This window comes from Nothobranchius furzeri, chromosome 6, assembly GCF_043380555.1.
Source record: "Nothobranchius furzeri strain GRZ-AD chromosome 6, NfurGRZ-RIMD1, whole genome shotgun sequence".
Taxonomy (NCBI): Eukaryota; Metazoa; Chordata; class Actinopteri; order Cyprinodontiformes; family Nothobranchiidae; genus Nothobranchius; species Nothobranchius furzeri.
Window position 1 is genome coordinate 52,598,586 of NC_091746.1, and position 144,179 is coordinate 52,742,764.

The following is a 144,179-nucleotide window of genomic DNA, read 5'->3' on the forward strand; positions in this document are numbered from 1 at the left end:
GTTAATCAGCCAATTATGGGGAGAAATAAGTCTCAAAAGGTCTGTGTGTGTGTGTGTATCTAAATTTGTGTGTGTGTATCTAGATTTGCGTGTGTGCAACTCTTGATTTGTAACTTGTGTTTACATTTTCGTGTGTAACTTCAGCTCCTACACATACAAATTATTGAGTTCGCACACACAAATCACCTGGTAAACACAGACAAAACTAATTACACCAGATCAGTTTACAAGTACAAAAATCCTTTTGAGACTATTTTCTGTGCGTACATGGTACATTTGAATGCTGGGTGGAAGCTGGGAAATTTGATTTTCCTTTGGAATTAGTCTAAATTTGTGTAAACCAGACAAGTACCGTAAATCCTCTAATATTAGCCTGTATTTAATTAACTGCTGGGTATCATATTTTGGCCGGTGTCGGAGTCGGCGGAGGTGAATAATGGCCGTTTTTTTTATTGTGGCCGGGTGGAATGTGGTAACAAGCAAGTACGGGGGACGGTTGTGTCATCCGTCTCACTTTTGATTTGCCAGTGATAGACCGCGAGGGTAACTTTAACAATGCGGAGACGAAGAGGAGGTGAAAATTTGATATCAAGTAAAAAAAAAACGTGCTGATTATGCTGCAGAACACTCTGGGGAGCAGTAGCAGGGGTTGTATGAACTAGTCACTAGTCGACTTCACCGCTCTATAGTGACTTTTTATGCCTGTCATCGACTAGTCGCTGTCACTTGATAATGACCGGGAAGATGCAGCCCTCGGAAAAGACCGCAGCCTGCTGTCAGCAGGTGACAGGTGATGCACGTCTGGAGGCAACGCGCTGTGCCAGAGCGTCAGTACTGACACCCGCCGTAAAACAGATATTTAAACAAATTGTGACGTTTACCCTCTTGCAATTTAACCTTCCCCTCACCCCCATCCTAACCTTAACCAGCTTGCGCATGCAAAGCTCTGACTGTTGATGCGCTCCAGACATCTGCGTCCTGAGCACGGCCACAGTAACATTATCAAATCAGGTGTCACCACCTCAAAAACTAATTTAACACGCGATCATGTTCATGTCAGCTCATTTCCTTTTATGTTTTCTGTCTTTTATTCTTTTATTTGTGCCTGATGCTTTTCGCTGCTGTGGATCGGGGCGCATCACCTGTTTAGTCCTCGGTGACTCACCTAACTGATGTGGCCGGCAAGCACTCCTCTGTTTTTGCGGTCGGTAGATCTTTTAGAACTGCAGTTCAAAGGTAACTCATAAGGTGAATATATATGATCCTGGGTAGCAGTTTTTCTTTAGGATTGAGAGGAGATGCAGGAAGATAATAAACAGACAGGACAGAAAAATAGTCAAATAAAAACAAGTTAGTTTTTGTACCTGGTGGTTGCAACAAACAGACACCATTGAAGGTAATCAGAAGTGAAGAACAGAAAATGAAATAATTATTTTAATGTTTAGAGCAGCAGGAACTCCAAGAGGCTGCAGGCGCATCAGTGAGTTTGCGGCCGCTGCGCAGGGGGAGGGGGGAGAGGGCTGAAGCAGAAACTACCGTTGTTAAAAGAAATGTGTTTAATTTTGAAAATGTGGGCGCAATTTTAATTGTCAAAAACTCCAGCGAACCATTAGTTCATTTTGCTCTAATAGAAATTGAGGCCTGCCTCTAATTCTGGTCCTCCTTCCAATAAAGTCCTGGAGCTTGACGAGCTTGAGTCAAATACAGGCCCGGGCCTGTATTAGAGGATTTACGGTATGTTTTTCAGTGGAAAAATATAGTATCTCAGGATCCTGTAGTTATTAAAGATAGACCCACATTTAATTTTTAATCATCTAAATTGTTTATTTAGACATATGTGTTTATGAGCCATGAAAGCATAGTCAACGGTTTAAAAGAAATGACTAATAAATGGCAGAGTGGTTCTCTGACTGGAAAAAGCAGGCTTCAAACTGGGAGAAGGCACAAGAAGATGGTGCAGTGTCCTGGTGATCTTTCCTCTGAAGTAAGTAAAAGTAAATCCAGCGTGCTTTGCAGTGAGGTTATAATGAGACGGCTCATATTTTAGACCATTTCATGCTCTAAAATAAAAGACCATTTTCAGTGATCGCGTATTATTGTTAATTATTTTTTTGTGGATAATAGTTACTTTCAACCAGTCGATTTTGGTCCTTTAAAAGTTCCGCCTTTGTGCTCTGGGTGGCGCTACAACTTAGCACACTCAATTGCAAGAAGAACTTCCGGAGGTCATAGGTAAACGGCTGTTTCAAAACATGGATGCTAAAAAAGTGGATGAAGGTGTGAATTTATTTCTGTTTCCTCGTATGTTAACGTTGTATTAATTTTAGACCATTAAACTTTAAGCGCATAAGTTCTGTAACTATTCACAGTTATCAGCTAAATTTATTGTAATTGCTGCGTTAACTAGCTTTCGGTGTTAGCTTTATTTATTTTTCTTTAAACTTTATTTTCTTCTTCAGGTGCTCAGTCTTCACCACAGACGTTTATTTCACCGTTTAATATATTTTATTACAACTTAAGTCGCTCTCAAAATATGAAGTTACGGTTAACACAACAACAAAAATATGCTAAAACAAATTACGTGTTATCTAAGGAAATTGTGTTTTTATTATTGTGGGGAAATATACAGTTTGTAATCCCAGATAGCTCATTATATTGTTACATGTGTCATCCTCATAGCGATGTTTATATTTAAGTAAAATGAAGCCAGATACTGTAGCATGTCTAGTTATTTGCAGTTGTCTTTAAGTAAATAGACATGTCGTGATGAATGAAAAACTAAGCATGTCTCTTAGATGCGATGGCGGATGTAGAAGACATTGGATCTGTCATGGGATTCTCTGGATTTGGTAAGGTTCATTTTATTTTATTGCATTTACAGAAAAGTTATCAAACCTAGCAGTCCATCATATGGGTCTTTGTTTCCTGTGATAGTCTGGCATCCTGTCCAGGTTGTACCCCACTAGGGATAGACCGATAAATCTGTCAGCTGATACATCGGGCCAATATTTACTTTTTTATTGTTGTCAATATCCCTCTTTAGTTAAGCTGATTTAAAATCAGGCTCATCTGCGGATACCCAGTCTCAGAAATAAGGGTTGTTGCTAGGATACTGCTGCTTTGTCGAGATTACTGATGTTTTTAAGTTTACATTAAAATGTTGTTAGACTTTGCTGGTGTGTTTTAGCAGGTCGTTACTGTGTTTTCAGTACTAATTTATTTAAATTTTTAAATATTTTGTTTTTGATGCTTTATTATTTTGAAATATGATTAAGCGCTCTGAGTTTTAACATGCAGGCTAAATGTGAAAATAGTCTCCTACACCCATTTCCTGCATTAGCTGCCGATGGGCAATAGACGGGAAATGCACGGATTAGAAAAGCCACACAGATCTACGTTGTACTGAAAATTTGTCTTCATGGACTTACCCATCTTGACATTGATTTAGTGTCCAGGAGAGAACAGAGCACATGTTGGCTAGTAGAAGCTAGCTGTTGGCATTAGCAACTCCATAACAAGACAGAAGTCCTTCAGGACTGTGTTATTTCTCGTCTCTCGTCTTCCTCCGCTTATCCGGGTCCGGGTCGCGGGGGCAGCATCCCAACTAGGGAGCTCCAGGCCGTCCTCTCCCCGGCCTTGTCCACCAGCTCCTCCGGCAGGACCCCAAGGCGTTCCCGGACCAGATTGGAGATGTAACCTCTCCAACGTGTCCTGGGTCGACCCGGGGGCCTTCTGCCGGCAGGACATGCCCGAAACACCTCCCCGGGGAGGCGTCCAGGAGGCATCCTGACCAGATGCCCAAACCACCTCAACTGGCTCCTTTCGATCCGGAGGAGCAGCGGTTCTACTCCGAGTCCCTCCCGAATGTCCGAGCTCCTCACCCTATCTCTAAGGCTGAGCCCGGCCACCCTACGGAGGAAACTCATTTCGGCCGCTTGTATCCGCGATCTCGTTCTTTCGGTCATTACCCAAAGCTCATGACCATAGGTGAGGATTGGGACGTAGATCGACCGGTAAATCGAGAGCCTGGCTTTCTGGCTCAGCTCCCTCTTCCCCACGACAGATCGGCTCAGCGTCCGCATCACTGCAGACGCCGAACCAATCCGCCTGTCGATCTCCCGATCCCTTCTACCCTCACTCGTGAACAAGACCCCGAGATACTTAAACTCCTCCACTTGAGGTAGGACCTCTCCCCCGACCCGGAGGTGGCAAGCCACCCTTTTCCGGTCGAGAACCATGGTCTCAGATTTGGAGGTGCTGATCCTCATCCTAGCCGCTTCACATTCGGCCGCGAACCTACCCAGCAAGAGCTGAAGGTCAGAGCTGGATGAAGCTAGGAGGACCACATCATCCGCAATAAGCAGAGACGAGATTCTCCTGCCACCAAACTCGACACACTCCACACCACGGCTGCGTCTAGAAATTCTGTCCATAAAAGTGATGAACAGAACCGGTGACAAAGGGCAGCCCTGGCGGAGTCCAACCCTCACTGGGAACAGGTCCGACTTACTACCGGCTATGCGGACCAAACTCACGCTCCTCTGGTAAAGGGACTGAATGGCCCTTAACAGAAAGCCACCCACCCCATACTCCTGGAGCGTCCCCCACAGGGTGCCCCTGGGGACACGGTCATAAGCCTTCTCCAAATCCACAAAGCACATGTGGATTGGTTGGGCAAACTCCCATGCCCCCTCCATCACCCTTGCAAGGGTATAGAGCTGGTCCACAGTTCCACGGCCAGGACGAAAACCACATTGCTCCTCCTCTATCTGAGATTCAACTATCGATCGGACCCTCCTCTCCAGTACCTTGGAGTAGACCTTTCCAGGGAGGCTGAGGAGTGTGATCCCCCTATAGTTGGAACACACCCTCAGGTCACCCTTCTTAAAGATGGGGACCACCACCCCGGTCTGCCACTCCCTAGGAACTGCCCCCGATGACCACGCAATGTTGTAGAGACGTGTCAACCATGACAGCCCTACAACATCCATAGCCTTGAGATACCCAGGACGAACCTCATCCGCCCCCGGGGCTCCGCCGCTGTGTAGTTGTTTGACTACCTCAGCAACTTCTGCCCCCGAGATCGGACAGTCCATCCCCAGGCCTCCCAGCTCTGGTTCCTCCTCGGAATGCGCATTGGTGGGATTGAGGAGCTCCTCAAAGTATTCCTTCCACCGTCCGACTATAGCCTCAGTTGACGTCAGCAGCTCCCCATCCCCACTGTAAACAGTGTGAGCGAGTTGCTGCCTTCCTCTCCTGAGGCGCCGGACAGTTTGCCAGAACCTCTTTGGAGCCGATCGATAGTCTTTCTCCATGGCCTCACCAAACTCCTCCCACGCCCGAGATTTTGCCTCGGCAACTGCCACTGCTGCACCCCGCTTGGCTATCCGGTACCTGTCTGCTGCCTCCGGAGACCCACAGACCAGCCACGCCCTGTAGGCCTCCTTCTTCAGCCTGACGGCTCCCCGAACCTCTGGTGTCCACCAGCGGGTACGGGGGTTGCCACCACGACTGGCACCGGCCACCTTACGACCACAGCTAGCAACAGCCGCCTCGACAATCGCAGAGTGGAACAAGGCCCACTCGGACTCAATGTCCCCCACTGCTCTCGGGACGTGGTCAAAGCTCTGCCGGAGGTGGGAGTTGAAGACCGTCTTGACAGGTTCTTCTGCCAGGCGTTCCCAGCAGACCCTCACTATGCGTTTGGGTCTGCCAGGTCTACGCGGCATGTTCCCTTGCCATCTGATCCAACTCACCACCAGGTGGTGATCAGTTGACAGCTCCGCCCCTCTCTTCACTCGGGTGTCCAAAACATACGGCCGCAGGTCAGATGATACGACTACAAAATCTATCATCGACCTGTGACCTAGGCTGCCCTGGTACCAAGTGTACCGGTGGGCATCCTTATGTTCGAACATGGTGTTCGTTATGGCCAAACTGCGGCTTGCACAGAAGTCCAATAACAAAACACCGCTCGAGTTCTGATCAGGTGGGCCGTTCCTCCCAATCACACCCCTCCAGGTCAAGCTGTCATTGCCCACGTGAGCATTGAAGTCCCCTAGCAGGACAATGGAGTCCCCTGATGGAGCACTATCTAGCACTCGTCCCAGGGACTCCAAAAAGGGTGGGTACTCTGAACTGATATTTGGCCCATAAGCACAAACAACAGTCAGGACCCGTTCCCCGACCCGAAGGCGCAAGGAAGCTACCCTCTTGTCCCCCGGGGTAAACCCCAACACACAGGCAGAGAGTCTCGGGGCTAACAAAAAGCCAACCCCAGCCCTCCGCCTCTCACCCGGAGCAACTCCAGCAAAGTAGAGTGTCCAACCCCTCTCCAGGTCTCGGGTTCCAGAGCCAATGCAATATGTCGAGGTGAGTCCGACTATATCTAGCCGGTACCGCTCAACCTCTGCCACAAGCTCCGGCTCCTTCCCCGCCAGCGAGGTGACGTTCCATGTCCCAAAAACTAGTTTTCTTGTCCGGGGATTGGACCGCCAAGGCTCCCGCCTTGGTCTGCCACCCGATTCACACTGCACCGGACCCTTCATGTTCCTCCTGCGGGTGGTGGGTCCACAGTTGGACGAGCCCATGTATCCGGTTCGGGCTGGGCCCGGCCGGGCCCCATGGGCGAAAGCCCGGCCACCAGGTGCTCGCTCACGGGCCCCAACCCCAGGCCTGGCTCCAGGGTGAGACCCCGGTAACCCTCCGGGCCGGGTACTCCGACTCTTCGTTTTAACCGCCATGAAAGATCCTTCGAACCGTTCTTTGTCTCACCCTTCACCTAAGACCAATTTGTCATGGGAGACCCTACCAGGGGCACTAAGTGCCCCAGACAACATAGCTCCTAGGATCATTAGGGCACTCAAACTCCTCCACCACGATAAGGTGACGGTTCAAGGAGGAGACTGTGTTATTTATGAAGATAAAACATCAATGTTGCAAAGAAAACATAGTCAGTGGCAGAGTTGCATTGCTGTTAGCCAATCAGAGGCGAGATGTCCAAATATCAATAAATAATAATAATAATAATACATTGAACTTATGTAGCGGTTTTCAAGACACCCAAAGACTCTTTCACACACTCTCACATTCACACACTGCTAGTGATGGTAAGCTACTTGTAGCCACAGCCGCCCTGGGGAGGTCTGACAGAGGCGAGGCTGCCATTTGGCGCCGTCAGCCCCTCTGACCCACCACTACACACAGGCAAGTTGGGTGAAGTGTCTTGCCCAAGGACACAACAGCAGGATACCCCTGGCAGGAGCTGGAATCGAACCCATGACCCTCCGATCATGAGGCAACCCGCTCTACCACCTGAGCTACTGCTGCCCCTGAAATAAAGATGCTTTCACATCTGGGCCAGCACAGACTGCAATGGGCAGCTTCTAAAGTGTTAACATCTAGGTAGCCTTGCATTTTTCTGTGCTCGACTGGCTGGTTTTTCGGCCCAAGGCGGTCTGCTTTGAGCTGAACAGGTCCAACACACCCACTGCCAACTGGTTGGCTGATACAAATATACGCCTACTGTCAGGGAGAGCTTCCGATTGTCCAAGGCATTCATTCATACTAGATCACTGTAGATTTGTGGAAAACAACTAGTGAACTTTGTTTTTAAAGGTCTGATTTTACTTCTGTGCAAAATCAGGATGTTGGTTAAATTCAGTGTTCAGAAATACCGTGCATCCACTGTTGTTATTAGTGTCATTTAGCATGAAAATAAGGCAGAAAACTTCCTGATATCAGCCAAAGAGTACTAATTAAAATCTCTATACCCCACTGGCTGGAGATTTGCACCAGCTGCCCAACACCACACACAAGAAGCAGTTACAGAAGATGAATGATTAAGTTTTAGTTTTCACAGATTCAGTTTGACTCATTTGTACTTTTCAGGGAAAAAAGCACGCACGTTTGACTTAGATGCCATTTTTGAGCAGACCCGGCGCACAGCGATTGAGAGAAGCCAGCGTGTTTTGGGTAAGATTGAGCACGACTAATGAACATGTAACAACATGAGCGTACAAAGAGAAATAGTCCAATGATAAGTGTCTTTGTGTAGGTACAAGTGGTCATCTGGTTATTGGCTTGGTATGCTGAGTTAATGTGCAAAAGTGGTTGTGTTGTAACAATTTCCTCCTCAGAGGAGCGACAGAAGGATACTCAGATGGAGGAGGACAGCGAGAGCTCCTCGTCAGTCAAGCCATCAGGTCACAAACAAAAAAAGAAAGCAGCAGCTTCCTCTAGGTAAGCTAAGATTTTTATATTTGAGTCACTAACTCTCACTAATAGTGCTAAGTTGATCATTTCTTTTCTATTTTTTTCTTCATTAAGCAAAGAGAAAAATGAGAGCAGCAGTGATCATAGCGACTCTGACTCAGAGCTCATCAGACCACCCAAGGAGGAGGAGGAGGATGATGCTGTGGGACCTCCCCTTCCTCCAGGTTACAGGGGCAGCACAGCAGAGAGTGAAGATGAGGATGATGAAGATGAAGAGGAGACACAGGATGATGATGATGTAAGTCTGAAATGGTAACAGTTGACATCATTTGTGGATTACAACACGTTTTCCATTCTTACAATACTTTTTACATTACGAACAAAAAAATCAAGTCACTAATAATTTTAAATATGACTCGGATCTGGTTTGTTATTATTAACTGCTGTCATTTTCCGGCTTTAACGTTTTATTGTTGACATGGAAAAGTATAGAAAGTGACCAGTGACTTCTGTGGGTATTTTAAAAGACCACCACAAGGTGGCAGCACCATTACTTGTTGAGTGGAGCAGGATTTTTGTGGTTTTCTTAGCAAAGTTCCAGTGACACCTGCAACACATCAGCATCTGTTAGGTCTGTATTTACCAAGTGTCTTGGTAAATAACTCAGCATTTGAAGTGGATGCTTTCCATTTTCAGAAATCCACTGCATGAAGATTTTTACTCACAAAGGTTAATTAACTGAAAGCATGGATTAGAAAAAGAAATGTTCTAAAACAAAACAAATAATCACCTCTTTTCTTTTCTTTTCTTTTCTTTTCTTTTCTTTTCTGGACTTACCTCTGCTCACCCCAGAATCCAGTGAAAAAGATCCCAGCCACTCATGAGATTACTCTGGAGCACGGCACCAAAACAGTAAGGCTTTTAGTCAGCGGCGCTCAGCGTTTCTGTTTGTTCTCAACTATAAACGATTCACAGATTTCTCTTTTTGGCTAAAAAAGTGTCTACAAACATCTTGTAATTTAAAATAGAAACATCTAACATGTAGGTTCACAGTGATGTGTATCTGTTTATCCATCTCAGTGTTGAGTTTTAGGGGCGAGGTTCACTGAGAAACGTGTTATACTTGTTATTTTTGAAATGCCATCGGTTACTTTGAGTTTCACTCTCTTCACTAGAGACCACTGCAAATGTATTGAAACAATGACTGAATGCCTTCTTTTATAACTGAAGCCGTCTACATAACTGATTTAAATGCTACAAACCTTTAGCTCTAAATAACTGGGTCAGGATACTCTTCAAATCTGTGACTTTTGTTTTATTCTTCTTTAGTGGAAACTGTATCAGAAGCAACCATCTACAGTCAGTTCAAAGCTGACTTGTAGTCATTTGGAAGTTGTCATTTAAAGAAAGCAAATTGTCTCATCAGGTATCGGCTCTGGCTCTGGACCCTTCTGGAGCCCGTCTGGTGACGGGTGGATATGATTATGATGTCCGTTTCTGGGACTTTGCTGGAATGGATCAGTCTCTGCAGGCCTTCAGAACCCTGCAGCCGTGTGAGTGGTATGTATAACGTCAGCACAGTTGCTTACCACGTGCTTAATTGGATTCATGCAGACAAAACACCGACTTCAGTTAGGTGCACTAAAGTGGGACACCCGCACACAAACACACGTTTGATGAGCTGCATCGATTCTCATGCTTACTCTGTGACATCCTCTCGTTTCGTGCAAAATGAAGCTTTCAGGAGCAGATGAAGTTTTGTGTGTGTTTGTGTGTGTGTGTGTGTGTTTACTCTGAATCTGTCGTTAAAGATCACATTCTTCTTTCGGTTTTGGGAACCGGTGCGCTGAGCTGGATCAGGCTTCCCCCTATTAAGGAAAGCTCACGCTACATTTAATATGATTGCACTGTGATCTGGTAGCCTGTTTGGTTTATTAACAAGCTGGGCCTCATTCAGGATTCTGGGCCGGCGAGGTCCACCCCTCATCTGGCACGACCCAAAAGGGCGACATGTAAATAATTTTAAGCAGAACGATGATCAGATTTGGTGACTGTACTCTGAATTTGTTTCTGTTTCTGGAGCTTTTGGCCTCGTCTGTGACTTTCTGTGTAGATTTAGTTTATTATTGACTTCAGATTTAGAAGTTTAGTTAAACAGTAATAATATCAGAGAAGTAAAACTAAATTAATAGATCATTTTTTTCCATTTCCGTCAGATTTATTTTAGTCTCTGCAAATCTGCTTTGTGATCGTTTGTTGTGTTTGAGGGATTTTCTTTATAAAATATTATTACAGTTAAAAATGTTATATTTTTTAACTATTTCTGCTTTTTGCTTAATAAATATTCAAGCAAGTCACTTAATTTTTTAGTAAAGAAACCTGTATCATGCTACTTTTGCATTTATATCGGAGTCATTTTAAAGGCTTAAAGCTGATTTTAAAGCAACACTTTGGGATACATGCTGAACACCTGATGAAGCAATGTGGCACCACCAGAGAAATGTCTCCTTTGTGTTGTCTGTGTCTTTGTCAGCCATCAGATCAAGTCCCTAAAGTATAGCATCACTGGTGATGTCATCCTGGTGGTTTCTGGGAACGCTCAGGCCAAAGTGTTGGACCGAGATGGCTTCAACATCATGGAGTGTATAAAAGGAGACCAGTACATTGTAGATATGGCAAACACCAAGGTACGCTTTGATTTTCAAATAGTTTGTGTTAAGATTCACTGAATTAAAGTCTGTTTACACATTCAGATCAGCATTCAGGTTGTAAAGAGGCCAAATGCTGGAGTCCGATGTTGTTTTTAGAAGCAAACTAAACACAACAGCAGTAGCAACCATTCTAAACGATGACGCTTGTTGTCAAGGATCTATGTCTATGTCAAGAAGAACACGTTTGCTTAAATGTTCTCCCCGTTACTTAGAAGGTACAGAAAAGAAGCAAATAAATTTAGGACAGCCGCACTGAAAACAAAAACCAAACGGTTTTATTTAAAGAGGAAGTCACATCAAAATCAACATTTTTAACTGATAACTAGTATAAATGAGTGTCTAATAGTGTTGTAGACATGTGTAGTTATTATTTTAGCATTTTGATGCATTTTCTTTGAAAACTCTAAATTCTGTCTAAAAATGTCAGTCTAGTGCCCTCTTTAGCTCAAAAGTATAGAACACGCTTTTAGCCAACGGCTAACGAGAACAATGCTACGTATCTAAAAAGAAAAGTACTATGTAGCAGCTCTGTGGCTGTAGGTTATAAAAGCACCGTGGTCTCCACCAGCCTTGTAGCAGTCGGGGCTCGGATTAGCCGCTAGTGAGTTGTGCTGTAGTTAGCATTAGCTTTGTGTCAGGATCCCAGCAAAGCTTCTAATATTATAATTATTTAGTTTTAGTAGCTTGGCTGTTAATATTTCAAAAATTTTCAACAAAAAAAAAAGTTTCAAAAATCTGCAAGAACATAACAATAATGTAGCATTGGAATATATTTTTTTAATTTATTCTGAAAACTCCTAAACATAACAAAGCCTCTGCAGGAATTAGGTTTGAGAGTTTTCCCAGATCTGATCAATTATGTGCCGTACATTCCACTGAAAATGATGTTTTTGGACGACTGAAACTATAAAGCTAAAACTTATGCTGTAATGATCTGGAATAAATCTTTAAAAAGCCATTGAGCATTACACTCACCAGATACGTTTTCAGAAACTCTTCCTAGCCGAAGCTTTGACGGTTTCTGGTTTTACATCAGCATCCAAACGGGGATGGCAGTGTTCTGCTCATTTTAACCATGGACGATCACCGCTACTCTCTGGGTTTAACACCAGTGCTTATTGGTAGCAGAATATTACTGGTACTGGTGGTACTGGATGTGAGGATAAGGGTCTGTCCTGTATGACCAGAGGGAAACGAGGAGGCTGTTTTTATTTGTACACCTGAATCTACAAAGAAGCTCCCTAATGAAGTATCCGTTTGTGGTTTAGAGTGTTTAATAAAGCCTTGTTTGTGCTTAGTGACCATTTCTGCCAGCTGCAGCGCATTTCCACATGTTTTATACAAACCATATGAAGTGCTTGAAGTGAAGGTTCAGTGATTGCATGTCCGGGTTTCCTGGATGTCCCACATTCTTATCCTGCTCGGTCCCATCTGGAGCTGATGGGAGCGTTTGCTTCAGCGACGATGGGTTTTGGCCCGCTGACACCGTCCCAGTCGATTAGCTGTGGCCCATGTGATAATGAAACCCTTGCCTCTGTTGATTTAGTTACTTCCCATCTGATTCTCCCTGCTATTCAGAGGTTTGATACGCACAGTAGGATGACAGGGTTTTATTTTCCTCTTTATTATAGCTTTAGGAAAATAAAAAAATCACATGCACAGTCTCCTTATACTCAATCTTCACGTGGTTTAGTTACCTTACTCTAAAAGGCAGGAAAAATAATTGTTTTTCAAGCCTATTTTTTGTAAATTTTCCACAAAACCATACAATTTCTCAACTATTTGAATTGTTATTAATCATTTCTGGTTAAATGCAGCCAATCCAGAAATCTGTGCTCCTTCTGCTTGTTGGAGGTCCCTGACATGCTAGTGTTCTCCCCAGATGCATTGTTTTGTTCTTCGCTCTGCTTGTCCTTACCATGCACTTGTTTGCTGATAACGCCAGTCTGCTTCCTTTTGGACATTGGCAATTTGTTGTCCCAAACCGCTGGGGAAGAGGGACCAGGTTGGTTCAGGAAGGCGAGCGGCTCGTTCCACCTAATTGTGAAGCTCCTGTGATGAATAATGGCTCATTTTAGCGTTATTCCACAGAGCAGGGTAGTAGTTGAGCCATTCAGAGCCCATTTGCCCCCATATTGTCAGTAAGTATCTCACCATAAAACTTTACAGCTTAGCAATTTGCAATTCCCTTTAGCCGTAAAACATCAAGGCGTAGGCAGCTCGACTTAATTGGTCTTTAAAGTTGTGTTTAAAGTTTCTGACAGTGAACAGACAGACCTGCTTCCTGATCCACACATACCAACGGTGTTCAGTCAGCCTCTGCTCATGCATGGCTCTGCTTTCTTGTGTGTTCTGTCACATAGCCGTGTGTCACGTCTGCCGGGCCTTTTGCAGCACAGTGAAGTGTTCCTCTTTGACCTGGCAGTCACCGAGGCCTCTCGCTGGGTCATCCTGCTTTAGAGTCATTTGTTAAGAGTAATGCTCCGCAGGACTCCTCCAGCAGAGGAAATGGCTGAAAGTTACTTTACAAGAAACTTTCTGTGAGCTGCGAAAGCTCAAGAGTTCGCTGGCTCGGTTTGAAGGGAAGTTCCATGCTGAGGAAGGCCAGAAGTTAGTGTTACGGTGTGATCAAACTAAGGGAGATCCCGCCGCCGTGCGTCCACATGAGGCGTGTTAAATCTACTCTTAAAGATGAAACTTTTTCCAGAGAATTTGGCACATGAAAAGATGAAGAACAACAGCTGTCTCATCACATTATTCATTCTCCGTAAGATTGCAAAAGAGATTAGTTGGTCTTGGCAACATTTATCTCGTAAAGCCTCCTCCTCACCATTACCAGCTTTTGACTCTGGAGATTTTCTCTAAATACTAAATGAGTTTGAATAAGGGCAAATGGTGTCAGTGATCCAGGCTGGATCAACTCGTAACATCACAGTCTTCATTAGAAACCAGGCTCAGGAGTTTTAAACTAGAAGCTTTTGTTGTTTTTGTCCTCCTTCCAGGGACACACGGCTATGCTGAACTGTGGCTGCTGGCATCCCAAGATTAAAGAGGAGTTCATGACCTGTTCCAATGATGGGTACGTGTTTTATGTAATACACACGTTATGAGTCCGAACTGAAAACCTTTTGCAGCCTCATTGTGTTTGTTGTGCTGGCTTCCACATGCAAGACTATAACACTTAAAGCCATACTATGCATTTTTTTTGTATTTTGAAGTCATTTTCTTGAGCCAGTATGTGCAAGAATGATGCTTTACAGAGTTGACGAGAAGTCACTCAGACCGCTACTGCCCTCTGTGGACATAATACCACATTTGCAGCTACAGTGTGGCGGGCCGCCACTTGTTGGACGAAAAAATTAGCTGACATACCTGGCGCTGCATTCTGCTTCCAGGACGTTTTCTGCACGTGTCCGATCATGAACACTCCTATAGACACTAAGGAAGGCTGGGGAGACATTTCAGCTGTTAGATTAGGTGTTTAAAAAGAGGAACGCACAGCGAGGAGATTTTTGGTTTGACCACAGAGAAATAATAATGGCCACTAGAGGGTGCTAAAAGCAAGCAAAACAGCCAAGTGTTCCTTTAATACATTTCCTGCTTCTCCTTCCTACTGGTTTAAAGCTGAATTACAATCATCGTAAACAACCCTCCGGCAGCTTGCTAACAAAATGCTAATGCTAACACTAGCCAACTGATACTAAATAAGCCACAAAGTGAAAAGATCTACACTGTTGGACCAAAAATACCCAATAGGCCAGTAGCAACAAAGCCAGGTCACCATCAGTCCATGATTTTTTAGCCTCCTTTAGCTCCCTCCAACGAGTGTAGGCTGTGCCGATCTTTACTCTGGTTTTAGCTCTTTGCTTTGCCTCTAAAGACATTAATCTCTTACCTTCACGTCCAGGCTTTGCCATGATGCCAACAGTCGGTAAACTGAAAAAGCTAACTGCTAGCCTTTATATTGGCTACTGACACAGCAAACAGCCATTGCCATACAGTAGATAGAGGTCTTTCACTGGTTCCAGCCCCAACCACTAAGGTTGTTTAGTCCAGTTTCTAGTCCACAGAGTGCTGTCTAATGGGAAGTTGCACAAGTTTAAGGCTGAAGGACCACTGAAACCGGTTTGAAAGCAGTAGCTTAAAGTGTTAAAAAGTATTATGTGCTGCTGTAATTCAGTTAAATATTTTGTTTCTTAGCTTTAGGTGAAAAGGCAAACATCAAGTAGCCTGACAGCACAAAGAGAAATATTCAGTTCTAGAGATCTGCTGTGCTGATTAACTTCCACAAAAAGCACAAATTGTCTCATGATCATTAAATTTGTTTTTATCTGGTAAAACGTCTTTATAATTGGATTTTATTACTCTAACACCATTAAACTTACTTTACAAGTATGATTGTTTCTGTAACAATATATTCCTGATGTTTTTTATGTCCAAAGCAGCGGCTCTCACTGTAGGAGTTTTGTTTTTGTTGTGTTTGTCCTCATGTCCTCTGTCTCCAGCAGAGTCCACTCGTCCAAACTCTGAGCCATGTGGTCCACTCTTGCACTGACACAAGTCACTTTTGCTCAGACTTACCACTTTTAGATGTTTGCTGCAGAATAACAACTAGTGATACATTTCCTTGCATGAATAGTTCAAGTTTTTGTTTCAGATAGAAATTTAGCAGTTTGGTCACTTTTTAAAAGCTAAATCAGACCAACACAGTATCAGAAGGAATAACTTTTTGACCCAGGTGAGCAGTAATAGTCGTGTGTGTGCATGTGTCACAGTACAGTGATGCGTTTAACTGAGTGTGACAGGCAGCAGCGCAGAACCCTGGGGTTATCATCATTAAGTGGAAACAAGGGTCCAGCTTTGTGACCCAGCCACAGACCGGTGTTTACCAGTGTTACTGCACCTCCCAGATGTGGATGTTGGTTTATTTAGCTCTTATGGAGTCTCTGGAAATCCTCCCCTGGCACGTCAGCTCTGGGTGTTGCCTCTGGTCCGCTCACAGGAGAGCAGCGCTCAGGGAGCCATTCACAGGAATAGAGCAGCTACGTGTGGGACAGGGTCAGCGATGCAACCTCCAGAGGTGGGAAGAGTGGGAGGGTCAACAGTGATTAGGGTGTTTAATCTTTGAGAAAATCCTCGTTTTGCAGTTTTAAGAGAATGTTCTGGGCAACCTTATGGTGAACCTGATGTAAAAATATTAGTCAATTTTTTTTTTACATATCCCTCAAGCCTGCTGCTTCAATTCTGATTCTGTCTCAGGAAATAGAAATCTAAAATATTTAAGAATATATCTCCTTATGTATTTGTGCCATCACCACATATGAACATCAAATCACTGGTAAATAAATCTTTATTCTGAAATCATGGAATATTTCCGCAGCCTGTTACCATAAAGCAGGCTAAAAAAATGGCAAATCATGCAAGTTCAAAGTGGGTGAACAAAGGTCAAATCAACATCTCTCAATCGGACTAATTAGAAGCAAACTCTGATGGAGCAGGTAGAGAAGTCAAACTTACATGTTATTAATCCACTGAAGAAAAAAAGCAGCTGTGTTTAGTGGCGAAAAGCGTCACAGATATCAATACAAGTTTGGACCGCTGCAAATGTTGAGGTTAAATTGTCCTAAATGTGAAACTTTACTTCCTCCCTTAGAGAAATGAACAGAAGTTGGACTTTGAAACTGACCGTTACCGCAATCGAAGACGCAAGAAACATTTTATAAGCCATTAGTTGAGAATTTGATTTTAGTAATCTTAAAAATAAGAAGTCGTAGTTTTTGAATGTGTCGAATGGCTTTGACCCTTTTTGTAGATGTGGTTCACTAAAAAAACATTTTTAAAGAGCAAATTGCAGGTAAAATGTTTTTTCTAATTCATATAAAATACTGTCCAAAAATACTATTTGAAATGCTTATTGTGGATATTTTGTTTTAAAATACATAACAGCAGTTTTCTAGTAAAAAGTGACCTTTCTTAGCAAAGCTTCTAAAAAGGCTCGTTTTTTCTAGATCTCAACCTCTGATGTAACCAAAGGGAGTTAGAAGCTAGGCGCTGCCTCAGCTCAGTGTGGAGAGTAGTTTTAGAGTAGAGAGGCCATGTTGTCGACTCAGTGTGTGTGTGTAATAGTTTTGGATTGTGTTCATTTTGATAAACTATTGTTTGTGAAGGCTGTACCAACTCCAGCCTGTCTGGACATCGAGTCCACAGGTTTCCAGATGAGTGAAATAACGCCCCTATCTCCGTGCCCGAGGGCGTTTTGTTCAGCTGAAAAGTCGGACTTCTGCAGCCTACATCGGTCGGTACTGGGACAGGGAGGTCTGCGCTGGGCTCCAGAGACCCGTGGTGGGGTTGAAAAAATTAAATGTACTGTAGATCTCTGGAGCTCAGATCACCATCAGAACCAGGTCAGAACCGACCACCAGAAGAGATGTGCGGCTCAGCGGGCCAGTGGGGGTGGTTTCTGGGTCGGAACCAGATCAGAACCGCCGTCTGGACCACCAAGAGAGAATGTGCGGCTTTTAAAAATTACCACCTCAACTGGCTCGCTTATGTCTGGGTCAGATCCAGCTCACAGAAGCCCGCATGAGCTCCAGAACCAGATGACAGGCGTCTCTCTTCCTCTCTCTTAAGTGCTAAACTACGTTACGTGAACGGATATTAACGATCATGAGACAGCTGACAGACGCTCATTAATATTAATATTATATTAACAGTGATACTATTTTAATTGTCTGGTACATGATAGTAATCTGTACAATATTGTGATGTGAGCACATGAGTTTAAGCTAGCGTCGTTAACTCACCTGCTGCTCCCCCGCTGCTTCTCCTCACATCGCAGCACAATCTCTCAGCTTTGGCCGATGGTTTCTCCCTTTGCTTTGTCTCTGCTCTCCGGGACGTGCAGCAGACTCATAACTTTATGGTCTTGGTCCATCAGAAGTAGAATTATAAACATTTAAAGTTGCCTCTGTGCCAGAGCCAGCATTAGAATCCATATTTTTCTCTGGATTAAGCTAACCAGACTGCCTCAGCTGACGTCACTTGGTTTGGCAAAAAAATAAAAAATAAAAAAATAAATAATTTCCTCACAAAAATAACTCCAAAAGCCTAAATAATTCATGTATTTGTAAAAAAATTTGAAAACGAGTTTCTATTATGTTTCTCTAAACATTGGTTCATGGGAGTCTCTAACTTGGAATTTGCTCTTTAATGATGATTTCAGATCATAATCGTTCACTCTAAGTTTTTCATGCGGGCTGAACATGAAAATAGACTCCTACACTTATTTCCTGCATACTTATTTCCTGCATTAGCTTCTGATTGAAAACAATCTAAGGTTAAAAACAGCCTCACAGATCTACGTCACACTGTCACTTAAACATTCATGGACTCACCCATCATGACTCAATAGGGAAAGCTGTTGTTGGTTTAACGTTCAGAAATCAGCAGAGGACATCTTGGCCAGTAAAGATCTAACTATTAGCATTAGCAACTTCACCACAAGGCAGGAGCTCCTCCAGGTTTGTGTTATTTATGGAGATAAAACATCCATGTTTCGAGTTATTGGTAGAGTCACATTGCTATCATCAAATCTGAGGAAAGATATCTGAATATCAGGAAAAAAGACTCGTAAAACCTGTCTGAAGCTCAGCTGTGATGTGGGTAAGTTTTAGGTCCTAGAAATGGTGCACCAGTTTATTTTTTCCCACGGAGAATGACTTTTCAAGGCATTCATTCCTATAGAGACAGCTACGAACGCCACTGGCTTCAGATGAAGGTCACACACAGTTAACCGCTTTTGCAACCTTCAAAACCTCCGCTCGCTAAAACCAACTCCCCCCAAAGACACCCACCTGTCTATGGGACTTTGGAACTGCCAATCAGCTGTAAACAAAGCAGACTTCATTACCGCATATGCAAACCACCTGTCACTCGATGCACTGGCTCTCACTGAGACCTGGATCAAACCATGTGACAATGCTACCCCATCTGCCCTCTCAATTAATCACACTTTCTCCCACACTTCTCATGCATCTGGCCGAGGTGGTGGAACGGGCATGTTAATTTCCAACAAATGGATATAGTCAATTGCTACCCATCACTAAATACAACCCCTTTGAATACCATGCCATCCAGGTAACTGTACCGAAAAAATTCTTTTTGGTTGTCATATATCTCCAACCAGGTCAACTCTTGAGACTTTCTTGATGAACTTGACACCCTGCTCTCCTCAATTTGTGAGCACGACTGTCCCACGATGGTCCTTGGAGACATGAATATTCACCTGGACAATCCCAGCTCATCAGGCTTCCTGTCACTAATGTCATCATTTGATCTAAAACTAGTACAAAGTCCTCCAAATCACATAGCTGGAAAAGCACTTGACCTCATTTTCACCAAAAACTGTGCCATAGACACAATCTCTGTCACACCGCTGCATCTTTCCGATCATTACTTCATCCATTTCAGCACGACTCTACCAGGGAGGTCCACTGCTTCCTCCCCAATGGTCTCATTCCGCCGCAACCTCCGCAATCTGGCACCCAACCACTTCTCCTCGCTTGTTGCCTCCACTCTTCCATTTCCCAGCACATTCTCTGCTTATGAAGTGAATGATGCCGCCGAGTCACTCTGCTCCACACTCTGCTCTTGTCTTAACAACTTGTGCCCTTTAGCCACTAGACCAGGTAGATCCTCTCAGTCGCACCCTTGGCTAAATGATACCCTCCAGTCTCTACACACCAATCTTAGAGCTGCGGAACGGAAATGGCGCAAAACAAAAGATCCTGGTGATCAATTGATATTTCATGAATTACTGTCCTCATTCTCTGCCAGCGTCACTGATGCAACAAAAGCTTTCTACACTGACACAATTCTCAGCTTTACTGACTCTCAGAAACAATTTTCAACATTCAAAACTCTGCTCAACCCTCCGTCTCCACCTCCTACCAACAATCTATCAGCTGACACCTTTGCCTCATTCTTCACTGACAAAGTGGCAACTATAAGCAAACAGTTTACTCAACTGGCCACTCCTGAACATTCGCTACCACAAACTCCTTCTAGCCCAACCATCTCAAGCCCCACTGCTTCATTTTCCTCTTTTTCCCCTCTCACTGAGAACTGTGTGTCCAAGCTTCTCACGTGCAGCCACCCTACTACATGCCCACTCGACCCCATTCCGACTAAGCTGCTCCAAGCTATTGCTCCTACTGTAGCCTCAGCAGTCACTGACATCCGGTACATTTCCCATGTGGAGAACTACCGACCTATCTTTCTCCTCCCTTTTCTGCCCAAAATCTTTGAAAGGGTGGCTTTCAAGCAGATCACAGAATACCTCTCACAAAACTGTCTTATTGACCCTTACCAATCTGGGTTCAAAAAGGGTCACTCCACTGAAACTGCTCTGTTAGCAGTGACGGAATCCTTAAAAAAACTAGAGCGACTGCCAAATCCTCAGTGCTTATCCTGCTTGACTTATTGGCTGCATTTGACACTGTCAACCATGGGTTCCTTTTATCCACACTCTCTAGCATGGGCATCACAGAGAAAGCACACGCCTGGTTTGAATCGTACCTCACAGGATGATCATTCAGTGTATCTTGGCTTGGACAATCCTCTACCGTGCACCATCTTGCCACAGGAGTTCCCCAGGGCTCTGTACTAGTACCTCTTCTCTTTGCCATATACACCACCTCATTGAGTGAGATCATTTGATCACATGGCTTCTCCGACCACTGCTATGCAGACGACACCGAGCTCTATCCGTAATTTCCACCGGACGACCACACTGTCTCTGCACGAATATCAAACTGTCTCTCTGACGTATCAAAATGGATGAAATCCCACCATCTCCAACTCAACCCCTCTAAAATTGAACTACTTGTCATCCCAGCAAAACCATCCATACAGCACAATATCTCAATCCAAAATGACTTCCTATCTCTGGCTCCTTCAAAGGCAGTTCAAAATCTGGGTGTTGTGATTGATGAACACCTGACCTTTAAAGATCATGTTGCCTCTGTTGCTCGTTCATGCAGCTTTGTGCTGTATAACATACGAAAGATCAGACCATGCCTAACACAACATGCCATCCAGCTCCTGGTGCAATCTACTGTCATCTCCTGCCTCGATTACTGCAATGCCCTTCTAACTGGTCGTCCAGCTTGTACTGTGAGACTTCTTCAAATGGTCCAGAACGCAGCGGAGCATCTGGTCTTCAATCAGCCAAAAAAAGAGCACACGTCACCCCTCTGTTCATCGAGCTCCACTGGCTACCGCTAGCTGCACGCATCAAATTCAAATTGCTAACACTAGCATACAAATTCCGAGATGGTACGGCTCCCATCTACCTGAATCCTCTTGCAAAGGCTTACGTCTTGGCCCGGCCGCTCCGGTCATCTCAGGATTGTCGGCTTGCAATGCCTACACCACGCTCAGGACAATCCAGACTCTTCTCATGCATTGTTACACAATTGTGGAATGACCTACCAAGCACTACAAGAACAAGGGCTTCCTTTTCAACTTTCAAGAAACTCCTGAAGACCCTGCTCTTCAGATAGCATCTTGTAAACTAGCACCCTCCCTGCACCCGTCCCCCTCTCTACTGTCGACTCCTTGTTCCCTCCTCTCATCATGCTGCCTCAATGCCACCTACGACTGACTGGAAATTGGTTGTTGTTGTTGTTGTTATTGTTGTTGTTAGCCTCAAGGGCAACATGCCGATTATCACTTTTAAGTCGCTTTGGACAAAAGCGTCTGCTGAATACATAAACATAAACATAAACAAACATAATGATAAAACAAGTGTTCCACTCCTTTAAAGTTTCCAGAGGTGATGCTATTATGTTTTCTTCTGACTCGTTTCTTTCCTCTGTGAGCAAATGAATTAAATCTCAATCCAAACATTAATTCTGAAGACTTTTATCAACTTTAGATTAGAAATACCCATTGGAAGCCAAACTTAAATATACATATCGTGGACCTCTATAGGGTTTTGCCCATTTCTGTACACCTGCATTAATGGCTGCAGTGTTGTTCAGCTGCTCTAGGGTGTGGAGAACTATCTTGGACACTTTTCCGCCATTATTGGTTTGGACAAAAGGCAATATAACCTCTCAGACAACCAGTCTTTTCAGTCTGCATAGGTTAAACATGCCCCAGCCATTATAGTCTCTTCCCTTCTGTGCTAGTTGAAGTATATGGTACAATCCACTCTGTTCTATAGAGAGCCATAATGGTACCACCCGTGGGTCTCTGCTTGCGGTGTTTGTCTCATCAAACTCTTTAGCTGCAGGTCTTCCTTAAGAGGTTTATTTTTTTGATGTTCTGAAAATATTCTAATGTCTGATCACCAGACCGTCCAGCTCCTTAGACCCTCCTCAGTTGTGAAAAATCTCATTCACAAGACCCACCTCCCTGCTCCTTAAATGATGCCAGCAGCCCAACCTTTTTTTTTTCTCAGGAGGAAAAGGGACGGCAGGGAAACACTGATGAGACTGTTCGATAATGCAGTAGCAAGGAGGCAGTGATTGTTCTTGCAAACTGAACGCTGAATGGGGCTCCAGTGTGAGCTGGTGTGAACGTGTCAATATTACACATTCTTCTGCCGTGCTGTTTGAGAGTTTAAACGTGCAAAATGGCACAATGTTTTGCAACAAAGTACATGAGTGATCCAAAAAGAGGGCTGTGACTCAGAGCCAGGGCTTAGGAAATGTTTTACAATTAAACTGTTACTTCTCAGAAAGTCTTTACTGGTAAATAGGTTCCTTTGGCATGGCTGGACTAAGAGTAAACTAAGACTTTGTGTCTGTTGTATTTTTCCGTAGCTGCAGACATTTGTGATAAAATTAACAAGTAATGCTAACAGCTTACAAAAATACTCAATTTCTGTCAAATATTGGTTGCAGTACTTGCTATAGTCTTAAATATTACTCTTAAAAATCCTAATTAGCCGTTAAAGGGGGGCATTTCTGATTCTTTATTCCATTAATCCCTTTTTGACAGTCCTCAGGAGATTTACGAGAATAGTCCCAAGTTGTTTCGTGATTGATATTTCAGCCAGTAGAACTGAAGATGGGACAAATGGCGGCTTTTTAATTAGGCCCACATGTTATTTAGTCTTTTTTTCTGTTTGCTTCTGAGCCGGGAGGCACAATTGAGAATGGATGCACACAGAAACAGTTTTGAGGAATTTTCCAGGACGTTGGGATGCCAGGGTCTCCCTGCATGCTGCCCTGGTGTCAGGGCTGCAGCTGGACCTGGATGTGTAGCTGCAAGTGTGGAAACCCAGTGTGGAAGATCATGTTACTGTTTAGAAACAGACGTTTTGTTTTGGTCCATGCACAAACCACAAGTAGTTGGATGAACATCCCCTTCAAAAATAAAAAGGATTTCTCTGCAAGGAGTAACGGTTGTGTCAACACCTATGAGATCTTATGTCCCATATGTCTTGACGATCTCACTTTAATTTTGTCAATAAATTTGCTGTCACTAGTAAGGATGAATGCTTTGTGTTTTCTGCCATAAAAATAGCTCTTCCACTCGTGTTTCATGTGGTCGAAGTTTGTCTGAGAAGTGGAAGTGGTGTAAAAAATGTTGTTGGGGCATAAGACGAATTTATAGATAATCAGCTTTAAGCTAAGTCCTTCACCAATAGTGTTTTAAGAGCAGTAATTTTTAATGCTTTTAAATTAGTCCCATAAATGGGACAAGATATACTTTCAAGTCAAATCATAGTCTTTCTTTGCAACACTCTATTTATGCACATACACATATTATACCGTGGTGTGAAAAACTATTTGCCCCCTTCCTGATTTCTTATTCTTTTGCATGTTTGTCACACAAAATGTTTCTGATCATCAAACACATTTAACCGTTAGTCAAAGATTGCACAAGTAAACACAAAATGCAGTTTTGAAATTATGGTTTTTCTTATTTGGGGAGAGAACAAATTCCAAACCTACATTGCCCTGTGTGACAAAGTAATTGCCCCCCTTGTTAAAAAATAACCCAACTGTGGTGTTTCACACTCAACTCAACTCAACTTTATTTGTAAATCGTGCCTTACAGGTAAAAAGATGCCACCAAGGTGCTACACTGATCAAGTAAAAAGCATAAAACATTAAGTCCAGAAAATAAAAACATTGTATCACAAGATGCAGATGAAAAAATACAGTGAGTACACAGATTGCTATAAGTAAAACAATAAAACTAGTTAGAAAGGTTAAAAGACAGATCATAAAAGAGGGTTTTTAGCCTTGCCTTAAAAATCGCAACAGAGGTGGAGGCCCTTATGCTGAGAGGAAGCTCATTCCAATGTTTAGGACCTGCCACAGCAAAGGCCCTATCATCACGTGTCTTTAGGCGTGTTCTTGGGACTGAGAAGAGCATGCGGTTCTCCGAGCGGAATGACCGTGGCATGCATGGGTGTACGGTTGAAGCAGTGACACCAAGTAAGGAGGGGCCAAATCATTTTAACGTTTTAAAAACCAGTAAGAGTATTTTAAAACGAATCCTTACATCAATGGGCAGCCAATGAGGAGTAATGTGGTCATACTTGCGCCTGCCCTCTAAAAATCTGGCAGCAGCATTCTGCACCATTTGCAACCTGGCTATTGAGCCCTTGCTCACACTGAATAAAACAGAGTTGCAGTAGTCCAATTCCACCGTAATTAAAGCATGGACTACTGTCTCAAGATCAGGGCTGGACTGGGACAAAAATTCAGCCCGGGCATTTTGACTGGAGACCGGCCCATGTTTTTTTTGGAAAAGACATTAAGCCTTACGCTGTTTCTGACACACACCAACGTACACTTTCTTATTGGTAGTATTTATGTATCAATCTAATAAACGTAAACCTACACCATCCTTCCTATCCTGGTATTCTAAAAAGTAGGGTTGGGGGTAACTGATTATTTTTAAAATGATTATTCTGACGATTATTTTATTGAATAGTCGACTATTCTAATGACTATTTAGATGATTAATCTAGCGATTACTTTTCTATTGCACAATTAATAAAAACCAAAAAATTCTCAAATAAATTCCTCCAAAAAATTGATAAGTCGTTACTGTAAGAGAATAAACACTACAGGCCTTCCATTTTGTATAACACTGCTTTTATTGTGTTGCGGTTGTTTATGTTCTGGTGACGTATAGAACTTGGGAGTGCAGGCTGCTGCCTGAGAGGTGGTTGGAGACGGAGTGTCTCCATGCTGCTTTGTTTTGGTCACTTATGTGTGTGAGGCAAGTGGTGTTACGACCCTTCCTGGGGAGTCACGTGTTTCTCCTATTTTAACTGTAAATCCTTCATGCTGTTATATTTATAACAAGAAACAGATATTCGGACAGAATATTTTCATGTTTATTCGAATATGATTGTGGAACACACCCAGCATCATAATAAATGAAGTAATATTTATGCCAATTTAAGCCTTTATGGGTGACCAGGACTCTGTGATCAATTTTTGGCAAGGGAAATTATCATTTGTTGCCATTTTTTAGGTGTTTATGAATGTGGAAGACACCCAGCATCCTGTGATGGCACTAATAACATCAAGAGATAATAAATAAGGTAATATTTAGGTCAATTTAACCCTTTACACGTGACCAGGACACTGTAATCAATTTTTGGCAAGGGAAATTATCTTCTTTTTTTTCTTTTTTTGCCATTTTTGGGGTGTTTTTGATGATACAGTAGGCAGTATGAGTACAGTAACATCAACAGATAATACATAAAACCCTTATTTGGTCAATTTTAGCCTCCATGAAAATCTTAGCGATTCAATCACTTTTTGGCAAGTAAAATGCCATTTTAGTTGTCTACAATTAAATCATCAATAAAGAATTTAAAGATATTTTGAGGCATTTCTTATAGGTAAACGGGAGGGTGTAGTCTATTTGGCAAGTGACAATCTTAATTTTATGTGCTGAAGAGCTTTTATCTTGTTACTTTTAAATAGAGCAACGTAATGTATAGATAGCAACCTACACAGTGTCATTAAAGCCAAAGCTTGATCATTTTAAATACTTTTTTTCAAGTAAAAATGTGCCCCAAACTAGTTAACTGTGGCTCCATGTCATGGACTAAAGAAAGGAAGGGGAAAAATTTAATCGCTGGAGAATTGTTTATTTCCATTTATACAACGTTTACATTCAATACAGGGTGCCATTTTACATTGTTGATTTATTTTTTTTAGTATCAAGGCTGTAACATAAAGAAAGCCAGTTCTTACCACAAAGTTTGTGGCACAAACCATCTTTCAATCGCAAATATTGCAAAAAGGATTAATATATCCTCATTGTGAACGTTTAAGACAAATAGCAACACTTAAAACAACTTCCGAACTGGAAAAACTAATGTGGCAAGGTGCAGAAAGGAGTGCCCGGGCGGGATTCGATCCCCAGACTCCCGGGTGAGAGTCATACGCTCTAACCAGTCAGCCAAAGGGACATCTCCTTAGCCCAGTAGCCAGGGCCCATCATCAATCGGGATATTGTGGATGCTCACACTGCTACATCTTCCTCCCTCTTTCCACAAGCACGTCCTCGTGCTCCCGCGCAGGGTGCCACAAACACTGCCACACTAATATCCGCGATAAACATCTGTTTAAGTACCGGAAGAGGTTATCTTTGCTTTCTGAATGTCCATATTGCTAGATATGCTGAGTTTTAGGGCGAAATCCTGGGGAATTTTGTCTAGAAATGCAATTACCTAACCGTGCGCGATCCCGCGGTGGCTAATCGTTTTTTGGCAGCGAGTCAATTTATGGCACAACACCGGCTCGGGTTTCTCCTCCTCCTCCCTCTTTTCTTCTCCAACCTGTCGCTGGGCTGAGGCTCCATCACTTCCTAAATTGATTTTACTTGAACCTTCACTACCAAACAACTGTGAGATTTTAACACATGTGCCAGCATCAGCCTGAAGGGCCAGTTTCTTTTTTAGTCGAATTTTCTCCGCTCCTCCTTTCCGTTTTTTGTTCTCCATTTTGTAAAGCTCGTCTGTCTGTTTACTGAGATTCACAAACAACTGGCGGGTGCATCAGACCTCTGGCTATTGGTCCAGCCCAGAGTGTATTATTACCAATTGGCCAATCCACCAACTTTTACGAGACGTCGCGTGGGGCGGCGCGGGCAAGTTGTCCGCAACAACTAGAGGCCAGGAAAAAAAAAAAAAAAAAAAGACACCGGCCCATAAAAGATGAAAGGGTCGGCCCAGCGGGCAGTTGCCCGCTATGCCCTATGGTCAGTCCAGCGCTGCTCAAGATCATGACGTGTCAAAAATGGTTTGATCTTTGCCAACTGATGAAGGTGGAAAAAGGAGGAGGAGATCACTCCATTGATGTGGGTATCAAAACTAAGGGCGCTATCCAGTTTAACACCAAGATTAGTCACCGATGTAGTCAGCTGGCCATTCAATTTCTGTAGCCATCACTTTCGTGATGCGTATATGTAGTCCTGAACTTATTTTCACACAAAACTTAAAATACCCCCCCCCCCCCCCCCCTTCCGAAAACAAGTGCGTTCTTGGTACCAAAATGTGTCTTTAAAATTCACAGACAACATATGAGAAATCCATGGCACATAACAAGTGGAATTAAAAAAATAGCGTTTTTAGCCTCATTGACTTGCATTCATTTTTTTCGTTCTTCTGGCGACCCATAGTCCAAAAGTAGATGGGCATGACTTAGGCTCCCTATTGGTTGGAATTTTGTATGCCGCCCAACCATAGTGGGAAATGACAGAAGTCTTACTCATTAATATTCATAATATGTTTATGTTTATTTATTTAGCAGATGCTCTTATCCAAAGCGACATACAGTACAATTTATAACCTACAGGGCATGTTGTGATCTGTGGGGGAAACCGGAGTACCCGGAGGAAACCCACGCATGCATGGGGAGAACACGCAACTCCACGCAGAAAGGCCGCAGCCGAGTTTCGAACCTGCGACCTTCGTGCTGCGAGGCAACAGTGCTAACCACTGCACCACCATGCGGCCATAATATGCAAACATCTCGCCTTTGATTGGCTAACAACGTAACTCTTGGGCTGCCTCCGTTCTCATTTCTTCACTTGGTAAAAAAATGCAACTTTGATGTTTTATCTCCACAAGTAACACAAGCCTGGACGTGTTCCGCCATGTTATTGGGTTTTCTAATGCTAACGATTAGCTTCTACTAGCCAAGATTCACTATGCTCTCTCCTGGTCACTAGGGTCCGACCGATATGCTTTTTTTGGGACCCATACCGATATAAAACTTTTAACAAAGGCCGATAGCCGATATAATGGCTGATAAATCTCCCTCACAAAAAAAGAAATAAAAATTTTCTTAAGCTTAAACCCTTCATTCTCTGCCTTTTTGATGAAAACTTATTTCTCTATTACATACCAAAGAACTGTCTCTATAACTCACTAGGGTTTCCAAGTAATGCAAATAAGATTTATTTAGCAGATCTCAAAAACAACAGAACACCCAAACTCAGTCACAGCATAAATCTAACATTCAAGTTTTTCTTGTAAACTGTGGTTTCCACAAATACATTTTAACATAAAGGAATATTCCACCGCTCAGTAAAATTGTGTCTTGTTAAGATTCCCCAGAGTTAGACAAGTCGGAAAAAGCATTTTATAACCAGCCCAATATGATCTGGCAGCAGTTGGTTTTCTTAGTTTAGCATAAAACAATGTAAGTGAATTCACATACGTTGTAGTGTTTTTCATGTAGGTGAATGCAAGCATTCCCTTCCATTGCTTTATGCTAAAACAACTGGTTACAAAATGTTTTTTCTGACTTAGCTAACTCTGGGGAATCTAACAACACACACAAGTTTAGGGACAGAAGATCCCTATAAGAATGTTAAAATAATAAAAATGCAGCAATAAATAAAACGTAATACTTGTGGTTTGTAACAAAGTAACACTCTGTGTAAGTTAACTTGGTGAACTTATATAAGCCTTATATAAAATATAAGGCTGAATAAATACAATAGATTTATTCTATTGTAGAGAGGATTGTTTATTTTCTCGTCATATTACCGCCCCTCCTCCTGTCCCAGCTAGCGACAGCGGTCGTGTGAGTTTGAAAAGACTGCTGAGGAAGAGCGGATGAAATTGTCTGAGAATATTCCAGAATGCCTACCAGAAAAAGGACATCGTTACTTACTTACTGCCTTGCATGACTAAAGGGGAAGCAGTGTGAGCTCTGCGTAGAGCGTAACGCTGCGGCAGTATTTTTCTTTTTCAGGGTAACTTTTCAATACAAGGCCACAAGGCACACAAAAGGTAGCATGTTGAGGGGAAACATACCTTTGTCATTGCTTATTTTACCGTTCAACTTACCACTGACACAACAAATATGCTTAAAACTGGATAATTACCTCCTACTTCCTCATCACCGTCGTCTCTGCTTGACTGTATTGCTCCTGCTGCTCCGCTGCATGTGTGCTGTTGTGTGGCTCCACCCCCCGAGGAGTGGAGCCACACAACATGAGTTCATAAAGCTGGCGCCATCTGCTGGATGGGTAGCGCAATATTGGCCATATCGGCCGTCTTTTTGGCCGATAGCCGATAGTGTTAATGACCCTAATATCGGCCGATAATATCAACTGGCCGATATATCGGTCGGGCCCTAAAATCAACACAGTCATCCATGGTCACAAATAAATGCGGGCAAGGCCATGAACAGTATGTTTTGTCATAATTTTCCTGTAAACATTTTATTAAAAGCACTTTCACAAAAGGTTTTCTGATCAGGGTATCCGCGGGTCCTTAAAAAGTCTTAAAAAGTCTTAAATTAGCTTTTCCAAATTTAAGGCCTTAAAAATCCTTAAAAATGACAAATAATCCTTAAATACAGTTTCCAAAGGTCTTAAATTACCAAAGACCCAATTACCAAGATTATTTTATTTCTATGAAATTTTCATGAATTTCTAGTTAGTGTTCAGCATTTTTTGTGTATGATATTGGCATAAGCGGAACCGTATACATTCAGTGAAAGGGTGATATTTTTAGATGAGCACATTAGCTGGTTAAGCTAGTGGGAGCTTGCGCCATGGGAAAGTGCAAGTTTAATGGTAACTGGATGGCTAATCCCACGTTCGCAACGTTCCAGGCAATAGCTGGAAATCATAGCTTAAATTTAATTAAAAAAACAGCTTCAATTTGGTCAAAGTGGCCTTAAAAAGGTCTTAAAAGTCTTAAATTTGGCTCCCTTAAACCTGCAGATACTCTGTCTGATTAAAAAAGATCATTAGATTAAGTGAGACCTAAATAAACAGAGTTAAAATGTGAGGACAAAATAAAAATGAGTGCGTGCATGTTAAGGCGACTCACCCCATCGGACACATCAGGTTCATCCACAGTCCAGCGCATATCCAACGGTTTCCCTCCTTTCAATGCAAGTCTTCCATATCCTGCCCAAGAATGCACACAGCAGTTTACTGTTGAGCAGTGCTTTGGTCCTTCCTGTCTGATCTATAGCCATGGCTGCATGTTTAACTGACAAAAACCTTTATGCTGGTTTTGTGAACTTTTGAATACAGTATTTCTTTTTCTGTTGAATGGACGTAACAGCATCCTTGTTTTCTTTGAAGCAGTCTTATCACACAACCCATTGATTGAAACTGACATGTTTTTACCACAAGTGTTTAGCATTTGTTTTACACTAACTAACATTGCCTCTTGCAGTGTCCAAATTCCATCTGTGTGCACGTCACATAATTATTCTATCTTTTGGCTTCTCTGCTTGGGTGCAACTCGGTGTGTGAGCCTCCTCCTAAATCCTCCTGTCCTTTCCCTACATTATCTTCTTCAGCTGTGAAGGAAGATGGAGCATCTTCCTTGCCTAATCCTTCTTTCTCATAACGGCTCCAGCTCCAGTCAGTCAACCATCCACCACTGGATTCCACCCAATAAACACCCCCATACTAGACGTTTGCCTCTTCTCTTTTTTTCCTTATCTGAGCATCTTGGAATGGAATCCCAGCAGCCATTACCCCCCCACTGGGCCTATAGCCTGATGGGCAGATAAAATCTGGGGCCTTGGGACCTGTCACTGCTCAGTTGATGTGTGAACGACCGCCTTACCTTGTAAAGTGTGCATGCATGACTGAGGCTGTATGGGTCTCATTTTGCTACATTCACCCCCCAGGCTCTGAAGCGTTTGTGCAGGAGAAAGGGACTGCTGATTGAAGGGAAAACAAAGGAATGGAAAAAAAATGCTAAAGTAATGTGACTATTTTGGGGCCACTGTATCCCGTTGCTGTTACTTTCCAATAACATCCAACTCCTCTGGCCGGCTTGTAAAGTTTAAGTTTGCAGTTAATCCGATTAGCACTTATTACAGCTTCCTATTGAACCATTCAAATGAGGAATAGAATGTTTTTGGACGTTCCAGCAGACCGTTTTCATTTCCCCCACTTAATTTAGGGACTGGTGATGGTGTGCACCCAGATCTGAAGGTTGGGTCCATCTCGACTTCATCCCCCTGACAGTCAGCAGTGCCATGTTTTGGAAAGAGCCTTTAAGATAAATAGCATTCCAGGTTTTGTGTGCAGAGTGAAAGGTTATGTTGTCTTTATTGGCCTGGCAGACGCCTACAGTCTTCTGTAAACAGCATAGAGAGGTCTGTGTGAGGAAGCAGGTGGAACTGTTTGTCACCTAGCTCATGGATATCACTCGTACAAACCGATGCTCACTGTAAGATGTTCAGGTTGTTCAGAGGAAGTGCTTTTATTTTTGTGGCTGATGATTGTATTTGACCCTTAACAGTTCTGTCTCGAACCATATATCCCCAGCTGACAGTTGTATCACATTGTTAGGTTTGACTAAACACAGCTGAGTGTGTGTGTGTGTGTGTGGGTGTGAGGCTTTGTAACGGGTCGCCTGGCTGTTAGTAGCCGCTCTGCCTGTGTGTTTATACTCCTCCGCTGACCCCATGACCCAAAGGTCAAGATTGCTCACTAAGGCAAGCTGTGGGTCACAGACACATTTAGATGCACTCTGTCTGGTGTGTGTGTGTGTGTGTGTGTGTGTGTGTGTGCGTGTGTGTGCGTGTGTGCGTGCGTGTGCGTGTGTGCGTGTGTGTGTGTGTGTGTGCGTGTGTGTGTGCGTGTGTGCGCGTGTGCGCGTGTTCTTGTACTTACTACATACCGAGGACCATCATGAGTTTTTAACCAACAGAGTGAGGTCATTTTTCAAAGTGAGGACATTTTTGCGGTCCTCACTTTGTTTTTGATTGAAATGGGCTCCAATGGTGTTTTTAATGCTCCTCCCTCATTTTCACGATGGTCCTCACTTTTGTCCAAAAGTGAGTTCTGGAGACCCTAAAGTTAACACACTTTTGCTCTCTGCCTCCCCCAGTGCCCTATTCTGGTACTGCAGGCCCTTCTGGGGTTTTTCCGAGGCTCCACCCATTTCTCTCCTCTCTTGCTCTCTCTAGAGGTGTTCCTTTGACACTGCACCCAAATTAGTGCAGCAAACAACACAATAACTGAAATCTACAGCTTTTCATTTATTTTTCAAATTATTTAATGGTTTTATTTTTGTAATAAATCTATAAAAAACATTTTAATTAGTTTATATTGTCAGACATTTTTATAAATGCATACATTTAACAAATATCCACTAGTGGTCATCTATTAAATTGTTGTGCACAGACAAAAGTAGTATTCTCACTTTAATTCCTAAAATCAGGACAGATTGTGTGTTAACAACTATGTTTGGACAAATTACAATAAAAATATTTCTAAATTCACTTTGAGTTAAGAAAATATGATTAGTGTCCAAACTAAGTTGATAAACCAGACATACAGTTCAAGCATAATAATTAGATATTTGGTTTCATGGCTGTTGTACTTAAATATTTCTGTTTTTTTCTGCCATTTGAACTTATAAATAACCAGATGAAAAGTCTGAGGTTGACTTAAACCAGTGTAGAAATAAATTTTGTCCTTAAAATGTAAACATACTACTGTACTGTACTGCCAGTAAAGGCATGAAGTATTTTGAAAAGACTCACACTGCAAACAGGCAAAGTCAAAGAACCTGAAAGAAAAGGGAAAATAATAAGGCAACAATCTGGTTCACAACCAAATTGCTACACATTAGATTTATCAGATGTGACTGTAGGGGGGCTGAAAGGAAATGAAAAAAGACAGCCTTAAAGTTTCCTAAAACATTTTTAGGAGTAAATTGGAAAGCTACAAAAGGGCTGTTAAGGAGGCTAGAATACATTTTATTTCAAATATTATTTCCTCAGCCTCAGGTGATCAACAAGTTCTCTTTAAAACTTTCAGTTCAGTGTTAGAGCCTGTTAATGAAAATGACTCCTTGGAAGCCTCAGTGGAAAACTGAAAAGTTTTGTTCCATTTTTCTGGAAAAAAAATGGCAGCTGTGGGATCCTCTTTGGTGCAGTCTCACACAACCTCCTCTTTAACTCCACGTCCTCTTGCTGCTGCATTAGACTAATTTGCACTTGTGTCCATTTCAGATTTTTCAGACTTGGTATCTAAACTAAAACCTGCTGGCTCCCAGGTTGATCCCATGCCAGCTTAGTTTTTTAAGTATGGTTTTTACTGTTTTAGTCCCTGTGATTTTAACTCATAAATAGTAGCTTTTCCTCTTGCACATTTCCACAGGAGCTGAAAAATGCAGCTGTAAAGCCACTATTTAAGAAGGAGGTGTTGGACTCATGAGATTTAGCTAATTATAGACCTATCTCTAATCTCCACTTTTGTGCAAAAATAATTTAAAGTGTTGTAAATAAACAACTGCCTATATTCCGGAATGACCATGATATCATAGAGCCCCTGCAGTCAGGGTTTAGAACCAGCCACAGCACTGAAACACTTTTGTTAAGGGTACTAAATTGTGTATTTTTAGCTACAGATGATGGGGATGCTGTGGTTTTCTGGCTTCTGGATCTTATGGCGACCTTTGATACAGTAGCCCACCAGGTCCTATTTGACCATTTAGAACAATTGGTAGGGTTCTCTGGAGATGCCTTGCAGTGGATGAGATCTTACCTATCAGATAGGTATTTTTGTGTTTCTATGGAACAAAATACTTTCACGTAAATATTCAATAATCACATAAACAAAACACACAAATGGCGCAATCAATTTGTACAGAGACTAATTATTAGAAAGAGGAATTTATGATAAAATGAATTTTGGTCTAAATGATACTACAAAAATAAATTCAAAAACAAATTCTTGGACAGATACAGGTGGGTATTAAATGTTCATAGACCAGGGCCCTCATTTATCAAACGTACAGACGCACAGATCCGTGCATTTGTTGTGCATAGGAAAATTTCTATGCATTGTGTGGCGTTTATCATTTTGTACTTGTGCGTAGAAACATTCACAAATTTAGAAACGTCCCTGACCGTGCGTACGCACAATTATCTAGTGGCTGAATGGGGGAATCTCAGTAGTAAAGCTGTCTGAGTCATCCACGCGTGTTCCTCCGCCACAAATTATATTTGCCAAGTGTGTAATTATGTCGTTGGAAAAATATTTTTTTCACATAATTTTGGCTACAACAATAAAAGACATGTGACCAACGGGAATCTGACATTATATCATGACTAATCTGTGTTATTGGAGCATTTAACAACATTCGCACTGTGGGAATGCATCCTCCGTGAGCGCTCTGATCTCAAAGGAAATCCTTCTGTGCTGTAATTTGGGACCCTTTGTGGCGCGAATGACAAACCACACCATTCTGATTCTAGCTCATATTTAATCTTACAACTACAAGAACCCCCAAGAACTATTTTCTGTTCCTTGATCATAGACGCCACATTGCCAAGATGACCAGACTGACAACTCAAAAGTTTCCAAATAAAACTAGCTCCAAACAGAATGACTCATTAAATGTAAATTTCGTGTTTAGGGACTGTTACACAACACTTAATAAATATCTATAAGATGTAATGAATCATATAAATATTATTAATCAATTTTATTGATATTTAAGGGTTTGAATTAACATTACTTTTTGTTCTTCTGTTACTTGTTCAGGGATTCAAACCCTCCTTATTTAATTAAGATGGAGTCTGAAATTCAGAAATATAGTTTTTATAAAAATCAGTTTATTATACTATGTTCCTATGAAAATCAAACAAACAAATTATGAGAAACAAGGGTTTAACAAACTATAACTGAATGAATTAAGCGATGTAATGAAAGTGAGGTGTAGTGGGAGCTTTGTTAAGCGTGATAAGAAATTAGTGGTGTCTGGGTTTAAAATTAATTTAGTTTTGCTTATTGGGTATAACAATCGTATCAATTAATAAAAGATGTTCATCCAACGCAGAGTACAAACTGACTTTTGTCTTGGAGGTTCTTGGTGGTACGAAGAAGAGAAGCCCTTTGTCCGACGGAGTGGAGGAGGAGGTTTTAGGCTTCTGGAATTCTAAAGGCCATAGCCGCCTTTTGGAGGTCAACAGTCCGTCCGTAAGATACCCCAGGTCTGTTGCTGAGGACGTTTCACGTCAAATGAGTTATGGTGTTGGAGGAAGCAATTTTTGCATCTAATCGCAAATAGCTGCTAAAAATGTTAGCTTTGAGAGGTGGATGGCGTTGAAAGCTTTTCCTGAGCCAGCCTGGCCAGTGGCTGTTCAGAGGCAGAACTGACGTTCTCAGAGATTGTTGCCATACTTATAGACTCTAGTTGACAAACTCAGACAAATCAGTTTGCCAAGTTCTGTAGGAGGTTTTACCAATATACCTCAGACACCCCTCTCTTTCCACAAAAGCTTGAGGGTTTATGATTTTAAATGTGTTTTTAAAAAACATATTATATCCAAAATTGTGTGTGGTGAATATTTTAACCGTAATCATAATATGATTATGGAAGTATGAATGATTGATTAACCATTTCAGAATCATCAAATGTGATTTAAAGAATAATATCTAGTATTTATAAAACAATAAACACTTATGTTTTAGCTTGGACTGTACCATTACAGATTTTTACTAGAACACTTAGATTCAACATATTTAAATTGAACAAAATATGATCAAGCATAATTTTGGTACATTTTAGTTAGAAAGCTGACACTTCTCTCTGTGATCACAGAGAGATAATATAGATAGAAAGCAGTTCTGATATCTTGAAGAAGTCAGGAAGTCTGTAGATTAAAGGAGTAGTAGAACAGAACAGGACATCCAGAGATCTTGACATGAACTGTAAATAAAAGTTAGTTTCTGGTGCATGATGAAGAAAACATAGCTGTTTTGCTATGTTACATAAATGACAACCCGTTAATCCGTGATTTATCAAATCAATTTTTTTTTATTTATTTCATACGGGAACCTCTCCTCTGTTCCGACTGCGTTTATAACAGGGATTAAAGCAAAAAATTCTCATCTGACTGAAAATTATTGTGTGTGTGTGTGCGGGGGGTGGTTGGGGGGCTAACTTTGTTTAAATTAGTTATTTAAGCTGTTTCTATAATAAGCTGCTTTGGCATTCCAAGTTTGAGTTGTGCAGTCATTTATCAGTTTCTTATACTTACACCAGTCCACATGATTACCAGTCAATTGACCAGTTTTCCATGCTTTGTCACGTTGTTTGTAAAGGGCGATGAGTTAACTACTGATCCATGGAAGGTGATTGCCCATGACTTCAACACTAATCCAAGGAGCATGTTTATCAAGAACACTGAGAAATTCAGAAAAGAAATATTTCCAAGCACTATCTAGGTCAGGTAATAACAAGAGTCTATCCCAGTTAATCGACTGTAAGTCATGGAGATAGAACTCATTACTAAAATGATGTAAGTCATGTAACCTAATGATTTTAGGAGGAGTCTAGAGAATCTAAATTTTCCAATTACAGGATGTAATTGAGTTGTTGCTAAACAATCTGGTAGAACCCCTGAATCAACAATCCTGCTAGAGTGAGTAACTAAAATCCAGTCATTAAGAGAAGAACTGCTGGCGCCAAGTCAGGTTGGAGCAGGAATCAGTTGAGTGACATTTGAGCCGTTTAAAAGGTTAAGTTCATAAAGGGTTGATTGATAGAGCCAGTTTCAGTTAAAGTGTCCCAACAAAATAGGTTCCTTCAATCTTATGATTGAACAGTGGCAATAATATTTTTCACAGCTTCATTTTTAGCAAAGAAGAAGGTGGCAGATAAATGTTCCCAACTATGACATACTTGTTGGCATTAGGGTTCTCACGGTAACCGGTGTAGCGGTAAACCCCGGTAAAAAAGTTGACCATAATAATAACAGTCTTGTTTTTTAAAAAACTATATTATCTTGGTGGATTACCGTGGCTACGGTGTAGGCGCGGTGACCCTTACCAGCCACCGTATCATCTGCTGAAGTTGCCGACGGTACATGCACACTTTGTTGTTTACAACCAAAACTTTCTTGAAGCTAAAGCTGAAATAATGGCCAAAGGAGGAGACGGCAGTGTGCAGGACATTTATTATCCCTCAAAGAAGACAAAGTCAGAAGTATGGGCATTTTTTGGATATTTGAAAAATGCCGAGGGACAGCTGATAGAAGACGACTATCCTGTTTGCAGCACGTGCAGGAAAAAGTGTCTGTGAAAGGCAGCAATGCTTCAAATCTCATGACACATCTGTGTGACCATCACCCACAACTCTACAGTCAACGCAAGGCAAGTTAGCATTTTAGTTAAAATGCGTAATCCGAGGATTTAGGTTGAGGGAGAAAGAAACAAGTCGCTATGTAAAGCAGCCACAGCGCCGCTACCTGCATATAAACCGTGTCACGGACATCCCCATATTGAAATGACGCTATGCATTACGGGGCTCCCAGGGGCAGATAAGAGATGGTCTCTCTCTGAGAATAATTATGAATTTAACAATGATTACTGCCTGATGACATTTTCCCAAATCTGCAAAGCTCACTGGAAGGACACAAACCGAGGACAATATTTTCCTGATATAGGGTTTATTACTCAAGTAAGGGTAAAAAATTATCTAATTAGAAGGCTACTTGAGTACTGAGTATCATCTGATCTAATATTTTTTAAATGATGACATCAAACAGACAAAAAATAAGAAGTTATGGGCAAATTCAATTCAAATTCAATTCAAAAATACTTTATTAATCCCAGAGGGAAATTGATTAATTATTATTGGTATTTTAAAGACTAAAGGGGAAATATGTAAACAAATAAACAACATAATTACAAAATAACAAATTGTAGGCAAAATTTAGACACAAACTGAGGACAATATTTTCCTGATATACAGGGTTTATTTAGTTTCCTGAAAATGTAGCATGTTTAAATAAATACAGCGATAATAACGAAAACCGTGATAATTTTTGTCACAATAATGTGAGGTTAAATTTTCACACCGTGACAACCCTTGTTGGCATTAAATATAACCTCAATGAAGATGACCTGTGAAGGTTTCACTGATGGGACTACAACCACTTGTGACTGGAACAAACATAAGTAGCAATCCCACCCTCCCTCCCATGTCTCTCAGCATGAAATAAATTAAAATAATCCAAATTAACTGCATTATTAGAGACAGAATCATTTAACCAGGTCTCCGAAAGGGTAATTATTTTTGGTTCATTCTAACTAAACCAATCTTTTCTTTTTCAATCAATCTTTAGAAGAAGACTTCTGATATTGAGAGGAATTATATTTAGATGTTTACCCATAACAGAAGTGCCAAGCCCTAAGAAAAAAATATAGAGATCAAACAGGAAAAAGTCCAAAAAAGGTTTACGCCTAAAGAAAAAAAAAGCGAACAAACAAAAAAAAGAAAGAAAAACTAAATCAAATAAAAAACATCACCAGCAAAGCCATTATTGCAGATGGTGTTATACTGAGAGCATACCATAGTCCAACCTTGACTAACTTTATGCTAACTGCTATTAAAGAAGACAAAAATAAATCCAAAGAACAATTACAGAAGGTTCAGTTAGGCAGCAGAATATGGATAAATAAAAGTGACCTAGTGATAATAAAACTTTAATGATAAGCAATTTTCACTATTAAAACAGAAGGTGAAGGTGAAAACATCAGGGAAAATTCTACCTAAACACCACCAAAAATAACAAGTTCCTCCTCCATTGATCACACAATAGCTCATTATGGTGTTAGGTAAAAAAAATGAAAACAGCCCATCAACCTTATAACCAGAAGTGGCTATCTTTAGTGATCCACAGAATTAATGATTACAACAGGATTCAGGGAGCCCAGATATTTTGCTTCCTCTGCTAAGTCCGAGAAAAAAAATTGTTCAGATCCACGGATCAGCTTAATGTTGGCTGGATATAGCAAGAAGACTTTCAGACCCAATGCAACAAAGTCAAGAGGAGAAGCCACACATCATGGACACGTTGAAGTGGACCAGCTGCTTGTTTATATTATTAGTCTTTAATTCATATACCCTATCAGATGAGACTGTGGCGGAGGGAGAAACAATAAATGGACAGAATATGCAAGTCTAAATGACACTGAAACAGGCTGTGTTTTATATATCTTTCAACAGCAAACTCTTGGTATTATGAGATAAAAAGATGATCTGGGAAATCTTTTTTTAAAACTATGCATCCAGTCCTTAATATAACCCTACTTAAGCTCAGCAAAAAAAAAAAAAAAAACTGTTACGCAAACAAATGTTCTGACCTGTAGAACACTGCTTATGCACGGCTCCACTCCTATTACCCACAGCATGACCTCTAAAATTGTGGAAAAGAAAAGGTAAAAGGAGGAGCAGTACATTTTGGGGTCCTTTTCTTGTTAGAATTAAGTATTTGAATGCAAACAGCCCTCCTGTACGGAACAGTATGACCTCAAAATTAGTGAAAAATGCTACGAAAAAGATTTATCCAGTATTTTGGGGGGCACTTTTGCTTACCAGTGACGTATCAGAATGCAAACAGTATCATCTATACATAAGATGTACGGGGAGGCTAAGTCACGCCCATCTACTTCTGGCTCATGGGTCCCCGGAAGAACGAAAAAATGTATGCAAGTTTATGGGGCTAAAAACTCTATTTTCTAATCAGCTTTGCCTTAGGCCCTGGATCACACATAGGTAGTACTGCAATTTTAATTAAAACTAATGATAGGTGTTTTGACCATACTTGCCACATACTTCGAGATTTATCAGTTTGTAAAAGTTCATAATTAGCATGACTACAAATCCGACATCGGCATGTCGCATATATGACGTCAACACATAATCTTTTCTCCTGTAGCGTAGCTGGTACTTACCAAATGGCCCGATTTATTGTGCTTTTCTCCGCCTGAAGGAAGGATTTGAAGTTTGCTGAACCTACAGCCATTTCCCTCCGTTTTTCTCTGTGTCATTAACGATGATGTCATTTTCGTGACACGCATCTGTAGTTCTGGGCTTACTTTCACACAAATCCTAAAATAACGTTTCTCCCTGTTAAAAAAAAGTGCATTCTTGGTTTCAAAATGTGTCTTTAAAACTCACGGACAGCATATGTGAAATCCATGGCACACAACATGCGGAATTAGAAAACAGCGCTTTTAGCCCCAATGACTTGCATTCATTTTTTTCCTTCTACCTTGGAACCATGAGCCGACCGGAAAGTGAGGAGACCAAAGCCCTTTTCAGATGGACATTCTGGAACATTTGTGGACAATTCAATCCGGTTTTTAACCGGAACTGTGTTTTCAGACACACCACTTTTGTACCGGAACTTGTCCTTTCGGCTGCGTTCACACAGCAGGGAAAAGTTACAGATGTCTGACGGCGGCGGGGGGGTGGTGGGGGGAGAGAGAATCGGACTCATGTTAAGAAGAAGAAGAAGAAAATATCATTTCTATAGCACCTCTCAAGATAAAAATCACGAGGCGCTTAAGCATAATTCTGCGCACACGAAGACGTATAAGAGACCTGGATGATGAAGCTCAATGGTTAAAGGAATCACTGAAGCGGTGTGAAGCGCTCCGTCCGCGCGTCTAGGCGGTACCGTAGAAGAAGAGCTGCCATAGTTCGCCGCATTCTACAGCAGCGGGCTATCTAGGTGCGCACAGCGTCCCCCGGTCCCCTCCTCCTCCCCCTTGTCCGGAACTTTACCTCACCAGTCTGAATCAGCCACCCTGTCCGTAACAAGTCCGGACCTGTTACTAGGGGCTTCGTCCGGATAAATTCCAGAACACATTATCCGGATGTTTGTATTCAGACACAAAGGTCTTACGGACAGAGTCCGGAACATTTCCGTTTTTCATGGCCTGTCTGAAGGGGGCTTCAGGCTCCCTATTTGTGAAGATGAACTGACTAATTCCAGCCCTCTACATCCCTTCTATGAAACACAGCCTGACCAAAAAGTTAATGAAAAAGGCTATGTAAATGAATATCAGGTTTTTAAGTGCACTTTAGGACGCCTTTGTGTGTAGGAGTAATGTATGTAAATGTACTGTGTGTAAAACAAACACCACTTCTTCGAAGGAAATGTTATGTCAATTGAGTGACCCTATTTTTATAACTCTAGATCACTCATGAGACCCCCAGTATGACTTCAAAATTAGGCAACACAGCAATGTAAATGAAATGCAATATTTTTATTTGCAGTTCAAGAGGCCTTTCCCCCATAAGTCACATATCAGAAAGCAAGCATGGCCGCCTAGAAGGCAGGGTTATGACCATGAAGTGAGCTGATTTTTGAACCCCTTCGTTGCTCATGTGACCCAGGTAAAATTGACGTTTGTGCTACAACAGTTTCTGAGATATTAAACTTTATTTGATAGGTCATTCAGAGTTCACCGTCCCCCGGACTGCTCCAAAATGGACCGTATTTGTCAATTTTTTTAGTGCTTTGTTTGTACTGATTTATGCAGGTAAAATTACCATTTGTGTTGCATCTGTTTCTGAGATATTACACGTTTCCAAAATCAAAAAATGACAATAATTTTAGTGGACATAAATTACATACATTATATTTAGTACAGATTCACAAATCTAATCTTTTTTTTTTTTTTTTTTTTTGCAGCTATACATTTAATTTTGTTGTGGCTTAGGAATAGTGACTCTAAAATTGTAAAGTTGAGTGAAACATGACTTTGGTAATGAGATCAACACAATAAATATGGCAAATTTATTGAAAGAAAAATATAACCTTCATGTTTATAGAGGTGAAGCTGACTGAGTTTGAAAAGCAAATATACTTTAGACCAGTGTTTTTCAACCCTGGTCCTCAAAGCACACTGTCCAGGGAGTTTTCAGGTTTTCCGTGCTTCAGCACAGCTGATTTGAATTGATGGTTGATTTACAAGCTTTTGCTGAACTGCAGTCAGCTGAATGAGGTGTGATAAGGCAGGGAGAATACAAAAACATGCAGGGCAGTGTGCCTTGAGGACCAGGGTTGAAAAACGCTGCTTTAGACTGACAAAGAGCACAAAAGTGACTTGATTTGATGATGTCATCATGTAAAAATAAAACTCGTAATATCTCAGAAACCATTCCAGCACAAACGTCAATTTTACCTGCACAAATCAGTACAAACAAAGCACTAAAAAGGTAGACTAATATGGTCCATTTTGGAGCAGTTTGGAGCAATCCGGGGGGACGATGAACTCTGAATGACCCATAAAATACAGTTTATTATCTCAGAAACCATAGCAGCACAAACGTCAATTTTACCTGCACAAATCAGCACAAACGAAGCACTAACCGAGCAGCCTATTTGCCTGCACTTTTGAAGCTGGCGGGGGTCAGCATTGCTCATGTGACCCACAGTGTGACCTCAAAATTAGTTGAAAAGGCAATGTTAATTAATGGGAAGTTTCTGCAGTATATTCTGGGAGGCCTTTTCACTTATAAGTCACATATCAGAAAGCAAACATGGCTGCCTAGAAAGCAGGGTTATGACCATGAATTGAGCTGATTTTTGAACCCCTGCGTTGCTCATGTGACCCACAACATGCCCTCAAACATTTGTAATTTTACATAAATGTGGCCTTTTTTATGAAGATTTGATTAATGTTGATTTTTCGTTTAACTGTGACTGCTGAATTTTTTTAACACTGATGAACAACATTTACAATATAAAAGCATGAAAGTATCAATCTACAGCAGCAGCCTTCTGGACAGACCAAATCATTCTACAAATGCAAATGTGGACTGCTCAAAATCACTTGAAGGCCACTAATGTTGTGTACTTTTGACCATCCTGATCTAAAAGTTAAATTTACATAAAATATATACAAATTAAAAAATATACAAAGAGAGACAGTTTTATAAATTAATATTGAATTAATATTTATTATGATTAGTTTGGGTGGCTTTGATCTTCACTCATCCTCAGTCATCAGCCCTGCTGCTCCATTGTGGCACGTTTCTCTGAGTTTTCAGTGAAGGCTGACTTTTGCCTAACTGCCCATCCCCCATCTGGCAGCTGCAGAGGCGGTGGGCCCATAAACTAGTCATCCAATCAGAGTCATGCTACCTATTCCTCCCTGAGTTCAGCTGTGCCCTGCAGCACAGACAGGGAGCCATTTTCATGGAGGAGGAAAGCTCACCAGAAGAGACAGGAGGGTAGATGTACAAAAGAAAAGGTAAGATGTGTAATGTTTTGTGCTTTTGTACATTTAAGTAACCCAGACAGCAGACTTCTGCACTTCATGTGAATTTTGTCTAGGTCAGGCTTGAAGCTGTAAAATGATATATGGAAAGCTCACTGCAAGGCAAGTTTGTGTGACTTTTGTCCACTAAACACTTATAAAAGCTGTAAAACGTTATGGATTATTTATGCCTACATGTCAGAAGCAAAGAAACTACAGATTTTTTGTTTTATTTAATAGTACTGTGTAGTTAGTGCAGTTTACAAAATGGTGGCTAAAATGAAACTTAATGATTGAAAGTTGGGCACAAGGCTGAAGTTAGTTCACATTGTTTTGTGATGTTCAAGTTGATGGTTTTATTTTTTTAAAACAATTTTTCTCTTCTACATTTTTAGGTAAAATCAAAATATCACAAATGATGGATGAATACAAAGATCAACAATTTTCAGGTAATCATTACCATTTGTGTATTTTCAACTAATGTGGTTCTAGTGCTTAATCAGGCTGGTTCTTAAATAGTTTCCAATAATGATTTTAAAAAGTTCATCAACAACTATTGGCAATTTTTGCCATTTTATTGTCCTATAACTTACCTTTACTCTGTAAATATACATAAGAATAGCCTTTTTACTGAAATTTTGTCTGAACACAATTTAATAATATTGTTAACTTTATTGGGTATCAACAAGCAGGCAATGTCGAATCTTCTGCAACTTGAATGATTAACAGGACACAGAGGCAGACTTCCTGACTGCCGCTGACCAATGGCATATAGGTCAATCTATACCAGTGGTTCCCAAACTTATTTAGCCGCGCACCCCCTTCTATGTCCCGACCATGTCGACCCCCCCCCCCCCCTTCCCCCCCAGCCCCCACATCAGGGCATGGCTATATATATATATGTCCATCCGATGTCAAGCTAAACAGTCAGGGTTAAAAAAAATATGATCGACCTTTTTCCCCATCACTTTCATTTTTTAAATAGTAATTAATAAACATTCGATACCATTACATTTTCCTTTGATTTAATTTTAAATAAATATTTAGAGGCCCAGGTAGCACATAAACAATGCAATTTAACGGTTTTCTTAAAGTAGGAACGTTTAACCTGTGCGGCCAGAGCGCTCTCCTTCCTTCTGCGTAAACCTGAGCTGATCACCTACTTGTGCGTAATCAAATGTCTTTATGGGAAAAGATGGAAACGCCATGAGGTTCACTTTTGCCTCAGACCGACTTTTTGCTGTTTTATGGTGTGGCTGAATCTGCGATCCACTGCCACGCGGACAGGAATGCTGCAGTAACAGGACTTGTGGTCAGGTTCATGACTGGCTCCACTGGCTGGAGCAGACCCGACTTTAATACGTCATCCCAAAATAGAAGCTAATATCTTAATTTGACCTGAAATGTTGTTATAAAACCTCTTAAAAGTTTCTACGGAGGAGGCAGCGCTATTTCTGTCTGCAGTCTGACGGCGCGCTGGAGTTTACGCAGCGTGCGCACTTATTGAATCTGTGTGTGTACGTGTGTGTGCACGCGCGGCACAGCTCCATGAGCCGCTCAAGTCACCGCGTCTCGTTAATGGCGCTATTTAAACCAATGTTGTAAAACTACTTATGCCCAGCCCAGATGTGCTCACATGTGCACCCGTGAGCTGTGGTTCCGCTGGAACGCGTCTGACCTCTGACAGACGCACTCTGAACTTCAGATCTTCAGCGTGCTGTTAATAGCCTGAATGGGAATCATTTGTTGATTTATTTTGTTACATCCACAATGTTCTGTTTGAGAGGTTTATAATGTCAGAACACCTGCATGAGACAGGGTGTTAATTACAATCTGCCAGAATGACTCACCACCTTCAGATTCATCCAACACCGTTAAAAATGATCAAATATGGAACACATCGGCGTGCACAGGCCAGAGTGCTGAAGCTCGGCGCATTGTTATTATGAAGCTAGGCACATGTGGAGGACACGTGCGCGACGGAACATATCGGCGTGAGCAGGCCAGAGTGCTGAAGCTCGGCGCATTGTTATTATGAAGCAAGGCACATGTGGAGGACACGCGCGCGCGACGGAACATATCGGCGTGAGCAGGCCAGAGTGCTGAAGCTCGGCGCATTGTTATTATGAAGCTAAGGCACATGTGGAGGACACGCGCGACGGAACATATCGGCGTGCGCAGGCCAGAGTGCTGAAGCTCGGCGCATTGTTATTATGAAGCTAGGGCACGTGTGGAGGACACGCGCGCAAAAATATACTTGTTTTCAATTAAATTTATTGGGCCCACTTACTTTTTCTTTGGCCCACCCACAAATGAGTTTCTGGCTAGGCTAATGGTGACATATGACAGACTTCTCTGAGCTCCGCAGCCATTCCACTTTTCACCTCGCGCACCTCCTAGCGGCAGCTCGCGCACCCCCGGGGGTGCGCGCACCACACTTTGGGAATCCCTGATCTATACCTGAAAAGTGACCATTTGTGGCCATTACAACTCTCAACAGAAATAGTTCAGAAAGGAAATTAAAGTGTTCACAACTTTGTGTGTTTAATGTATTATTATTATTATAAATAGTTACTGTGGCAGAAGCTGGTGTGGTACACCTACAGGTTATTGTTCAGCCTTCTGATGCTCACGCTCACACACAGTGTTGGTGAGCAGCTGCGTCTGACTGCTGACACTCCGTGTGTGTTTTTTATTTCTGCAGTGAGACAAACTCACCTCACACCGTCCAGAGTTTTTCTTTAAAGCAACCATTAAATCCACCGTGTTGACGCATTTTAACAAGTTTCCTCTACGCTGCAGGAGTTAAAGTTTACCTTATGGAGTTAAAGTTCGGCAGACACTTTTGTTTATATCTGGCCACTGCGCGCCATGTGGGGGGAGGGGGGACTTGTGCTGCACACAGACAGCTGGTGTGATCAGCTCTGAAAAGCATTGATCACAATTTGCAGATCATGTTTAGTTTTCATGGAGATCGGCCGCAGATTCCTCTTCTGTCGGCATTCTAGTGATCGAAACTAGGAATTGAAATAATTCACTTAGAACGATTGCGGGGAAAATGCACAGTTGGAACCGGTTCCAATCGATGCTCGATGCCCAACCCTAAAATTTATACAGAAATTAGTTAGCATGAGGGGATCAGTAAACAGTGTGAGGTGACCTGTATGATGCACATAAACACAACTCGGCACAACAATTGTGGTGATGTAGAACATTCTGCTCAGTTTTAATGACCTTTTGTCAGACTCTAAAACCAAGAAATGGTTGCAGGCAGCAGGCAGACCCTTGCAAATCTTTTGCCAATAATTGCGACTCAACCCGTGTAACCATCAGAGCAGGGACTACAAAAATTGAGAAAAGGTGGAGAGATAATCCAAAACTGTTTTTGGAAAAGGTTACCAGCCCGGTCTGCACTAATCTAAGTTACTATCTAGTGTCATTTGAAAAGGCCTAAATGGTTGTTTCCAGACTATACATTTACATATTTAGGTTTCCTTGCCAGGTTACATTTGCCATGCTTTTTCAAGGTGAAGCAACTCCCAAAGGAAAAACACTGATCTGTTGAAAATGAAACAAACCGATCTGGTGTGAAAGTGCCTCTTGACTTTGAGAAAATACAATTGAGGTTTACATATGAGTTCACTAGACTAAATGTCTTTTTCCTAAACCACCTCATTAGATGAAAAGAACTCCACATTTGATTGTGGAATCGAAGAGAGGTTGAGAGTCATTGTGGAACAAGAACTACAAGTTGATGGTGAGTAAACTCTTCTGGAAACATGAGAAAATATATAAATATCAAGCAAACTGTAATAATGTTGATCACATAGCTTATCTTTGAAATCTAAGAGCATAAACCTTAAAACTATGGGCAGACCAAGTATTGGTTAAGGAAAGACTGTTATTATTGCCACTAAGAATTAAAAATTGACTACTGGAAATGGAAGTTTCTTTTGCAATTGCCATGATTTAAAGGAGTGGATGATTTGATACATTTACAGTGGTCTCTAGTAGGATTTAATGCCTTGTAAGTTAATCTTGGTGGGGGAACAAAGCAGTGCACCATTTTGTAGACCTAAAAGTTCCCACTTTACAGATGAGCTTCATACTGCAGGTTCTGGAGTCTTATTTCCTGTTATTTGTCATCTCTTCCAGGATTCTATAACAGCAAAGCAACTCTACCACTGGCTTGCAACGTGGATGTTTTATACCCACAAATGACTGAGGGAGCTTCTGCCATGTGGTGGTGTTGCTATTGCTAACGGTTAGCTTCTACTAGCTATGACGTCTGCTGTTTATTACCGAACAATAAAACAACAACCTTCCCCATCATGAGTGAAGATGGCTAACTCCATGAATGCCATGTCAGTGTGACGTACATTCCTTGGCCACTTAACGCATTAAAGCAAATTTCTAATCTTCCAATCACATGGTGGCAACTCAATGCATTTAGGCATGTTGATATGATCAAGACGATTTGCAGCAGTTTAAACAGAGATTTAAAATTAGGAAGAAAGGTTATTAATTGACATTTAATCTGGCATTGCTGTCTGTGCCAGATGGGCTAGTCTGAGTACTGTATTTTCCACACCATAAGGCTCACCTGATTATAAGGCGCACAGTCAATCAGTGTCCTAGTTAAAGGTTTGGTCTGTACATAAGGCCTACCTGATTATAGGGTGCACCCAGCAAAGCAAACGAGCACACACTTAAGACAATTTGGGCAATTAGATCTAAGCCAAACATTACTCCACTCATTATCTATGCTAAAAAATAAATTTCTCATTATTAAAGTAACATTTAGTCCCAATTTAATGCACGGGTGCTTTTAGCAGCAAGAATGAAGATTTGGTAATGGCATGACTGACTGAACGCTCCACCTAGTAGTGCATAACTGGTACAATAAGCCAAACAAAGGAGTTAGATCAAAATCATAGTTTATTCCTCTCATTCACAGTAAAAATAACAATTTCGTAATTATCAGTGTCATATTTTGCACGGATGCTTTAAGCAGCAAGAAAGAACAATCAGACGTAAGGCTGTTTAACAAACAAAAGTCCCATTTTTACGCGCAGGCACGGCTGGAGCAAAGATGCGCATTCAGACAGCGGCAACACAACTGTTTGCTTATGTTTAATATAAACATATTCAAAGTCCCAGTTTCATACAGAGCGCTGTTGCCCGTTCAGATCGGAAAAAAGTATGGTACTCACATATTTTTTTTCATTCCTCGTCCATAAATCCCTCAAAATCCTCATTCTCCATGTCTGACATGAAGAGCTGATCCAGCACTGAACCCAGCACGCTCGGCTCATCGCCGTCAGAGTCAATGTCACTGTCGTTGCTTGGCTCTCCCGTTGTGATCCCGGCCTTGGTGAAAGCTCGAACAACAGTCTGGACGGAAACATTGGCCCAGGCATCAGCGATCCACTCACAGATGGTGGCAAAAGTCGATCGGCTCTACCTGCCCGTCTTGGTGAACGTGTGTTCGCCATCAGTCATCCACCGCTCCCACTCTGCTCGGACTTTCGCTTTGAAGGACCGGTTCACCCCAATGTCCAGCGGCTTGTGTTCTTTGGTTAATCCACCCAGTATGATGGCGAGCTTCGTGTTCATCCTCTTCACCTGGATTTAAACGGCGTCGGTGAGATGGGCCCGCATGAAGTCGCAGATCAGCATGGCTGGAGAAGTGTGGAAGAAGCCGTCCCGTCTTTTGGTGTACACCTCCCGCAGCCACGCCGCCATCAAGTCCTCATCCATCCAAACCTTCGGGTTCGCCTTGATGATCACGCCGGCGGGAAACTTTTCTTTGGGTAAAGTTTTCCGCTTGAAAATGACCATCGGCGGCAGCTTCTGGCCATGAGCCTGGCATTCGAGCATGACGGTGAAGCAGGACTTCTTGTGGCCGGTCGTCCGCACAGACACCGTGCTGTTCCCCATTTTCTCCACGGTCCGGTTCACCGGGATGTCAAAGGTAAGCGGGACCTCGTCCATGTTGATGATGTACTGGGGCTGGATGTTTTTGTCTGCCATCGTCTTAGTGCAATGGGCGTGGAACAACTCTAGCTTCTCAGCGTAGTCGGCAGGTAGCTGCTACGAGACGGTAGTTCTGGTGCGGATAGAAAGTGCTCGCCTCCGCATGAAGCAAAAACACCAGGAAGGTTCTCCTATGAAGTCCACAATGTCCATCTCTCCTGCTAATGCCGCAGCTGTGAGACGAATGGAGATGGTGGAGACGCTTCTGCTCGCTGCTTTGCGACCAACTGCTCAACTCGGTTTTCAAGCAGTGGCCATCTTGCCTTGTTGACTCTGAAGCTACGCTGTTTTCTTCAACTGTAGCAGCTGGTCTTTCAACTTTCTCCACTTGCAGACCATCGACTCGTCAATGTTGTTTTCCCTTGCTGCTGCTCTGTTTCCATGCTCAACGGCGTGAATGATGGCTCTGAGCTTGAACCCTGCCTCATTAGCGTGTCTCTTTGCTGGTGCCATAGCTGGTTACCGGTGTACCTGTGTGGAGCAGTGCCACACCCTTTATTTTGGTGAGGGTGGGCGGTGCCACTGGCCGGCTCTTTGTTTTCCTGCGGACGCAGGTGTGGCTGGCTTCACTTATGTCCAAAATACATGTATATAAGGCGCATCCGTATTAAAAGGCGCACTGCTGGTTCAGGGGAAGATCAAAGGTTTTTAATAGCGCCTTATGGTGCGAAAATACTGTATTTAATAAAATAATGATTTTCTTGGAAATTCACACTCAACTATATTAAGGGTTTACAGAGAATGGTCTGAAAAAGGGAAAACATCCAGTGAGCGGCAGTTCTTTGAATAAAAATGCCTTGTTGATGCCAAGGGTCAGAGGAGAATGGACAGACCAGACTGGTTCAAGCTGATAGAAAGGCAACAGTAACTCAAATAACCACTCATTACAACCAAGTTATGCAGAAGAGCATCTCTCAATGCACAACATGTCAAACCTTGAGGCACATGTGTTGCAGCAACAGAAGACCACACTGGGTGTCACTCCAGTTCACCCAGGCTCAACAACATTAGACAGTAGAAGATTGGGAAAATGTTGACTGGTCTGATGAGTGTTGATTTCTGCTGAGACATTCGGATGGTAGAGTCAGAATATGGCATCAATAACATGAAAGCATGGATCCATCCTGCCTTGTATCAATGGTTCAGGCTATTGGTGGTGGTATAATAGTGTGGGGCACATTTTCTTGGAACACTTTGGGCCCCTTAGTACTTAATAGTCATTGTTGCAATGCCACAGCCTACCTGAGTGTTATTGCTGAACAGGTCCATCCCTTTATGACCACAGTGTACCCATGTTCTGATGGCTACTTCTAGCAGGGCCATGCACCATGTCATAAAGTTTGAATCATCTTAAACTGGTTTGTTCAACATGACAATGAGTTCAGTGTACTCAAATGGCCTCCACAGTCACCAGATCTCAATCCAAAGCACCCTTGGGGATGTGGAGAAATGGGAGATTTGCATCATGGATGTGCAGGTGACAAATCTGCAGCAATTGTGTGATGCTATCATGTTAGTATGGACCAAATCTCAGGAAAAACTCCAGTACCTTGTTGATTATATGCCATGAAGGATTAAGGCAGTTCTGAAGGCAAAGGGTTTGAAGTTCTGGTACTTTTCTAGTTTCTTGTGTTCCTTTTTCTTGATTTTTCTATCACTTCGAATTGCTACATAAACCTCAACTGCTGTCCTCTGTTGTTTGCCCACCATCAAAATATGTGGTTGTTTCACCATCACCATTTTTTCGGTCTGCATCTGGAAGTCACACTGGAGCTTGGCTCATTCATTCTCTACAACCTTGGGGGGGTGGGTCCACTTTGACCATGGGCCTTCCTGTCCATACTCTGCACAGATGTTCCTGTACAATTGGTTGTGTTGTTCCATGTATGCTTTCCCTGCCAGCATCCTAAACCCTGCAGTTATTTGGTGGATTGTCTCATGGGCCTCTTTGCATAGCCTACACCTTGAGTCTTGTCTGGTGTCTTGGCATATGTTGCTCTGGTGTTCAGGGCCTGCTGCTGCGCAGCCATGATAAGTGCCTTCGTACTATAATTCAGACCAGCTCTTTCTAGCCATTAGTATGATTTCTTCATCAACCACTTCAGTTATCTGTCAATGTAGGGGTTTTCCTCACAAGACAGTAATTTCAAGCGCCTCTTACTCTGTTCGTCATTGTCTGACACATTGACTGACAACATCATCTGTTGGGGCCTTATCCTTGATGTACTTATGAATCTTTCTCATCCTGGACAGTGGCTCTCACACTTTCTAGTTCTTGGTCTCCTTCCTTAAGGCTAGTGTACAGTGTCAGGGTGCTGGACTTGGGATGGAACCCTCCATGCATGGTTAGGAACTTTCATGCCTTAACATCTGATCTGAATTCCTTCCTTCGGCCAGCTTATTATTCATGCAGTATATTTGATTACTGGCAGGATGTAGCAGTTGATTGCCAGAATATTGTTCTCACCATGCAGCTGACTTCTTGGGATTTGTCTTACTCGTAGGTATTTGGATGTGGCTCCTTTCCTTGCAGCCTCATTGAGGTTGGCATTTGCTTGTGGGATACCATTGTGCTTGTATGCATTCTCAATATCTGCTGCTGTTCCTTTTAAGTGTGAGACCCCTTCTGCGTGGACTACTTTGCCTTACTTTGTCACTACCTTCTCAAGTCCAATTTACATTGTGATATTAGTGCTGTATGTATATGTATATATATATTTATATAAATATAATTGTTATAAAATCAGATGGAGAACAGCCTACCCTTTCTAGTACAAAGGAATCAATTAAAAACTGTCAAAGATGAGAAACACAAGATGGGACAGAGAGATTAAGAGCAGTTCTGCTACAGGTAAATACAGGCACTAGCATAAATTGGCACTAAGATGCTCTGAGTTTTGGACTGTTTATTTTGTATTGTTTCCAGATGAAGACCGGAGGCTCTCAGCTCACTCAACAAGTGAAACTGAAAACCAAACGTTGACTGCAGCTATCCAAGATTCTGATGGCGATTTGGAAGACGACTGTGATATTCATGGTAAATGCCAGTATAGTTGATTATTGAGCTTCTTAGTTACTTTGAATGAAGACCAACTGACTTCTTTGGTTTTCTGAAGAGGTTTCACTTGTCATTCAATGTTTCAGTTCTGCTCCTCAAGTAGGAAACATTTTAAGGCAACCAAAATGCAGTTGTCTTCATGCAAACACACCAATATTAACATGACTTACAGTTTCAAGAAAAAGTAAGTGAACTATTTGGAATTATATTTTTGGAACAAATTGGTCATAAAATGTGATCTGAGCTTCATCTAAGTCACAACAATAGACAATCACAGTCTGCTTCAATGAATGGCTCATTTCCATTGACCGTTTTAGCATGGAATGGGAAGGATCGGGTTGCTAAATTTGCTGTTCCGATTGTTCTGTCTAGACAACTTACTTGTACCACGCCAGTCACGGGACTTTTTGGGCTTCCTTCTGTTGTAGGTCCAGAAATTTCTGTAGCGGTATGGTTAGGACAGAGCAACAACACAGGCCACTGATTGGTTGACAGAAATTACTCACAACTTGCAGCAAGCAACACAAACGGAGTTCTGTTGTTTGTATTTTTGTTAGCTGTACATGAGTGTGAAAAAAAATCCAGCAAGTGGCAAGTTTTGGTCACATTCATAGTTCTATACGGTCACCTACAGAGTTCCATACATTTCTCACTGACATCGTGACAGTCCACAGGAAGGGCTAGATTGAAAGGTAAGAAAGGTTGTTTTTTTTTTTGTTATCAGCGGATGGAAGCCAAAGGATCAGAGTGGACTTCGGCACAGTATTGTGCCAAGATGAAGAAATTAAAGCTAGGCTGGACCGTGAGAGCAGACCCATACCAGAACACACCACTCCAAAATAACGAGACCCGACCGTTCCAGACCCGGCAATGGAAATACCCTATTATATCACACATACAATTGTGTTTTCATGTTTTTATTAAACACATCATGTAAACATTCACAGTGCAGGTGGAAAAAGTATATGAACTCTTGGTTTTAATAACTCATAACTTCCTAAACCCTAACCTCCTTGGGCAGCAACAATTTTAACCAAACATTTTCTGTAGTTGCAGATCAGACCTGCATAACGATCAGTGATTCTTGACCATTCCTCTTTACAGAACTGTTTCAGTTCAGCAATATTCTTGGGATGTCTGGTGTGAATGTTTTCCGGAAGTCATGCCACTGCATCTCATTCGGGTTGAGGTTAGGACTTTGACTGGGCCACTCCAGAAGGTGTATTTTCTTCTGTTTAAGCCATTTTGTTGATTTACTTCTATGCTTTGGGCCATTGTCCTGTTGTGTCACTCATCGTTTGTTGACCTTCAGCTGGTGGACCGATGGCTCTAAGATCTTCTGCAAAAAGTTAACTTTAAAATGTCTTGATAAACTTAGAAATTAACTTTGCCTTCGATGATAGAAATCTGTCCAGGCCCTGATGCCGCAAAGCATCCCCAAGCCATGATGCCCCTTCCACCATACTTCACAGTTGGAATGAGGTTTTCATGTTGGTGTGCCATGTCTCTTTTTATCCACACATACTGTTGTGTGGTTCTTTCACCACTCAACAACTCAATATTTCCACAGAATATTTTCCAGTGCGGCTGTGGAACATCCAGGTGCTTTTTTGCAAACTTTAAACATGCAGCTAAATTTTTTTGGGACAGCAGTGGCTTCCCATGAACTTTTGAGTGTTTATGTATCGTACATTTGCCAACAGGAATGTTGGCAAATGCCACAGATCTTTGTTAGTCTTTACACTAGAGGATTATTCTGTGCCACATTGACAGGACGGCCACTCCTAGGGACAATAGCAGCAGTGCTGAACTTCTCAATTTATAAACATCAATGTTTTGTACATAATTTTATGACCCTTACCAGTTTTATGCAAGTTAACAACTCTTAATCTTAGGTCTTCTGGGCTATTTTGCATGACGCATTGTTCACATCATGCAATGCTTCTTGAGAAAAGCAAACTCATAAATGGTGAGTTTTTTATAGGGCAGGTCAGCTTTAAACAACACCTCCAATGTCATCTCATTGATGGGACTCCAGTTGGGTGACACCTGACTCCATTTAGCTATTGGATGTCATTAGTCTAGGGGTTCACATACTTATTCCACCTGCACAGTGAATGTTTACATGTTGTGTTCAATAAAAACATGGAAACAATTACTTGTGTGGTTTTAGTTTAAGCATACTGTGATTGTGACTGTCTATTATTGTGCCTTAGATTAAGTTCAGATCATATTTTATGATTAATTTGTGCTGGAATTCACATAATTCCAATTTTCTTGAAACTGTATGCATGTAAACCTGCACCAGTGTTTGGCTTTTTAGCTGAAAATTCAAATACTTAAATAAATTTTATTGTTCCTTAGATGGAGAGTTGCAACCCACAAGTTTATCAAATAAACTTGTCAAAAGAAGGAAAGCCCAAAAAAGACATGCAGACAATGATGGTGGTATGTTATGGCAGACTTTGGAAATTTGGCCAAGACTGATATTAACTATGCTGATTCACATGTATTGATTTAAACTTTTTAATTAGACAGGGGATTGCTGAACTTGTCTGTGGAAGAGAAACATGGCAAAGGACAAAACTCTATTACAACTCTCAATGAGGACAGTGACGGAGATGAGTGTAAGTCCAGTCTTTGGGAATGCAGATAATGTGCTCTGGCTTCTTTCTGAACAATTTCTATATCATGGTTTTGTGCTTTTCAGATGGAGAAAAGCCTTTTGGGATTTCTTCCACAAGCCCGGTCCAAAGAAAGAAAATGAAAACCAAGCATGGAGTGGCTGCTGCTGATCCTGCTCAATGCGGTTCGTACAAATAAATTGGTTTGTATGGTGGTAGTTTAAAACAAAAGTCAACTTGAGGCCTTTCATAAGTCAAAATTGGCTATTTAAATTGGATTTGGGGTCTCAATTGCCTCTGTAAACACTACAAACATGAAATAAAATTATCAAAACATTTTCTGTTATTGTTTGGTTTAGGTAATTACCGTAAATCCTCTAATACAGGCCTGTATTCAATTAACGGCTGGGTCTCATATTTTGGTCGGTGTCGGAGTCGGCGGAGGTGAATAATGGCCGGTCTCTTATTGTGGCTGGGTGGAATGTGGTAACAAGCAAGTACGGGGGGCGGTTGTGTCATCGTCTCACTTTTGATTTGCCAGTGATAGACCGCGAGGGTAACTTTAACCGTGCGGAGACGAAGAGGAGGCGAAAATTTGATATCAAGATCAAAGAGAACGTGCGCTGCAGAACACTGGGGAGCAATAGGTGTTGTATGAACTAGTCGACATCACTATAGTGACTTTTTATGCCTGTCATCGACTAGTCGCTGTCACGTGATAATGACTGGCAAGATGCAGCCCTCGGAAAAGACAGCAGCCTGCTATCAGCAGGTGACAAGCTCCTGCGCTCGGGGGGGCAACGCGCTGTGCCAGAGCGTCGGTACTGACACGCGATCATTCATGTCGGTTCATTTCCTTTAATGTTTTCTGTCTTTTATTTGCACCTGATGTGTTTCGCTGCTGTGGAGCGGGGCACATCACCTTGTCCTCCGGTGACGCACCAATCACTGATGCGGCCGCCAAGCAGGGAGCACTCCGCTGTTTTTGCGGTCGGTAGATCTGCGTCCTGAGCACGGCCACCGTAACATTATCAAATCAGGTGTCGCCACCTCAAAAACTAATCTAACACACGATCGTTCATGTCTGTTCATTTCCTTTAATGTTTTCTGTCTTTTATTTGCGCCTGATGCGTTTCGCTGTGGAGCGGGGCACATCACCTTGTTATCCGGCGACGCACCGATCACTGATGCAGCCGGCAAGCAGCGAGCACTCTGCTGTTTTTGCGGTCGGTAGATCTGCGTCCTGAGCACAGCCACAGTGACATTATCAAATCAGGTGTCGCCACCTCAAAAACAAATTTAACACGCGATCGTTCATGTCGGTTCATTTCCTTTAATGTTTTCTGTCTTTTATTTGCGCCTGATGCGTTTCGTTGTGGAGCGGGGCGCATCACCTTGTCATCCGGTGACGCACCAATCACTGATGCGGCCGGCAAGCAGCGAGCACTCCACTGTTTTTGCGGTTGGTAGATCTTTTAGAACTGCAGTTCAAATGTAACTCATAAGGTGAATATATATATGAACCCAGGTAGCAGTTTCTCTTTAGGATTGAGAGGAGATGCAGGAAGATAATAAACAGGCAGGACAGAAAAATAGTCAAATAAAAACAAGTTAGTTTTTGTACCTGGTGGTTGCAACAGACACCATTGAAGGTAATTATAAGTGAGGAACAGAAAATGAAATAATTATTTTAATGTTTAGAGCAGCAGGAAATCCGAGAGGCTGCAGGCGCATCAGTGAGTTTGCGGCCGCTGCGCAATCTAATTTTAATTGTCAAAAAGTCCAGCGAACCAGTAGTTCATTTTGCTCAAACAGAAATAGAGGCCTGCCTCTAATTCTGGCCTTCCTTCCAATAAAGGCCTGGAGCTTGATGAGCTTGAGTCAAATACAGGTCCAGGCCTGTATTAGAGGATTTACGGTATGTGCCTTAAACAACCTCTTTTCAATATCCCTTATTGAGATGTCAAATTAAAAACCAGCCAGTTACCTGACCTGTACGCAGAATCTTCAGCTTTGAACAGGGACAACAATGTTGTCCAATCATTGTTTCTGGATTGGGAATTCTTTAAAGCTGCATTGCTGCATGAATTCAAGCAAAATGAGGCCAAGACAAGTATTGATGCATAGAAATAAAGACTTTTTAATTTGAATGTTTCTCTCTTATAGGGGCAGCAGTAGCTCAGGAAGTTGAGTGGGTTGTCCAGTAATCTGAAGGTTGCAGGTGCTATCCTGGCTCTGACCAATCAATACTGCTGTTGTGTCCTTGGGCAAGACTCTTAACCCACTTTGCCTGCTGGTGGTGATCGGAGGGACTGGTGGCGCCTGTGCTTAGCAGCCTTGCGTCTCTGTGTGCCCCAGGGCAGCTGTGGCTACATCGTAGCTCATCACTACTAGTGTGTGAATGTGTGCGTGAATGGATGAAGTATACACTGTAGTTTAAAGCACTTTGGAATTCTCTATGAAAGGCACTATACAAGTGTGGGTCATTTATCTTTTATCTTGCATATTTTATATTTTCTGAGACACTTAAGGCCTGAAACATTAAAGCATTTAATGCATTTATGAGGGTTTCATATTCTCACAATAGTGAAGAAAAATGTTGAATTGTGTTAAAATTCAGATTAAAAAATATGTATACTCGTAATTTTGAGAAATTTCTTTTAGCTGTATGTCATGTTAATCTTAACATGACATACAGTAAAATCATAAAGAAATTGAGTGCAACAAAATAAAGACAGCATCAACTAAAGATGTATCTTCTTTTTTGTAGGTCATTTGCAAATTAAAGGGAAGACCCCATGGAATGAGCAGGAGAAGCTGGCAGTTAAGCAACACTTGGCTGTTTTTGCGGAAGGTGCCAGGAAAAAAGACTGTATCCTATGCATTGAAAAATCCTCTCCTGTTCTCCAAAAGAGAACCTGGAAAGAACATGGATTATGTGTAAAATGAAATTATAAAGATTACAAACTCACTAAAACATTAAGGCATTTCTAAGTGTCTCGAAACTTACACAAATGTTAATGTTTAAAAAGCTGTAAGGCTTCTGTTTATATAATAAAAATGTGTTAAAATGCAATGAAATCAAATTATTTAAAAATATATTAACTTGTAAGTTTGACTTTATCAAAGAACCACACAACTGAAGTTACCTTATTGTGTTTTAGTAAATTGACCACTTTCTCTAAAAAAATAAAAGTGGGCTTCTTCTTGCTTATAACATTAATTTAATCCTCACAGTATATATATTTAAAAAAACATATCAGACATGGTTGTTTTGCTCCAAAATATGAGATCAACAGTTATTATTTCATAACTTTAGGGGGGGGGGTCAGCTGAGCAATTGGTCCTCAGTAGGCTGGTTAAAAACTTTTTTTGAAAAATGGCAATATTGCAATATCTAAAGGAGTGTTTAGGTTGGTTTTTACACCCAGTGTCCAGAAATCATTTTTGTGTGTCTCTAAGTACATCACAAATGGTGGGCCTCAGTTTGTGAGTAGTTTTACTTGGTCCTCAGTATGTAGTAAGTACAAGAATGTGTGTGTGTGTGTGTGTGTGTGTGTGTGTGTGTGTGTGTGTGGTTTTTAAAAAATAGATAAAATCACCATGACTTGAATCACATGTGGTGATTGAAGTTTTGTGTCTCATTTATACATTTTTTAATGAGACCAAATAACTTTTCTTCAGTTTTCTTGAGCAGCTCATTTTAGTTCATATTGTCCACTTATTTACTTCTACTTACTACTTATAAAGGACATAAACAGCAACAATAAAATTAACACCGAGTACCTTGAATGAAACACGCTATCTATAGACGTGAAGTAGCTGTTTAGGTTTAAATTTAGATCATGTTTAAAGAAGATGTGTGCAACATATCTGCTTGACAGATAGTTGTGTCAAAAGGGTCAAAGGTGAAATGTTCCATCTTGTTTCAGTCCAATTCTGAGTATGCATACACATCGTGCTTCCTCTGAAAGGCTTTTTCAACAGCTCAGACCCACCTGTTTAATTTAATTTATTTTATTTAGTATTAAAGGATGTATTTATTTAGTTTCTTTGAATGCTGCAATAGTTTCGCAAAGATGTGAAATAAGTATCCTTAGTTTTATTTATTTCTGTGCAAACTACTCCATGTTTGATATATGATTTTGTAACAAAAGTGGCTCCCCTGGGGTTGTGCTTCTAGTTTTTGGAGCGAAACCCCACATTTGTTCATATATATATATATATATATATATATATATATATATATATATATATATATACATATATATGAAAAATCTGCATTTAATGGCTCTCCTCAGAGCTCCAGGTTGTGTAATGTGTTCAACAGATGGAAAGGACGAAAGAGAATCTGGGTTTTATAGAGGCTTAAGACAAACCTGTCTCACTGATCTACTGTTTTAAAGTTTGGAAATCGACCTCACCACGTGATGCCAAACTATCTAACCTTGTGTTCATGAGAGTGACCAGTGCACTTTGTACCTGCACAATCCTGATTTATTAATATTTAATATATTTATCCGTGAAATCGGTTTTGAAGGACAGATATTTTATTTCTGATTCACAGCAGCTGGGTTAGGATAAATAATTTTCTCCGTCTGTCCACAGCACTGTGCGCACATGGGACGTGCACACAGAAAAGAAGCACAAGTCTGTGTTCAAACCTCGCTCCAATAAAGGGAAGAAGGTCATCCCCACGTGTTGCACCTACAGCCGAGATGGGAAGCTCATCGCAGCAGGATGCCAAGATGGCACCATTCAGATCTGGGACAGAAACCTGAGCGTGAGTCTTCAGCCACATACCAGCTAAACGGGGGATGTCAGGCTTGTTACAGCTTTGGGTGCAGAGTCATGAAACTAAGGTCATCTGGTCACAGGCCAGATAGGGGTGAAAGGTGAACAAAGGACAAGTTCTTAAGAATTTAAAAGGCAGGCTTTTGGAATCGCGTTATTTCAAACTTGAAGCAATTATCTAAAAGATTAGAGTTTTGATCTGATGACAGCAGCAGGAAAAATCATGAATCTACAGAGAAACGTTTCACATAACAGCTGCATGAAAAAAGTCATGGAATCAACAAAGTCAATAGAGGAACATCAACAAGCATTTTTTTATATGATCAAAATAAACAACCAATAAACCACAGGTCATCTTAAGTTATGGCTGATAATAGCTGGTTATGTAACTGCGTTAACTGCCTCATCATGAATCAGTTGAGGGACAAAATCACAAACTGCCTCTGCACATTTTCCACAATTAGGTAATTGGATTATTAAGTCATCAAAGGCTACATTCTTTTCTTCAAGATTCACAGAGTTACGGTAATAGTTGATCTTGGCACCCTGCAAGCCCAGCTCTCATTTAGATGTTTTTAATAGATCTTCACTGCGAATAGAAATGACGTCTGTTTACAGCTGAAGGTTTCATCTTTCAGGCATTTGCCTTTTAGTGTTCAAACATCTATAATACAACAGGCTGCTGGTTCTTGTTACAATAGTTTTTGCTTACTAAGAAATGTGATCCCAGTTATCTTGACTCGACAACACAAAAAAGCTAAAAAGCTTAATAATTCTGGGCATAATGACAGAACGCTTCAGCTCACATTCACTCTGACAATCAAGTTGTGTTTTTATAATAATTAAACTAAAACTATAGCTTTAGCAGTTGTTTTTCAAATGAATTTCGATATCTGGAAACCATCTCAACACTCTGATAGTTTTGGTGACTCACAGTTGGGTCCCGACCCAACCTTCACAACAGAAGACCTGCAGCAATCACCATTTCAAATGAGACATAATTTATCATTTTGTTTCGTTTATTTGCAAAAATTATTTTAGAAGTTGCTTTTCTCTGTGTTTGGAAGGAAATGCCAAAATAAATTAGCGTAATGTCAAAAACATAATATAGTCAACAGTAGTATTATTTTTAAGTTGCCTAACATAGTGATAAAACTGTATTTGTCGGTAGCTAAAATGAATCAGTTCAGCTGCTGTTAGTGTGTGTGTGTGTGTGTGTGTGTGTGTGTGTGTGTGTGTGTGTGTGTGTGTGTGTGTGTGTGTGTGTGTGTGTGTGCGTGCGCGTGCGTGCGTGCGTGTGTGTGCTTGCGTGTCTGCTGCTGTGAACCAGATGTGACAAATGTTAATGTTGCTTATTCATATTAACCCCGTGAATCTAATGAAATTTATTTAGATTTTGGAAATGGCCAAAGTTGACCAAAGCGCTGATTAGTGCTGCACAATATATCGCAAATATATCGTTATCGCGATATCAGCATGCAAAATTTGCATATCACAAAGAACAGACATATATTGCAATGAATGGTCAGCTCAGATGTTTGCTAAACATTATACCTTCTGTCAATCAAATGGAAGCATTACGTTTTTTTTAACAAATCAAAGAGAGCTCTTCAACCATTTGGCCAATTGGGTGAGTTCTCATTGGTTAGATACCTGCCGCCTGAGGCGGACGGCCCTTAATTTTGATGGTTAGCAAAGACCAGAATTAGCTTTACCCTGCTCTTTCTGCTGATTCTGCTTTTCCCGGGATCCACTGGTGGCCTTTTCTTGTACATTTTCTTTTTCCCTTTCTTCACATCTTTTGCTTTTCTCATTTGTATGATTTTTTTGTCATTTATTTCTTTGTTTTTGATTATTTTTGTTCCTGAGTTAAGTTTTTATTAATCACAAGTAACATCGTCATCACAATATTAATCACTGTTATCTCATATTGCAGGTTTCCTAATATTGTGCAGCCCTAGCGCTGAATGATAATCCAAAGCTACAGCAAAACAGATACAATTTATAAAGACAAATTAAGTCTATAAAAATTAAAATGAGACAGATTAAAAGTAATAATATTATAATAATATTTTTTTCCCACTAAAAGTTTTATAAAGCAACAAAATGGGGCAAAAAAGTACCACAGACAGACTTTAACAAGTACTTTCTGAAAATTATTCTATCCAAACAACATACTTTTGGAACAGTTGTGTGTGTGTGTGTGTTTTCTGTAGAATAACAGATTATTTTAGGCTTATTTCTATTTTACTTCTTTTGTTTGTCTTCATTTAGTCTCAGATTAATCCCATACAGGATGTGAACAAAGCTGAATGCTTCTGTTAATTCTTGTGAGAATAGAGATGGTAACAATTAAGCTGTAGTTGGTGAGTTGGAACAGCCTGATTGGAAAGAAGGGCTTATCCAGATTAGTCAAATGAGAAGTAGGCTACATGATAATTACTTCAACAGCCAACTTCATAATCATGGGACTGACAAACTGTTCAGTTTGCTTCCTTATCCTTTCTCCTATTATAAGTGCGTGCTTTCTAGAACCAGTGTTATAAAGACTCCCACCTTTTCCCCTCACCAACCACACACCTTCCCAACCCAGGGCTGCACAAAGCAATTTGGGTAAAGCTCTCAAAATTTATTACCCCTCCCTCTCCAAGCTAAATATTTACCCTGCATCCCATAGCAGCTTACAATAGTCATGTCTCTTTCCTGACCACTGGAGCCTGTCCTGTCTGAATGGCTGAAGAATTTCAGTCTGTGCCCTCTGCCCTAATCAGCAACCTGTGCCGCTGACTCAAACTCAGCCATGAGCCTAAAAAGGAGTTGACCTCTCTTTTATTGCTGCTCCCTCCCTCCCTCCCTCAAATAAGGCCTATCGTGTGTTATATTGCTACTATTACTCATGCACATAACATGCAGACAGGACAATCATGATCAATCGTGTACACGAGCTTGATGTGCAGCTCAGCAAAAGAGTAGCTATTGAGGATGACACATTGAGTTCTTGAACCATGACACGCGCTGATTGATCCAACGATGGGAGTCAAACAGGTCACTTCCAGTGGATGGCCACAGAGAGTGATTGGGTGTTTGTTCTTTGACCACAATTAGAAGACTGCATTTAAGTTGTTGCCAGATTATGTGCACTCTGCTATGGGGTGCAGGTCTTCCTTCCAAAACATTACTACAGAGAGTCCAGGAATGCTATGATGTCATCGGTGAACTTTCATGTTTCCAGACTTCAAAGTGGGTGAATAGAAGAGGTGGTTTTCATAAATCAATCAGTGCAAGTGTTTGTTCATATGACATGACACACCCTTTGTCATCTGCAGAAGGCAGCTCTGTCCCAGTGGGTTAGCTGGGATATGGCAGTACTGTATCCCAGTGTCAACCTCTTAGCACGCCTTCATTAAAAGTGCTGAGATGTTTATGCGTGCTGAAGACGCTGGAACACTATGACAGTAAAGCAATAGTTTTGATTCTGTGACTTTTTAAACTGCAGTATACCCCAAAACCGATAACCCGTTCACACTAAGGTTAATGCACAAGTGCTTGTTTTTTGTTTTTAAGCGATTAAGTTGAAAAGATATTGATGGTTGTAAAACTTCTGTAAAATACATAAACTAAACTACATCAATGCAACAATTGTCACTATGCATTTGTTACTAAGGATGTGTATTGGCAAGAATCTGGCGTTACGATATACATAACAATACAGGGGGGACGATTTATTGCAATGCTAAAAGCCAGATGATATTTGTATTTTTTAAGACTGAATTTAATTAAAAAAAAACTCAGGCCCGACACTTCCAAGGGACATCCAGTGTTATCGCAAGATCTCATTGTTTCATCTGAAGGAAGGTGGTAGTAATTGTATAGCGCCTTGGGGGGTCTAGGACTCTAGAAGGCACTGTATCAAATACAGGCTATTTACCGTTTGTTGAGCAGATGTTTTTCAGGATGATAAATATACATTTAAATTAAATTCTGCAGCAGCACTGAGCTGCCCGCACATGTGCCTGTTTTTAAATCGACTCTACTAAAGAGGTATATCGGCCTAAGCTGATGGTCAGTATCGGCCGCCTATCCCTATTCACCATGTCAGTGCAAGCAGAAATAGAGCTGACTTGCTGCGTGTGTTCCATGAAGATGACAGCTGTGAAAACCTGACATCCTCCAGCTTTCCTATGTTTCAGCTTCAGCTGACAAGTCTGTAGCCCTTTCTGAACCGATCAGACATGCTGGTGAGGAGCAATGCTTTACTGCTGTGCTCGTTCTATTCTGTGGCTATAAAATTCTCCTCCGTGAAAGTGGTACAGTGTCTGAAAAGGAGCTATCTTTTATCAAATCGTCTGGACCCTCATTCCTGTGTGATTCCTTAACAAACACACATACGCACACACACACATGCACGCACACACGCACGCACACTCACACACACACACACACACACACACACACCCACCCCTCACCATCACAACTTGTTGATTTCCATGAAAGATCAGAACAGCTGTTCAGGACTGTGGTTCAGCTACTTGAGCTCATGCAGTAACGAAGGTCAGAGTGAGACGTTAGACTGACTGCACAGAGGGCATCATTGTCTTGCAGGTGTAAAAATATAGAAAAAGTGGAGACGTAGAGCGTTGCAGTATTTATATAATCAAGCTCAGATAGCGTGATTTGAAACAGTTGCTGCTGCAGTAGATTGTTATCATAGTCTGCAGAGGATGAAACCCAATGCTGAGTTCCTTCTGCTATTTATCAGCCCCTGCTTCAGAACGTGTGTAGATGTGGATTAGAGCTTTGTGTGTGCACATATGCATATGTGTGTGTGTGTGTGTGTGCGCGCGTGCACCATTGTCTCATGGTGCATACTGGTATAAAAATTCCTGACATTGGCTTGCTGATAATGCAGCCTATGCCTGTTGTGCAGACAGAAGCTACAGCTTACTGAGGATATCACAGGCAAGTTTCAAACATTGTATGCTAATCTAGTTTTACAAGCAGACTGTGTACATTATCAGATGAAACAAACACCAAGGCATCCACCTAAACCAGCCAACATTACGATAAAGACACACCTGTCTCATTCAATGTGTCTTCTTTATTTTCATGTCCATTTACATTGGGAGATTCTCACTGAAGGCATCAAAACTAAGGGGGGATGGGGTCGTTTAATTTCATAGCTGTGACGCTGCGCCAATGTAGGGGAAAAACCGAGACTCAACCAAAAAAGGTGAAATAACTGAAAACATGTTTTATATTCTATTTTATTCAAAATAGCCACACTTTGCTCTGTTTGCTGCTTTGCACACTCTTGTCATCCTCTTGAGCTTCAAGAGGCCGTCACCTGATTCCATTTGTATGCCACAAATGGAATCCTGTCGATGTTTAAAACATAATTGGAATAAAATCAGAGTGTTGAATGTAATCTATGAGTAAAATAATGATGGGGAGCAGGACTTCTCCCTCCGGGAGACCAAGTCTGAGTACCATCCCAACAATCCAACCCAAGGTGTTATCTGTCTCTAACAAGTTAATAACTTCCCTTCACTCACTTTTCATTTCTGTTATCATGAGGAGGGCACATCACTCATTCAGCTCATGCTCCTCTCTCTTGCCTGCACATTTTCCACGCTTTTCTCTGAATGTTTCTCTCTTATCTGTCTTACACGGTGTGCTCACATCGAATTCCTTATCCGCTGCTTTTTTGGTCAAAAGCCTGCAGTGCTGCAATTCTCCTTTCTCTGATTTATTTGCATTCCGTTTAGAATTAATGGCAATGAAACTGTATAAACCAGGGGTTATGTTTGTCTGAGTGTTAGCATGCTGGGTTCCCAGACTATTTCTTCACCTGTGTCTAGTTATGTCTAGAAATGGTGAAGAAAGGAGATTTAAGTGACTGAATGTAGTGTGGTTGGGTTGGTCCAAGTATTTCAGAAACCGCTGATGTACTGGGATTTTTACTCACTGCTTAGATGGGGGCAGCATCTGCAGTGATGTAGGTGCTGAGTCTGTCTGTTGTGGTGAAGATGAAGCTAACCCAGAAAACAAAGCTTTCATCCATCTTTGTCCCAACCCTCACCTATGGTCAGGAGCTTTGGGTAATGACAGGAATAGTGAGATCGTGAATGTAAGTGGCCAAAACGAAAAAGGGTGAGGAGTTGGCATTCAGGAGAGACTCAAGAGTAGAACCGATGCTCCTCCACATCAAAAGGAGCCATTTGAGGTGGTTTGGGCATATCAATCAATCAATCAGTCAGTCAATCAATCAATCGATCAATCGATCAATCAGTCAATCAGTCAATCAATCAACCAAACTTTATTTGTATAGCACTTTCATATACAAAAATATATACCCCATATAACCCATAATACCATCGTTTCCCCAAAAATATAAAAATAATTATGACTTTTGCACCCTCCAAAATCCCACAACCCATTTCCTAAGGAACACGCACCCACACACACACACACACACACACACACACACACACACACACACACACACACACACACACACACACACACACACACACACACACACACACACACACACACACACACACACACACACGAACAACAAATACACACATGCACACACACACACAAACTTAAAAAATAAATAAATAAATAAAATATAAGTAAACACTAGTCCAAGTTCAGATGGGTTAGGTAACGAATGACACATCATCAGGTGAGCTATCTGCCTTGTAAAGAACGCCTCCTCTTTGCTTCACAGGAAAGGTGTTTTAGGCAAGTCCAGCTGGCAGGGGGACCCTCGGGTCGTCCCAGGTCACTTGCCAGGGAAAAGCTGGTCCCATCTATGGAACTGGTTATGGTTGCTAAGGGGAGGCTGGTTTGGGTCACTCTGCTAGAGCTGGTACCCTCATGGCATGGATAAGAAAACAGACTCGTAAATGGAACTCAGAGGGTTTACAGATGATGGTCCAAAAATGACTGAACATTGTGTCGATGAAAATATCTATCACCTATTAACAGGAGACTGGAGGAAAAATTCACTCAGGATCAACAAAACTACACAATAAAGAATTAGAAAAACGTTTCTGGTTGGATCAATTTCAGTTTTTAATAATAATAATAATGATGGATTAGATTCATATAGCACCTTTCAAGGCACTCAAAGCACTTTCCATCGGTGGTCCACTGGCAGTGGCTTACCATCACTGGCAGTGATGGTAAGCCACTGCATAGCCACAGCTGCCCTGCAGCGGTCTGACAGACACGAAGTTGCAATTTGCACCATCGGTCCTTCTGACCACCACCAACCTAGGCAAGACGGGACAGCAGAGTACTCTGGTGGGAGCTGAGATCAATCCCTCAATCTTCCGATCACTGGTCATTCCGCTCGACCTCCTGAGGTACTGCTGCCTATATGCTGCAACATTCAGATGGTTGGGTCAAAATCTGGTGTCAACATGAAAGCGTGGATCAATCTCGACTTGGATCAACGGACCTATCCATTTTTGGCCACTTATCCGGGGTCGGGTCCCGGGGCTGCTCAAACATGTTTCTTGAACACGATGAGTTTACTGGCCTCCACAGACATGAGCTATTTAGACAAAACATCTCTGGACTTTTGGGATAAATGTTGGGTATAAAGTGATGGAAATCAGATATATTACAGGATTTTGGGACAGTATTTCTGGAGCTAGAGCAGGTTTTCCAGTAATAAAAAAGTTGCAGGTTCAATCCCAGCTCCCACCAGAGAATGCCGCTGTTGTGTCCTTGGGCAAGACACTTAACCCACTTTTTCTGCTGGTGGTGTTCGGGGACCGGTGGTGCTAGCGTATAGCAGGCCTCACTTTTGTTAGTGCGCCCCAGGGCAAAAAGCAAATTATGGCCAAGATAAACGGAAGTCCGCTGAAGCGCAGGGACCGCCCCCATACCTTTATGCGGCATTGCCTAATCTTTTTCAAAGAGGACATGATTGCGCCACAGTCTCACCACTTATAAACAACCTAAGGATCCCTGATGACGCCACAACGTTGCAGCAAATTGACAGCATTGTTTTGTAAAAACAGCTCTAGTCCCGCCAACGTGTCCTGGGTCAAGGTTCTTTTAGGTCTTCTCTCGGTTGGATGTGCCCAAAAAAGACATCCTACTCAGATGCCCGAGCCACCTCAACTCTCTTCTCTTGATGTAGAGGAGCAGCAGATCTACTCCGAGCCCCTCCCGGATGACCGAGCTTCTCACCCTATCTCTAAGTGAGGAGGAAACTAATTTTGGTCGCTTGTGTCCGCAATCTTGTTCTTTCGGTCACTACCCATAGCTCGTGACCATAGGTGAGGGTTGGAATATAGATCAACTGGTAAATCAAAAGCTTTGCCTTCTGGCTGAGCTCTCTCTTCACCACAACAGACGGTTCAACGCCCGCATCGCTGCAGACACAGCACCTGCAGCAAAAACAAAGCATTTGGCAGCAACTCCGTTAGCAAAATCCATATTTTTAATATCTGAAAAAATGCCATGATTTGTTTAAACCCTACAGTCCTTTTTAAAAGAGTTTGATTTTTAAAGTGTTTCGCATCTCACCTTTCTGAAGCAACCTCTAATAAAATGTCACCTGACTCATTTTCATGCTAATGTCGAATACTGGTGATCACGCCAGCTTGAATGAACTTACATCTCAGGGAAAAGGTCACATACAGAAAATTTCACATATATTTGTTGAAAATGCTGCTTTAGTTGAAGCAGATGTTGATCTTCGATTAAAAAGAAGCTGCACCACAAACAGTTGTCATTTTCACTTTTCACTTTTTACTTTCAATTCAAATAAAATCTTAAGAAAAAGAGCTCCTTTCAATTTTATAAGAAGGAAAGTTTGTGTTTTATGATAAAAATCTGACATTTTGGGGTATTCTTTTCACTATTTAACATATTCTGACAAAAAAAAAGCCAAACTGTCTTCTAGTTATTAGATTTATCCCAGTGGTGATTTATAGATTATGATATTAGTTACAATTTATTCCAAAATCTTTGTTACATAAAACATGTTCTATATTAGTTTATTATACCTTAGACGTCAGCCAGAGCTGAGGTTACATTAGAAACTTCAAGCAGTAAGATTATTATAATACAGTTTAGAGTGAAAATAAAATATGATCTGTAAAGGATGAACGTAAGGGTCTGCCAGGGTAAATATCACTGGTGTTGCTACAATTGAACTCACTCATATTTCATGTATTCTGATGATGGGCTTTAGACTTGTATAGTTTGGTGTTTGTGGTGGTAGTGGAAGCCCGGTGTTGTTTTGAAGAGTCATAAAGTGGAAATAGTAATTTTGTTGCCTCTGTGATGGGCCAAAGCATCTTAAACTGGAGTGGTGGAGCTACAATCTGGCTGTTTTATAAAAATAAATAGTTAAAACATTAACTTTTATGCAGTTTGAGATACAGATAAAAATCCCAAAAATTAGAATGTGATGCTAAATGCTGGTGAAGGTTTTCAGTCATCCAGGTCATGGTAATTCAAAGACGTTGGAATGAAGGCAACTGAATGTCTGGTTTCTTGAAGATGTTTTGCTTCTCACCCGAGGAGCTTTTTCAATTCTAACAAATAATTGATAATTTTATTCTTTTATGGTGCATGGATATAACACAGCAGGCTTTTTCACCCTCTGTGTTATATCCATGCGCCATGCAGTGGCGGCTTACATTGGTGCTTTGTCGAAATGGAGTCCCAAGTCTAAATCGGCTTCTGGAAATCCTTCATGTTACTTCTTACTTTTTAGTTGCAGTCAACATGATTATTGAGCTCACCAGGAGTAATTGGTATTAGTATTGAGTAATTTTAACCCTCTGGAGGCAGGCATTGCACATTTGTAACAGTTAAAACCTACCTACCTGGTTACTCCACATACGTATTTCATGAGCATTTTTTTAACTCAGAAGTACCCCTGATGGACTTAGTTGTTCGTCCTTTGATCAAAACTTATTTTGAGCCTGAGTGGGTTAATCACTTTTGCACACAAAATGCTAACTTCTGCTATTCACATCCATTGTTTATGCTAAGCTAAAGCAGACAGATTGCTGCCAGACCAGGAGAATTACTGCGCTGTTACAAAATGATTTTTTTTCTCATTTATTTAACTCTGGGAAACTGTAAATAGACAAAATTTCACTTGGGGTGGAAAAGCCCTTTAAAGCTGCTTTTACCTAAATCTTTTCCTTTCTTATTTTTCAACTCAAATTTGTAATAATCTTTAATTTGTTTTATGATATTTTATAATTTTATGCTGATGTTAATTTATTTTCTATTTTAAGATCACTATGATTTCATGACTTTATCATTTGTTTATTTTTAATCTCTGTGAAGCCCCTTGTGATTCTGTCTGTGATGAGTGCTATATAACTAAACTTTACTTCCCTACTTACTTGCAGTTGCCTTCATTTGAACCCCTTTGGAATAGGGTGCATAAGTACATTCATTTCAGAATTTCATCCTAAAAGGTGAAACTAATATTTGAGATAGACTCATTCTATGCACAGCCAAGTGTTTCAAGCCTTTATTTGTTATAATTGTGATGATTGTGGCCTACAGCTTATGACACCCCAAATTCGAAATATCAGACAATTAGAATATTGTGAAAATTTCAATATTCTAGGCTCTATGTCACACTCTAATTTAGCTAATGAATCCAAATTAATTTTTCTGTTTTAGGTACACACAAAGTTCCACTGTCAGCAAGCCCATGCTCCTGGATCAGACACCTCCTGCCTCTGTTTTTCTTACGACGGCGTGACTCTAGCTTCCCGCGGAGGTAAAGAAAACACATCCATAGATGGCACATGTTAAAGATGCATTCATTTATATCAAATCCTTCATATTTTACATCCAGTTCTAGCCAAAAACATGTACTTTTTAACAGTTTTGTCTCTTATTGAGTGTAAATAGACAGAGGCCCTTGAAAAGCTCCTACTTGAAATAAACAAGAATGTTTAAATTTCTTCTTGTATGTAATCTTTTCAAGAGGCTTCTAACACAAACATAAACAGAAGCGAGTATATATAGTCATTGAGAAATTTGGAAAACGCCATAGCAATCTAAAAACACTTTTAGGGAAGTCAGTTCTAACAGTCTTTAATTATATCCTATCTTTTCTTTCTAGGTGACGACACTCTGAAAATTTGGGACATACGTAACTTTAGGAAGCCCGTGAACGAGGCTAAAGGACTAACCAACTACTTCTCCATGTGAGACTTCTCCTCTGGCATCCTAATTACAGTTTGCCTGCTTGTTTATCTCGACAGTATCCCGTTTGGATTATAAATCCATGTGTGTCATGGCTTCCTGCAGGACGGACTGCTGTTTCAGTCCAGATGACAAGCTTGTCGTGACAGGGACGTCAGTGAAGAAGGATGAGGGGAATGGCAAGCTGGTTTTCTTTGACCGACTTTCATTTCAGAAGGTTTATGAGATCGAAGTCACCAATGCTGTAAGTTCTGTCTCAGATCCCCACAAACACAACTGTTCTCGTTGTTTTTAAATTGGACAACTTGGTCACAAAAATATACAAAATGTTTCAATCCACAAATGATGGATGTGTGTATAATTGATTTTCTGTCTGGTTTAAATTTAAACAGACCTAGAAAATGTTTGTCTGATGCTCCTCAGAAACATAAAAAGCAGTTGGCAGCAACTCCGGACACACACATATTTTCACTTTTTATTTGTAAAAAAAAAAATAACAAAACATTTTGTCTTAACTTGATGAATCATTCAGTAAACACATTTTCCTGTATTCACCTAATTGTCTTAGATTATCCATTTGAGGCCATGAAAATGAGAGGAAAAATAAAAAATAAAAGTAGAGGAAAGTGAAAGCAAATGTGCAATGACTTTTAAGATGTGAGGAAAAGTGAAGTAACTTTACTTTCCACTGTAAATCATGCCCAAAAGCTGTTGGCAGGGCATATATGGGCTGCTTTTACCTTATATTTGAAATTAAATTATCTTTTGCAAAAATCAGCAGGTTCTGTTAGCGAATCATGTGCCTCAAACTAATCCTGCTTTCTCAGAAAACCACTTCACGAAGGCAGTCAGCCATAGGTGTTAAACTGGCAGGCAGAGGTGCTGTCTGCTCTGGAAACTTTTCCTTTCTAATGCATCCTGAAGCTTCTGTCAGCAACATCCATCTGAACTCATAACACTGAGGCTAATTCTTTAACTCCATCCACTGGTTTCACAGACATGAAGTATAGACACAAACGTCTGAATAACATGTTCAGAAGTGGATGAAAGAGGCTACACACATGGGTTTGTGTGTGTGTGTGTGTGTGTGTGTGTGTGTGTGTGTGTGTGTGTGTGTGTGTGTGTGTGTGTGTGTGTGTGTGTGTGTGTGTGTGTGTGTGTGTGTGTGTGTGTGTGTGTGTGTGTGTGTGTGTGTGTTTCCACACAACACGCGCACATCTGGTTCAGCCTGAAACAGAACAAGGAGGACCATCAGAGTGAAGTTTGTAAACGTAATGCAACACTTATGTTTATGTTTTTAGCAAACACTTTTGTCCAAAGCAACCTACAGGTGGTAATGAAGCGAGCAGGTTGCCCTTGAGGCTAACCACAAACAGTAATCAGTCAATGCTAGGTGGCTGTGAGGTAGCATAATGAATCATAATGGTGAACAAGGAGTGGACAGTAGAGTGGGGGACGGGTGCAGGGAGGGTCTTCTAATATCCTAGTTTAGAAGATGCTCTCTGAAGAGCTGGGTCTTCAGGAGTTTCTCGAAAATTCACAAGGAACCCCTTGTTCTGGTAGTGCTTGGTAGGTCATTCCACATGAAAAGAGTCTGGATTGTCCTGAGTGTGGTGTAGGCACTGCTAGTCGAAGATCCTTTGATGACCGGAGCGGTTGAGCCATGACGTAAGCCTTTGCAAGAGGATTAAGGTAGATGGGAACCGTACCATCCAGGACTTTGTATGCTACTGTTAGCAATTTGAATTTGATGTGAGCAGCTAATGGTAGCCAATGGAGCTCAGTAAACAGAGGGGTGACACGTACTCTTTTAAGCTGATTGAAGACCAGACGTGCCGCTGTTTTCTGGACCATTTGAACAGGTCTCACAGTACAAGCTGGAAGACCAGTTAGAAGGGCATTGCAGTAATCGAGGCAGGAGATGACTGTAGATTGCCCCAGGAGCTGAGTGGCTTATTGGGTTAGGTGTGGTCTGATCTTTTGTATGTTATACAGCGCGAAACGACATGATCGAGCGACAGAAGCAACAGGATATTTAAGGTCAGCTGGTCATCAATCACAGCACCCAAATTTTGAACTGTCTTTGAAGAAGCCAGAGACAGGGAATCGTTTTGGATTGAGATATTGTGCCGTATGGATGGTTTCACTGGGATGACAAATAATTCATTTTTTGAGAGGTTGAGTTGGAGATGGTGAGATATCAGAGACAGTAAGAGATTCGTGCAGAGACTTTGAGGTCATCCAGTGGGAACGACTGATAGAGTTGGGTGTCGTCGGCATAGCAGTGGTAGGTACACAGAATGATCATCCTGTTAGGTACTGTACAATTCAAACCAGGAGTGTGCTGGTAGCATTTTGTGTGGAACAAGTCGTGAAAATTACTCAGCATCCATCAATCCATTTTCATCTGCCTATCCGATGTCTGGGGCAGCAGCCTAAGCAGAGAGGCCCAGTCTTCCCTCTCCCCAGCCACTTAAGCCAGCTTCTCCGGGGGAATCCCAAGGCATTTTCTGGCCAGCCAAGAGACATAGTCCCTCCAGCGTGGCCTGGGTCCTCTTTTGGGTTTCCTCCCAGTTGGACGTTCCCAGAAAACTTCACCAGGGAGACGTCCAGGAGGCATACTAATCAGATGCCCGAGCTCCCTCAACTGGCTCCTCTTGATGTGGAATAGCAGCGGATCTACTCTCAGCCTCTCCTGGATGACTGAGCTTCTCATCCTATATCTAGAGTCGTTTTTACAAAAATTTACAAAAGAATGCCGCCAATTTGCAACAACACCATGGCGGCATTAGGGAGCCTTAGGTCGTTTATTAGTGGTCAGACTGTGGCGGTAATGTGGTGCAATCAAGTCGTTTTTACAAAAGATTACGCAGTGGCGGTTTAAAGGGGGCATGTGGGCGGTTTCTGTCACAGACTTCTGTTTTTTTTTATTTTTTACATAACTTGCTTTTTATTACAATCAAAGCTGCGCTCATTAAGTGTTTTTACCAAGCCGCTCCTAAAGGTGTCTGTCCCCAACGGCCCCTGTGTAGTCTCTGGTGATCTGAGCTCCAGCGCTAATGGAGAGAAGCTTCATGAGCTCTGTATCGCCCTAGTTTATCATCTCAGCTGCTTCTGTTTACTAAAGTGAAACTTACTGCCCATGTTTACCTTCGTTTTCAATGTAGTTGCCGGCCGGAGCTCAACAGTAGCTCCCCACATGATTATGACACCTCCTTCTGTTGGGCCAAGGTGTAATATGCTTTCACAAATACAGCGTTGCAGTAATATTACTGACAAGAGTGGCGGCACAAATGCAGCAAAATTCCCACAACTCCATGCCGGCATGGCGCGTTTATAAGATGCACTGTTGCAGCAATATTGTGCTGATTTGCCTGCACTGTGTGTCTTGTAAAAAGGGGTTAAGGGAGCGACCAGAGACCTGTGGAGAAAACACATTTCAGCTGCTTGCATCCGTAATCTTGTTCGGTCTCTACCCAAAGCTTGTGACCATAGGTGAGAATGTAGATCGAGCTAAATTACTCAGTAATTATCCTAATTTTTCTTGGTGACCTCAATAATTATATTGACTGAAAATGAAAATAAGTAACATGAAGGAATTACAGGAGCTAGTGTTGACTTACTACATCAAGACAAAGCACTGCTGTAAGCAGAAGATACCTACTTCTGTAAACACAAGTGTGTGGCTACTAGACTTATTCCTAATACATTTTTTTGAAGGAACAGCATAGTAAGTTGCATAAAAAATGTGTACATGACAGAAGAAAATAATGACATCTTGTGGCCTCTGTGTCATGTCCTTACGCCTTGCACTGGTTCTTTTTTGTAATGTAGTCCCAAGTCTAAATTGGCTCCTGTAATCTCTTCATGTTGATTATTTGCATTTACAATTGAAATGATTATTGAAGTCACCAATAAAAATAAGGATCATTTAATAAATTTCATTGCTTTTTCACACAAAATGCTAGCTTCACTTGCATTGATTATGCAAAGCTAAATCTAATGGAATACTGTCAGATTGGGAGAATAACTGTGCTGGTTACAAAATGCTTTTTCAAGCCTTGCAAATCAACCCTCTGAGGTCTGCGCTAGAGTTATTGTGATGCCTAAAGGCACTTGTTTTTAAAACATCAACATAAATATTGAAAAGAAAAACGTCTGCTGGAACCGTAATCCGTCTCGCAATAATGTTTCCACCTTTGTTTATGTTTGAGCGTTTCTCCAAATTAAACCCATATTTTTTGTTGTGCTGATGATCTCAGCTCATCGTAAATTTATCGCTTGATAGTTGATAAACCTATTCTCGATTTTTAAGGAGTCATTAATGGGTCTGCCTGACTCTCAGAAGAGACACTGGTGCTGTTAAACTGCAAACCCCACAGTACACATGTGAATGGAGTCATGCCAATTTGGGCCAGACAGTTAAGTCTTAATTTATGTCACAACGTCTTAGTTTGAACCCACTTTCATTAAAGTAAGCATGAAATAAAGAACCTGAAACACTTTAGGTCGAAGAGTCCTCCTCCCCAGCATCACTCTGTGTGTCGTTTGTCTCCTCTTTCACTCGACTACAGAGGGTAAACATTTGGAAGTGATTTTTCCATTGGCCTTTCACTTGCTCCACTGTCTGCCATTGTGAGAAATTCTGAAAACTTCAGTTCGTTTCACTAGAAGTGAAGCAAAAGCTTCTTGCCTTCTGTTCACCATCTGCCTTGTGCTAAAGCCCTGCAGATTCCCCACCAGATTCAGCTCGTTGCTATAAAAAACTGCGCCGTCTACAGAACAGGCAACCACTGCCAACAGATCTGGCAAAAAAAGTTTTATTCAAGTGGACAAATTTCCATAATGTTATGGGTCTACGTGAAGATTAAAGGATTTAAATTTCACTTGTTCCATTTCAAAAAGAACTTTAAAATGTTCTCGTAATTTACCGGTTTTATTTATTTGATTTGATTCATTTCTATACGTGCTGTTCTGAATTAACACACAAATAATGTGTTTACAAAAAAATAAAATTTATAACATTTATTGTGAAATCACTCGTGTACTATTCTAAAATAGCTGAAGCTTTCATACTAAAATAATTTTGATGTGGTGAAATGTCTCATTCTGCTGAGCAGCAGATCCCTTATCTCTAGTAGACATGCACTAAGTGAACTGGTTTAAAATGCTATTTACTGTGTTTACATCAGCCGTCCACTGCTCAGGTGGCCCAGGAATTTAAGTAGGACCTTTTATAAAGTGTCGTACCAGGCAGCCAAGGGAAAGAAAGGGCCACCAATCATTTCTAACTAAACAGTCTACATAACCCCAGACCTGGATTCTGGGGGTGTGCTTGGTAGCAAAGGCCTGTTTGGTAAATATTTTAGACATGCTTAAGCTTATTCCTCTGTGAAAAATCAGGAATGAGGTTAGATTTTGCTCACTAGGAAAGATTCCGTTTTTTTTGGCTGGATTTTAAATGTTGGTCTACAGAAACCTGCACATTTCATGCAGTTAAAACAACTATTTCCATAATGTTCCAGTTCAGGCTTGTGACGATAAAACGTAGGGGTGGGAATTTGACACGTTAATTACGATTAAAAAAAATAACTCGTTAAAATTTTAATCCATTTAATCACAGCTCACAATTTAAGCAAAGCAGAATGTTAGTCGGTGCACGATTTCCTGGGATACAGATTACAATGGCACACACAACAAAGCCCTGCTCGACTAATAGCTACTAAATGGTAAATGGCCTGTATTTTATATAGCACCTTCTAGAGTCCTGGAACCCCTCAAGGCACTTTACAACACAATCAGTCATTCACCCATTCACACACACATTCACGCCCTGGTGGTGAGTGTCTTGCCCAAGGGCACAAAGACAGCGACAGACTGAGCGAGGCTCAAACCTGCAACCTTCTGATTACAGGGTGAGCACTTAACTCCTGTGCCACATCACCCTACGATGCAGTGATTGAGAAAACATGTCAAATTAAAAACATTTCCTGAAAACTGCAAACAGCAGTCTGTTGACAGTTTGCATGAAGTCCATGATACGGACATTGTTTCAATGATCCATCAGAGATGTTCTCTGATCTGATGAGTAACCTGGTTACACACTGGAAGCATCTGCAGCGCAAAACGGCGGCGGAACGGTTTACTCGCGAACTTCAAAGCGGTCCTTTTCACACCGGGAGAGTCTTGGCAGCAGCACGCTTCCTCGCTGTGCTTTTCGCTGGACTCGCGAGATCTCACAATCCCTCGAGACTTCAGCGCACAGTTTGTTTATGCAATCCGCCATTAAACCAAAAAGAAGGAAGTCACGTACGTTTGATATCGCTGTTTGATGTCATATATGATGTTGTTCCTCTCCACTGCCAGGAATAAAACCATGAAAAAAACACGCTGCTGCACTTCTGGAACGATGCTGTGAGTAAATAAACCGTTGGATCACACATAAGCTTCATATATATGAAAATGCATCGCTGCAGTACTTTTATTTAGAAAATTACCAGGGATTTTTCTCTGAAACAGTGTGTGATTTCCTGTCTTACCCTATGTTAACTGCGGAAATTGATGTGTCCCAGAAGCGTCTCGCGGCAAAAATAGAACCGGATCCTATCTTTAGAGGCGCAGCGCGGCTAGTGGCTAGCGGCTTCTGGGCCTGGAAATAGCCGCGTCGCTGCTGGTTTAAAGGAGTCCACAGACTGTAATGGATTCTATTTGAAGCAGGGCCGTTAGTTAGGGTTAGGGTTAGGCCGCCGCTGATGCCTTCAGTGTGAAACTGGGGTGTGACTCTGAATCCTGTCGTCATCCCCACTCCCCTGTCAAACCTCTCCCACAGAAAACGACTCACAAGAAATTGGTTCATACTAGAGTCCACAGCAAATCTCCTGATTAAAACCAGTGTATTGACACTTTAAAAGAAGTAATATTTGTTTTGTAATGAGCCAAGCGATAGATCTCTTATTTTCAGGAACAACCAAGTCTTTATTGTTGACACCAACAGTAGAGTGTGTAGTTGGGTTTTCCTTCCCCCTGCAGCAGTGAGTTGGCCCGTTCACTCCACTCTGTCAGAAGCAGTACACATTTGGTTCCGCTCACCAGCACTAAACAAGAAATACAACTTAACGTCATGTCTCATGTCCGCAATTTTCAGTCATAATTAGTGTAGCGAGTTGCGAGATGCCACAGACTTGTTTTTTATATCCTGTCAGATTTTGGTATTTTAATCCAATGCAACATAAGAGCTTGAGTCCAGCTACTGATGAAGGTTTCCCCTTCCATGATGTAATTTAGCAGACGTGCAGTGTAAACCGGGGGTTTGGAAGCATAAACATTCTACTCAGAATATTGGAAAGCAGTCCCCGTATTGACCTGGAGTGAGCCGTGTTTGGCTGTGGGTTTCTCTGTGAAAGCAGCTGCGGTGAGCTCCACTCAGCTGAGCTGCTGTTGTGCTTTTTTTTTTTTTTTGTTATTAAGCTTGTTCCACTGTTGACAGAATGATTTGTTTGGGTCTGTGCTGGCTATCTTGTGAACTCAACTGGACCGCTGTTAAAAAAAACCTGGTGGTGTGTGTACTATTATTTTAGTATTGCCTTCTGCAGTAGGCTGCTGTGTGTTATTGTCTTAAACTCCTCATGGTCCAGGCTTCTTTCTTTGGTGAAATACAACAAACTTTCAAAAACACCATCTTTAACATATACTTGTAGTATTTAGAACATTATCCTAATTACAATTGCACATGTTCGGGGCAGCAGTAACTCAGGAGCTTGAGCGGGTTGTCCAACCAATCAGGAGATTGTAGGTTCGATCCTGGCTCTGGACGGAGAATTCTGCTGTTGTGTCCTTGGGCAAGACGCTTAACCCACCTTGGTCGAGGGACATGGTGGCACCTGTGCTCGGCAGCCTCTCCTCTATCAGTGTGCCCCACGGCAGCTGTGGCTACATTGTAGCTCATCACCGCCTGTGTGTGAATGGATGAATGATACACTAGTGTAAAGCGCTTTGGAGTCATCTGACTCTGAAAGGCGCTATACAAGTGTGGGTCATTTATCATGTATTTTTTGGACTATATGCATTTCCAAGTGCTTTTGATATGAGTAAAATATTATAAGCTAATTTGCCAGTTTTTCTATGAAATGCTTCATCTAGCAGATAAATCAAATCAATCAATCAATCAATCAATCAATCAAAAATACTTTATTAATCTCAGAGGGAAATTCAGTTGTTTCAGTACACAATTCCAAGATCAGACATACATACATACACATGACAAGAATTGGTGACTGTGGTCATTCGCAACACGAGTCGCGCTACCTTAATAGATCAAGAGGGTTTATATGAGGATAGAGCCAGGGGGAGGGGAAAAAGGCACTTCAGAGTTACCCTCAACAGAGAGGGTAGCTTTGCTATGCAAAAAAACACCTCAGACAGAAATGCACACAGACTTCAGACGATACACAACGTAAGTCTCCACTAGGTGGGGATGGAAGGGTCTGGGACTCTCCTCACTTCAGACTGCGCAGCCCGCAAGAGCAGCGCTCACCACCTACGTTTGGACAGGGGAGGGAGATTATAGGGTTAGAGAGCACATTGACTCCTAGAGACGGTTTCACAGCCTTCACCGGTCACAGTCCCACCCAGACTGGGATAGGGAGAAAGAGTTTCCATAGCGATATCAGCATTCCACATTTCTTCTGAGGGGAGTTTACACTTCAGCCTCACAGGCTTCAAGGGCACCAGATTCAGATAGCGAGAATTGTTTTGGGTACAGGCAGAGATATTTTCCTCTCTGCCTTAGAGTTCTGTCGGTCTTCAACCCCTCCAGGTCCAATAATGGCATTATCAAACTATTCCAATCCATGCTAATCTGTCCACTCTCTCCTTGATCGAATCAACCTTCTGTGCCAGAGCCTGAATCTCAGCCAAAGTTCCAAGCTTACGACTCATCTCGACAATTATATGAGTCTATGAGTTTACAGCACGGTGCATTCCATCCCTGAGTTCTGGGATTAAGCCAATATTCCTCGAAAGCTTGTTAATTTTCCGGTATGCCAGGCCAAACAGCAGGAATCCCGACACCAACACGACGAATATCCTGACATCTTCAGAATCCTCTACAGACAGTTGAGAGAGGCAGATCAAGTTCCACTGTTTCCAGGAGTCCATGATATACCCAGCTGGCTCTGTCCCAGAGGGGCATCCGGGAGCCCCTTCTCCCGTTCTCATCGTTGAAAAGATTTTGTTAATCGCGTTGAAAGACCAACTGACCAGATCCATGTTTAATAATTTCCAGTTTCCAGAAAAAATGCAGAGAAGCGCCGTGCACAGGCAGACAGGACAAAGAGCCTTGGGAAGAGCAGAGAGAGAGAGGAGAAAAAAGTGTCTGTACTCTCCAAGAGCCGGAAGAATAATTGTCTCACAGGAAATTGGAAATGAACTGACTGACCAGTACATTATGAACATTTGCGTAACAAATAGGTCCAACCAAGCGAGTTGTGAGCATTTTTATGTACGAAGAATACCTGTTGGAGTCTTGAAGTGTCTGGTGCTGAACATTAGCTGTCGGTAAAACTCGTGGAGGTTTTTATTTGGGTTGGCATTGCTGTGGTTGATTTAAGCAGTTTTCAGGCATAATGAGCACCTCAATCTTTCATTTGTCATCTTAAAGCCCTTCATACACAGTTTTGAGATGTTATTCTTGCCAGCTTACAAGTCTAAGAAAGTGGAAATGGTTTAACTCTCCTAAATTCTGTTTAAAGCTCTCATTCACAAAGACACCAGTAATACTTTTTTTTTTTAAATGATCAGTCACATCAACGCTGAATTTTTTTTTTAAACCAATTTTTTGAACTCAGTTTTCTGAGTTTTGGTAAGAAAGGCTGTTAGCCAATCAGAAGCGAGATGTTCACATACCATGAACATTAATGCATTAATCCTGTCGTTTCACACCCCCCCACTCTTTCGAAAAAACTTTTACTCCCTGAAACAAGAGTGCAATGGCCTTTTTTCCACAGAAAACAACTCACATGGCAATCATTCAGACTGGAGACCACAGCAGATTTATTGGGAAAACAAGGGAATGAGCCCTTTAAGTAAATTTTACTATAAATTACTGTTTCAATCCAGCAGTATAGTTTTCTTTTCATATGTTAAATATCTTTTCATGCATGTGGGTGTGTGTGTTTGTGTGCGTGCATGTGTGTGTGTGTGCGTGTATGATTGGGGCTTCTTCCTCTGGTATCCTGGTGAGATTCTGAACAGCTGGCCGTTAAGCAGCTTTCCCCATACACCAACTCTGGAAGCCCCAGTCAAGGTCTTACCCACCCCATATAACTGCCTCAGACCCCGTCACAAAGCTCTGATACTGTGTTTGTAAAAAAAACAAGGAGCTGCTGGAGGGGTTTTCTAGCTCTGCTGCACCTCACATATCACAGAATGAACACACTGTCTAACAGCTGTGTCTCTGCTTTACTCTCTATCACACACACACACACACACACACACACACACACACACACACACACACACACACACACACACACACACACACACACACACACACAAACCCACCTCTGGATAAACGTGGCCACATTTGCCTGTTGGCACTGGGCCATCTGTCACACACAGGCTGAGCCCTCATCCCACCAACCAAATATAGTCAACTAGAGCAGCAGAGCACTCTGGGACTTCTCCTTACTACACCTAAAACCTCTGACCTCAGAAACACACTTTTACAGTATTAAAGCTATAAAAGACGATCGTAGCAGAAATTTGATTCACAGCAGACATATTCACTACCTGCAGAGGGCTGGCATTTTAAAGCATGATCTCTAGCAGATTTACCACATTGTGTTGAGTTATATGAGTCTTGTATCTGCGTGTATTCCAGAGTGTTGTGCGCTGCCTGTGGCACCCAAAGCTTAACCAGATAATGACCGGAACTGGGAATGGACTGGCCAGGATTTACTATGATCCAGTTAAAAGTCACAGGTATGTTTAGGAATGTTTTAACCCTTTATTCATAATAAAAAGTCACATGACTGCACCAAACCTGCAACGACTCATTGTAATAAATAGTTAGTGCGAGCTATTTGTGGATCTGAGATTGTTGCTCTGGAGGATTAGAGTTTACATCTTCACTGTATGTGTAAAATAAAACTACAAACGGAATATGTGGAACAATTGGAAAACTGTGGCATACTTTTATTTGCATTTGGGAATCAGAACATCTGAACACAAGAAATACAGAATTCCCATTCTGTGTAGCCACGGTGTGAATGTTATTCCTTTTTGCAACAAAAGCATTCTTAAAATATAATTTTTTTATAAGTACATTTATAGATACATAATATAGAATATTTTGTTACTTTGGATTTATTATCAAAGTGATTAAATGTACAAAGTGAAACATTTTTTTGTATTAATTCTTTTTTTGTTTGTTACGTATTACATTTAATTGTCCTTTTTGAAGCAACTGAAGTGAACTGAAATACATCCATGGTCAAAACTATGAAGAAGGAATTCTGAATATAAAGCTTTATATTTGATAGGTCTCAGTTCACTTATTTATTTATTGAGTTATTGAAATATAAAAGTAATAAGTAATAAACCATTTATTTGGGGTGGGGGTTATTAAAGACACTGAAAAATATGTATTTACTTTGTGATGATTTAAATCATTAAACTGCCTTCACTTTATCCTTTTTCTTGCAGTTTTAGGCCAAAAATTAGTTACATTGGAAATTGATTTGAAATTTAAAAGAATTTAAAGTTTAGGTATTAAAATACTCAGATTACTGATTACTTCTCAGCTGTTTCTCACTTCCTTCTGTTCTTACTCAAACCAAAATCTGGATTATTCATTTAGAATAATCTGTGTATCCATGTGCTTTATAAAGAAGTGAGTTGATGTGAAACTTTATGTTATGTTAACGTTATGTTATGAAGTTATAAAGTGTGGTATTGTTTCTCTTTTAGGGGGGCTAAGCTGTGCGTGGTGAAGAGCAAGCGGAAAGAAAAACACGCAGAGGCGCTAACGCAGGATTACGTTATCACACGTGAGTCTGGTCATACTGATCACATAAGTGACAAAAGGAGCTTTCTCTCTAAGCCCTCCTGCACTTTCATCCACTCATTCACCTCTCTTGTATCGCTCTGCTCTCCGTATGACAGGTGGTACCAGGCTAGCTTTACAGTACACCTTTTAGCCTCTCTCACACACACATATACAGATTCACACCAATCTACCTGTCATGCTTTAACGGTAGCTTGTTCAGGGTTGTTGGCTGACCCATTAGCTGATGGATTATTGAATCGATACTGCACCACGCAACAGCCACGTGGTTTCCTGTCATGCAGGAATCACGCAAAGGACAAGCTTCTCTCCCAGCTGTGCTGGTGTGATCCCCTGCTGGTGTAACCTCACACACACACACACACACACACACACACACACACACACACACACACACACACACACACACACACACACACACACACACACACCCCTCCCTTAACCATCATATCTCCCTCACATGAGGCTGTCATCTCTTTTGTGCGTGCCCCACACACCTTTGCCCCCCTCATTTGCCGAGACCCAGTTCAGACACTATTTGTTGTCTGGGCTTCTGCAACCTTTTCAGCCGCATCATCTGATCTAATCGCCATGCCAACAGGGTGTAAAATAGGTGAGCGTATCCATGCAGCAAAGCGCTGACTGACGCACTGGAAGCCCTGGCACTGGAAAATTAGACGGGACAGGAAGCAAGTGATGGCCCATTGAGAAAAGCGAGGGAATCTGTTAACAGTAACCTTTTTGCTTAATGTAGCATGGAGGAAACGAATTAACACTGAACAGTGACAGAGCGCCTGAATGGAAAACCGCTTCACCCAGCTCTTTACTAAAGTGTCTTTTTGTAACCTCCAGCGATAGGAGCAGAGCATACCCACGTCCTAACACAATGCTGTCTCACACTCTGATTGTCTCTCTACTTGGAGTGCACTCATTCACACCTAATCACACACCCCGTTCACTCACGCGCTCATGGATTTAGTGTGGGGGACCCTTTGTTATGATGGTGTTCATGAAAGTGTAAAAATCGGCAGTGATTGTCTGAATCTTAAGTTCTATTGAATATCTCTGCAGCAGGAAAAGCAGAGGAGAGACAAATTCATCTGCTATTGATTGTAGACAAAATAACTGAGGGCTTAAAAAGGAAGAAAGATGGATGCAACCTTGAATGCACTGAAAAAAATGAAACCATGTATTATGCAGCTCTTGACATAAATAAGAGACCAATATACATGATCGGTTTCTTTGGTGTCTAATGTTTTCATTTAGGAGGAGTTCAGAAATCAAATTTTAGCAGAATCACCTTGATTTTTAGTTCCTTCTTTGGATGCTCTGTAGCAGCTTTTCATGATGTTCTTGGGTGACATCATGTCTGTATTATAAAGTATATATATTAGAGCAGCCTAGCTTTGTTTGATTGCTCATTTCCCTCCATCTTCTTCTTGAGCTCAGAGACGCTGATTTGGAAGAACACAAACAATAGTCTTCCTTATTTCTTCCAGATGCTGGTTTACTACTAATAAAACACACAGCTGTGTTGCACTTTCTTTTTTACCCGTCAGAGAAGATTTGCAGGATTAGTCATGAGAGAGAAGCCCAAATTGAGTATTTCTAGCAAACGGGTAACATCATGAGAAATAAACATTTTATTTTATTAGTAACATTTTTATTTAAATCATTTTGTTTACATAATGACTTCAGCGCTTAATAATATATTTCTTTTTCCTTTTGGGATTTTCTTGCCTTTATTTTGTTGGCATAACTTGAATGGCAAATTTTGATGGGATTCATGTGCAAAAGTTTCATTTACTGAGAAACTTTGTAAGTGTTCTTTCCGAAATACAATTGGTCACTCGGAGTTGTATTTGCATGCTGGACATGAAAATAGTCATCAACACCTATACACTACATTAGTCTCAGAAAAGGAAATAGTGGTGAAACTATCAGGTCAGAAAACAAATCGTCTTTTCTATGTCACATGGAAAATTAGCATTCATGGACTCTCCTACCTTGGCTTGGGACTGCAGAAAAACTCTTGATTTTTTCACCCAGGAGAGAGCAGAGCGCTTCTTAGCTTGTAGAAGCTAACTTTAGCAACAGCAAATCCACAAAAAGGCGAACCATTCTGAGATTTTTGCTGTTTGTGGACATAAAATATCAATGTTGCACTTTTAACCCCACAAAGAAGACCGAAGTTGGTGATTGGTGTTAGCCAATCAGAGGCGAGATATTTGCATATCTTTAATCTTAATGAGTAAAGCCTGGGGCACACCAGAGACAGATGCGCCGCAGTTTTGAGAAGTCAAGTGGTGACACAGGACGCACCGCTGATCGCTTTCTGGAAAGTCGTGCGATAGTCACAACATCACGCAGTACTTGAGAATAGGAAGCGGAAAGTAACTCTTTTGTTTTTACGTGATCAGACTTGCCATCATGTTTTGAGAGACTCTTAATTCATTAAAAAAGGGTAAGTACATTATTTATTAGAATGTTTTAAGATCAGTAGTACTTTAAAGTTATCAAAACTGCAGCTGGGCTTGTGCCGGCGGTTGGGTTTGTGCTGTAAAGCAGTTCCATGTCGTAATGTCTGTTTTAAAGTACTCCACAATGTTGTAAACAGCCGCAGCGCTTGAAATTGAACCGCCGCCTAACTTCAACGCCTCGTTCCGGCGCTCCCCATGTAGCCAATCTCATTAACTAATGGCTTCTATTTAAAATGACGGTGCAGCGTGCCCTAGGCTTGAGACCACGTACTGCTCTGACAGACTTCTACTCCCTGAAACAGGAGCACCAGAGCTTTTTTGGGACAGAAAACGAGTCATTATTTCAGACTAGAGGCAACAGCAGACTTGTTGGAATAAAAAGTGCATGAGACCTTTAAAGAACAAGTCACCCCCTTACCAGACAATTACTTCACCCACATTTCCTGTTAGAAAAATGCCACCTAAAGGTGCAGAGTTCTAACCTGAAGAGGGCGCTACACTGATGGTTTTAGGCAGAATATTTATATTTGAAGAACAAGAACAAGATGGACTAAAAGGACCAAATAATAATGACTACACCTGTTTACAGCACTTTTAGACACTCATTTAAACAGTTCCTCGCCCAAAAAAAGATGTTCGTTCGGGTGTGACTTATTTTTGCAAGAATCTTTTGCATTTAAGTCACAAACCACCTGTTTGTTAAAACCTAAATGTTCTGAAGTTCAGAATCTCACTTTGCACATGCAGCTGGTTTAGATTTAATGGGTCTGTATCTTGTTAAATGGGTGTTTATGAAATATTAAGTGCTTTACAACCTGACATTATTTTGTTTTGAAGGGAGGTGTTGTATGTGCATGCTCACCCCCTGTTTTACATATGCCTTTGAGAAACTTTGTATTTGGATGAAGGAGCGCCCCGGCTGCTCACTTGTTTGGCAATGTAATGTGATCCTACTTGTTGTGGTAACATGAACATGCTTGTTTACTTTGTGCGTCTCTAGCTCATGCCCTGCCCATGTTCAGAGAGGCCCGGCAGAGAAGCACACGGAAACAGCTGGAGAAAGACAGACTCGACCCAAAGAAATCCCACAAACCCGAACCGCCCGTGTCTGGACCAGGTAACAAGCATTTTTTTTATTTTTCAAATCTTTATGAGACAATGTGACAGGGAAGCAACTTGTTAGTAAGAATATAATAAAACCACAAAGGAAATATGAAATACTTGCAAACTAATGAGGGATGACTGCAGTTTAGCAGCTGTTTAAACGAGACAAACACGTTCATTCTCATCTTTTTTAGACAGATGTGTTCGTCCACTCTTGGTGGTTTATATAGTGTTGTGCAATCCAGCTGATGTTTAGCTACAATAATACCACTCTCACTTGGCCTCTCGAAGATCCACCGCAGCTTGTTGGTTACGTTTTATATTCTGGGACACAACGACTCGTAAACAATCTGGACTGGTCTTTACATTTGTACCGTAATACTTGCTTGTCATGTGTAGAACTGGCTGGCTGGTCAAACTGTAGCGTTGTGGTTTATGCTCTTTTATGAAAGAGGAACCATTCTACATGATAATTTGTGATATTAATTTTATTAAATTAATAACCAAATTGTATAGTTTTAAGAAGACTCAAAGGTTGTTTTCATCGATAAACTGTAGATAATATCCGTGGGTCTGTGTTTCAGTTCAATGAAGAAACCAAGTTTGACAATTAAAAGTTTTAATTCTTCAAATTAAACTAATGATTTTGAAATTGACAAACAGGAAATAACAATCAACATTGGCAACTTTGTGGGACAATCTTTAACAGTTGATATTGTAAACTTGCTCAAATAGACCTTCTGTTGGAGGATGAAGATTGAGAGTGATATGATGTGGTTATGAATGCGTGTGTGCATCTGATTTTGCTTCAGGAAGAAACAGGTGTCTGAGTGAAAAGTGATGGTTTGAATAAACTTAGGTTTAGTTGGAAAAGATGCATCAAAACGCTATCTGCCGTGTTCTGTCTCACCGAAAATCGGACCCCCTGTTGGATCCGGGACGCCAGAGGATGTTCATCCAGGTGACACCAGCGGCTGGCAGAAGAGACGGAGGTGTCCGCGGCCCGGTCCAGAGATGCCCTCGGTACACGTCGATGGAAAAGCGTTTTGTCGATGCGTTTGTTAAGTTTAGTTCACTCAGAAATCAAAAGACTCGGGATGAGCCTGCGTTAGAAGTTGCGATTCAGCTATTCTGTCTGGCTTGGCAGGAACAGCGTGAGGGGGGGGGGGGGGGGGACGAGCCGATCGGCTCTGTCCCCCCTTTAGCGTTTATTCAGGTCTTCTCTCTTTCGTTGTCAAGCACGAACTGAAACAATAAGACTCAAACTTACCAAAAGCCTTTCTCTTCTCAAAGCAAACGTGTGCGTCAGCAAATGTGTTTTGGAGTTTACTGTGAGAATCTGTGTGTGGGTGTGTTTGAGTGTGTGTGTGAAGGTCGCTAACAAACATCCTCAAACATTATCTAATTAAGTATGGATTCATTAATCCATTATAATTACCCAAAGCATAAGAATCATTCATTTGATTAAAACACATTTATAATGAGCAAAATGATGATTATTCTTTAACATTAAAATAAAGAAAGGAAGTTTTAAGACTTGTTATGACTACATTTATGGGAACAACATCTTCTGGCACGAAGCTGCAGGTGGCAGATGTTATGGTTTCCTCCCAGACTCGCTGGCGTTCAGGTCTTAATCTGTGGGTGAAAGTTCTCAGCGACCCAGCTTTGACCCAGCTGAGTCCAACACCATCTTTGTGACAGAAAACCCATATTTCCTCACGTTACAGATGTTTTGCCTCTGCACAATCACAAACAAGTTTTAGAGCATTTTTTCCAATGAATACAAACACCAGACAACATTTCTCTTGTCACCATAATCCAGCTGGATCACTGCTGCCAAGTTTAGTTGTTTTTTCATTTCCTCAGTCTTCTTCCCTACTTAATATCTCAGAAATATGTTGTGGGAATACTGCATTGAATCCACACTGTGATTTTTTTTTCTCCTAGATTGAAAAGAAATAAAGGAAAAAATGTGTTTAAAGGATTAGAAGAGATTCATAAGCAGAAGCCAGTAAAGGATTTTTCAAATAAGAAATTTAGAGCCTTCACAAAATCAAATTTTCACATATCAAGATCTGATGCAAATCAATCTGGATTTACTAGTTCTTAGAATTAAAAATAGGGGTTAATTTAAATCTCATTCTTACAAATTAAGTGACCATTTTGGCAGTTGCTTTTCTGGTGCATACAGGTGTGTGTTAGCACTTGGGCAAGGTGAAAAGAGGTCAGAAATGACATTAAAGAAGCAAATCTTTCTGTCTGTCAACCTGGAAAGATTTTCAACGAAAACTCATGGTTCAGGAAATCAAAGTTACATCCAAACAAATACTAAACCTTTAGACATAAATGTCCTTTGGGCTGATGAGTCCAAATATCCAAGGAGTCCTCTTCCAGATTAGGACTGCAGTGTTGGTGGGTTGATAATTTGTTTTGCAGTCACACAATCTGGGCATCTTGCAATCATTGAGTTAACCACGAACCTCGTCATGTGAGTGATCCAGCTGAAGCCTTGCCCAGATTGGGTCATGCAGCTGAAAAACGGTCCCATACAGCATCAAATTTATAATGAATGACTGAAAAAGACAAAGAGTTCAAACTTCAACATGACTGAAATGCTGCAGTGGATCTTATTAAAGATGTTTATAAGCAAATGCCCTCAAATTTCAGCAGACCAAACGAACGTCGTATGAGAGTGAAGTAATGTCGAGCAAATTATTTCTTTAAAGGTACAATAAGTAACAATTTTACAGTGAAATAAAACTAAAGTTTTATTGATGATGGAAGGTAGGTTACATGCCTCCATACTTCCTGGTTCCAAAAGCCAATCAAATATGAGCCCACGAGGTTGCCAAGTATGTGCTGGCACAGCATCCTGTCATTTTACTCTTAACATCGGGTAAAGAAGGCTGCATGCTAACTTTGAGCTAACAATGCTAACGATGATTAAAAAAAACAATCGTCTCTAAAAAATCTCAAGCAACTTTTTCAGTTAACAACATCCAGTGAAATGTATCGATCTACTTATCAATTTACAGTTAATGACTCGTCTTCGCTCGTCATCTAGAATCCTCTGGCGCTGAGCTGTAGCTGTAAAACAGAGAGTGGACATGTTTGTTTTGATACGTGGACCGCAGTACCCAAATTAGACCACAGGATGTCACTCTTTCTTAATGCAGCTCAGTGGCCTAGTGGTGGAGTGTCTGCCCTAAGACTGGGAGATCAGGGTTCGATTCCTGGTCGGGTCATACCAAAAACTTTGAAAAAAATGCTTGACACTCAGCATTAAGGGGTTGGATTGGGGGGTTAAACCACCAAATGTTTCCCAAGCACAGCTGTGTCTGCAGCTCACCGCTCCCCCAGGGGATGGGTCAAATGCGGAGAACAAATTTCACACATACATCAGTGTGTGTGACGACTAATGGGACTTTAACTTTAAGCGTTGAGTTATAAGTTCATAACTTGTGAGGTTTAGTTAGTTTTTCTAAAGTTTGGTTAAACTTTTGTCTAAAATTTGTATATGAGTTTGCTAATTTATCTGAAGTTATCTCTTCTAATTTTAAAATGTTTTCCTTTTTCATCACAATATTTTAGATTTAGGGGTGTGTATAGGCAAGAATCTGCACCTTGTTTACGAGGACACTGTCCTTCCTTGCATCACGTGACTGCCGTGGTCACGTGACTTGGGAGATAACGTTACGTTATTTTACATGTATAAGTTTCAGTATAAATACATAACGAGCCTTTTAGTTTTTAAATTGTGTATATATTTGTTTAATTAAATATGTAAGTGAGTTACTACCCACTAGCCACTGAAGCTGGAACTAACCAACCATAGATAACTTTGTTGGATCTAAAAAAACATTTTAGATAAGTTGACTTATGTTTAAACTTGAAATTAGAAGTAGCTGCCGGCTTCTGATCCGCCATTCTTTAGAAAACAAACAGAGATCGGATGCCTCGGTAGAACATGAACATTGGAACATGCCTTGGCGGTTCCTGATGACGTATCTCTTAAGCAACCGATACATATATACATATATACATATATATATATATATATATATATATATATATATATATATATATATATATATATATATATATATATATATATATAGCTTGATTTTTTGTTTATAAACCAGCTTATTAATAATTAGAACATTTTTCGTGACTCAGCTGCCCATAGCTCAGAACAAACATGCTATCTTGTATATAAATATAAATTTGCAACTGTCACTGAGGTTTAGAGAAAGATTCAAAGTAAAAGTGTTGGTTTATTTGATGAAAACGAGTCTGACTGTTTGATAGAAGGCCAGTGGTTTTCAGATTACAGACTGTCTTTCTAATGTTTATCTTGTGTGTGAATTCACGTCGCATAAGTGCAAGGTAATGTTGGATGTTTGGCTGGATGCTTACATGCAATGGAAAGATGTGCCTCTCCATCTCCAAACAGCCTCTTTTAGTTAGTTTTAAGAAAAGTAGAAAAAATAACAACAAAAGCTTAATTGGATGTAGAAATAGTGTGAGTCACATTTGGAAGGGTTCTTATGGTGACTATCCAGCTGTGCATCTCACAAACGAGCTAGCTACTCCTTCTGAAGGCTGCACCAGACATCATTAACAAGTTCTCAGCTGATATTTGCCATATAATGAAAATCATCTTGAAGTCAGTACTTTTTAAATGTTCAGATTTCATGAGTTGTAAGCCAACTGACCCGCTAAGAGAACCCAAACGCTCCAACATTATTTGTTGAAAATCGCTTACATACCCGTACATCTGCCCATGCAAATCTGTGATTCAAGGTCGTGCCACTGTCTGCAGAGTTTAGAAGATTATAGAAAAAATCATCATCTGGAGCCAAGCCAAGCCAAAGCTCAATGCTTAACCCATAAATAGGATTTGTTGAATTTCCCCTTCTTTCTAGGAATGTGCAACATCTGTGGAATTATTTGTAAGTTAAGACCTAAATGTTTGTATTCTTGGGCTTTCATAGGCCGAGGAGGAAGGGTAGCAGCTCATGGCGGTACTTTGTCTTCGTTCATTGTGAAGAACATTGCTTTAGATAAAACGGATGACAGCAACCCACGAGAGGCAATCCTGCGGCATGCCAGGGAAGCATCAGAGAACCCCTACTGGATTGCCCCGGCATATACACAGTAAGAGTCTTCCTCCATGTCTCTCTGATTAGAGAATCGTATGAGATAAGAACTATACTGGAGTTTGAGTTTATTCTGATCGACCTGGAAAACAAACTGTATGAGCAGACTTTCAGGGTTAGATTGGTTTTAAACTCAAAAAAGGCAAAAATGTTGGATAAACCTGTAGAAAAAAGAATAATATGAAGAAGGCAGACAAACAATCTTGGTACACAGTACAGGTTAAATACACCCATCGGACACTTTGATAGGTACATCTCAGTAGTAACAGGTTGGGCCTCCTTTTCTTTCTGGACTTCCTTAATTCTTCATGTCACTAGTTGAACAAGGTGAAACATCGCTCAGCGGTCCTGGTCCTTATTGACATGACAGCATCTCACATTTATGTTCAAAATATGAGTCTTATGTTCACCACAACCCAAAGGTTAATCCTCTGGAGGCAGGCGTTGCAGACTTGCAACGTTAAAACCTACCTACCTGGTTACTCCACATACGTATTTCATGAGCATTTTTTAACTCAGAAGTACTCCTGAAGGACTTAGTTGTTCGTCCTTTTATCAAAACTTATTTTGAGCCTGAGAGGGTTAAAATATAAACTTGTTTTTAACATTTAGCAAAAAAAACCTGTATGTTTTACATTTTGAACATTTCATCTAAATTATTCATCTTAGTTTAAAACTGCTCAATCTAGTTGGTTATTTTGGCACTAAAGAGGAATTTGTTCACGCATAAAACATTTGAATCACTGCAGTTTTCTACTCAATGTGATTTTATGATTTTATAAGTATGAACTTCATTAAGCCTTGTTTGAAGAAATCACCAGTGTGACACACCAAAACTCCACTATCTGACTTGATTCATTGCTTCACAGCTGGAAAAAGACTTTGTTCTCCGGTCCGATGTTTTTGCTCGAAATTTGTCAAAAAAAAAAAAAAAACACAAAAACGCTAAATCGCTGCTCATCTTTACGAATTCCTGCAGGACCCAGCCAGAGCCCGTGTTTGCGGAGGAATCGGACGAGGACGAGGAAGCTGACAAAGAGCCAGAATGGAAGAAACGCAAAATCTAAGACTTCCACGGAGTTTGTTTTTGTTTCAAGCAGTTTGATACAAGTCAGCATTCTACTTCAAAGCACATAGATAGGGTCGGCCCAACACGATCAGTTAAATAGCTGAAATGTCTCCCCTCTCAAATTTCAGTTAGCTTATGAAGCCAAGACTCTTAATTTTTATTGCTGTTTGCAGAGGAAGCACATAAATTACACAGTTTTATGTTCCTCGCACTGCAACACATGAACCACTTCACTTTTTACGTCTGCTTGGATTGCATTGACTGTATTTTTATAATTTCCATTGTCCCATCACCCCTCATCTCCAGTGTTTAATGCCTCATAAATCAGATCCACGTTCTGTGGTCTGGTGCCGTTCATCACCATGAAGAATCGCTCGCAACAACAGCAACCATCTTGTGAAAATTCTGCCAGTTTTATGTGAGAATATTTCTAACTTGACTTTTTTTATTATTATAATTTTCAAGTCTACATCATGTTTCCTGCTCAAAACTTAAATAAAGGAATTGGTCTCCTCTTGTCAAATAGTGATATTTCATCTGAAGGGACGTTGTGTGGGATCTGTCGTACCTGATCAAAGGAATGCCTTTCCCGTGAGGCACAAGCTCAAACCTGAAGTTACGCCGAACAGCCAGTCCTTCTCAAAGCTGTTTTTACTTACTGCATTTTAAAAAGGTCTTTTACAGGCTACGCATTACTTGAATTAAATGTTGTTGAAAAATGCAGCAACTTCTGACTCCGGTTTTCCTTAAAAGTCTTGCTCCGAATTGGAATTTTGAATATGGATTCTGGGATTTTTTTTTTTATGCATTTAAGTAAAACACACAGGTTTGGCTAATCTGTAATTTTACACAGGTGTGCTCAAGTTCAACTAATCCATAATATGATTTTTTTTTTTTACATTTCAGTTCAAAGATAAAATAAAACCACCCAGAGGAATTTGCTGAATGACCTGCACAGTGTCGTCAGTACTTAAAGTGACAGAGAAAGCCACAATATACAGATAATGAAAGCCATGTTTGTGTTCTGTGTATTATACGTTTCTCTGGAATGTAACTTCTGCCTTCCACACTTTACTGGGAGCGCCCTTTGTTTTTCCTAATGAAAGCAGTTTGTGACTAAACAAGCAGCAAAACCATATATCCTTATTCAAGAGTAATGAACAATAAAAAAATAATGTTTTCTGCTTATGTTTCACTTCTCCACTTCAGTTCCATAAATTAGTAAAAAAAAATTTAAAAGCTTTCTTAGTTAATCACATCTTTCCTCTTATAGTTGGGTATTTTTCATTTTGCTGATGTTTCAGCTCAGCGACTTACGAGCAAAGAGAAAACCAGTTATTTCTTGCCAAATGGAAACAATAGGACAGTCAAACATTCTGCAGCCATAAAATTAAATGGAGACAAATATTTGAATTCTTTTATATTTAAAAATGTAAAAGGATCTCAAGTAAACGGGTATAAATTAGCCTCAACGGCATGGGATTGATCATTTAAAAAAAAATTTTTTCATTCCAGTGAGATGATTTGCTACTTTCACTTGTTAAAAGGAGAAGTTGTGTGTGGAATAGAAGTCTTTGCCTGAAACCAGTAAAGGCTCAGTTCACTCAAATTACAAAGAGCTTCTTAAATCCCACCCACATTCTCCTGATATTATCTAACTTAGTACGTTTGAGGACTAAAAAGGAGAATTTGAATTCAGTTGTGTTTAAAGAGGTTCTAAAACAACTTTTGTTTCCAATTGTAAACTGGAGCTTCTATAAAGCATATGAAAATTTGTTGGGGCTCACAGTGAACCCAGCAGTCCTGATGTCCAAACACAACCCTGCAATAAAGCCTTTCAATGACAGACTGGTTTGCCCCACCCACTCAGACAGGACTTGAATTTTAAATGAGCTGTGTGCTGATTGGCTGGTTTACCACAAAGGCTATCAGCTCCTCTAAATCTGAGATCTTGGTCTTGAGTCGGAAAAGGGTGGAACACCTTCTCCAGGTCAGGGATGAGGTTCTGCCCCAAGTGAAGGAGTTTAGGTATCTCAGGGTCTTGTTCATGAGTGAAGGAAAGATGGATCATGAGATCTACAGGCAGATTAGTGCTGCATCTGCAGTGATGCGGGCAATTTACCGGCTTGTTTTGGTGAAGAGAGAGCTGAACCAGAAGGCGAGGCTCTCGATTTACCAGTCGATCTACGTTCCTACCCTCACCAATGGTCACGAGCTTTGGGTAGTGACCGAAAGAACGAGACCGCGGATACAAGCGGCTGAAATTAGTTATCTCCGCAAGGTGTCTGGGCTTTCCCTTAGAGATAAGAAGAGGAGCTTGGTCATCTGGAAGGGGGTCGGAGTAGATCCGCTGCTCCTCCACATCGAGAGGAGCCAGTTGAGGTGGTTCGAACATCTAGTTAGGATGCCTCCTTGGTGACCTTTTCTGGGCACATCCAACTGGGAGGAAACCTAAAGGAAGACCCAGGACACGCTGGAGGAACTGTGTCTCTTTACTGGCCAGTGAGCGCCTTGGGATTACCCCAGAGGAGCTGGCCCAAATGGCTGGGGAGAGGGAAGTCTGGGTCTCCCTGCTGCAGCTGTCCCCATGACCTGACGCCAGATAAGCAGAAGAGAATGGACGGATGGAATGGCTTTATCTTCTGCCTGAAGCCAGAAACTCTGTACAGCTGGGTACTGTATCCGGATAACTCAGTAGACAAGCTATGGTTCTATCTGGCTTTCATTGAAAATCTGGATGTTCCCAGTACATCCTGGAATGTCAACCTTCTGCATTCTTCTTTGTTGTTTTCCACTTGTCCAACAAAGACATTAGCAGTAGCTCAGGGTAGCGTTAGCAGTCGCTAGGATTAGCAGTCACTTAAGCTAGCATCAGCAGCAGCTCAGGCTATGCTGTACTGCGGTTATCATTACCATGACCAATTTTCATATATTTCTGACATTGAAGTGGGTTGGGACATGCAGATTTTCTCTTAGACTCAACTGTTTCTCCGTGTCCATTACAACATTCACAGGTCGGAGACGACACAAGGTTTTGGTACGTTAGATTAGACACCACAAGCTACCTTTCTTCAACTACAACAAGGTAAATGTGGTTTTGAATCCTAGGGCCACTTTGAGCATGAGCATGTTTCATTGATGCTGATGATTAGGAAACTAAGATGCAGCACTAAATCCAATAAGATAATCAATTTAATAAAATGTAGAGCTCTGATTTAGGAAACCCAATTTCTCACAACAGGACAATAATTATCAAATGTGCTGAATCATGGTTTGGAGATTCTAAATTAGAATTTCTTATCTTGAAAACAACCTTAATGTGGGATTTTAAAGTGTGTGTGTGTGTGTGTGTGTGTGTGTGTGTGTGTGTGTGCGCGCGCGCGTGTGTGTGCGTGTGTGTGTCAACTCCACAAAAAATAAAGAAAAAAATGTATGTTTTGCGTTGAATTTTAGATTTCAGCAGAATTTTTTGTGTTTGAAAATAAAATAAAACTTAAATGATTAACTCTGATTAGTGTAAATCATTTCCTTTTCCCTCCACGAACTCTGGTGTTAATTAATCCTGACAAGTTCTGAATACCTGGAGTCTGTTTCCTGACTCACTGTCTGTGCCTCTGCCATTTCTGCCTTCGCTTTTACACATCTTCCCTCTGTGCTGTGGAAAGATTCTCCAGCGCTTTGATTTACATCACAGTGGCACTTTACTGCTAGCCTTTATTTACCATACGAGCCTGCTGGGCTCCGGTTCAAGAATCCAGAACAGAAGGAGATACCACTCAGAGGAGGCCCTATCTCTTAAACTTTCCATTAAACTTCAGTTTTCTTCCCTAGTTTTTTGTGACAAATTTTACAAATGAATCTCCCAGAGAGCTGTGGGTTGGGTTGTTTATGGGACAATAGCAGAAGGCATGTTCATTTAATAGAAACAAGTTTAATTCTGTAAAAAGATATAAAATGAATATTGTACAAAAATAAAGTTTGCAGAGAGCTTTGGTTTTGTAACACAGAACAGGTGAGACAACACAGTTTTTCCACAACAGAGAGACAACAAATGCATTTCCTTCTTGTGATAATATTAACACTGCAGGTTTATTCTTATTTATTCATTTATTTGCATCTAACTAGCAGGCAAACAATAATGAAGATGCTTATACGAGAAATCTTTACTTTCTTCCATGGAACGGATAAGTCGTCCAAACAGGATTCAATCGATGAGGTATTCAGAGATAAAAGCTGCAGTTATATGTTCTTTATTCTGTGCATTTGGCCTAAATTCATGTTGATGCAGTGGATTTGTTCTGTGTTGGGGGATTACACTGTAAAGCTGGCTCTCTTGCTTTGCTGCTGGGTGGGTTCAGATACCTTGGTCCCTAATCCGCGCTAACATCAAGACCTACACCAGGGCTCTCTTTGTTTCCACTCCTAAAGTCCCCCTCGCCTCGCTGGGGGAGAAGCAACTCCCTCTTTCCATTCTCCACGTTTGTTTTGTAGTTTAATAAAATCAGTTGGACGAGTTGCTACAAGCAGAAAAGCGTGACAGGCCTGGTTCATTGTCCCTCAATCCAATTATTTTTTCCAAAATACGCTCTTTTGCGCGTCTTTGGATATTTACATGATTTGCAGGATGACAGGCGCTACTGTAGCTAGATCTTCCTTAAACTGTCTTTGCCGGCGGGGATTTTTTCTGGTTAAGACTCATGTTGGAGGATCACTTTCAATTCCCCCTTTGAGGGGAATCAGACCTGCCAGTCAGAGCACAGACAGAAAACGTAGGCGGTCTGGAGAGCTCACTGGGACCGCAACCGCACTGCTCAGACCGGTGAAAGGCCAGAATTATGTTTCAGATCGCTTACTAACGCTGACTGGCAAGCATTCTAGCAGCTTCTGTCCAAAAGATAAAAACCTGATCCTCAAAGGCACCGTTGGATTCGTGTGAGCCCAGTGCTGAGCTGATCGTACACTCTAAGAAATGAAAAGTGGAATTTGCTTAACCAAGTTTTGTCAACTGGTTTCACTGAATCTAATTGTTTAAATGTAAAGAGTACTATACATTTTCTTTTAGTATAACAATGTACCCTCAGTCATCGTCACACACGGGTGAAATTACATCTCCACATCTGACTCATCCCCATGGGGAGCAGTGAGCTGCAGACACAGCTGCGCTCGGGAGCTATTTGGTGGTTTGACCCCCCAATCCAACCACTTAAAGCTGGGTGCTAAGCAGAGCTGCACTGGGTCCCATTTTTAAAGTCTTTGGTACCACCCAACAGGATCTTGAACCCTGATCTCTTAGTCCCAGGGTGGACAACCATACCACTGGGAAGGTAATGACCCCATAAACTATAACTCTTTACATTTAAACAGCTAGGTTTAGTGGAACTAGTGTACTTAATTTGGTTGAGTAAATTCCACGTTTGATTTCTTACAGTGTAGAAGGAGTTCCTGGTAGAGTTACTAATATGAAAACTGCCTTGAAGAGAGGAATTGTTTGCTTCTTTGTAAACGCTGATCATTATGAATAGAAACAAAGAGTCTGGTGCAGTCGTAGGAGAACACAGATCTCAAACCACTGGCCCATTTCCACTATTGGAACTCTGGGAAAATTTACCAAAACTCTGTGGCAAAAGGACCATTTTCCAAGCCATTTTTAAAGAACTGACTGAGTTCCTGGGTAGGTACTTGGAATGTCCCGGTAGACTTGCTGAGTGGAACTTGTGGTTAAGCCCCGCCGACTGGTTGTAACTCAGTAGGCAGAGGTCGCCCAAAACAACTGGCATTTTTAAATTGAGAGTTGCTGGTGGAGTGGAATAAAAGAAAAAGAAAATAAACAATGTTCTCGCTGCTTTAAAATTAATGTTACTAAAGGTGTGGAATACTTCTAGTTCAACGAAATGGTGCACTGGAATCCCACCCCCACTCCACGTTCGATCTCCAAGGCATCCATTCCTACTAGAGACCACTGCATATGCATTGATTAAACGAGTATTCATCACCTTTAACTCCCAGCTCCATAAAATGCAGCTAAACGACATAATTCACGATGCTTTGTTGGCTCACAGAGCACCGTAAAAAACAGAGCTTCTTCTGGTCATTGAACACCACATTTTTAATCACATAGCTGCTCTCCCAATCCTCCAACTTCATTAAGTTATGCTGTACTTCAAAAAATAAAAGAAGTTTAAATGTTTTTAATGTCTGCAAATGCCTTTTGGCTCTGATCAGTTACGTCACTCACTACCTAAACGGTTGGAATATGCTGACGTCTTAAACCTAATTTATATTTCTCCGTCTGCTCCACGAGAGAGAGACACGCACGGACAGAGATGCTTAGCTCTCAGACTTCGTCTCCAGCGGAGTGTTGCAAATGCAATTCCCCGCCAGGACAACAGGGGGTGTAGTGCTGTTCTGTGGTATCTTGTCTATCTATATCCGGTCCAAGATAGTGTGTTTATATAGTGGTTTATTTTTAATTTTTTTGTTTTTCAGAGACTTTTTAACGCGGACAAATTTGTCTCACATTCTCCTCCACCTCTTTATGCACTCGCCACCTCTAAACCCACATTTCCCCTCATTTCTGTCCATGAATAAAATGCTTGCTGCGTATCTTTTCACTCCTCCAGTCACGTGGGAATAAAAAGTTCATGTTTTTAGAGTTTTTCCACGAGGTATTCTTCAAGCGTCTCCATGTCTGTCGAAAGATACCTTCGGCTCTCTATGTTTTTGAGGGCACAATGGCGGCGTTGATGACAGCAGCATCCTGACCTATCACAAGCTTGCATTCTCTGTCATGTTGGACGGATGTTTAGAAAAGAGAGCTCGACTCAGTCCGCTCTTGAAAGCCTGCTGGAGAGCCCTCGAAAGGATGGATAACGGTGTTGCGTGCGTCTGTACCGACGCAGACGGAGAAGTATAAATTAGGCTTTAGCAACGTCCTGAAAGGGCTGATTTTTATGGTTTTACAGCCCAGCAGCTGAGAGAGCCTAGCCAACTTATCTTCCGATAAATTTTCCCCCTCCCAGAAATATCCCGGAACCCTTGTAGTGGAAGCATGGCCCATTCTGCTAAAAAATCTTCAAGACAACCAATTTACTCCATCACAAACCGTCCATTGGTCCCCTTCTTTGCCCTTTCTTGATGCCTACGTCACACCGGTGGCTAATGGTGATGACTCGGATGCTTGAATGGAAACCTGTGGACTCTAAATATGGACAAAGCGTTTAAATGGGTTTCTAACAGATCTGAGTTGCCCTAAAATGTTTTGTTTAAAAAGAAGCTCCACTTTGGCACAATCTAGGACAAGCGAAGCTATTAAATAAATAAGGAGGAAAAAAAAGACTATTTCTTTTATAAAATGGATTGAAATAAATAACAATAAGTTAATTCCGTCTTAATAAATATACCTCTAATACATACTTTTTACTTTTAATATATATATTTATAACTGCGCTGCTCGGTGATTGGTGTGATGTGTATGTTTGCACGGTCGTCGTCCCCTCCAGTGAATTTCCCCAGCTCTGGACGTAAATGTCAACATCTATGGAGTGGAATTGATTTAGACTTCAGCCAAGATCCTCAAATCTTTGGAGTCCGACAGCTTTGGAAAAAATGAGTTCCAGGGGAATAAAATCCTCTTCAAAAAAGGAATTTTTTTCTTCACTCTCACCTTTTTTGACAATGCAGTTAGCAATCTGGAAAAAAAGTTCCTGATAAAGTTGTGCAGGTGTGTGTTTTATCCAAAGGAGTTTAAATTTACTGTCAAAGTTTTTTTTAATCCGTATACTCCACTCTGAGTCCTCGTGGTGAAAACTGACCAAAGTGAGACAACACTCTTCCTTTGACCTCCTACACGCACGTCTGACAGTGATCCCTCACATTAAAGCACCAGCTTGGGAAGCTGCTACTGCTGCCGCCGGTCATGTGACCTCCTCAGACACAGCCACACTTCCTGGCCGAATGTTTTTTCAGCGTGTGATACACCACGTTGTCATCCAGAAATGATAAATCATCGTCAAAAGCAATGGGTCGACAGCAGGTGCGAGAAGGGGCGTCCTTGTCCAACTTCTTGTTGTGTGTGAGGTTGTTTAGGATCTTGTCGTAGTTGGTCTCAGCCTCGACGCAGGGCCCGCTACAGTACCGGAAAATCAGCTCCTCTTTAGTCTGGTACCCCAGCCCCAAATCTGTCACATTGAGGTGAACCTCCTTAAGTAAGCAGCCTCGAGTCTGTACAGATATCCTCTCCTTCCCCTTCTCCCCTCCACCTCCTTTTCCACTTCGACCTCGACCCCGCCTCTTCTCCGCGCGACCTCTGCCCTCGCCTCTCATGCCTCTCGTTTTCGCCGCTCCTCTCGGTCTCAGCTCCTTTCGTCCCCTGGAGCTTTCGCCAGGTTCGGATGATCTCCTCAATCTGCCGATTGTGGCCTCGATGAAATTCATCACGTCCTCAAACTGCTCAGGGTAGAGACCCGCTGCGTCGTCTGAAAAAGTAGGAAGGATAAAGGAGCACATATTAGCCAGTCATCTGAAATGTTAGTTTTCTTGTCTTGGACAATCCTAATATTGCGGAATTGTGACTCAACAACCAAAAAATGGTTCAGATATTATTATAATTTCATATTTCAGGTTTAAGTGCATGGGTGAGCAATCCTGGTCCTCGAGGGCTGCTTTTCAGCGTGTTTTAGTTTTTTCTCTGCTTAAACACACCTGGTTTGAATCTGCTAGTAATTAACAAGCTGCTGCAGAGCCTGATGGGCTGCTGGACAGGTGATTATCCAGGAATCAGGTGTGTTGGAGCAGGGAAACAACGAAAACATGCTGGTTAGCGACCTACGTGCATGGACCAGGATTGCCCGCTCCTGCTTTAGGGAGACAAATATTGTTACATTTTGACTTTAAAGATGCAAAAGTAGAAATTTGAACAATCTTCATCCAAATTTTTGAGAAAGATGCAAATATTTAATGTTAGAAAAATATCTAAAATAAAATAACATGGAAAAATACTGGTAGCATATTTGATGGTAGTTTGTGTGGGTTAGGGTTAGGTGTGACTCTTTTTTTCTTTTTCCAATCTGCAGTTTAATTTCCACCTAATGACACTTAAGATAAGAATTATTGCTTATCAGAAGTATTCTAAAGACTTTATTCTCAAAAGTTAATCATTGTTTTAATGCTATTATTTGCAGCCAGAACAGAATTAGTCTTTTTGTCCACATTAGCCAGATTTAGCTGACAAATTCCCAATTTAGAAACATTAGATTGATTGTTTTTGATTCCTCTATTAGAAAACCCAACTCATAGCTGCTAGTATTTCAGATCCCAGTTTTTAAAAGCTTCATGAAGCTTCTTTCAACAATCACTGGAAATGTAAAATCAAATGGAAGGAGGAAAAACTGCAGAAGTCGCATTTTGAGTTCTCCAGTTACTCCTTTTGTTTTCCTTAAAATCCATCTTTATGGTGGTCATTCTGAACATTAACAATAACAATGACAAAATACTATTATGATTAAAAATGTATACTGATCAGCCAAAAAATTATGACCACATAGAGCTAAAGGAGTAAAACTGAAAAAAAAAATGACACCGATCTGAGAGATAATGAGGGGTGTATTATTTAAATGATTCTTCTGGTATTTCTGGTTACTTTTTATGAGCTTAGCATTCAAATTTGGCTCCTCTTACCATCTGGAGTGGCTCCAGCTAAAGTAAAACACTGACATATATGTTGGTAGAAGAAATAAAACCTTATTGAATGAGAGTTCTGAGGAGCTAAAGCACGAACCAATGTCCCAAACCTGCAGCAGAGAGGAGAAAAAATACAGCTAATTCAACTAAATCTTACATTTTTATAGTTTTCAAGGTTATGCACTGTAATTAGCTGGTGTCCGCAAGCAAGCTGCATGACGACTGAAGCCCATAAAGGCTCCAAATAAAGAAGAAGGAACAAGGAAAGATGGAAAGAAAGTCACATTTCTGTCACCACCAGACATCTCTGCTGGGTCAGCAATCCCAAACTTTATATTGGTACTTTTAGATGCCATTGCATCTATTTGTTTATGCTACAAATTAGAAAAATTAAACGATACAAAATAAATGTGAAAAATGACAAGCTCCTTTTTTATTTAAATAAATCATCATTTTAGTGAAGTTTCTATGTGATTTCCTGATAAAAATACAATATTTTCTGGAGGTTTAACCAAAAGTTACCAAATTTGTACCAGCAAGTGTTTACATTTCTTCTCAATTGACTGAATTTCTTTAGTTTAATAGATTACTCTTGTGTTTGATTTGCACTTAATGCAGTATTTTATAATTTCACATTAATCAGCATCAGGAACACAACTGTTTATTTTCATTTAGTGTGTTGCTCAAGGACGCAGTGATGGAGGTTGGGTTTTAGACTCTGGATCAGTTTATCAGTCTTCTGATAGGAAGACGACCCCACATACCCTTGACGGCCATTTCACAAAATAACTTTGGACAAAATCCTCCCTCAAAAACTGACAGATGAGAAAAGATTACATCAATTGTACAAAACGTTCAAAGTGCTAGGAGCACAAATCATTCTGCAGATAAAAACACCAGATTCAACAGAGCTGTTTCCATCCAGGATTGCTGATCTGGGATCAGTCGGAGGCTGAAGGATCTTCATTGTTACCAATATGAGATTTGCTTTAGCTATAGTTAAATAAAAATGTGTGGCCTCTAAGACTGACTTGGCTGTGGGTTTATAACATTTCATCATCTGAGTGAAAGTGAACATTCACTCATTACTCCAATACACCTGCAGTGGTCTGAATGAATGAATGAATGCCTTGTGAGTCGTTCTCTGTGGGAAAAAGCTCTGGCTCTCCTGCAGCAGGATTTGGAGCCTTACTCATTATTCTGCATAATATTCTAACATCTCTTCTCTGATTGGTTATCAGAAACGTGACTCTTCTACTGCCTCTGTTCGTTTTGAAACGGTGTTTTTTTCTCCTCAAACCTGAAGGAGTTCTGCCATGTTGTGGAGTTGCTAATGCTAATGGTTAGCTTCAACTAACCAAGACAGGCTCTACTCTCTCCTGGATGCTAAAACCAACAACATCCCTCCTCGTCATGAGCCAAGATGGGTGAGTCCATGCATGCCAACTTTCAGTGGGAAGTAGATCTGTGAGGCTTTTTCTGACACAAGAGTTTCACCATCGATTTTCTACCTGCAGCTAATGCAGGAAATAGGGGTAGAAGACCATTTTCACGTCCAGCCTGCATATGAAACTCAGAGTGACCGATCGTATTTTAAAATCTCACCTTTAAACTTTTTAGTCAAATTTGGAAAACGTTTCACTCGGAAACAGACTCCCAACAAATCAACACACCAAGAGAAGTACCTTCAAATCTCATCTCTGATGAGTCCAAACTTCTAGACTTTTCTGGACAAAATGAGAGGAATAAATCATATGCTTTGAGTTATTTAGATTATACAGAAAATATGCAGCAGCACAACCCTCCTCCATCTGCTCTGGGATGGACTGCCTGAGCCACATGTTGGTTCAATTAAAGAGTGATGTCTCTCCTAATGGATCGCCCGCAGGTCCAGCAACAATGAACCAAAGAGCCGATTTTTGTGTCACAAATCAATTAGCCAAATGGTAATTAGGTTACCTGTGTGAGTCTGTGTGTGGGTGTCTGTTGACATGTCCTACGTGCGTTAAGAAGACCCAGCAGGCGGGCGGGGGAATATGCCTGGCAGGTGGTGTTGTGGTTAACACTGCCTCTATGCTGTAGTGTCACCTATCTCTTCTTCTTTACCTGGGCTATCTGATCTGCCTGAGCTCCACAGCTGATTAGGCTGTCACTCATGTATCAGGTGTGCTTGAGCCAATCTGTTTAGACACACCTACCCTTTGATTTAGACACCTTCCATTGTTCGTCAGCTGAAAGATGGCTCGGCTGCACCGTGCACCTGCTCCCGGAGGTGATCCGTAGTGCAGATTTACCTGTATGTTTTTTTTAGCAGTTAGAAAGAGTTCTGTTTTGGATCTAAAGAGCCCCATCCCTCCTTGGCGTTAGTGAATAGTTAATAGTCTCCGCTTATGTTGCAGGATGGTGATGTCATCACAGTCCAAACATTATATGAAGTGGCAGCTCCAAATGTTCCGTTCCTTATCTAGTGTCCCTTCTATAGCTGAAACGGTGTCCCGTTGATCCAAACTAAATAAATTCCTGCCCGTCGACTCGAATATAAACACAGAACTCTTGTAGTTTTTTTCTCATGTGAGCTATGATTTCTGAGCTTTTGTGGATGGCTAAAGGTCACGGGTGTCTGAGCAGAAGGAGAGGCAGGGATGAATATAAACAGAAGGTGAGAGAGGGAAAATGTTTACTTCTGAGCTGTTTTGTGCTGCTTAATGCTTGGACAAGAAGCACGATGTAAACTCAAAGCTGCAATAAAACACAAATAAAGATAACCTGAATGAGAGTCTTATCAATAAAAACTCTCCACCCATGTGGTGTTTCTCAGCTGGAATTAGTAACGTTGGTGTAACTTGACAAGGCAATTCTGTGTGCCTTACACTGATCCTCCATGGAGATGTCCTGCAGGTTGTGGTCTTCAGGCTGGAATGATGGCTCTTCCACATACAGGGACACAGAATCACGGGAGCGAGTCCTCTTGGTGGGGGGAGAGTTTTGGTAGAGAGGCCTTGTAGCAACAGAGCTCAGGAGCAAGAAACACGTGGCCAGAACATCCCATAACTTCATCTTAGACTCAGTTCCTATGAAGAAATCTGTAAAAATAAATAAATATGTATACATATACATATTTTGTACTATTTAAAAATCTGAGACAAAACAAGCCGATTTATCTGCCAGAAAGCTGCCCAAAAGTAGCCAAACCTACCCCAGCTCATTGTGTATTAATAACTGAGTCATCATGCCTTTGCTCCTCTCTGTCTGCTGTGTGCTGTAAACATAAACATCTCTGTAAACCCACCAGAAATGCCAGATTAAATACAAAAGGATGTTTTACAGTAGCCTTAAACAGACACAACATGCGTAAATTTGCGCGTAAAGACGCGTAAATATAATAAACAGAAACGTACTTGTGATTAACTACGTTTTTCTCTGACTGATTTTTAAATATCAAGTCGCTGTGGTAAAAGGGGAGCTATAGCTGCCTGCATTGAGGCGCAGAGGGTGCGCCCCGCACAAAAATGCGTCGCGCCAAAGCGTTTTTGGCACAAAGACCCTAAATAATGGTGAGTTGGCCAGATGGTGAATCCTAAAGCTTGCGTGACTGTCTGATGGCACGCTGAGTTGAGACATCTATGCGTGGTCAAATTTAGGTTTAAACTTATAAGCAAAAAGTCTTCATGCTGTTCAGAATGCGCTTACAGGAGGAAGCTGCTGTGCCTTTTGCGCACTGGTGACCACGGTTATTTACGCTGTAAAATCACACACGATTAGAGAATCTCTCACCTTAAATATGGCCCATGCAGACCTAAAATCCGCCTTGGAGGTAAAATCCAAACAGAAACCTCATCGGGTGTCCCCTGTTGACGTGGCCGCATAAATCACAAATTTAGAATCCTTTAGAAGAAAATGCCCACAAAACGGAATTAGTCCCACTGAGGGGGAGGGAAACAAGCTGCTAGCGCGCGCAAATCCAGCGCACGGACCACACCGCGCGTCTCTCCGAACTCGAGTCCACAAGCTTGGTGGCTGAAGAACCGAGTGCCTCTGCTTCCCTTGACGGAGAACTAGTTGCAGTCGCTGATTAATTGGATGCTACGTTTCCACGTTGGAAATCCGAGAGAAGTCCACCATCTCGGAGTGAGAGGAGTCCAATGAAGACATCAGTGTCTCCAACACGAAAGGTGGATCTGTTTTCCAGAGTAAAAAAAAAATCCAGCCTGTCTCCTTATATCCACAATGCGTTAGTATTTAAAAACACCCAGTGGCACGGAGTAAGGGCCGGGGTGAATCATCTCCATTTCCCTCCAGGTCAGTTTGTTTTCATGTATCCACACGCGTCGTTCTCATCTTGGACTATAGCAGGACAGATGTCCGCGCATTACGCCGCGCCGGGCGCACAGGGCTGCTTGGAGAGATTTATAGCTCCGTGCGCTCTGACGTTTAGGGGGCAGTTTGTGTCCGCCCCTCTTTTAAAGATCCCAGCGAGAGCAAACAGTGAGTAAAACCCAGTTCCACGTCTCTCCAAACCACCCCCGGAGCCCCGCTTGGAGGAGTGCAGTTTTCAGATGGCTTGGGGATTATGTCACACATCCTGATGTCCCCGGATTAGATTTCAGAATGCGGAATGCGGTTTGGAGATGTTCTGTTGCGGCGCATGTCTCTAACCTGATCTCTGCGCTCTGTGCGCCTCGGTATCACTTTCCTTCTACACACATCTCACATGCAGGAGTCCCACTTCTCCTGCTATTTACCAGGAACAGATGGGAGCTTTTAAGGAACGTTTTACAAGCTCCACGTGGAATCCAGCGGAGGATACTCGCACCTGAAGCACCTGAGAACATCTCCACTAAAAACCGCCCCCGCCTTTCATCTCCTGCAGAAAAATGTAAATCTCAAACCTCCTCAAGTTACTCAGCTCTTAAAGAACTAAATTCAGTTTGTGTTCCAAGAAGCCAAGAAACCACAACTAAACAGTTGCGTGTCCAAGTAGCGCTCTGGTTTTAATTTGACATCTGAGGCGCAGAAAAAAAGGGCAGCTGCTGAATAAAAGGATGGAAATCCGCGCCCTGACACTTTAAATCCGCGCTGACTTACCTGCTGCTCCTTGGTATTAAAGCTTGGATTTGTTTGCTCACAATCTGAAACGTCTTGTTAATACTTGTTTCCTTTGAGGCGATTCCCTGCGCCATGCCCATTCCTGCGCCTGAACCAGGCCAAGCCGGGATGGATCTCTCAGATCCTCACAGGGTGTTCTTCTGTTAAGTGACAGCTGCTAATGGTTTATATGCCATAATATGAAGCATTTATGCTTATATCAGTTGCTTTTTGTTGGTGTTTTGATGGCAATTACTATTTTCTCTTCGGTTGTCTGGAATAAGCTGTTTATCTCAGCTATTAAAAGATGCACATGTGGCAGTCTTTACTGTTTCTGTCATTTCTTTATCAAAAAGGCCTTAAACAGCCTTGGATAGATGGGCTTTAGCAGACTAACACAAAAACATTTCCTGGTCTTAAGAGGAAATGCTTTTTATTGCTAATATTTATTTAAAATTTCAATCACTCGACACTAGAATTGTAATAAAAACAAAAAGAGGAGTTTGTTTTTGTGTTCAGCGGTTGTTAAATTGTTTTGTAGCTATACCCTGCCAGTGCATGCTGGGATAGCCTAAAGGCTGCACGACCTCAAACAGGAACATGCAGGTAAAGAGACTGAATGAAAGAAAGAAAGTCAGCTTTGACGCTGTATAAACAAACCCATCAGTGTAATGTGGACGGTTATTCATAAAGCTACAATAAAAGACTGACAGCAGAAGAAGAGTTCTCAAAGCGGAGTGTGATGCTTTGGAGTTAAAACTATAGCTGCTTTTTGTTTAGGGGGTGGCTGGCGGCCTCAGAATGCATGTTCGGTTCTTGATTTGGCCGCTTATTTGTCTTTTTAACATTCACAAAAGATTACAACATTCAGAATTAGCCTCCAGTAAGTAATCCACCTGCACAGTTTTGAGTTGGCATGCAAAAAGGAGATGTGTATTACACAAACCTAACAAAACACATTAAAGGGAACATGCAATCTAAAACTTAGCTTTAGCACCTTTTTGTGATGCCATGTGGGTACTGCCTCTATAAACACTCCAAACAGAAAAAAAACATCTGTTTTCTGTAAGTGTTAGGTTTTAAGAATTATATGCGTAAAAGTCCCTGTTTGTGATGTCATAAATGGGGAAGTTTGCATTGAACCATCTCTCACCTCTCCAGGGTTGAGGAGCAGCAGCTCTACCCTGAGTCCCTCCCAGATATCGGAGCTTCTCAGCTTATAGCAGCCTGAGTGAGGGTGCGGGCGTGGCCAGCTCCAGCTTGTTTTCTTAAGCGACAGAGCCCTGAAATGGCTCATTCTGGAAGGTACTGAAACTTTTGAGAATAAAACTGCGTAAATATCTTTATTTTTAGAGGGATTTTGTACAAAGAACTTCATAAACATATTTTGTAAAGGTCATAGAACTATTATAACTTAGGAAAAAGGTCATATGTCTCCTTTAACACAATGAAAAATACAAAAATTAGCATAACGGTTCATGTTACGGTAAGTAAAATTGTTGTGCTGCATAGCATTAGAACAATATGCATAAATATTCTATTCCAGATAAAATTAGTATCTCACTGGGCTGCAACTGCTGAAAACAAACTGCTAAGAAAAGTCACAGGGGAAGTTCTGAACTGTTCAGTTTACGGATGTCTGATTTTATCAGTTTACATTGAAATGAAAATGTCTAGAATTATCAGTTTTAGCCCTTCAACAACACAACTTCTACATGCACACATTACAGATGAAACTATTCAGCTACTTCTCACCCAAAATGTCAAAATATGACACATCCGAGGTCTAGTCTTTGAGAAATATTTCTTTATTTTGTATGAAGAAGCAGAAATGTGCTCTGTGAAGTGGGCGCTTGTCTGAATTTTCTCAGGGAGAATGGGATTTTGCTGCTGTTGGAGACAAGATTTTCCTTTTTAAATTCCCTAACCTCAATATTTTGCAGAGATAATGTTTAAAGTAAAAAAAAAGCATCATAGGAGATATGTGATGTTAGTTACCTAAGATGATTTAGTTTTCCTGCATATAATGGTATCGGTTTATATTGCAGTGGTTCTCAGTTCTGGTCCTGGAGGGCCGGTATCCAGCATGTTTTAGTTGTTCCTCTTCTCCAACACACCAGATTCAGTGGTTGAATCAGCTGTGCAGCAGCAGCTCATTGGGCTCTGTAGAAGCCTGTTAATCACCTACTGATTGAAATCAGGTGTGTTGAAGCAGGGTTTAAACTACCACATATTGGATACCAGCCCTCCAAGACCAGGAATGAGGACAACACTGGTATATCTTTAAAAAGCCAATATTGAACATCAGTTTTGAAATTGCTATAATTGAGTAATATTTTGTGCTTATTTCAGGCATGATAAAGATATACAGACCTTAATGCACTTTGCTGTAGACTAAAATCACTGAAACAGCAGCTGTGCTAAAACAGATCAACCTAGTGTCATTAGTGTGACATTCTCCTAAAATAGATGTGGCTAAAGCCTTAATGGGGTAGAAGATTTTGCAGATATCTTTTCTCATCTCGGCCGTAGCGTCTGCTCTGTGACGGTCTTCTCAGAGACTTGTCAGACAGAAGGCTGTTGTTTGGAGATATCTGCAGACATGTCACCGAAGGAGTCCCCTGTGACCCTCCTCTGCCTCATCCAGACTGACTTGAGAAGATAATGGAGACCGAAATAGACCCATCTCAGAGAGCTCCTTTATGTGAGAGGTCTGTGGGTGTTGCAAGCCCCATGAGCTGAATGCTTGAGTGACTGTGATAAATATTAAATTGTCAGGAGTAGAAGCATGAGTAAGCAGAGCAAATCACCACCACATGAAGCGTGATGAAGAGATGCGTCACTAAGAGAAAAGCCCCCTTTTTATTATTCCTGCCACTGACGGGACAAACACCGTCATTTTTGAGGTAGAGCCTTCACGCCGAGGACTGATTGACCATCACATGGAGGTGTCAACAAGCGTTTCTGAGAAGCAAAACTCACACAAACAACCTGGATCACAGCATCTGGTTCAGTTTAACATCAAACTGTGAAAAAATAATGTGAAACAAATGCTCCACATGGCTAATTGTTTTAGTTTTTCCTAAAACTTGATCCCATCGCCCTGGGTGGGATGGATTCATCCATAATGATAATGTTTTGTTTGATATGTTGGGCCTAATGAGACAAAATGATGGAAGAAACAACCGCCGTTTACTGCCTTCAGATTGAATGAATTGCACTTCACTTAACATTTAACAAAATTATGGGATGTTCTGTGTTTATATGTGTTCTTTGGGGAAAGAAAAGTTACAATCACAATGTGTGGCTGCAGTAAATTTAGCTGAAAGATAAATAAAATTAACCAAAGACAAACTGACAAAAACTGATGTTCGCAACCTCATTGCAATTAAAAAGTTGTATTGTCTTAATCATTTTTCTGATGGAGCTTGACATCGACTTTGGGTTTTATTGTTCTGTAGTATTGGGTTGTATTGTTCTTTTAAAAAGTTGCCAGAGTTTGAAGCTAAGACCATCTTTGGACAAAAGCATCTGCTAAACACATAAACATAAACCATCTGTTTGGGCAGGATAACGGTACAACTCAGACCTACCTCAGACTTAATAAAAATGGACTGAGTTATAGTCAGTTCTGTGTTAGCTCATTTTTATTAACGGTGGTGGCCATCTTGAATTGGATTGACTAGGACTGTGTCCAAATCAGCGGTTGCATCCTTCTAAGTACGCATTTTCAGGCCAATTACATCACAGCAAAGCGACAAGGCTGTCCAAATTTGAAGGATTCTTAAAATGAGTTCTCATTTTCGTAGAATTTCTAGAAGGGGTCTGGTGTTTCCTCATAGGCGATGGATATCCCTGGACGTGAACCAAACGGGAGATTTTTGTTCTTAAAAGTTCTTTGCTTTTGGTCTTAGTGGTCAAGAAAGAACCCGTCTTACGTGGATTGGGTAGGATGGATGGATGGATGGATGGATGGATAGATAGATAGATAGATAGATAGATAGATAGACTGGTGATGTGGAGGCCATTTCAGTACAGTTAACTCGTTTTTATGTTCAAGACACCAGTCTGAGATGATTCAACCTTTATGACATGGAGCATTATCCTGCTGCAGTAGCCATCAGAAGATGGCTAGACTGTGGTCATAAAGGGATGAACATGGTCAGCAACAATACTCAGGTAGGCTGTGGCATTGCAACAATGATCAATTAGTACCAATTGGCCCAAAGTGGGCCAACAAAATGTCACCCACACCATCACACCACCAGCCTGAACCGATGATACAAGGCAGGATGGATCCATGCGTTCATGTTGTTGACGCCAAATTCTGACCCTACCGTCCGAAAGGTGCAGCAGAAATTGAGACTCGTCAGACCAGGCAACATTTTTCCAATCTTCTATTGTCCAATTATGGTGAGCCTGTTCAAACTGTGGCCTCAGTTGCCTGTTCTTAGCTGACAGGAATGGCACCCAGTGTGGTCTTCTGCTGCTGTAGCCCATCTGCCTCAGGGTTCAACCTGTTGTGTGTTCAGAGATGCTTTTCTGCATACCTTGGTTGTAACGAGTGGCTATTTGAGTTACTGTTGCCTTTCTATCAGCCCAAACCAGTCTGGCCATTCTCCTCTGACCTCTGGCATCAACAAGGCATTTCCCCCCACAGAACTGCCGCTCACTGGATGTTTTCCCTTTTTTTGGCCCATTCTCTGTAAACCATCTAGAGATGGTTGTGTGTGACAATCCCAGAAGATCAGCAGTTTCTGAAATACTCAGACCAGCCCGTCTGGCACCAACAACGACGCCACATTCAAAGTCACTTAAATCACCTTTCTTCCTCATTCTGAAGCTCAGTTTAAACTGCAGCATCATGCCTAAACATGCCTAAATGCATTAAATTGCTACCACGTGATTGAGTGATTATTAATTTTTGTTAATGAGCAGTCGGACTGGTGTACCCAATAAAGTGGCTGGTGAATTTATACATGTTAACTTATGTGGTTAATTCATGCTGGTTTTAACTCAACAGGAAATGATGTCATCATATATCCAGAATTTGTCAAATTTGAATAGTTAACGTTGAAGCAGAATGGGAGGAATAAGCAGCACTGTCAACAAACTTTCCATAAGAAAAACTAGAAAACACTTTCTAATAGTTTGCACATGCAGAACTGAACAGCCGTTCTCTAGAGTCATTTAATGGTAAATTAACTGATAACACAACATGTCCTATATTCTCTGTCCATCATACCCACCCTTTAGTATCTGACGCTGAAATACCTATCAGCATGCCAACATTTCACTCTGTGCCATGAATGCGGCGTGCACAAGTGCCAGTTGTCTGGCTGAGAGAGCTCAGCTGTCATCCAGCGCAGAGCCTCGGCTCAATCCTGGCACAGAGACAGAAAGCAGGTAGCGGGGACACAAGTGAAGGGATTCAAACGGCTTCCAGCTGATCCACTCTACGATTCTGAGACACGCTGCTGCCAAACAATCAGCTACTGCTGAGCAGTATTCCTGTCTGTTTCTCTCACCGCTCTAACATTTAAAAAAAGTATCTGTCAGCATCACTCGTGCTCATGTACGGAGTATGTGTGTGTAAATAAGATCACTTGGTACTATCGAAGTGCAGGCAGCACTATGACACTGTTATAAATAGGAGGGAGGAAGTAAAGAAGATTAAATCTCTGATAATAAATGAGTGAAGGGGAGCCATTTAAACCCCTCATGCCCCATTTGACCTGTTTCATCACACATCGTTTGGCTCCAGATAGACATCGTGAAAGTTAAGCTAAGGTAGTTTTTTGTTTTTTTATGCAGCTATTGGATGTTGCGCTACCTGTAAGTGTTTTCTAGGGTCACTTCAGCATGTATGCATCTTGCTCGTGGGGGAATTATCCCTATGAGAAGCTGGTAAGCTCTTTCCCATGATGTAAATAATAAATGTGGTGATGTGTTTTCAATAACAACGATGCATCCTGCAAACCTCCAACAACTGTTTCATTGCCCCCCCCCCCCCCCCCCCCCCCAAGTGAAAGCTAGCCAATTTGGGAAACATGAAACGAACTCTTGAAGATTCACTCTTTGGCTTCAACCCAACGTATGAAGCCCTGCAGGAGCGCTGAGCTCAGCCGAGTTGCTCAACCTTTCTCTCATCCTCCACTGCCTGCCCTCGCCAGGCTGTAATCCCGACCACTGATACCTACCTGACTTTGGACCCTGACTTTCAGCAGCTGTCAGTAGTGCCCATCTTTGGATTGGGGGAGGTGGTGCTGGTTCTCTTTCACCGAGGTGGCACAGTGTCAGACTCTGTACTGGCTTTACGGTTTCTAGCATTCAAAGAGGATCCGCCAGGGCCTCTTCTGTCTACGTTACTAAACAAACAGGACGAGCTAAGTGCTGATCACAACCACAGCACCAAGATGAAAAGCTCCCCTGGGAAGGGGTCCCCATTGCGCTGCTCGCTGTCCATTTGTTTAATGTGCCTGGATCAGTTTACAGATCTGAACTGAGCTATTTTGTTTAGAACTTCAAGCCGTCCTGTCTGCTAGCCTGAGAGTTCTGCTAGAAGAGCGGTTCATGAAGCCAGGTCTTGACTTTCACAAGACCCCCAGAGTCCACTCAAACATAACAAGGTCACGTTAATTGGAGAAGGAAGTGTTGAGGATGTCTTTTTGGAAGGGGCGGCAGGCTCTGAGAGTGACAGCAGAGAGGGGTCAGATCCTTTTTCTGCTCTGCACCCCTGTTTCAATCCAGCCTGGTATGTGTGGAGATCAGAGCAGGTCCCTTCCCTTGCGGCCATCTCTGTAGTGGGCCTCGACAAGTCTGCATTTCCTCTGTTGCTGCACATTCAGAGCAGAAAGAACTGGAAGGTCATCTGACACATGTCCCGTTGTGGGAACCAGGTCTGGTCCAAGAGAACTTAAAGTGAAGTGACCTAACAGAAACCGTCCCACTGGTCAGTTCTGGTCTGGAACTGGACAGATGTGTGTCTCTTTAATGTGTTTATGTTATAAACACACTGTCACTCATACACAGGCCCACTGTGACACACACACACACACACACACGCACACACGCACACATGCACACACGCACACACGCACACACGCACACACACACACACACACACACACACACACACACACACACACACACACACACACACACACACACACACACACACACACACACACACACACCCACCAAGCTCCTGTCAGTAATACTCAGGGATATAATGTCTCTCTCAGCAGACTGGACACTTGATCAAAGCAACATGACAGCGTGCTCTTTGATGTGAATCACGATGTGCCGTCACCTTAAAAATTATTTACATCGCACATAAACACAAGAGAGGAACCTTACTTTTTAGGATTATCAGTGACGTTCCCACTCACACCGCTATCATTTAAAAGGCTGATTAAAGGTTTTAAATATTTTATTTTCTAGAAGTCAGACTTTTTTGCAATGGTTTTAAATAATTTTGATCAATATTTCTTGAGGCTTTCAAATTTTTTTTATTTCAGCTGTTTTCTTTTAATCAGAGAATCATCAACCTTCAGCTGTATGCCAAGGTATTAGCTGAGAACCCTATGAATATATTAATGAGATAAAATAAAATAACAAAATTCAAGTGGTTCTCTTGCATTTGTCTATAAACCTCCACCAACAACATGTTTTAGACCATCTGGTTCTCGGTCTCGCCAAACTGCTGCTCTCCCTGGGTCCTCCATTCATTGCGTGCTCACACACTTAGCAACAGAACACCACTGGTGTGAGAGGTTCTCCACTGTCAGAAGGAGAAACAGGTGGCTGCTACCAGTTCAACTTTAGGACAAACTACAAGTCCCAAAAAGAAAAACACCATTCGAAGTCACGGACAGCAAAAGACGTTTGGACCTAGAAAACCACGACTGGTGTTTAGCACTCTCTCGTTTCGTCTGGCATCGCAGGTTTTCAGTTCCGGCAGAAGCGTCTCAGGGTACATACCCAAGGGGAGGGATGAGTGTTTCGTGACCTTGTTTGTGTTCAAAACCTAGCTTGTTTGCAATTTCGCCATAACAGCTTTAACAAAGAACAGAACCGAACAAAAAAGCAGCCAAAGAATAATTAAAGATCATTCATGGGATCTCTTTATGATGCAAAGTAGAAATCATGGAGTTCTACAGCCACCACATTCAGTACCATCCAACGGTAAACCATCTTATACACTCCAAGAAATGAAATGTTAAATAACCAAGTTATACCAACTACCGGTAGTTCCCCTAAAGCTGCTTAAATGTAGAGAGTAATATATATTACACTTAACTTATCGTTTAACGATTTAACTGGTGTAACCAGGCCAGTTAGCCACTGTTATAGTGGATGGGTGTGTTTCCACCAGCCATGAAGAGGCGCGTTTTGGACATGTCCCAAAGGTGTAGTGACACATTGCTCTGCTAAACTTATGCTACGAGATGGTCATTCCAGAACATTCTACTTGTTCCTCTGCATGAACGCCTAAAGTCGGGCGTACACTGTGCGACTTTTTCACTTTTTTGAACCAATTTTCCACTCGTGTGAGAATCCACCAGATCGGGGCGAGTTTTGCGCCGAGCGGTCGTGTAGTGTACAAGGGGTTACGAGAGGCGATTAACACCACGTGACCAGCTACTGATCAGCAATCGTGAGCTCGCACGGACTTCTGGCGTGTTTGATATTTTGCTCATCCCTCGTGAGGGTATCGCACTGTTGAAGCGATGCTGCGAGCAGCTGCGACCCAAAAAGTTCCAGAACCGCTCACGGCGCATGCGCAATCATGCATCAACGCCGTTCTCCCGCTATTTCCCTAATAACACATGTTCGTTTTTGTTTCTACACATTTTTTTTACTCACAAAGATTGTCAAGAAAGCGTGCTTGTCGTGTTCATGTCAAATTAAACTGATCACAAAACACAGATTTACTTTATTTCGTTTTCCTCATCCAACCCCCATAAATCCCTGTGTGTCCTCCTGCAGCACTCCCAAAGGACAACAGGCAAGACAAAAAAGTCTGACGTGTTGTGTAAAAACTGCTATTTTTGGCATATTTTTAGGTCCAACATATTTCTACCAGACATACAGTGTGGAGTCAGGTCGCATCCGAGAACTGGGTCGTACAGTGTGAGCACATGGCTCGTGAGATCTGCCCTGCGAGGAAGTCGTACAGTTTGAGCTGAAGCTGAGAGCTGCGAGTAAAAAAGTCGCACAGTGTCTGCCCAGCTTTAGCAGATGTTGAGTAGTGTTTAGGGTTGTTGTCTTGTTGAAAGATCCAGCCCAGGTGCAGCTTCAGCTTTGTCACTGATTCCAGAATCTGCTGATATTGAGTGGAATCCATGGGTCCCTCAACTTTAACAAGATTCCCAGTCCCTGCACTGGCCATACAGCCCACAGCATGATGGAACCACCACCATGCTTTACTGTAGGTAGCAGGTGTTTTTCTTAGAATGCTGTGCTCTTTCTCCTCCATGCATAACTCTACTTGTTATGTCCTAATAACTCAGTTTTAGTTTCAGCAGCCCACAGCACCTTATTCCAGAAGGAAGCTGGCTTGTCCAAATGTGCTTTAGTATACCTCAAGCAGCTCTGTTGTGCTGTGGGTGGAGAAAATGCCTCCTTTGCATCATTCTCACATACAGCATCTCCTTGTGGAAAGTGCGCTGAATAATTGAACGATGCACAGTGACTCCATCCGCAGCGAGATGATGTTGTAGGTCTTTGGTGCTGCTCTGTAATATGTTACACTCTGCTTATGGATCAAGTGGAACCAGTTGACATAACTTGGTTAAATAAACTAAACATTTCGTTCCTAGAGTGTATATAGACGTGTTAGCCAGTGTTGTAAGAAAAAACCTGTTTTCCTTCAGATCATCAGCAGATATTTCTTTTCAGAACATAACTCATTCTGCATGAATACCGTCACTGCTTTAGCACACATTCAGCATTGGAAATTGTCATATTAACACCGATGTAAGATGTGTGTCGGCACAGAAAGTTAAAAGCAGACAGACAGATGTACAAACAACTCATGCAATAAAAAGAAAGGTGAGTCAAACACAGCAGCAGCCTTGAACTTTGTCTTATAAATAGCACCCAACAGGTAGAAACAATAACAAGCACAACAGATCTCAAAGGAAACAGCTGATTATGAAGCAGTGTAATCTAATCAGTTCTGTAGATAATAGAGTTGGTGGGAAAGTGTTAGTTTACTTCCAAGGTTAAACCAATTTAGCGATTGCTACTGGTTTGATTAACATTTCCTGGACTCATGTTATCGTTGTCGTTGCATGAGCACGGCTCTAGAATAATCCTTAATGATGGAAGTCTGGTTTAGTTGGTTTGGGGCCAAGGATGATTTAAACCACACAAGGTTAATGAGTCATGTTGGGCTGAAACTCATCTCATAAGCTGCACTGATAATAGGAGCTGTGGACATGTGTTTGGGTTCATAGGTCAAAGTTTACACACCAGATGTTAGAAGGACTAGCATACTTTTGTCTACCCTCTGACCAAGAGCTAACGCTGATCAGTCAGCTGAGTTCAACGTTCTCATTTCAAAGCAATAAAATGTTTAAAAACCTCATTTTTAATGGCACAGAACCGAGATTCGTGATGTTGGAAGTTTTTGAGTGACAACATAAGATCGTGTCTGCTTTATCGTGACTGTAGGCAGTTAATCTGTTCTCAAATCACACATCCCTGTCATTCATAGACGCTTTATCAGTAGAAGTCAGAGTCTGAAGGCTCTACAGCTGTCTCTTTGACCTGCGACGGCCCAGCTCACTGCAGGTTTGGATGCTGACTCGGTTCATGTTACCTACACTTGGCATGTGCACGTTTGTGAGGAGAAAAAAAGCAACGCGGCTGACACACAGAAACAGCTGAGAACACCATGAATGAATGGGACAGAAACACAAACAAATATATTCTTACATCCAGGCCGGTGTTGGCTGCTACAGAGACATGCCGGAGTCAGGTGGCCTGGATGGCACTAAACCTGACGCTGCAACCTTGCAGGTTGTTAAGTGTTGAACATAACAGCATTAAGGAAAAATGAGAGGTTGTAAAAAGTTAAAAAAATGCTATCAAGTTAAAGACTGTTGGTTGGTAAAAAGGTCAATTATCCCAGCTCTTCTAAGAGCTGTCCTCGTCTTTAAAATACAGTTTCACCAAGAGCACAAGGGTGCAAAGGACAAAGCTTTGAAAAGACCCAACTATCACGTTTCAATAAAGTTTCTCCAGAGAACAGAAGAACTTTGGTACCCGTTGACTGCGTAAAACAGAGAGGTGTCAAAACTGAAACATGACCATCATGTCTGACAAAGGGGAGACGCTGCTGCGAGGGATCGGTTAGAAGAAAGAAAGAAAGGTCCTGAGTTGCAGCAGCAGCAGATGGGAGCTTCATCGTTATGGCCGCAGGGTGAAGAGGACCCGAGAAGAGAGACCACAATAAAGGCTGGAGACATGGCTGGACAGAGACACATGTCCCTCCGTGGAGTGGGGGGGTTGCTCACCTGGCCTTTGGAGTGTCATCATGTTACCGGTCGTGCCATGAGCCTCCACCCTGTCCGCCTGCACCGCATTGTTATGTGCTGCAGAATAAAGGGGAACACATAATGAAGAGGAGAATAGGCTTGGCAGTGGGAGAGAGACACATTTGAGTCTATTGTTGCTGTAGTCTTTTTTTAACACTACTAAAGTGAGGGATGAATCTGATCAAAGAGGTGTGTATGACTGATTTGCTGGCTTCTGAGTTATAAATCTACCTGTGAGGAATGCCTAAAGCTCACCTAATAAAGAAGCCACATGCATTCACTTTCAACAGGATATCAAATCTACTCCAAGGACTTCGGTTTTACTCAAAGAAATGTGAAAACTCAAGCATGTGAAGTGACTGGATTAGTCAGAACAACTCCGTGATGAATCTGAAGCCTAAAACAATCAAAAGCTAAAGCCGGCTTTGCTGTTTTCTTTCCTATTTACACCGAGCTGAGACGCGCCTTCACTTGCACCGCTGAAATCGCTCATCCTCAGATTTAAACAGAACAAACAACGAGGGCTAACGACACGAGACAGCTGATCGTCTCAAAGACAAAGTAAATAAAACCAGTGGAATCTGTGACAGATGGAGTCTACAAAGTGCAGCACATGCTTTGACTTTGAATCCGGTTGTGCTCTGAGATATTTGTATCACAGCGAACTCTGGAACAAACAACGGTTATTAAACTTCTAACATAAACCGCTCAGAGCTCTAACATGAGTAGAGCAGCCCCCAAGATCTCTCCTTTGTAATGGAGCAGGTTTTGAAGGCATGTGTACACACACACACACACACACACACACACACACACACACACACACACACACACACACACACACACACACACACACACACACACACACACACACACACACACACACACACACACCTGCAGGTTTCAGTAAATGCATGCACTAGAGGAGACCTCCAGGTCTTTAGAGGCAGACTGAGAGAAAGAGGTGAATACAAGCCAGCTGGAGGTGCTGCCAGACCAAGAACAGTCCACCCCCAGGTAGTAAAGCTGAGCTTTCAGGGGTGAGAGGTTACAGACACTGGAGTGGTCACACACGTGTCAGAGCACTATTTACAACTGGCGAGGCCCAACTCAGACCACCTAGAAGTGCTCCTTCACAGCAGTACTGTACACAAGCAGGGAGCAGCTCTGTGTCTTGGTATCCACTAGGTGGTGGTGAAAATTCACTGACTCCAGCTTCTTATCTCGATGAAAGTCTCCCACTTGAGGGATGGTTTCACTATATCATGTATCTAATTTATTTAAAATAAAAGATGACAATAAAAATAAAACACTCGTGTGGTACTGAACTAGATGCAACGTGATAAACGTCTGAACTTACAGCCCTAAATGACACTGGTGAGGAGCCTTCAGCGGAGCTCACTCCATGACTAAAGGTATTGGAATCTACGTTGGCTTCAACCAATCAGACATACTCGCTAAAATTATCACTCAAACTTTTAAAACAGAACTCTGTATGCGACACAAGAGCGTCAACCCTCATTGCAATGCTTTGAATATCTTTTGATCCTTGATTTGTAACCAGTGATCATACATAAAAAAATTGCATGTTGAATTTTTTTAAAGAGCAAGTCAACCCCAGATCAACTTTATTTTTGCTAATGAACTGTATAATTAGCACTGTAGACATGTGTAGTCATGATTTTGATATTTTAGTGAATCTTATTGGATCACTCGTTTAATTAGTACATTTGCAGTCCTCTAGTAGGAGTGAATGCCTTGTAAGTCGTTCTTGGGGGGAAAAATATACTGGTGCACAATTTCCAGGAAGTAGTAGTGAGCCACATAACAGCTGAACTTCAGAGGGCAGGTTTTGGAGTCTTATTTCCTGATATTTGGACATCTTACCTAGGACTGGATAGTTTGACTCTTCCACTGACTTGAAACATTGATGTTTTATTTCCACAAATAACACAAACCGTGAGGAAATTCTGCTGTGTGGTGATGTTGCTAAAGATAACGGTTTGCTTATACTAATCGGGACATTCTCTGCTGATTCCTGGATGTTAAACCGTGAAAAGCCTTCCACGTCTTGAGTCAAGATGGGTGTGTCCATGAATTTTAAGTGACATTGTGGCCTAGATCTGTCAGGCTTTTCAAACCCTAGAGTTTCACACTATCTCCAGCGGTCAATGGGCAATCAGGCGGGGTACACCCTGGACAAAGAGCCAGTCCATCGCAGGGCAACACAGAGACGCACAGGACAAACAAACACACACACACACACACACACACACACACACACACACACACACACACACACACACACACTCACACCTAAGGACAATTTAGACAGACCAATTAACCTAATAGTCATGTTTTTGGACTGTGGGAGGAAGCCGGAGTACCTGGAGAGAACGCATGTGCAGGGAGAACATGCAGACTCCATGCAGAAAGATCCCAGGCTGGCCACTGCGCAGCCCTGCATTTAGCACATTCCAATTAAAACGTTAAAAATGTGATAATGATAAAATCTTACATTCAGAGCCTGTGCTGCTATTTAAAAAGCTGCAATTCTTCCACTTCTGTCTGGATAACTTATTTATAACAACCTCAACATTACTGAGACTTTTGTTCTTGCAAAAGTCAAATATTATTTTAGGAAAGATTGTGTCAGTGGAACAAAGGTTATTCCATCCATCCATCCATCCATCCATCCATCTTCTTCCGCTTATCCGGAGGGGGCAGCAGCCTAAGTTGAGAGGCCCAGACTTCCCTCTCCCAAGCCACTTGGCTCCCAAGGTGTTCTCTGGCCAGGTGAGAGACATAGTCCCTCCAACGTGTCTTGGATCTTTCTTTAGGGGTTATTATCAAAAATGTTTTTTATCCAGTTCCGGTAATTCAACTGAATAAGACATCAAAATATAAACTGGTAAAGTCTCCCTCTGGTGGTTAAACCTAGATATTAATGTAATTATGAAACCTGTTACTGCAGTCTCTCTGGTTTCACACACACACACACACACACACACACACACACACACACACACACACACACACACACACACACACACACACACACACACACACACACACACACACACACACACACACACACACACACACACACACACACATCAGCACAGACGTTTTGGAACCAGAACCATTAATAAAATCACAGAAAGAGAAAGTGAACGCTGAAATGTGCCAACTCATGAGCCGTGATGACCTTGAATGACCCTGAGAAAGCTTCGTGTTTGGTGTCTTGAGTTGTTACTCTAGCAGAGGGACATCACCTCTCAGTTTTACATCACATGTCTGATGCAAAACAAAAACGACAGAACTTAACTTTTATCGTCTTGTAGGCTTTAATTGATGTTATTTACCCAAACAATATTGATTTACTGTCATTTAAGGAAGTGGCTTGTACGTAATTAAAACAACACAGGGTGGCTTTCTAATGAGCCACATGAGCTCCAATATGAGTGACAGAGTCGATAACGATAAATTATGAACATCTCAGTAAAGCTCTGTCTCGACCCCCCCACAGAGTTCACTGTGTCACTCGCAGGTTAGTCTAATGGTAACCTCTCTCTGTTCACTTGCTGTGATGCCGCTTTGACTAAATCTGTAGTAATCCACACGGACAAGTGTCTGCAGAAGCTCTTAAAACAAATGAGCGGCTGATCCTCAGTGCCAATAGATAATAATGATGGTTTTGTTTTGACCTCTAGCGCTCGCTGCTGCTGAGGTGCTTTAATGAAGAAAACATCTGTATGATGAGGTAAGTAAATCACATCCATCAATGGTGAGCTAATAATTTGTCACTTTTTAAGGAATAAACATTTAAGAAGCAATACAAACATTATGAAAGCACACATTGTTCTGTAGAAATAATTTGGAACAGGCAAGGGCTTTTAGAAAGAGTTAAAAGGAGCTTAAAGCTGGAGTATGAGGAGTTTTGTTGGTGCTTGTCTCCCTTTTTTGCTTGAAATGCTCTTCACATACAGATGGTAACCAACAAACTAGACGTACGGTCACAAATCACCTCTGAAATGTACAATCCTGGAAAAACTTAATCGCTTGTAGTAGCTAGATCATGATCCATCCATCCTTTGACCGTCCTCCCCTCTCTGCACATACCCATCTATGTGCACGAATCGCACATTCTCGGCTTGGAGCAGTTGAACAGGAAGTGAAGCCATAGCTGCCATAGCTTGTGTAAAGGACAAAATTTCCTGTTTGTTTGCAAATTTCATTTAAGAAATTGTTTTACATGTTCTTTTTAAAGTCTGCTTCCATTCTTGTTGGGAAACCTTTCGGTGACGGAGCTGTTGTCTGTGAATGCAGCCAGCCTTCTGTCGGCTGGCAGAACCTTCAGTTTGTTGTCTTGGCATTGTGTGTGTCTGTGTGTGTTTAAGTGTGGGAGAGCGAGTTCGGGTTCTAGAAGTTTTAACCTGTTGTTCCTGTGGTTTTCCCAGACTGTTGGTGGCACTAAGCTGCTGCGATTTAGTTAGGAACAAACCATGAAAGTTAATAAAAGCCACCTTTTTCACCATAAAAACGTCACGCTAGCTAGCATGCTAAATTGTTACATGTTTACAGACGTGGGTTATGTTAGGAATTATATCAATGAGTTGAAAACTTAAGATAATCTCATGTTTTTATGGATGTTTGATGTTGCTTCCAGCTGTGACCATCAGATTCTGTGACTCGAGCCGTTTGATAAAACAATGCCGTCAATTTGCCGCAATGCTGATGCAGCATCAGGGAGCCTTAGGTCATTTATAAGTAGTGGTCAGACTGTTGCAGTAATGTGGTGCAACCGTGTCCTTTTCGCGGTGGGGTTGCGCGGTGGCTGTGGGGTGGAGTGGGGGTATGGGGGCGGCCCCTGCGCTGCCACGAACTTTCGTTTATTTTGGACATAACTTGCTTTTTATTGCGATCGAAGCCCCACTCATTACGTTTTTTAACAAGCTGCTTCTAAAGGTGTCTGTCCCCCACAGTCCCTGTGTAGTGGTCTGACCCCCAGCTCTAGCGGAGAAAAGCGCCAGGAGCGCTGCATTGCTCCAGATTATCATCTCAGCTGATTCTGTTGACAAAAGCAAAACCTACGGCCCGTTTTTACTTTCATTTTCAATATAATTGCGGGCCGGAGCTCGGCAGTAACTCCCCATGTGACCACAACACCTCCCTCTTTTGCGCCAAGGCGCAATTGTCGTTTATATAACAGACAATTACCGCAATATTACTACCAAGCGAGGCGGAACAAATACAGCAAAATTCGCGCATCGCCATGCCAACATGGCGTGTTTATAAGACACACTGTTGCTGTAATATTATGCTGATTTGCCGGCATGGTGCGTCTTGTAAAAAGGGCTTAGGAGGGAGCCTGAAAAAAGTTTTTTTTTTTAATTGTAGCGGCCCGCAGGCGGGTTAAATCCGGCCCGCGAGATGGTTGTGTAAACTTTATTTTCATACTTTACATTGTAGAATGAAAATAAACTTATCTTTGTGAGCAAGTTTTCTCTGTAATGAGTATAAATAAAACAAAGCTGCACTCAAGGCTCACACAAGAACTTGAATAACATCCTGAAGTTGGCTGCCACTCAGGATGTGACTTCTGATATTGATGTGCTGGTGAAAGCTAAAAGATGTCAAATATTGTCATGTTGAGCTGTGGGAGTTGGTGGACCAAGTGTGGTGGAGCTGACCAGGAGGCAGGAATGCAGGCACGGATAAAGTAAAAATGGGTTTAATGACAGGATACGGCAGGAACAATTAGAACAACACGACAAACAGCAATGATCTGACAAAGACTGGCACAAGGAGGGAGGTATAAATACACAGGGAAATCAGGAACATATGGGCAGGTTAACGAGGGGCAGGTGAGAACAATAAGGGCTAATCAGGCAGGAGAGGAACACAGTCAGGAAGGCAGGGGCAGATCGTGACAATATACTTGAAGTGCTGCATGAAACTGATCTAGCCATGTGATCTGGAAGCTCTTTGAATCACTAAGGAATGTTTTTTATTTATTTCAAATTTTCAAGTACACTTCAGGTGTTGTACTATTTTGGATACACTGTCCTCAGGCTCCAGCTTTGTTTTATATTGATTTTATTGAAACAAAGAAAAAACAATCTGAAGTTGTTTTTAATTTACCGGTCCGGCCCACTTGGTACTAGATTTCCCTCAATGTGGCCTCTGAGCTAAAATGAGTTTGACAGCCCTGTACTACACCTTTCAATGTCAGCAGAGGTCAGAGTTCTTTTCTCATTATGACCACTATTGTTTCATGGCAGTTTATTTAGTTTCTGTGCAAAAGTTCAGCATCACCATGAAATAATTCACTCCAGGACATCTTACATTTCAGGTGCAAGTTTAGCGACAACTTAAAGTTGAACAATTATCATTAAAACTGAACAAAGTCTCATTCAGAATTCCTCCAATAATCCAGAGAAAATTATACATTAGAGCCATTTGGACAGTAATTCTGTAGTCCCAACATCCCCAATCCCTCCATGTCTGATGAAAAATATAGAGTTTGATCACATATGATTGTTCTGATAGGGGTTGGCCACCAAAACCTCAGACATGTGATTCTAAATTTGAAGCTCTATTATTCATTGCATGATCCATTTGTTCTGTTTGGAATGACAGAGATGTAACAGATGTAGGACCACCTCAGGCCCCAAAAAACCAAATTCAAATGCTTAAAACATGATTATCTCACTGAAACGTTTGATAGAAAACCTGATTGATTTTATTGTAAAAAAAAAAAAAGAAATAGAAGAAAATTCAAAGTGCAGAAAATTGATGACACAAGACGTGAGCAGTCAGAAATGGAGTGTTTGTTTCTGTTCTTTGTGCTTTTTTTTTTAAAGAATCAATTCAACACATGATTAAAAATTGATCTTTTTACTAATCATTCATGGCCGAACTGCAGACTTTTTTTCTTTTCGTTAACACTAAAGCTGTTTTAGCAGTTTGCTCTGAGTCTGTGCTGTTTCTGTCTCCTTTGAGAGGCGGGTCTAATTTATCTCCAAAATCAACGGTCCTGTTGTGTTCTGATCAAGCCCTCACTTTTGCTTGTGTCTCTTTTCCAGTTTACCAGCACCTTCACACTTACCTCCAAATGGCCAGTTTACACCTTTCTGATGGTGCTAACAACCCCGAGCAGTGAGGCAAGCTTAAACAAGGTCAGGCTATTTTAGTTGAGCTGCTTGACTGAAACGGTATTCAAAGGTGAACGTTTGTTCCACTGAATGGATCTCCTGTGTGTGAATATTTGATTCAGTATGAGAACATGTCCAAAGTCCTACAAGATGTACACAGTTCCTGAAAGCTGTATTTGTTTGAGCCAAATGCAGACAACAGCTCAGCATTGAACGCGTGATCCTAAAAACCCTCCCAGTGAATCAGCTGCTCATCACAACTGTACCCTTGGAGAAAAGTATTTAACTAAAGCAAACAAATCAGGACAAAAGTAAGAAATAACCAAGCCCTTTTCTTGATTTAATCCTGTGGTAGTGAAGCCACTGTACATCGATAAGCTTGTTTTTCTTTCAGGAGGTGCAGTGACCCAGAAGTGCAGTAGATGGTATCTACAGTGAAGATTCCAAGTAGAAAAGGGAATTATTAAGGGCAGGAGGAGGCGCTACAGCCGCCTGCTCAGTTGTACATGAGATGATGAACACTGGGAGGCTTTTAGCTCACTGTTTTTCTCAGAAATCCCCCTCACACAGCGGACAAGTTCGATACTTTGCAAAAGGTTTGGTGCTTTTTCAGGAAAGCCCCACAAGACTTGTCTTTAGGATTCTCAAAGCACTCAGTGTGAGGTTTCTGCATCTGAGCTGTGTCACTTTCCTTTCCTCCTGCATAAACGTCTGGCATGTAAATAAAATCCTGTTAGAGACCATGAACACGGGCTAAGAAACTAAATCAGTTAGCAAGAAAATAAATCTGCAGCGATGCGTTAAAACTGCTGTAGAACACGTTTATTAATGAATTTTGTAATACTTAAGTATTACAAAAGTGTTCTTATTGTTACACACACACACACACACACGCACACGCACACGCACGCACACACACACACACACACACACACACACACACACGCACACACACACAGGCTCTGGATGGATCACTGTGCCAGATGAGACATTTGCGTGACGAGTAGCTATCAGGGGGAGGAGTCAGAGACCTGCTGCTTTTCTGTCTGTGTGTTCTTGTCTCCTGTGAAGCATCAGCAGCAGTCTCAGCTTATTACTGTGTGTTGAGCTCCATATTTATAGCTTAGAAATTAGATTATCGGTTATCTAAGATTTGACCTGTTGGATTTTCTACCCCTGCAGCACTACTTTGTCTCTTCTTCTCTTCTACTTGCTCTGACTGGGAAATTGATCTGGATAAGGTAATACTTTGGTCATATGTCAGTTCTTATAGACATGAATCTTAATTAGTTAATTTTTTTGTTGTATTTTTGCTCCCATGGCATTTTCAGTCAAAATTAATCTAATGAATTGTCATTTTGGTCACATTTAAGAGCTTAATTTTACTAATAATTGATAATAAATCATAGCATACCTACCCTGACAGTATTTTTGTACACAGCTAGAAGTAAATATTAGTAAATCTTTAGGATTTGTACTTGAGGTAAAGTCTTTTTTTACATGCATTTTTGACATTTGAAAGTTTTTTAATTAAATAAAAACGCTAAATAATAAAAGTTTTTCTAAAAAGATAAATGTAAAGGATTGTTTTCACTTAAAATGCAATCAAATTAATACAGTTTTATTTAATTGATCATATTCTTCTCTGATTGTACTAAAACAAATTTAATAATCTAACTGAATTCCACTGATTTGTAAATAGTGACACATATTTCTAGGTGTTCATTAAACACATCATAACGCGTTAGAGATAAGCCGGGAGGTCAGTCTGACTTACATTAAATCCACAAATGCATTATAAACTTGCCAAATGTTGCTCATCCAAATTTTATGCTGAATTTAAACAGCAGAAAGCATCAAATCCAGCATTTTGGAGACAAAAGCAATAAATAGACTTGATGAAAGACACCTGTGTCGCTGCACAGTTATCGCTGCTTAACGTCAGATCAACACACTGAATTCTCACCGTGCTCCGTGATCATCTTCGCGCCTTCCCACACTTAAAACATGTTTTTAGCAAACAAATAATTAATATCTAGGTGCATGAAGTTTTATAGCTTTGCATAAACCAGTGTTTGAGAAAGAGCAATGCTTAATTCTGATCAGAAGCAGACAGGAAGTGTGTTTACGTACATTGGTCGAGGTAAACGGCATGTGCACTTTTAATTTCATCATATTAACAAAATCACAGCTGAGGCTTTCTGCCCACTTTCATTATCAAACATCTCATGGAACAGTGAGTAAATAGGGATTCGTCAGAGAGAGTCGTACGTTATTTCACAAATGACTCCATCATCAGCTCCATCACACTGAGAGGATCTCCTCCTCAAACCTATTTTGTGATTAATCTTTTGCCACACAATTATAGAGACTTAAAGCTTCATTAATTGAAATTAAAATGTTCTGACTGCTGTAATATCTTTACTCTGTCTTACTTTAGTATTTTACTATTTACTTAGAAGTATTACTCTGTTATGTATTATTATTTTGTCTTACTTTATTATTTGCCATTTGTTTAAAATGATTATAAGTTCCTTTGTTATTTAGAAGCTTCCAGCTTAGAGAGAGAGTCCAAACGTTTTGTCTGCAGACAGTTGATGCAAAACAGGGAACAGTGCATCACTAAGCACTGCAAAGGGAGTACAGATAGATAAGACAGGAGGAGAATGTTCTAGCACCTTTCTAAGTTAGAGCAAATGGTCCAAAACCAGTTTGAACTGGACAGAAGAGGTGCAGAGATATGGTCAGAGAGCTTCATGGGACCTGTGTGGTCAGACAGGCTGTTCGCTCCCGCTGTTGGCCTCCAGGTATACCTGTCGGTAACATTATTACCAGTCATGTAGTACTTTTAATATTAGATGATTAAAACTGCCTTAACGTTTGACCTGCCTTGTTTCTTTCTCATCCACAAGAGATAGCTACCATAATCTCCTTTCTTCTTATAAGTAGGGACCCTCATGTTTAATTACTTCCTCCCTCAAACGCACATAAAGAAAAAAAAATCATCAAGTGAACTAACAGACTTTTTTGGGCATTTTGAGTCCAAAAATGCTCAGTGAAGAATGGGAATTTTCAGCTTTAAGCCTTTGAGGAAAAGATCAAGTTTGATCTTGATCCAAAATCAAAACTTTGTGATGGAGATTTGGTGATGAGAGCATCGACCTGAAGCTCAGCGAGACATGAAAGCAAACTGAAAACTTTTGAGGTTCCAATTCTAAAAAACCAGGAAGTGACCGATCAGACAAAAACCAAAACTAAAGTCAGAAACAGCTGAGAGCAGGTGAATAGTTTACTGGGTCAAAGCCTGACTGAACATAGCAAGGGCTTTTAGCACCTTTTTATTACTTTTGCGCAAACAACACAAAACAATTAGTCACCGTACTCTTGGAGAGGAAGGAGCCTTGAGTAATGCTAACACTACGGCATGGACGTAATCTGGGGGGGGGGGGTGTCACTTTAATATATTACGCTATATTAAAGTGACACTGGTTGAGCTCTAGGACCAAGCAGAAAACAACTGTTTGTGTTGAAGCCTGTTTCCTATTAGAACATACTGTCAAGATACCCCCCCCCCCCCACACACACACACACACACACACACATCTACAGTGAAAATTAAGTCCATGCACTACGGTAAAAAAGTACAATTAATGCCAACATGTACTGATGTTTTGCTTTTATGACATTTGCTGTGTTCATCAAAACAGTTTAGTTTAGTCTAAAAACACATCTTTGAGTGCTAAAAATATTCATCTGATGTTGATTTGTGGTTGAGCTCCGTGTCTTCCAACACATTAGCTGAGAGATCGCTTTTCTGCTTGAGATTCAGAAAATAAAAGTGGGAAATCCCAAAGCATACTTATAAAAGTGGCAGATCTCTAGCACATCACTCACACCTCCACTTAAAGGTGCATTATGTAGAACTGAAGTTAAAATGACATCTTGTGGTAAAACGTGGTTACTGCAACAACTCTGGAGCTTTTAGCCGGTTGTCGTCAAATTACAGCTGTTGGCGCTGCAGTATTAGCTCGCAGGAGACACGACACCCTCACACTCGCGGGTGGTGAACAGCAGTTACGTCCCTCCTTCCTTTGTTTTGAACGGAGAAAATCTGACAATCCCCACAGTCAGCTGGATATGAAACATGTTTCAGTATAACCTTCCATCCAAAATGACTGAAACATTAGACTCTTTTGGGATTTTCTCACTCTAAAGTTTTCACTATATTCTTACATACTGCACTTTTAACACAGTGTTGATTTTATGAAATAAAAACTTATTTAAATGGAGCTGCTATGCTGCAGACATCTGACAACTATCATGGTCTAAATCTTCAGTGCTGTTACATAATGCAGCACAGTTTAGTGGGTCAGATGGGATCAGTTACGGCTTTACTCTCACACAAAGAAGAAAAAGCTTGATTTTCAAATCTGAATGTGTGCATTTTCAGAGATGGATGTAGAAAATGGATTCTATCGACATGTAGACGTCCCGGATGAAGTTCACTACATTGTGGCTTTCTTTGTTTTGGTGATTGGAGCAGTGGGAGTTACTGGGAACGCCTTGGTCATGTACGCTTTTTCCTGGTAAGCAATTTTCCTCAAATTCAAATTTTTATTATATTCTTAAACTATTTAAGTAAACAGTCTTTTCTTTGTATTTTATCTTATTAAAATTAAAAAGAAAGAGACTTTCATTGTCCCCTTGGTGGTTAAATCAATAAAACATCCTAAAACTCAAAGAAGCAGCAGTGGCAGTACAGACAATACTTTATAATTTAGTTGGCTTTGGTTTTTACCCCTAATATTGTGGTTAGAAAAGTATCACATCAACTCGGGTTTGCTGGAAACAAGTCAGCAGCATGATACCATGAGATAAGTATAATGAAAGATTAGAGAAGGGTTTTAGAAAAGCCCTTTTTATTAGTGTTACTAAACTCTGAGACAAACAGTGCAACTATCAGTAATTATACAGAGTGATTTTATGCTCGTGTAAAGTTTCTATTTGTGTTTAGCTTTAAGGAAACCAGAGCTTTTCCCTTCCATCAACAGAACTTTAAAGGGCATCTTCCACGTTAAACATGTTGAAGGCCTTATATTGTAACAGGTCTAAACTTCTTTTTATTTATTTACTTTTTTTTACTGTGTCCTGTCTGGCTGTGAAGCAAACAGAATTGATGTCTGAATGCTGGTGACAAGCCTTACAGATTTACTCTCAGGTGGAGCATCAAAGCGTCTGCTTTTAATGTCACGCCTGATACTTAAAACTTTATTGTTATTGTTTTTGAATGATTTGTAATTCCGACCAGACACGGAGTCAGAGGTGAAAGCGAAAGGAAAAGACAAAAGTTGGGGGGGGGGGGGGGGGGTCCACAAAAATATACAATAATGAACAAAAGTCTGCTTCTAGACCTGCAGAAAAAAACAAGGAAAAAAAAGCAAAAGAACAAAAAAAAAATGGGACACAACAACAATACAACAAGATCAAGCTATCACTGCGTCAACTTGATGAAGAAATATATAATCAACATTGTTTAACTGAACAATCACACGATAATAAATCACGGTGCATTAAGTGCTCACCATAGTCTTAAGACCTGTGTTTAACGTGCCCAAGCCCATACTTTTGGGAGCACCATGTGAGCACCTGTGTGTGCACATGTGCTTGTTTATGTAAGGTTTCTCTATAGGCGCCAGTGGCGGATCTAGGATTTTTCTGAGGGTGGGGCCATCAAGGGGCCACAATATTTATAGAGGGGCCACGTACAGTCCAACATACTTGCATACTATTCCCAGTTTTGTATGGTAGATACAGTTTACCCCAACACCATGTTGAAAAACATCAATGCAATTGTACATCAATTTTTACTGTACATTGACAAAATACAACCACACACAGCATTTGAGAAATTTTAGCATTCAATTTATTTTGCAAAGCCACAAATATCAGGTTAAAATATGTTTGTGTGTGGAAAAAACACCAGAAGAATATCACAGGACCCTCTGCTCTTGACTGGGAAATGTCTGGTGGGAAGTCAATTAAATAAGTCTGAGTCAGTTGCTTATATCTCTCAACCTTTAACATTCATGGTGTAGCGTTATGGATTTATGCTCTTTTATGAAAGAGAAACCATGCTACGTATTAATTCGGAATATTAATTTTAATAAATCAATAACCAAATTTTATATTGTTCAGAAGACTCAAAGGTTGTTTTCATCCATAAACTGCCGATAATATCTGAGTGTCTGTGTTTCAGTTCAATGAGGAAACCAGTTTGAAGTTTAAAAGTTTTAATTCTTCAAATTAAACTAATGATTTTGAAATTGACAAACAGGAAATACAATCAACATTGATAACTTTGTGGGACAATCTTTTTAACAGTTGATATGCTGTTAATGCTCAAATAGACCTTCTGTAGGTGAATGAAGATTGAGAGTGATATGATGTGATTATGGATGCGTGTGGGTGCCAAGTGTAGTGAGAATTGAACATGAGATGAGATGAATGCATGTGTGCATCTGATGTTGCTTCAGGAAGAAACAGGTGTCTGAGTGAAGTGATGGTTTGAATAAACTTAGGTTTAGTGGAAAAGATGCATCAAAACGCTATCTGTCGTGTTTTGCCTCACCGAAAATCGGACCCTCTGTTGGACCCGGGACGTCACCTTAGGATGTTTCATCCAGGTCACCTTGGCTGGCAAAGAAGACAAAGATGCGCTGCGACCCGGTCCAGAGTTGCCCCTCGGTACACGTTGATGGTAAAGCGTTTTGTCGACGCGCTTTCTTAAGTTAATTCACTCAGAAATCAAAAGACTCGGTAATGAGTCTGCGTTAGAAGTTGCGGTTCAGCTATTCTGCCTGGCGTGGCAGAAACAGCGTGAGAGAAAGGGGGAAGAACGAGCCAACAGGCTCTGCCCCCCCTTTGGTTTTCAGGTCTGTTCTCTCTCGTTGTCCAACACGAACTGAATCAAAAAGACTGAAACTTACCAAAAACCTTTCTCTTCTCAAAGCAAAACATGTGCGTCATCAAATGTGTCTGGATTTTACTGTGGGAAGGTGTGTGTGAATGTTTGTGTGCTTGAGTGTGAAGGTCAGTACCAAACATTCAACATTATCTACTTAAGTGTGGATTCATTAATCCATTATAATTACCCCAAAGCATAAGAACCATTCATTTGATTAAACACATTTATAATGAGCAAAATGATAATGGTTATTTTAACATTAAAATCAAGAAAAAGAAGTTTAAACTTTATGTTTTGACTTGGTCTGGGTACAACTCATGTAAACACATCTTCTGGTAGACTGCAGGTGGCAGATGTTATGGTTTCCTCCCAGACTCGCTGGCGTTCAGGTCTTAATCTGTGGGTGAAAGTTCTCAGCGACCCAGCTTTGACACAGCTGAGTCCAACACCACCATTGTGACAGAAAACCCATATTTCCTCACGTTACAATGGCATTCAGAATCTGCAAGTGACTGACTGCAAAATTCAATTAAATTTAAAGAGCCTTTACAAAATGAGAAGCACACCACCAGGTCCTACTGGAACAGAACACCGTTCTGATGTCTGCGCAGGATTCTGTGCATCACACTGGAAGATGTCTGAAAACAGCAAATGAGAAATTATCTAACATAAGCCAAATACATACACAAGCATTTATTACTTTCAAAGATCAATGTTTACCATTTGATCCTGCAGGATTAGCATTGATTGGTGACTCTGGTGGCCCAGCAGGATGGAAGGTTGAGTCATTAACTTCACTCTGGTTGTCTGAATTGGAGAGAGTCTTGTCCCAGTTTGCAGCTAAAATACAAATATATGTCAAACTCCAGCTAAATCCAGCCAAAACTTTGTTTTCTATGAGACCACATTTTTATTTATTTGAAATTGAAGACTTGAAAGATTGGACTATAAAGATGAGATGTGGTAGATGTAGACAAAGAAACCAATACAATTTAAATCCATTATGTTAATGTTATAGTAAACCACATCACCATGAAGCGGAAGAATTCAGTAAACATATGTGCCATTAGTACAAGATAACATCATTTAACAAATTTGAGATAATGGTGATTTTTTTTTATTTTTACCTAGAATAATGGCAGGAAAAGTTGGACTAACAAAGGAATATCCAAAACACAAAATCTCTTTGGAAAACTTAACCTTGACCTTACTTAATCAACCAATTAGAAAATTCAGTGTTTCAAACAAGGACTTTTCCCACACATTTTACAATACATCAAAATGTCACAATTTAGGGAAACCTTGAAGGAATTGTGGGAAAGGAAACTTAACTGCAACATTACTGATGATGAATGGAAAGATGCTTTGAAAAACGTAAAATCATTTACTAAAGGGAAGCAACTTTGCCACTAATGACTTGTCACGATTAACAACTTCTATCAATTTAAACAATAATCCTTTATTTTTGGTGCTTGGAATAACTGACCCAATTATTACTGATAAATATAAAAAGCTCAATGCAAATTTTCTGTGCAAGAAAATGACTCCACATTAACTGGATCAGCTCCAAGATAAAATGGGAAAAGGTTATCCTCAATTATAAGCAGAACACACTGGGCAGCATTAGGTCGTTTATAAGTGGTCAGTCCGTCCTGCTGGATAATGTGGTGCAATCATGATCTTTTTACAAAAGATTATGCGATGGCGGTGAAAAGGGAGCTTGGGGGCGGTCTCTGCGCTGCCACGGACTTCAGTTTATCTTGGACATAACTTGCTTTTTATTGCGATCAAAGCCACACTCATTAAGCTTTTTTAACAAGCCGCTCCAGAAGGTGTCTGTCCCCGTGCAGTCTCTGGTGATCTGAGCTTCAACTCTTACGGAGAGGCTCCCCGGCCATCATCTCAGCTGATTCTGTTTAGAAAAGCCAAACTTACGGCCCATGTTTACTTTCATTTTCAATATAGTTGCCGGCCGGAGCTCGGCAGTAACTGCCCACGTGATCAGGATACCCCCTTCTGTTGCGCCAAGTTGTAATATGCATTCACAAGTCCGGCGTTGCGGTGATATTAGTATCAACCGTGGCAGCACGAATGCCACAAAATTCCCGCAACACCATGCCGCCACGGCGCGTTTATATTACACGTACGCTGATTTCCCAGCATGGTATGTCCTACAAGAGGCTGTCTCTCGTGTTTATCTGACATGACTGTTGCACAATAAAGATTATATTCTTTCTGACCTGATAAAGGGGGAATGGAGGTCCTTTGCCCTGTTCCAGCCTCTGGTCTACTGCCTCCTGCTGCTCTCTGATTTCTCCATGCTCGTTTTCACCAGCTGACACACTCACTCTCTTGGGAAAAAACTGCAGAATTCCCGCCTGTATCTGACCCTTTCTTTTCATGTTCTCTATCAGACAGTGCCAACTATTAACACACGAAATGCAGATTACAAAAGAAGTACATGGATTAGCAAGGGCTAACGTTTTTTCACAAGCCCTTTTTAACATTACCTTTAACTAATGTCGGCATTGCTTTCCATTGGACTTATTGTCAGACTTGACTTACATGGCAACTGTGAGTAAACAGTGATTCGTGACTTACCAACAAACTCCTCATAACGTGGACTCTCATCAGAACCGATGTCGGTTGAAAAGTTCTCCCTTCTTGGAATCTTTCAAATCTTCTTCTGTTGGATTTCACACACTATTTTGCTCCTTAGCGCCACACGGCCACTAGTGTTTGGACTCGGAATTGCATCCACCTATAATCTCATCACCGCACAAAGGACAGATGAGTGACAGGACAGGGGCACTACAGGGGCCAATCATATTTCAGCAGGGGCCAGTGCCCCTGTGGCCCCGCCCCTAGAACCGCCAATGATAGGCGCGCCCAATAGAGAGTGTGAGGGACCACAGATCCGCCCCCCAAAGATGCGCAGGAGATGGGGGGGGGGGGAGCTCCAAGTCCCAGAGATCCAGGCGCTGCCCCAGAACACAGGAACCCCAAGGAGACTGCAACCAGAAAGGTCTCCGCCCCCCTCGAGAGGCACAGAGGATCGCCCCGGGGGGCCACAACCAGCAGCCGGCAGAGTCCCGGGAGATATCAGCGGCAAGCCCACAGGCCCGCCCGCAGCCTCCCACCCCCTAGCCAGCCGAGCCCGGGACCCAGCGACCTGGGACCCGGGGCGACCACCCCCACCGGGGACCCAGCAGAGCCCAGGGACCCAGACCCCACCAGGCAGCCACCAGGATTGATCAGGCAGACGCCAAAAATCTTAAACCCCCTGACCCGGGAGCCACGAACATTCAGGCAGACCAAGGCACCACACCCCACACCAGGTGTGGCGGGGGAGGGGGGACAAAGATCTATATCATCAAAAGAAGTTCCAGGAGGGGGGAGGAGTCAAAGACCCCACCTGACATATACAGTCATACACAAACTCAGTCACACACTCCCTCCCTCATGCTCACACATGCCCATACAACACAAGACTGACAAAAATGCACGCCGGACACCCACTCATGCTCCCCTTACACACCCTATTCACTCTGGTGCTGGTACTGCTGCACATTGGGTACAACCATCACCGGTTACCAGAGTTTGACCCTTTCTGCTGGGGTGCTGATGAGCAGGCTCCCCCACCCAACGCTGAGCACAGCAACCCACCACTCCAGACCCCAACCAGATGGCCAGATCTCCCTCCTAGCCTCCGGCCCCAGGAAGCCAAGCAACAACAGAGGTGTGCTAAGACCCCTAGTCTCCCTCCGCCTGCTCCAATATAGTGTTGTGTGATCATGAGGTATATTCCATGGCTGTGGTGAGCGGGCAGTGCGGGCATTGTCTAGCCTATGCCAGCTGATGCCACCGCACCACCCCACTTGCACCCACAGCCCTCGATGTCTAAGTGCGGTTTAAAATTGGAAGTGGGCACCGGCACCCAGGAGGAGGCTGAGAAATCCCCCTGCCAAGTGCCGTTGAATGTGCTCACTCCCAAGGCCCTAAGTGTGTGTTTGCGTGGAATGTCGTCAGTGGAAGTATATATGGTGCAAATAAAATTGGTGGGCAGGTTGGTTGCCACAGGAATGTGGAAATGGCGTCCGTACCTGCACTCCTTGACTTGTCCACCCCCCAAAGCCCTATGTGTATGTTTGTGTGATGATGTGAGGGAGCAGGAGGAGAAAAATATGCGGGGATGGACGCAAGAGATATTGGCTGAGTTCATGTTTGGCTGTAATCTGCCACTCTCTTTGATTTCCCTCACCATTCTGAAAAATATTGGAGCCAGAATGATCCAGAATTCTTTGTAGAACTCTGTTGGAAACCCTTCTGGACCTGGAGCTTTCCTATTAGTCATGTATTTAAGGGCTTCCTGGAGCTCTGCTGATGTTAGTGGCGAGTCTAGGACTGTAACTTGGCTGTCTGATAATTTAGGAAGTGTTATCCTGTCAAGGAACTCATTGATCTCGTTATCTGATGGGTTTATCTGTGGTGAGTACAAAGTTTGGTAAAAGTCTCTGAAAGTGTTGTTTATGCTTTCAGGGTCATAAACTATATTCCCGGTTGAGTCTTTAACAGCAGATATGATAGTTTTCTCTTTATTAATTTTTAACTGGCTACCTAAAAAATTACCTGATTTATTACTATGTTCAAAGTATTCTATTCATAGTCTTTGTGCTAAAAATTGTGTCTTTTTGTCAATAATTCCATGAAGTTCTAATTTAGCTTTACGTAATTTGCTCATTAACTCTTCTTCTGTGGATGCCTCTAAAGACTTAATGATATCTTCTAACTCCTGAATACATTTGTTTTCTGTTTTTTTCCTATGTGATGAGAAAGAGATTATTTTACCTCTCATCACTGCCTTTCCTGCCTCCCAGAGAATAGATGCTGATGTTCCAGGCAGGTCATTATGTTCTAAATATAAAGCCCACTCCTTTTTAAAAAATTCTATAAAACCTTCATCTTTAAGCAGTGATGTATTAAACCTCCAGTTTTTGCTTGGTGGGATTGTCTTCTTATTTACCAGAGTTAAAGAAACCGGAGCATGGTCGCTGACAACTATGGGGTGTATCTCAGTGTCTGAAATGTCATCCAACAATGAGCTGCTGACTAGAAAATAATCCAAACGAGAATGAGAGTGATGGACATGTGAGAAAAAAGTATACTCTCTACGGTTAGGATGAAGAGATCGCCATGCATCACAAAGCCCATAATCACTCATGTACAGTTTAACTATATTAGTGGATTGCCAATTGCGCTGAGTCCCAGCTGTACTGAGCCTGTCTGTTGAAGAATTCATCCAAAAATTAAAATCACCTCCAAGTATAAGTGGACAGTCTAAGTGTTCAGAGAGTACAGAGAAAAAATTATGAAAGAATGAAGGGTCATCAATATTTGGACAGTATATGCTGACAATACATAAGCTTTGGTTCTGTACAGATAGTTTTAACATTATAAATCTACCCTCTGAATCAGAGATTGTGCCCAATACTGTGAAATTGATGTTTTTCTGTGTATTATAAAAGCTACGCCTCTTTGCCTAGAGTTATAACAGGCAGAGAACATGCTGGGAAACTCAGGTGTTTTAAGTTCATCTGCGGATGTGGCAGATCTATCATTCATGAACTCCAGCTGCGTTCTGCACACGGCCACAGTAACATTTTCTAAGTTTCTAAGTGGCGTCACCAAAAAAAAAATATAATTAACACACAGTCATTCGTGTCCGTTCATTTTCTCTCTGGTAAGTTCTGTCTGTATTTGAGCATGAAATGTGGACGCGCTCGCGCTGCAGTGCTCGTCACTGGCGCAGCCATGCAGCGCAGCACAGCACACTCCACCTTTCTTGTGGTCAGTCGATCAATTTGATCTGCTAGTTAAAAAGTTACTTGTGAGGTGAAAAGATGGGAGCAGACAGGAGTTTTTCTGGAGGACTGGGAGATGCAGGAAGATCAGAGACAGACAGAACAGGAAGATAGGAAAATAAAAACCAAGAAAACAAAACAAAGTTCTTAAAAAAATGTAGGTAGATTTATCTCACTACACGTTTGTACCTTTATAAAGCAATAATTTATCAGCATGTAGTATTTATATAGTTGATACAATTCAGATCATCTTCAAAACTCCGTCCCATGCCCAGGGACGTATCTAAGCCTTTTGGGGGCCGAGGCTAAATAGACCCCTGCCAGGTATTTTAAGTTGAAGTGCCATCTGTTTTTATATTAGACTTTTTATATCTGCAATAAAGTCCAAAAGTGGAGAATTTATGTTATTTTTTACTTGATTGTTCAAGCTACCTCACAGAAGTGATCTGTTGTTAAAAATTAAAATAAAAAGGTAATGAAATAAAAAATAAGGAACATTCTGGAACGGTTTCTTCCTTTTCTTTCTTTTTTTATGTATCGAAAGTATCGGATTGGGGGACTCGGTATCGGCAGATTCTTAAAATTAAATGACTCTATAGCAGCCATCGCCATAGCTTGTTTTCTTAAAGTGACAGAGTTCTGAAATTGCTCATTCTGGAAGGTTCTGAAAATGTCAAGAATAAAAATGCTAAAATTGCTTTATATGAGAAACATTTACATTTGCAAAAGAACTTCATAAACACATTTTGTATAGGTAGAACAATCACTTTTAAAAACAATCAAAATAGATCTTCTTCAGAGCTGTTATAGCGAATCTACAGGGCAAGCTAGGTTTTAAATGCAAACACGGTAATGGTTAGCCCTACTCTTGTGTGTCTTCCCAAACATCTTTTGTTGTCTGTGACTTCAAATAGTGTTTTTCATTTTGGGACTCTGGTAGTTTGTCCTAAAGTTGAAGTGGTGGCAGCCAGCTGTTTCTCCTTCTCTGACATTACTGAGCTGCAAACTTCTCACACCAGTTGTGCTCTGTTGCAAAATACGTGAGTGCATAATGAATGGAGGACCCAGAGAAGTGCAGCAGTTCAGGGAGACCGAGAACCAGATGGTCCAATATTTGCTTGTGGTCCAAGCTGTGTCATTGACTGAGGTTTTTAACCCTCCCACTGTCTTTATGGGTGACCCTGCGAGGAAAGCTGACCATTGAGCAGGATTGATGGTTTATCCCTTGAGGTCTACATGGCAGGGGTGAGGTGGTGTTCACTCCTCACCCCTGCCACATGGACCCAAGGGATTAACCATCAACTCTGCTCAATGTTCAACTTTCCTCGTGGGGTCACACTCATTAGGACAGTGGGAGGGTTAAACAATTGTGAGAGAATCAGCTGTTTCTCCTTCTCTGACATTACTGAGCTGCAAACTTCTCACACCAGTTGTGTTCTGTTGCAAAATATGTGAGTGCATAATGAATGGAGGACCCAGAGAAATGCAGCAGTTCAGGGAGACCAAGGGATTAACCATCAACCCTGCTCAATGGTCAACTTTCCTCGTGGGGTCACACACATTAGAACAGTGGGAGGGTTAAACAAATGTGAGAGAACCGCTTCATTATTTATTTTGTTTAATTTCCATAATATATTCATAGCTATACTATGCTAGAATGTTGTTTAGAGGCATGAAAAAATGTTTTAGGCTAATTTGTTTTCCAAATTCGCTATAGCAGCCTTAAAGGCACTGTTTGTATTATTATTTTCTTATGTGTCTCTTAAACAGAGCAGCTGGCCCCAGCCTGGCCCTCCCTCGAAGTTTGGTCTAAAACCACCACTGGTTATAAATAGATTGATGGAAAATAATTTGAATGTTTTTTAATTCACTTAAGTGCGGAAAATGCTGGTATTTTATCAGTTTTGATCAAAATTGGACAAAAGAAAATACAAATAATATGTTTTCTTTGTTATTTTGTAGCAAACTAAACTTTTTTTTTATCAGGTCGTTAACCGTAGCTAGAAACAAGCAGCGCCTGTTGCCATGACCCAACTTAGTATGGATCTGTTCCAAATGCCATCCTCATCCTCCCGTACTTGGTAGAATGGCATTTCTAGTGTCCTTGACAAGAATACACTGGTCTAAGTACATAAGAACATACTAGCGTCCTTGAGTATTGAGAAACGGCCAATGTCTCAATTAGTAGAAGCTAACCGCTAGCATTAGCAACTCCACAATGCAGCAGAACTCTTCCAAGCTTGTGTTATTTGTGGAGAAAAAACATCAATGTTGCAAAAATTCAGAGTCAGTGGTCGAGTCATGTTGCTTAGCCAATCACAGGTGAGATGTCCAAATATCAGGAAATGAGACTCCAAATCCTGCCATCTGAAGCTACTTTCTCTTCTGGCTTATTTCTACATGCTCAAACAGGCATACCGGAGCTTTTTTCCCAGAGAAGGATTTAAAAGGCATTAATTTTTACTACAGACCACTGCAAATTTATTTAAAATATGATTGAAGTTGACCTTTAATAGAATCAAGCATCTACAACATTTTAGGGCACAAGGGATGTATTCCAAAAAGGCAAGCAGTGATGTATATTTTTGGGCCTCTCTCTCTCTCTCTCTCTGTCTCTCTCTCTCTCTCTCTCTCTCTCTCTCTCTCTCTCTCTCTCTCTCTCTCTCTCTGTGTGTGTTTGTTAAAGTATCACATGATCCATATGGTGCATTTTAATGAAATGCTGAGAAAATCTTAACTACAATGTAAACTATTCTTTAGAGTCAGTCCATGTTAAGTTTGTCACCAACAGCTGATCAACCTTAGCAACCACAAAAATGGCCACCACTCTGTCAGCTGTACACATACCTAACATTGCAGCCATAAACATATAGGGATTATTTTCAAAGATTTTTTGTATGTTTTTATTTTTGTCTTATTTTTTAATAAAATAAACTGTATACATTTTTTTCAATGAAATGCATTTAGCTTAGTGTGGTAAACAGGGTTGTCTAGTTATGGTTATGCTGGCTATTAGGCCTACAGTAAGAACCAAAACCCTTACCCTGACGTGCACTTTGCATTAGTTCATGCTTCTATTGATGCACAATTATATCAAATGACTTATCACTCAATCTCATCTCATGTCACACGTGTTCCGTATACACAAACACTGTGACCTATTGGCCTGCACAGTGTTTATTCATATTGATGTTTACACAGTAAGCAGCAGGAGAACACCCAGTGCAGCACCAATACTGAGAAGAGGAAGCTGTTATTAAGAACTTTTTATAAACACAAGGAGCAACGAATTGTAGAAAAACACCACATTTGTGAAGATCTGAGAACATCTTATTTCGCTGTAGTAATTTAAATTCAGATTCATATAAAAAATATGCCAAATTGAAAAATCTCATAAGCTGGATGAAAAACTGGCATCTTGTTGACGGATCGTTCATGCTGTGTGAGCTAATTTCATTTGGCAAATCAATTTGATGTTTATCTTCTGCAGCTGCATATCTTTTCTTGAAGGAGCAGAATTAGAATAAACATTCGGAACAAGCTTAAAAACAAATTAAAATGTAATATAAAAGGTTACAGAGCATTCAATTAATCAAACCCATTATTTTCGCAGACTGATGTTTGAAATATTTATCCAGAGTCTCCGAATGATAGATTTTATGTGAAAAAAACTATGCTTTTGCCTCAAAAACCACAGAAGATAGGAGTCATGTGGAACTATTGTGGATTATTTTCACTAGTATAGGTATTTGTCATGATGCATCATTGTTTCAGAGTCTTTTATAGTTTGATTAATAAATTGACTTTAATGAGCCACAATGGTTTATCTGATCAGTGGAGCCTTACAACAATAAAACTACAGTCTCATTATAACCCTCCCACTGTCTTTATGGGTGACCCCACGAGGAAAGTTGATCATTGAGCAGGGTTGATGGTTTATCCCTTGGGTCCATGTGGCGGGGGTGAGGAGTGAGCACCACCTCACCCCTGCCACGTGGACCTCAAGGGATAAACCATCAATCCTGCTCAATGGTCAACTTTCCTTGTGGGGTCACCCATAAAGACAGTGAAACTTAGATGACCTTCATTTAAAAGTGACACTTTTTTTTTACATGCATCTTGTATTTCTATTGCTGTACATTTCATAATTTCATATATGAACTTTAACATGAACTTACTGTAGGTTTTGTTCAGCAAAACCCCCTTCATTTCTTTTTTACACCAATTTACAGAAGTGTGGACTCAAGTCACATGACTTGGACTCGAGTCAGACTTGCTTCATTATTTTTAATGACTTCTGACTTGACTTGATAAAATCTATAAAGACTTACGACTTGACTCAGACTTGAACGCCAATGACTTGCGACTTGAATCGACTTGCATCTGTTGACTTGACAATGACTTGAGCATATTTGATATTTTAGCACAAAAATGGAAGACATGGACAGAAATCATAAATCATTCTTTGTTCTGGGTTTGATCTTGTTCTGCAAAATGCAGCAACACTTTGTTTATGATCAGCTTCAGTTGCACTTTCTGCTTGTTGGAGCAAATAAATGAAGCTTTAAGAAGCTTTATTTCTGGAATTTATCATCATTGTCATTAAATTGAAGGTTGGACTTGTACTTGACTTGGACTTCCACATCATTGACTTTGGTCTCGACTTGGACTTGGTTATCTTTGAGTTGGACTTGACTTGAGACTTGACTGGAAAGTCTGGTGACTTATGACTTGCAAAGCAGTGACTTGGTCACACCTCTGCCAATTTATTTAGTGTGTGTGTTTTGTTTAAGAGCAAATGACATGTGTTTTAAGCA

The 144,179-nt window shown here is 41.4% G+C and overlaps 4 protein-coding genes and 1 long non-coding RNA gene across 8 annotated transcripts in view; 3 read left to right on the forward strand and 2 right to left on the reverse strand.

The window, feature by feature from the left end:
• Nucleotides 1-2,198: 2,198 nt before the first annotated feature.
• On the forward strand, nucleotides 2,199-93,594 carry LOC107395476 (WD repeat-containing protein 70). Its single transcript, XM_054744330.2, has 18 exons — nucleotides 2,199-2,277; nucleotides 2,796-2,849; nucleotides 7,891-7,974; nucleotides 8,139-8,241; nucleotides 8,329-8,512; nucleotides 9,067-9,126; nucleotides 9,641-9,774; nucleotides 10,748-10,901; nucleotides 13,928-14,004; nucleotides 59,799-59,973; nucleotides 70,662-70,761; nucleotides 71,110-71,194; nucleotides 71,298-71,436; nucleotides 82,072-82,172; nucleotides 83,160-83,239; nucleotides 86,737-86,853; nucleotides 91,838-92,000; nucleotides 92,982-93,594. The coding sequence occupies exons 1-18, from the start codon at nucleotides 2,253-2,255 to the stop codon at nucleotides 93,067-93,069; spliced, it is 1,923 nt and encodes a 640-aa protein (XP_054600305.1). The 5' UTR covers nucleotides 2,199-2,252; the 3' UTR covers nucleotides 93,070-93,594.
• On the forward strand, nucleotides 43,330-58,266 carry LOC139070327 (uncharacterized). 3 transcript variants are annotated; one of them, XM_070552313.1, is made up of 9 exons: nucleotides 43,356-43,466; nucleotides 43,550-43,595; nucleotides 43,868-43,921; nucleotides 47,152-47,229; nucleotides 52,435-52,545; nucleotides 54,931-55,014; nucleotides 55,101-55,193; nucleotides 55,277-55,375; nucleotides 57,961-58,266. In XM_070552313.1, the coding sequence occupies exons 2-9, from the start codon at nucleotides 43,577-43,579 to the stop codon at nucleotides 58,137-58,139; spliced, it is 717 nt and encodes a 238-aa protein (XP_070408414.1). In that variant the 5' UTR covers nucleotides 43,356-43,466; nucleotides 43,550-43,576; the 3' UTR covers nucleotides 58,140-58,266. The 3 variants fall into 3 exon arrangements, with proteins under 3 accessions (XP_070408416.1, XP_070408414.1, XP_070408415.1); XM_070552314.1 differs by having other exon boundaries at nucleotides 43,391-43,466; nucleotides 43,555-43,595; XM_070552315.1 differs by lacking the exon at nucleotides 43,550-43,595 and having other exon boundaries at nucleotides 43,330-43,466.
• Nucleotides 93,595-100,788: 7,194 nt separating the features above from the next.
• gdnfa (glial cell derived neurotrophic factor a) lies at nucleotides 100,789-106,733 on the reverse strand. 2 transcript variants are annotated; one of them, XM_015941922.3, is made up of 4 exons: nucleotides 106,524-106,733; nucleotides 105,946-106,008; nucleotides 105,620-105,832; nucleotides 100,789-101,545 (listed from the first exon to the last, which is right to left on the reverse strand). In XM_015941922.3, exons 2-4 carry the CDS (start codon nucleotides 105,953-105,955, stop codon nucleotides 100,998-101,000), a joined length of 771 nt encoding a protein of 256 aa, XP_015797408.3. In that variant the 5' UTR covers nucleotides 105,956-106,008; nucleotides 106,524-106,733; the 3' UTR covers nucleotides 100,789-100,997. The 2 variants fall into 2 exon arrangements, with proteins under 2 accessions (XP_015797408.3, XP_015797410.3); XM_015941924.3 differs by lacking the exon at nucleotides 105,946-106,008 and having other exon boundaries at nucleotides 106,524-106,724.
• Nucleotides 106,734-130,989: 24,256 nt separating this feature from the next.
• The window catches only part of opn4xa (opsin 4xa), a 21,875-nt gene continuing 8,685 nt past the window's right edge, over nucleotides 130,990-144,179 (forward strand). The window contains exon 1 of the mRNA XM_070552316.1: nucleotides 130,990-131,123. Within this exon, the coding sequence (XP_070408417.1) occupies nucleotides 130,990-131,123 (134 nt within the window). The remainder of the gene's footprint in view (nucleotides 131,124-144,179) is intronic.
• Nucleotides 132,438-134,926, reverse strand: LOC139070328 (uncharacterized). Its single transcript, XR_011520871.1, has 2 exons — nucleotides 134,222-134,926; nucleotides 132,438-134,139 (listed from the first exon to the last, which is right to left on the reverse strand). It is a non-coding gene; the product is annotated as an uncharacterized lncRNA (long non-coding RNA).

Excerpts from the sequence above, each read along its gene's own strand:
- LOC107395476 (XM_054744330.2), top strand. The coding sequence starts at position 2,253 with ATGGATGCTAAAAAAGTGGATGAAG. Across the intron at positions 7,975-8,138 it reads GAGAAGCCAGCGTGTTTTGG|AGGAGCGACAGAAGGATACT; the intron begins GTAAGATTGAGC and ends TTTCCTCCTCAG. Across the intron at positions 92,001-92,981 it reads ATTGCCCCGGCATATACACA|GACCCAGCCAGAGCCCGTGT; the intron begins GTAAGAGTCTTC and ends GAATTCCTGCAG.
- LOC139070327 (XM_070552313.1), top strand. Across the intron at positions 43,922-47,151 it reads CAAAGATCAACAATTTTCAG|ATGAAAAGAACTCCACATTT; the intron begins GTAATCATTACC and ends CCACCTCATTAG. Across the intron at positions 55,376-57,960 it reads TGCTGATCCTGCTCAATGCG|GTCATTTGCAAATTAAAGGG; the intron begins GTTCGTACAAAT and ends TCTTTTTTGTAG.
- gdnfa (XM_015941922.3), bottom strand. Across the intron at positions 101,546-105,619 it reads CATCTCCATGGAGGATCAGT|ACGACGCAGCGGGTCTCTAC; the intron begins GTAAGGCACACA and ends CTACTTTTTCAG.